At 37.2% G+C, this 130,012-nt stretch overlaps 4 protein-coding genes across 10 annotated transcripts; all 4 read right to left on the reverse strand.

Moving 5' to 3' along the window:
* Positions 1-8,058: 8,058 nt before the first annotated feature.
* Positions 8,059-19,913, reverse strand: SCN2B (sodium voltage-gated channel beta subunit 2). The gene is made up of 4 exons (XM_074302244.1): positions 19,721-19,913; positions 12,625-12,791; positions 12,080-12,290; positions 8,059-11,568 (listed from the first exon to the last, which is right to left on the reverse strand). Exons 1-4 carry the CDS (start codon positions 19,788-19,790, stop codon positions 11,369-11,371), a joined length of 648 nt encoding a protein of 215 aa, XP_074158345.1. The 5' UTR covers positions 19,791-19,913; the 3' UTR covers positions 8,059-11,368.
* Positions 19,914-33,862: 13,949 nt separating this feature from the next.
* JAML (junction adhesion molecule like) lies at positions 33,863-66,159 on the reverse strand. Of its 7 annotated transcripts, none has more exons than XM_074302246.1 (11): positions 66,051-66,157; positions 59,719-59,874; positions 59,032-59,134; positions 58,630-58,722; positions 58,346-58,405; positions 48,954-49,108; positions 46,202-46,427; positions 44,363-44,495; positions 39,371-39,419; positions 37,307-37,390; positions 33,863-35,698 (listed from the first exon to the last, which is right to left on the reverse strand). In XM_074302246.1, exons 5-11 carry the CDS (start codon positions 58,386-58,388, stop codon positions 35,543-35,545), a joined length of 846 nt encoding a protein of 281 aa, XP_074158347.1. In that variant the 5' UTR covers positions 58,389-58,405; positions 58,630-58,722; positions 59,032-59,134; positions 59,719-59,874; positions 66,051-66,157; the 3' UTR covers positions 33,863-35,542. The 7 variants fall into 7 exon arrangements, with proteins under 7 accessions (XP_074158347.1, XP_074158352.1, XP_074158346.1 ...); XM_074302251.1 differs by having other exon boundaries at positions 46,202-46,313; positions 58,626-58,722; XM_074302245.1 differs by having other exon boundaries at positions 58,626-58,722.
* A 2,812-nt stretch (positions 66,160-68,971) lies between these two features.
* Positions 68,972-84,903, reverse strand: MPZL3 (myelin protein zero like 3). Its single transcript, XM_074302256.1, has 6 exons — positions 84,775-84,903; positions 80,017-80,183; positions 76,467-76,677; positions 74,704-74,869; positions 72,359-72,422; positions 68,972-70,133 (listed from the first exon to the last, which is right to left on the reverse strand). Exons 1-6 carry the CDS (start codon positions 84,845-84,847, stop codon positions 70,107-70,109), a joined length of 708 nt encoding a protein of 235 aa, XP_074158357.1. The 5' UTR covers positions 84,848-84,903; the 3' UTR covers positions 68,972-70,106.
* Positions 84,904-86,211: 1,308 nt separating this feature from the next.
* MPZL2 (myelin protein zero like 2) lies at positions 86,212-92,037 on the reverse strand. The gene is made up of 5 exons (XM_074302257.1): positions 91,898-92,037; positions 90,525-90,691; positions 90,023-90,233; positions 88,560-88,707; positions 86,212-88,041 (listed from the first exon to the last, which is right to left on the reverse strand). Exons 1-5 carry the CDS (start codon positions 91,950-91,952, stop codon positions 88,038-88,040), a joined length of 585 nt encoding a protein of 194 aa, XP_074158358.1. The 5' UTR covers positions 91,953-92,037; the 3' UTR covers positions 86,212-88,037.
* Between the last annotated feature and the right edge of the window lie 37,975 nt (positions 92,038-130,012).

The following is a 130,012-nucleotide window of genomic DNA, read 5'->3' on the forward strand; positions in this document are numbered from 1 at the left end:
CAAAAAGAAATGTGACCATTTTTACTATCGCCTGCAGAAAGAATACAAGCTTCAAGTGGGTAGATGTTAAACTGAATTCTCTGGGTCTATGATTCCAAATGAAAGATCTCAGACCTTTACCCAGATCTCCTGACTTCAATATATATTTATACACACAATGACTCCTTACCTTACTGCCAACAGCTCTAGATTCAATTATGTCTCTTCCTTGAGGTCGCTATTCTCTCCTTTCTCCCATCCAGCATTAATTAAGCCTAAAAGTCTTCCTTTCAATTTGCTGACTTGCCCTCTCCCTCATCCCCCCACCTCAAAGTCTGGATTAGAACACTTTTGTTATTTATTGTTCAGTCATGTACCACTCTTCATGATCCTGGGATTTTCTTGGCAAAGATACTGGAGTACTTTCCTATTTCCTTCTTTAGCTCATTTTATAGAAAAGGAAACTGAGGCAAACAGGGTTAATTGATTCACCCAGAGTGGAACAGCTAGTAAGTGTCTGAGGTAAGATTTGAACTTATGAAGATGAGTCTTCTTGTCTCCAGAACCATTGTACCACCTAATTGCCCTGGATTAGAGCACTAAAGTAAGGCATAATAGGAAGCAGTGACTATCCCATCACCACCAACATTCCTCCAGCCCCCACCTCTCCACCCTCATAATACCTCTGAATTCCCTCAACCTTCTCATATTCTCAGGCTGATAAAGGTTAATTTCACCTTACCCCTCACTCCTCTCCCCACATTGTATGAATTCTTAGCTAAAATAGCTAGATGGAGTTCCTGTTGAGGAACTTCTGTGATAGGGAGGAAGTAACTTTGGGTGAAAGAGGAAAAGCCCTACTCATTAAACCCCAAATACCCCAGCTTAGTAAGTACCTTGCGCTGTCTGTTCCCTTCTTCCCCACCATTAGTCCACCTAGCACCTCACAGATTCTCAAGGATAGTGATGACTAGAAGAGGAGAAGGTCCACACATGAACTTGTCCCTTACTGGTCCTCCTCCTTCATGATTCCTACTATTCACCAGTGTCTGGATCCTAAAAACCTATCATACTTTATTGAACCTCTATAGAATTGCCAGGTTTCTCATCTAGCATGCCTCTTCCCAACACACTGAAGTTAGAATTCCAGGAAGTTTCTAAGTGGATTTCCTTCCCTGGGGTCCTTCCAAGTTCCTTCTCACATGCCCCTGGAGAGGCCAAAGCAAGGGCAGAAAAAAAAAAAAAAACAGACAACTGGTGCCCTTGAAATCTCACAGCAGCTGGCAGTCCTGTACTTTTGAAGCCCTGGATGAGATGTAGTTTCAAGGAAAAAGTATTGGGATGGCAGAAGAGGCAACCTGCCAGGCTATGATGACCCTATGGCCATCTGGAGTCTATTACCCTTTCAGTGGTGTATTGCCAGCTGTTAAAGGGCTGGTGAGTTTAAAGAATAAGAAAAGCTAAAAGATAATGTGGGAGGGGATCTTCAATCCTTCCAAAGTGCCTCCAACTATACTATTCTCTATGGCAAAGAAGCATCAGAACATTTTTCTAACCAACCCCACTGCAAAGCCACTTGGTCCCTTCACTTGAAAATTTCAAAGCACTCTTCTCATCAAAGGATGAGATGCTCTCATACCCTTGTCCTCAGCCTTTTACAGGTAGAAAATTTGGGAGGGGGGAGGTACAGGCAGGCTAATGGGAGGGATGGAGGGATCACCTGGGATTAGAAGAGAATGAAATATGCAAATGTCTATATTCATGATATTGGGTCTCTGTAAAAAGGATATGCAAAGAAAACATTTCCTTTCCTCCCCCATTCCCCTTCTCTTCTGGCCCTGTCTTTCTCATAGAGATGTGCCTGAGAACACATATCAGTGTTATCTTTGCTTCTCCTGTGTAACATTTGCCCTATACAAGTAGGAGTAGGAGTAGGTGGTAATATAGAGGAGCAACCCAGAGTAATTTTTGTCAAATTTTCCCTTCATGGCAAGTTCTGGGCATAGGCAACTGGCAACTGAGTTGGCCATCAGAAGTGGGAACAAATCGTCCTCCACAAAATGGGGGCATTTCCCTCACAACTGACAATTCCACAAACTCATTAACAGGGCTTCCCAAGGCAAATGCAACCCCAGCATGAATAAGGGCAGACTTCTTCCCCTAGTGAGGGCTGGTGAGAGAAGCCCTTGAAGAAGCCCCAATTCCCCCTTCCCTCCCTTCCCAGGGTCAGGGAAGGTTCCTAGCTTGGCAGAACACCAGAATATTTTTCTGCATTGCGTTGCTTCCTAACTCTATCCTGGTAGGATTAGCTAAGCAGAATGTGCTAAGGGTCAAGACTCCTGAGTTTTTTCATCTTTGCCTCTAACAAATACCATGACTCAGTTTACCTTGCTGCATAGTGAAAAGTCCACCTTCTAACAGACTTTACCCCATATCCCACACTTTGAAAGTCTCAAAAACATTAGGACCAGAATCCAGAGGCTATGTGTTAGTGGAAAAAATGCTGCAAATGATCTGAAAACCTGAAATGCTATGCAAATAAAAGCCTAGATCTCCATCATCATCTTCTTCCCCTCTCCATTCATATGAACCCCCAAACTTTTAGAAAACAGAAGAGTATATTACAAGAACATGATCAGTTATTCTCCATCATCACTGAATCCACAGCAGCAAGAAAAATGTCTTCTCAGGCACCATTTGGAGACTGAAGCAAGGAAAGAATAAACCCCATCCAGCAGCAGGAAGGAGTAGGGGTGGCAATGTCAGTGTTGGGGCCACCATTTTTCATATGAGGGATAGGTCCAACACTCCAAACACAGGAGCCATTGGATAGGGGTGCAGTCATTCTACATACTGGGTCCCACTCTTGACAGTGAATAAAGCTCGGGGACCAGAATCAGGAACACCCGAGTTTAAATCCAGCCTCAGATCCTTACTACAATCACTTTACCTCTGTCTGTCTCAGTTTCTTCTGCTGTAAAATTAGTCTATTAATAGAATAATTCTCCCAAGGATGTTGTGAGAATCAAGTGAGATAATAGTTGAAAAAGTCTGCTTTTACATTGCCTGCTACATATAGGTGTTAATAAATGCTTGTTTTCCTTCCTTCCAATATAGGTGAATGGTTCAACAGCATCCTAAAAAACATGGTAAGTAGAGGTAGACATAAAGTCATTGGCCCACAGGAGAACTGAGGCAGAGGAATGGGCAGGAAAAGAAAGAAAATAGGGGAAAAGAGCTTCATCTTTAATGACTTTAGGAATGGGAAGGAGAGTGGTAAATGAGAGGAACAGAGACTGTGGAGTCAACAGATCTGATTGCCATTTTCTGTGGATATGATCTTAGGTGAGTAATATCCCTGCTGTGAATTTCAGAGATTCTTTTCAGCTCTAGAATTCCACAATTTTGAGATGCTCAAGTGAAAGGTACCAAGAATATAGGGAAACAAAAAAGTATTCCTGAAATCACATTCAGCCCATGCCCATTCTCTCCCATGTCCCAAAGAAGCACAACCTCAAGTGTTTGGGTGGAGGCAAACTATTTATTATGTCAGACAGATCCAAACAATGACACTCTTTGAGAGAAACATATTCTCCAAATTGCTGCTCCATATAGCGGCAGTGATATAAGACTATTTTCAGTTCTTTTTGCATCCCCTTCATTATATCCTCCCCCCCTCTCCTACTGAATAACATACACACAAATGATTAAGTGCAAATTTTAGTCTTGTGAGATTTTCTTTTCCTCCAAAGGTACAAAAAGCAATATAACATTCCATGATTTGGTCTTGGTGAAATCATCTCCCCCCAAAACAATGAGAAAACAACACCCAAAATACAAGCTTGTGGTAAATGCAGCGAGATGTTTTTATAGCTATAGATAACATGTACATACACATAGAAATATGTGTACATATAGAGCACATGAGCACAGCTATATACAGAGGCATCAACAAGTTGCAATTAAAGGAAGACATCAGCAAGAGATAGGAAATACTTAAGACATGAGTTTTCTATTCTTTAAAACATGGATAGGAAGGAAAAATCTTTTGATTCATTACCTGTTCCAAATAATGCAAGTCATTCTTGTGACCCAGGCTTATCACTCTGGATCTGGCCAGTCTCTTTCATTATCCATTTGATTTACCTATACTTGTAAATAACTACTTGCCCATCCTTCCCTAGATAGCGCATAATATTATCTTCTTTTTTTCTTATTGTTGACGTAAGTAGTCACTCAGGATGAGATGGTGAGGAGTTATTTACAAGACAGGATCCAAGGCAACCCAAGGCATTTCAGTCCTGAAAAATTGTGCTTTTATCATAAACTCTAATTTCCATGGTTGACCAACCCATTTCCTTTCACAGTGACAATATTGGGAAGAGAACTGAGGAGGAAAGAAGAACAGAAAAGAACAGGAATTCCAGTACAATAATTAGGAGAGAGTCAGAGAAAGGGCTGGGTATACCAGGAATTAATTTAATGAAGATGATTGCCTACTCTGAGGGCAAGGAAAAAAATTACTCAGCTGCCCAATGGAGAGTAGCACAGGGAAGGCTAGGTCTCTAGAAGGAGAAGCAGCTTGGGAGGTACAATATACGGAAGAAGAGTCTTAGATTCAGCAGAAGGTTGAATGCATAGAGGAGATGGGTACCCCTGAACACTCTCAATGTCTAATCCTCTTTCTTCTATAGCTAAGGGCATGAGTCCCTAAGCTTTTGCTACAGATTCAAAACTGGGGAAAGGGCCCAGGAATCCTGATTTCTTCTCAGGAGCTCTTGAAATAAACTTAAAGGGTCTGTCAAATAAGTTCCCAAAATGTTATCAGTTTTAGTAACTGCTGGTTCTAGAATCAAGTCATCCTCACCTCCTCTACAATAAAGGGGAATTATTGTGGGACAAACCTAGCAACATCTCTGTTTTAACTGGATGAATACCTCATAAAAATCATCATTGAAGGATGCCAAAATTGAAGGAGATCACAGCTGAACAAGCCTATTTCATGAATATGCCTTATCACTTAGGTTGAAATGACTCTCCAGTATGGGTGAAGGGTAAGAGTTTAGCTCAGCCTTCCAAGAATTTAAGTTTGTTCTCACATTCATCCCAGGCTCCAGCCTTTAGGCACCAAGGACAGATCCTGAGCCTTCGGGCACCAGAAGTAGTTGAGGGGATAGGGCTGCAGCTGCTGTGTGGGAAAGCTTTTTTTTTATTTTTGAGACTTTGAAAACTGAGTACCTGTGTGCCTAACTAGGGTATATATCTCTTGAGTGTGTTTCTGGGTGTCAAGTCAGAGGACTTGGGTTCAAATTTCACACCTAACCCTGCTTGTGTAGCTCTACACAAGACATTTAAACTCCTTAAGACTTCATCTTTGTTGCCTTTAAAATGAGAGGGTGGAACTAAATGGCTTGTGAGGTCTCTTCTTCCAGTCATAGAGCTATGATCCCCATCATCTAAGATGAGGCACAACTTCGGCCTAAATCCCAGAAATCTATTCTTTCTCTATCCTTTTAGTCTGGGCTTCTGGCCATTAGGACCAGTGAGACTCATATTGACTTTGTATTCAGTCATCATACCATCCAAAAGACTCATAATTCCTGTGAACTTGTAACTCCCTATTAAATGGTGAATACAATCTCACTTACTCTCATCCCCAAGATTCAGAGTCAATGACAAATGAAGCAAAAAACTCTTCCTATTTCACTTTGCCCTCTCATCCTTATGCAACTCATTCCTACCCATCTATAGTCTTGTCATTCCTACCCATCATATCTTCTGTTTTGCCCTACCTCCCACTAAATCTTCTGCAACCTCTATTCTATTGTGAACAATCTATTATCTATTCTATAGTTTTTCGCTTCATATTTAGCATCTTCTTGCAATAATTAAAACTTCAGAAAACATACATCTTAAGCAATTCTCCTGAGGACTATATATTCCTTCTCCCTGTTACACACTGGGCCAGAAGAAGTAGACACTATGTTCTTTATGCTTACTTCTAGACTGTACCTTCATCATTACTTAACAACCTAACCTGTTTTGAGCTTCATTCCATCCATTTTTTTATTTTGTTCTAACTCTTGTCAAAATAATCTCCAGGTCTTGAAGTCAATTCTCCCTCTTTTTTCAGAGAGTTCACCATTTTCCCACCCCAAATTGCCATTGTACTTGGGGACTTATATATGTTAATATCCTCTCAAATACCTTGGCCTCTTAGTTTATAAGCCTCCGAAATATTCATGGCTTCCAACGTCATTCTATTTCAAGCATTTCAAGCACAGAGGGATAGATAATTATTCACAATTCTTCTGCCTTCATGAGCCAGAAATCTGAAATGCCACAATCTTCTATCCTTCAACCTCTCCTTCCATCTCATTCCTCCTAAACTTAATCTTCATCCTTATCTCAAGTCCTTCTGTCCTTCCTAGTCCCTTAGCTCATTATCCCTTTTCTAATTCTTCTTCTATCCTTTTAGTCTGGATTCTATGTCAATCAATTCAACTGTATGTTATGAGCTACTCTTAAATCACTTGCTCCCTCATCCTGTCAGCCTTCAAATCTTGACAAACTCCTACACTTAGTTTACTTTGCTTTCTCTGGTTCTACTTTTTGGGTGAATGATCCAGGACAAAATCACACAATCATGTGATCTTGGTTCACTACAATTTTGTTATCTAATGAGCTTCAAGTTAATCCTTTCAGAGTTTTCCAATTGGTTCTCTATTAGATTCTTTACAATGACTATTCTAAACCTCATTTCAAAGCTCTTATATTACCTCTTTGGCCTTTCCTTCAGCAGGGGAATTTGTTTTCTGCTTTAAGTGAGAAAACAGGGAACATCTATTGCAAACTCCCTCTTCTGAAATCATATCTCAAAATTCCTTTTCTTCATCCCTCATTTTCATTTCCTTTTTTCCAGGCTGATGAGGAAATGTTATTTCTCTTTTCCAAAGTCAATCCTTCTATCTGGGCTCTGGTCTATATAAAATTTCCCCTTCAGGAATTTACCACTTCAATATCCTCTTTTATCTCAGATCACATTCTCTACTGGTTTCTACCTCCCACCACCTACAAAAATGCTCTATCTTTAAAAACTTCCACTTGAGCCTGCTCTCCCTCATGCAATTGTCCCATATCTCTTTTCCTTTTCACAGTTAAACTCTCAGAAAGAGTTATCTATACTCAATAAATCCATTTCTTCACCTTTTACTCTCATCTCAACCCCACCATTGGACTACTTTCTCCAAAATTACCAAACTATTCAATCCGTAGTTTTCAGTCTGTTTAACCTCTTTGCCACTTTTGCCACTGCTGATCAACCACCCTTTTCTTGGAAGATCTCTTCCTTTGGCTTCCTTTTGGGTCTCCCCCTAATTCTTTTACCATCTTTTCTCAATCTCATCATCTTGATCATACTCAATAAGTTTGAGCATGGCCCAATACTCAGTTCTAGTTCTTCTGCATAGCTTCCCTTAGTGATACCCAATCCTATTCAATTATCATCATTTTTTTCCCCTGAGGCATTGAGGTTAAGTGACTTGCCCAGGGTCACACAGCTATGAAGTGTTAAGAGTCCAAGTCAATTATCATCTCTATGAAGAAGATTCATCAATCTACATAAAAGAATCCCTTGTCTCTTAAAGTTCCACATCACTAGCTGCCTGAAGGACATCTCCTCTTGGATAGCTCATCTTTTCAGCATCTCAAATTCAACATGTCCAAACTCTTTGTCTTCCCCAAATCCACAACTTCTCCAAATTTCCCATTTTTTCCCTGTGAGAGCATTCCTATCCTATCACTCACACACAGGTCACAACTTTGGAATGATCCTTAACTCTTCCCTCTCTCTCCTCATCTCCATATTCTATTGATCAAGTTTAGTTAATTCTACCTCCATACCTCTTGAAATCATTCCTTTCTCTCCACTCACAAAGTTCCTATTCACCCCAGGTAAGGTTTTCATCTTTCCTCTCCTGGACTATTGCAATAGCTTTCTTATTGGTCTTCCCTTTATTCTCTCCCTCTCTCTAATCCATTCCACACAGAGATGCCAAACCAGGATTCCCAAAGTATAGATTTTTTTTTTAATAGCATGGTATAATGGATAGAGGACTGGTCTCATAGTCAAGAAGACCTGGATTCAAATCTTGCCTCAGAGACATATTGATTACCTGTCACTTAATCTCTCAGTTCAAGTTCTAAGATTAAACTTCAGAGATGTCAATCAGCTTTAACAAAGCAAACTCTCTATATTAATGAAATCACAGGTCTGATTTTTTTAAAGTACACATCTGACCATGTCCTTCTCCTATTAAAATTTTTCCAGTAAATCACTATTGCTTCTGGGATAAAACAGAAATTTGAAGCCCTATACAATATAATTCCAATCATTTGTCCCTTTGCACTTTGTTCCATTAAACTGGCCTATAAACTTGTTCTCTCTATGTAACATTATATCTCCTGCCTCCAAGTATCTGCAAAGTTGATTTCCTCACTCCACTCCACCAATGTCCTCCCTTCTCATCTCCACTTCCTTGAATCCAAATCTTTCTTCCCAAAACACAGCTCTGATATTTCCTTCTACACAAGGCCCTCCAAGAAGAATGTACCTCCCTATAGGACAGGGACTGTTTCATTTTTGTCTATGTAGCCCAAAGATACATGACAGATGCTTAATCAATGCTTATTTGTTTTTGTTTTTTTAATTGAAGTTTCTCTTGAAGAGATCCTCTCTAGTCCTTCGAGAAAAAAATATTTGAAAGGCTGGAAGAAGTGAAAATCAACTTCTTTTTTGAAATCTTAAAAACTGAGGGAGGCATAGGATGTCCAGAATCAAAATGCTGAAAATTTAGATAAGAGGGTAGAGCGAAGTTGTATTCAGAAAAATAAGCAGGAGTGACCCTCCTTAGATATCATTAAAAACAGGAGAGAGTCCCATGTTCTTCCTTCCCTGCTCTGAGACAGCTAATACCAACTCAATGCAGACAACCAGCCTGCTTAATTTCACTCCACCTTGGCCCCATTGGCAGTGTTGATTTGGCAGTTAAGTACTAGATGGGGCCTTGGAGAAACTTGAGACATTTCTCCCTGGCCTAGAGTTCTACCTGCTCCTCTTACCAACCCTGGAGCTCCTCTCCTCTTCCTCAATTCTTTCACCTTCTTTTCCTATTCCATCTCTTCCCAAACTCCAACCCAAAAGTAATGGCTCAGACTTTATCTACAGAGATGGAACTGGATGCACACAAAAATATATTTATTATAATCTTGGTCCCACAGAGTTGAGCTGGTAGTTCACTTTTCTATTATGGCTTCTTGTGCATCCCCAGAGTTTTACAATGTCTTATCCGGTGCTTTTTGAGCCAGAGAAATCTAAGAGGCTAGACAGACGGGGCAGGGAATGTCCTCTCAGAAGATTATCTCAGTCCCTTCCCTTTACCTTTTCTTTTACCTACATATCCTACTGTTGACATTTTGCCCTCTGGAGGTGCAAGGGGCAAGGGGCTAGGCTTGGCTGGAGGTGAATTTAGCCTAGATTGTAGGATAAAGGCATTTCCCAACATCTGCTTCAAATGCATTTTTTTGAGCTAAGCAGGAAGATCCTTTTGTAAAATATCTGGAGAAACTACAGTAAGAAAAGGCAGGGCAATAATCAATTCCCACTTCATGTATAGCCCATGGAGAGCATTCCATACACTCCCAATAACCTAGAGAAAAAAATATTCCTCCACTCAGGAGAACCAGTTATTCTTCTCAACTCTTCCTGGGCACAGATAAACCAGGAAAGAGTGTGGTAGAATCCTCAGAAGATAAAGATCATACTCAGTGTCCTAAGAGTCTCCAGAGTTCATCTTCCTGAAAGAGCTAAGGAAAGTATAAATTGAAGCAACTCTTACATCTCAGATTTGGGGCAGCTGGTAAATTGGCAGTGAAAATTAGGTCTCTGTTAGTCCTTCTGGTTCCCCTCCCCCAGTCGTACCCATCACCCTACGTGGGTAGAATTGAGTTCTATCCCAGTCTACATTATGGAGATTTGGAGTCCCCTCCTAGGCACTTCCTCCTTCATCACCTCAATTCTGGATGAAGATTTAATCTATGGATTTGGACAGCAAATCTTAAACTAGCCAGTGACCTAGTGAGGGCAACTGCAAATGATCTGTCCAAACTGGACTTTGGAAAGAAGCTACCCCCATTCTTCTCTGTCTCACATTCAAACTCCATCTTTTAGCTCACAATGTCTTTCTCTTTCCTTTTACCCTCCTCCTTCCCCCCAAACACACAGGCACACATACACACACACACACACACACACACACACACACACACACACACATGTTCCTAAGGCATAGTTGGGGGGAGGGAGGGATGAGGAGCATCTGATCTGAGAAGGCGATTAGCAGCAACTGCTAGTAAAAGGTGTTTCCCCCACCAACCAGGTTTGCAAATTGGGGGCTTTTGGATTGCTAGGCAACCAGTGTCAAAATAGCCACCCCCGGTCAGCATACCTAGCTAGAACTACATCCTCCATCCCCCCATGCCCAGGCTCAAATGACTCTCATTTCGTCTAGTAAGTTCGCCCTAAAAACCTAAGGGGCTCCCAGGCATAGAATAATAAGATGAAAGAACTCTGCAAATGATCTGTGGAGGACAAAGGGGCAAGACAGAGAATACTGAGACCAAGGCTCCTGCTTCTCATGGGTTTTGTTCTCAGCCTTTGATATCTAGGAAATGTACTTTAGTCCACCAGAGACGTCCAAATTGTGGGACCTCATTCTTACACCCCTCCTAAAAACATGATGAATTTTGGGATGATTCTCTCTTAGAAGAAATCCAAGGAATTCTACAAAAACCACCACAAGGAGTGATCTGCAGCAGTAGTTCAAGCAATACCAAAATGGCCCTTTAAATAGGGTTCTCTCTAAGGCTAATAATGCAGCAGTAGAGACACAAACCTAGTTCTGGACAGGCTGAGAGGACTTCTTTCTTCCTCCACTATCACTCTCTCCCAACACTTCTCTATTTTTAGTATCCTGCCATGAGTTCCCTATTTCTCATGCAGGAATGGCCAGTATAGAGCCCCATTTCATCTTCCTCTTGTGGAAGAAGATGGGCATTTATATGGGCAGTGGTATCTACTAGGCCCCTTCATTTTTCTACACTTGAGTTCCCAGTTGGTTTAATGGTGGGTGTCTCTGATGGAAGAGAGATGAGTCACTCTTGGGGCAAGAGGGTAGGAAGGGCTTCAAGTAGGAGGCACAGAGTTGGGGGCTGGAATCTGGGCTTAAGAGAAGCACGCTGAGAGGGGTAGGCAGGAAATACACTGGAAAGGGGGGATATGAGAGGAGGACAAGTAGGAATGAGAGGAGGAAGGCCAGCTGACCATCCACCCTTATTTGGTACCATCTTCTGGATTGCCTTCCCCATCTGTCTTACATTCCTCTTCCGTCTTCAGGTCATCCACACTCAGTTTCTGCTCCTGTTTCCTCCTCACACATTTGACCACCATCAGTACCAAGATGACAACAGCCAAGAAACCACCCACTGAGGCACCCACGATCACAGCCACTGTTGAATCACGTTCAGGGGGCACTGACAGGAGGAAGGGAGAACAGATGACTCTGGGGTTCAGGACTAGGCAGGGTCACCAACCCCCCTCATCCTTATTCCCTCCTAGAGTTTACAGCTAAGAATGGAATTCACATGTTCTACTTTACAGCCCTATCCATTTCTGTGGGAAACTGTGGGAAAAACTCACCAAGATGCTTTGCCAGCTCAAGAAAGAGATTAAGCAAATAACTGCACCACCTCTTCCCACTCACCTGCCACCAATTACTCCTGATTGGTGAATAGTTCTTCTGAGTGCTGCTTCTCCTCATCTTTGGGAAGGAAGGAAGAAAAGGGGAAAGAAGAGAGAAGAAAAAGCAAAAAGAGAGAGAAAGTGAAAAAAGACAGGAGGAAAGGAAAAGAGAGAGAAAGGGAAAAAAGAGGAAGGGGGGAAAAGAGAGAGGGAGAAGAATGGGAAAGGAGAAGAGGAGAGGATTTCCCTCTAGCTGCCCTGACTCACTTCCCTTCTCCCCTTTCTTCCTAGCCTGAGACTCACCTTGTGTTAGAACCTGTAGGTAGATTTTGCCTAAGCCACGATTGCGGTCAGGTGGGTTCATGACATAGCAGTTGTAGGTGCCCTCATCCTCCAGCTGAACATTATTCAGGGTCACGGACACATCATACTTGCTGGGGTTCCCTGTGAATTCCACCCGATCCCCAAAACGGTTTGGTTTCAGGTTAATGATTTTCATCCGGAATTGGAGAAACTGGTCAAGAGGGGGGAAGAAAGAGAGAACAGAATGGGAAATCTTTAAAGCTATACACTCTTTCACCTCCCTCCCAGGCCCAGACCCTGGTTCCCAAAAGACCCTGCCTTCCCCTCCTTCCCTGCCACCCCAATATCCCAGACAGAACTATGTGGAGGCTATTGTCCTTCCACCATTCAATCCTCTTCCTTGAAGAAGCCTCCTAATTTGGACATAAATTGTAGCCCAGATGGATTTTAGACTCAACAGCAAGTATGTGACCTACGGGGCAGACAGTTTACCCAGTAAGCCCAGCCACTCTGGAGTCCCCATCCCATCTTCCAGCCCGGCTCACCATCTCTTCAGTGCAGTTCCTGCACTCTTGATATGTCCAATTCAGGGAGAACTGTTTATTGTTCACTGTGTAGCAAGAGTTAAAGGTGCAAGCCAGGCGAACGGTGGTGCCATTGAGGACATTGAGGGTCATGGGAACTGTGACCTCCATGCTCGATGCTGATGGCACTGGGGACAAAATCACAAGGCTGTGAGAATCAGAAATTGTGGAATAGGGGTAAAGGGGAGAGCCAGCCTCTCTGTACTTGAGGTACAAAAGATGAAGCAAAGGAAAAGCATGAACAGCTGTCACTTGGGCAGGAGAAGGCAGGTGACTGACTCTGCCACCTACAACTAAAAGATGGGGGAGAGCCACTCATGATGCAAAAAAGGGAAACCTAGAGTGGGTGGTTGTACAGGAATGAAGACAGAATAAGGGGAATAAATCAAGTTAAGGAAGGGGGTGTGCAACAGGGGATGCACCTCTTCTGTACTACTTTCTGGGACTCACTGCTCTCCAGTCCTCTTCAGACACTTGAGTCTCTGCAATGCACTGAGGCACTTACCTGCCTTTAGACTCAGATACTCAGAGCACAAAGACAGGACTGTTATGCAGAGGGCAGGGGACAGGGTAGCCCAAGAAAATTGCCATATTCTTTCTCCTCCTTCTCCCTCAATCTGTAACTTCTTTAAATTACACTCAAACACTACCACCCTAACAATCTCTTTTGAAGGAGGGGGGTTTAGGAACTAGTTCTATATAAGGAGATCCTCTCTAGAACTTTAGTCTAGGGGGAACCAAGCCACTGTACATTTTTTATGTCCTGCCAGCTCTTATGAGTTATCCTGGTGATTTGTAAGACATCCAAGAGATGCAGTTAGCATAAATATGGAAATATATATAGAAGAATTGTACATGTTTAACATATATTGGATTACTTGCTCTCGAGAGGAGGGAGGTGGGGAAAGGGATGGGAGAAAAATTTGGAATACAAGGTTTTGCAAGGTTTATTGAAAAGTATCTTTGCATGATTTTGAAAAATAAAAACTTATTATGTAAGAGAGACAGAGACAGACAGACAGTCAGAGAGAATGGAAAGAAGGGAGGGAGGGAGATGGAGAGGGAGAGGAAGGGGAAGGGAGAGAAGGAAGGGAAGATGGAAGGGGAGAGGGAGAGGAAGGATGAGGGAGGGAGAGGGAAAGGGGGAGAGAGAGATGCAGTTATCGGCTCAATGGATAGAACACCTGCATGGGAGTCCAGGAGGATCTAAATTCAAATTTGGCTCCAAAAAAAGACCTAAAAAAAAATTGCCATCAGAAGATTCTATGATATAAGCTCACTTAAGCTTCCAAGCAGAAGCATATGGTATTAAGTCAGGGAAGCCTGAATTCAAATTCTGCCAGTCATGTCGCCTTGGCTGTTGCTGCTTAGTCATTTCAAGTGAGTCTGAATTTTTGTGAACACAATTGGAGTTTTTATGGCAGATACTAGAGTAATTTGCCATTCCCTTCTCCACCTCATTTTACAGATGAGGAAACTGAGGTAGGCAGGGTTAGGTGACTTGTCAAGGGTCACACAACTAAGTGTCTAAGGCCACATTTGAACTCAGGAAGATGCGTCTCCCTGACTCCGGGTCTGGCACTCTGTGCACTATGGCACCACCTAACTGTAGTGTAGCCACAGGCAAGTCACTTAATCTTAATGAGTCTATTTCCCCATCTATAAAATGGGGATTAAAAAAAAGCCAATTACTTCACATCGTTGTTGCTGGAATGAAATAATGTATGCTTAACAAAGCTTGGGGTCCTTTCATTTCAATCATGTCTGACTCTTCAGGGTGGATTTGGAGTTATCTTGGCAGAGATACTGGAGTGGTTTGTTATTTCCTTTCCCAGTTTATTTTACAGATTAGGAAACTGAGGCAAGCAGAGCTAAGTGACTTGCTCAGAGTCACACAGCTAATTAGAGTCTAAAGCTGGATTTGAACTCAAATATTCTTGATTCCAGGCCTAATGCTCTACCCACTGACATCAGCCCCCTTTTTAGAGGACTATAGAAACATCAGATACTCATTAACTGTGAGACTTTAGACAAGACACTTTCAGTACTTCAATTTTCCCATCTATAAAAGAGGGCTGTTCGTGATCATCTCCAAGACCCCTTCCAACTCTAAGATTAAGAGTCTGTGATTCCCAATCACAAGGAAACCACAGGAGAAAAGGAGCAGATGTGGCAAATGGGGTGAGGGAAAGATGACCCGGGCACTTCTCCCCTTGCTCCTCTTTCCTCCTCCTCATTTTCACTCAATATTCACATCACCTTCCCTTCTTTTACCAAAAAGTCTGGGGGCGAAGGAGAAGCTTCACCACCCCTTTCTCTCTCTTGTTAAAGGCTGCTTCCTTGCCTTCCTCTCTCCAAGTCTCCTACTTTAGTTCCACAATATCCACTACTCTGTAACTCCCCTGGCTTTAGCATTTCTCAGCTTCTGGGTGTTTCCCTTTGAAATACTGTGTATTGAATACTTTTCTACTTCCTAGCAGTTTCAAGGGCAAGGAAGTCAATGGCACCTGTACCTTAAATATCAGACCTGACGAACAGAATGTTCCTAATTAGCCTCAGTTTCTTTCAAGAAGATTGAGCATTTTATTTATATATATAAAATAAGCAACGGAGACAGCGGGATTAACACAGAATTACTCTATTCTCTTTGAATTCTACCTTGAAAACAGGGAGGGAAAGCACAGCATTATTGCAGGGTTTTTCCCTGATAAGCCATAGGGGTCCCTTTCTCTGACCAGAATGGCCTGTTTTCTGATTTTTTTATGCTGAATGCTTTCACCAAAAAAACAGCTGCACTGCAGCATCAAATGACAAGCTTCACTTCCCTCCTGGGACCTCCATCTGCTCAACCCAGCGGACTTCATTAAAAAGGACAACGTACTTCTGAACAACTTAAACCAATAGTGTGCAGGGAAAGCTGTCCAGGTCAGAGTCAGGCTTTTTGTTTGTTTTTCAGAGGTGAAAGGGACCTTCTGGATAAGGGACTTCAAATTTGGGCCAGGGAAGAGAGCAGCTTGTAACCCCCTCAGTCCATCCCTTCCCTCCTTGGCCTCTGTGTTCAGATGAAAGTATAATTAGACTAGCAAATCTTTAAAAAAAAAAAAAAAAAAAAAAAAAACAGACTTAGATTGTTGCAGTACAAGTAAGACTAGTGTTTAATTTTTTTTTTTTTTTTTTTTTTTTTAATAAGCACGTAACGAGTTTAAAACTATGCCTCTAGTCCCAATCTGGAAAAGGAAAGATACTCCAGTATTTTTGCCAAAACAACCTCAAATGGGGTCAGGGAGAATTGGACAGGACTGAAGAAAGTGAACAAGTTCTATCTTCAGTGGCTTTTTTTATAGATGAGAGAGAAAAAAACCAGAGAGCCTTAAAGGTGGGGGACGGCCCTGATCCATCTCAGCAGGTAAGTGGTACCGGGCCCTGCCTCCTAATGCAGGTAGGTGGGTTGGATGACTTTCCCTGCAAAGCCAAAGCATTTCTATTAATATACATTCCACAAAACCCCAGCCTCTTCCCCAGGAGATCTCAAAGCTTCATCCTGCCAAGGGAACAGGCAGAGAAGTACTCAGATCTGGATGAGCTCAGCAAGGAGCGCCCGCAGCCTTTGCTCCCTCCCTTTAGCCAGTCTTTAATTTCCTGAGGGTCATACTTGGGGGGATCCCGACTGACACTGCCTCGTGGGACATGGCTAGGGACTGGTGTTTCCCCTCTGATCCCGCCCTTGTAGGATGTGAAGGCTAGAGGCCGGTCTCGGAAGGTCTCCGAGGACTCAGAATCCCATGAGCTCACGGGGTGAAAGGCGGAGTTAGGTGCATTGCAGGCATTTCTCTTCCAGCGGGGGTGCCTCTGCAGCAGATCCTAAACAGGGTATGTGAGCCCTCTAGAGGAAGGAGAGCTCACTACTTAACCCTACCAGCTCAGAGAGAGAAGCATTTGAAAACTTTAGGAACATGGGATTTAATACGAACATATAGTCTGATGCCTTAATTTTACAGTTGAGGCAGAGAAGGGAAATGCTCAAAGCTATGGGGTAGTGAATGACAGAGGAAAGAGTTAAGTTAAACTTTCATCTGCTGTTCCATCCGTCTCCCCTCCCTCAGATTTCTCAAATCTTTTCTGTTTCTTTTTTTTCTAGGGCTATTCCTTAAGCCCTTGAAATCTTTGGCCAAGGTCACACGCAGAGAGAAAGATTTAGGGGTTAAATGAAAAAAATTCAACTAAAAATTAGTGCTATCCAAAAGTGCAATGGACTTCTTCACGAGGTAAGTAGGTTGGCCCTCTAGGTGATTTTCAGTTGGGCGTCAAATGGCTATTTATTTATGGACATAATCGAGAAGAATCCTGTCCAGCTGTGGGCTTCTTCTTGGGAATCATCTATTTGCCTAGGTTAATATAAGCATTAAGTGGAATAAGGAGAAAAGAGAAGAAATTCAAGGAGCCTCCATTCTCCAGCCCATTAGGATGTCTCAAGCATGGAACTAAGAAACAAGTCACTCTCCATCACTTGCCACGCTTACCCCGAAAACATAACCTCTACCCTTTCAACTTAGGAATACTTAAAAGAAAACTCTGAGACTGGAAAACCCATCACCATTAGGTTTCCTTCCTGGTTTTATTCCAGTGGAACCCCAGAAAAGAAAGCTGTGGTCCAGAAAGGAAGCATCTATTGCTTCACCTGCCATATAATCATTGTGCTGCCCTAATCCACCAACTCCCCTCCTTCTCTCTCCACAGTCTCCCACCTCCATGCAAGCCCTGACTTGCTATTATCTCCTAACGAAGAGCCTTCTCATCCAAGTATTGCTCTATCCTAACAACTCTGCCGTACCAAAACCACCTTCAATTTATCCTCCTTGTTTAGAGACCCAGAAGGGCTTTCTATAATTTGTACCCAGTGTAAAATCCTTCCTCTCTTTGGTCCTCCAGATTGCCTTACCCTCCCAACACAAGCTCCTGCAAAGCCTTTCATCAAGCCCTCCTATGCAGTCTTACTCCCTCATCCTTTCTCCTATACCACAGTTCCCTTTTCTGTAGCAGTGAATTGTACATTGGACTACAGTTAAGAAGCTTTAAGCTTAAATTCAAGCCCCCCCTCAAACAATTACCTACTTGTGACACTGAGCAAATCACTTAACCTTTATCTGCCTCTATTCCCTCATCTGTGAAATGGAGTAAATAATAGCACCTACCTTCCATAGCTGTTTCAAGGATCAAATGAGACAATATTTGTAAAGTGCTTTGCATGCTTTAATGTACTACATAAATGCTAGCTATTGCCTCCTTGATTCCTCCCAAATTTATTTCCATCTATTTAATTCTAATCTCCCAAGTGGCACTTCTTATCCAGAAAGCTTCCTTTCCCTGAGCTAATCCATAATGCATCAAGCTTTCCTTTACTTAACAAGTTACTAAAATCGAGTTTTTTTCCTAATTACAAGTCAGGGGCCCTATTCTCCCAAATCTTTCCCATCTAAACATTTAAATCACCAACTCCCCTTTGCCTGCCTTTTACATGCCCATGATGTTAAATTAACATCAATTTTAAATTATTTGCAGAGTCATGGATTGTTATGGGTTACCATATTTGAGGATCAATAATTTAAAACTAAAAGCAGGGGCAGCTAGGTGGCACAGTGGATAGAGCACCAGCCCTGAAGTCAGGAGGACCTGAGTTCAAATGTGATCTCAAACACTTTACACTGCCTAGCTGTGTGACCCTGGGCAAGTCACTTACCCCCATTTGCCTCAGGGGGTAAAAAAGAAAAACTAAAAGCCACTTTAGAAGTCACCCAATTCAATCCCTCAAGTTACAGATGAGAAAATTGAAGCTTAGACTTGTCCAAGATCACACAAGTAGATTCTAATATTGTTTTCATTAAGTTATACTATAATATTCAATATTTCATTCAATATTCAATAGTTCAGCTGTCGAAATGCCAAATGAGAACATCAATCTTATCAAGTGAGTTCTCAGGAGGCAAGGACTACCTCCCTTTGTCCAATTCATAGTGATTTTTTGATGTTGCAATACTTCCCTCTTCAACTCATGAATGTGACCCCCAAGTCAGTGCATCAGGAGCAATTAAGTTAAGAAAGCAAAGGAGATACAAAGACTACCTTTAAGTTGGATTTGTAAATTAATTTCCTATATCACTTAGCAGGTAGATAGACTGACCTATAGGAAGTCTGCTGGTAATGAGATGCATGGTACAAACATTCTGAACCTCTCACCTGGCATATCTTACCCTGGGTGAGGATAAGGGAGAAGACAGGGGCTGTTTTGTTAAACCTAGACCAGCCATTTCTGAAGTTTAGCCTTTAAAATTCACAAGTCCTCACATCTCATGCAGTTCATTTTTAGATTTTTTTCCCCTAACTCTCCTCAGCCTCCATCTTAAGTTATGTCTTCCCCATTTCCCTCTACCCAAGTGTTTTTACCTGATGCATTTATGTAAAAAACGAAATAAACCTGACACCCCTCTTCCTATCCCCATACACACCTGCAAAAAAAAAATGACCAGTATCGAACTAGGGCATAAAAGCAAGACCCAAGCTACCCCCGCTAGCCTCTGGTACGTTTCCTCTAGGCTCTCCACTCCACCCATGAAGCAAGGACCACAAGTCTAAATAGAAGTCACTGATGGAGATGGAGCCCCCCAGCTAGGGCATCAGATTCAAGACCCCCATCAACTGGGAACAAATCTGAAAATCCCGGAAAGAGAGAATACAGATGCAATCTGAACCCTACCCTGACTCCCCACCCCCATCTAACCCCCATCCTTCTCAGGAAAACTTAAAGGAGGAACACTCTCCTTTGCCATATGTGGCTTACAATTTTCAGAAGAAGGTATCAAAGATCCCACATCTCTCCCCAAATTTCTATGTCAAAAGCAAGTAACAGTATCCTGGTTCAGGAGTAAGGTCTCTCCCTACCCCCACCCCTCAACTAGGACATGAGACTACACTCTAAAAAAGTCCTCCTTTCCACAACCCCTTCTAGCTCATATTGCTGTTTTTTCGCATCAGGAACATGCAAATGGACAGTCTAACTTACCCAGAGAGAAAAACAGACTGAGCCCAGTGAAACAGAAGGATGGGCGAGGTAGCCAGGCGTCTCTGTGCATTTTCAAGGACTGAGATGTAGTTTGGTTAGGGGCTGGGAGGGGGTGATCTGGGGGCTCAGGGCTGGAAGGTGAGCAATGGTTAGATGCTAAAAAAAAAATGCACGGATTTATTTCAAAAACATTTATAATATTGGGGCAGCTTTATTTCCACCTCTATAATATGGCTGGTTAGTCTGTTGCTGCTTATAAAAAAAAAAAATAAAAAAAAAAAAGGAAGAAAAGAGGAGGATAGAAAAAGGGACATGGGAAAATATTTTATGGTTGGTGGATTTTTTTCAAAGCAAGTGGGAGGGCATTAAAAAATGTTCCAAGCAGAAATCCCTTCAATTCAACTGTTTTCCAGCTTCAAGACACTGTACTAGACACAAAAGATACAAAAACTAAAATAACATTATCCCTGTCCTTAAGGAGCTTACATTCTGGTGAGGCTAATAATGGGCATACAAATAATGTAAATACCAACTAATTTCTGGGTATGGGGATAGAGAACTAAAAGCTGGTGATCAGAAGGCCTCTCAAGAGGTAGTACTCAAGCTGATGCCTGAATGGAATTGAAGAGTCCAAAAGTCACAATGAGGAGGGGAAGCATTTCAAGCACAGAGGACAGCTTCTTCAAAGTCTCAGGGGCAAGAGACAAAAAGCTGTGTATTGAGAACAGCCAATAGGCCAGCTTGGCTTCCATGGAGAGGGTATGGAATAGCATTCTCAGCAATTTTTAAAATTAAAGCAGGAACAACTAGGTCGCATAGTGAATCTGGAGTCAGGAGAACCTGTGTTCAAATCCAGTCTCATATACTTACTATCTGTGTGACTCTGGCCAAGTCACTTTACTACAATTGCCTTTTTTTTTTTTTTTTTTTTTTTTTTGCTGAGGCAATTGGGGTTAAGTGACTTGCCCAAGGTCACACTTTAGCAAGGAAGTGTAAGTGTCTGAGACCACATTTGAACTCAGGTCCTCCAGACTTCAGGGTATTCTAACTTCAGGGCTGACTACACCACTTAGTTGCCCCCACCAATTGCCTTTTAAATAAATAAATAAATAAACAAATGAATACATTAAAAAAAAAAAAAGGATAGAAACTGCTTTCTCCCTTCTCAGTAAAAACTGATATTCTCAGAATATCAGTAAAAACTGATATTCATATCTCTATGAATATCATATTCTCTGATATGATCAAATAGTCTCCACCTCCACTGATAAACAGACAAGTTCAAATGGATATAAGTTTTAGCAAGAGGGACTTACTTGGGTTAGAATATAATCAGCCTGATCATAAGGGTCATTAAACAGTGGAAAAAATGATCAATGGAAATTGTTAAACATCCTAATGTGAATATATATAATGTAAGATATCCCCAAATACATATCTGTTAATTGACTTTTCTCTCCTTTTTGATCAGCACTTTCATCAACATAGGAACTCCATGTATGAAAACACCTTTACCGATTCAGACCAATAACAAACTATAACTTACAATCTTAAAGAGCTGCCTATGAGAACTAAGTGACTCTTTCCTCTGGCCACAGATACAAAATAGAAGTTTAAGTCATCGAGTCAGGCAGAAAGCTCCTGATCTCTATCCACTAAGTCTTGCTATCTCTCATCAATCAATAAGAATTTATTCAGATTCTATTATATGTGTTAATAAGATAATAATTTAGGAAACAAGACTAAAATATGAAACAATTAAGAAATAAATTACAATATGTAATGAGGTGCTAAATGGTGTGTTGAAGAGTTAAATGATGTAGAAATTTAGATAATGGAGGGAAGGGTGAGCAATTGGGCAAGCCATACCTGGAGGGAAAGAGGAATCAATCAGAACCTTAAAAATGGGCAGGTTTTAGGCAGGTCAGAAAGAGATGGAAAGGACACTCCAAACTAGAAAAGCTTAGGTATGTGGTGTTACTCTTTAACTTTATTTAAATTTTTTTGACCCCATGTGGAGTTTTCTTGGCAAAAATACTGAAATGATTTGCTGTTTCCTTCTCCAGCTCATTTTACAGATGAGGAAGCTGAGGCAAATAGGGCTGAGTGACTTGCCCAGGGTCACATAGCCAAATAAGTGTGAGTTAAGTTTGAATTCAGGTCTTCTTGACTCCATGCACAGTCTTCTATCCGTTGCACCAACCAGAAACTTAGGTATAGCTGTGGCTAAAAGTAAAGCAATGAACAATATGATTTCTGAAGAATTATTCCAACATAAGAAAAAGGGAATTCACAAATTAATTGTCCCTAGAGTCCTTAACTTTGGCAGGGACCTCTTTTTTTGATTCTTCACTGAACGTAGACTGTGGTCTCAGGGGAGGAAGAAGAGAAAAGAACAGAGAGCATAGAGAGCAGGGGGTACTATCTAAGTAGGATAAATTGTCATCATCTCCTGAGACAACCTAAGGACTCTGAGAATGGACTTTCAAACTTCTGTGCAATAGAAACTGACTCCTTTCAACATAGTCTTGGCTGCTTTCACCCTGAGCTCTCTGTGGGTAACCATCAGCAGTACATCCTGCCAGGTGTGCTGGAATGATGGCATTGGCAGAAGCACAGGGAATGGGGGTAGGGAGTGTTATACTACTCTTATCCCTTTGGCTGCAATATTGCCATTGGGGGGATACCCTAACATACAGTGTGACATAAATCAATGGCACAAGAATTATATACAAATCTTTCCTGGATATTTTGACAGTGACATCCTGACCAATACTGCTGATGATGCAACCTAATTTCAGGAGGAGGGTTAATGCAATGCAATGAGAATTGCATTTGTAGTAAATGGACCTGACTCCTCTACCACTAATTTCCTGTGTAAATTTGGATAAGTCACAATCTCTCTGAGCTGTGGTTTCTTTATCTGTAAAATGGGGCAGCAGTGAGATAGGGGGAGATATATATACATACATTTATATGTGTATATATACACACATATACATATATATACATACATACATTTATATGTGTATATATATATATATATATATATATATATATATATATATATATATATATATAATCTATGATTATATCAGAAATAAAAGGAGTCTTATTTCTAGTTGCTGATTACTTAGGATTTCTAACCCAAGTTAGATTAGGACAAAACTCATTCACAAAATAAGAAGATTTGGTTAGCTGATCTCTGATATCCCTTCTAAGTTTACAGACATAATATGCTAGGGTTATACCCCCTTCCTCGGTTTGGTTTAGGCCCTCATCTTCCTTACTGGCCTTTGGTCCCATCACTCTCTCTTCATCTGCAGCAAGCTCAAAGATGCTGCATCAGGCAGGCACATGTCCTCCTAAGTGCAAGAAATATTCAGTTTGATGTTGCCGGCTTCCTCCTTTTTTCTACTACAAATTGCATGGATTTTAAGCGATAGCTCGGAAACTGTTGTAGCCCATCAAAACTGGGAAGGAATCGGGTTTGAAAATGCTTACAATAAATTTCTTTGATTTTTAAAGTAAACAAACTTTTAAGGCATTGGAGTGGTCCCACTCACCTGTATTATCTCTAGCCCTGAAGTTAAGAGGGCCTAATCAGAGGCACTAACAGAGGGACACAGTAGGGAGAGCTCTCCATATCATTCCCATATGGAACCTGGGATGCGATTATTTCTTCTCAAGGAAGAAACTATCCATAAAAATCAACAAAGACTCTGTGTTATAGTATATAGTATAAAGTAAAAAAATCTATTAGATTCTAGATGGGACAGCTACTCACTAACAATGTGACTTCAAGCAAGCCACTTTATTTCTCTGAGTCTCTTTCCCCATTTGTTAAAATTCAAGAGTCAAAATGATCTCTGAATATTCTTTCAGGTCTATATTTTACAATCCTATGATCTCGAAGGTTTGTTCCAACTCCAAACCCTTGGCTCTTATGATTAAATGCCTTGTAAGATCCTTTCCCACTTTGATATTCTGTAGTTACAAAATGCTAAAGAATAGAAACATATAAAATGGCTTATTTTGAGAACTTAATCCAGTATATGAAAGTTGGACATATGAACTTTCCTACTTCTCATGATGTCATTAGTCCAAAAGATTTTATTAGCCAACTTCAAATTATCAGCTTAATAAACCAAAGTAACAGATAACATCAATGTAATTTCTATTTGCATTTAGAATTTTTTCCTAGTATCAGCAGATTTATCTTTTTTATTATGTTGGCTTACATCAAGTTTTAAATTAATTTACATTCCTTTGTTCCATAGAAACTGACAAGTGAGATGATTCAGAACTTCTTAGTTGATAAAAAGGCAATCAGAGATTAAATTTTTCATAAATAATCTATAAAATGGATTACCTATGTAATCTGTATAAGAGATAGTGTAAAGAGAGCATCATTCATTTATGAAATATAAAATTCTTCACAGTGCTTCAAAAAGGCAAGAATTACCACTTTCTTTTTACAGCTAGGAGAACAGGTAGAAAATCAATACATATAGCTAATGCATGGTTCAACTTGGAAGCTGATCATCTCCCTCAATCCCTGCTAATAAATGGACTCTATTCTGGTCCCTTAAAATACAAAGTAAAAATAAAAATCCTATTTCACAAGTAATTATTAACCATTTATCACATATTCAGTATTGTACCAAATGCTATATGTAGGATTAAAGATAAAATATGTCATATGATTCCTACCTACAAGGTACTTATAATCTATTATAGGCCTATAAGACTTTATTTATATGAGGCAACTAGAACCAACACACATTAGAAAAAGATCAATACCAAGCAGATACTATTATCAAAAATCAGAAAAGAAACATGTTGATGTGGTCAGGAATAGTTGATACTCTAGCAGCTAGTGGCACAATAAATGGAGTACTGGAGCTGGAATCAGGAAGACCTGAGTTCAAATCTGGCCTCAGATACTTATTAGTTGTGTGATGTTGGACCAGTCAATTAATCTATTTAATCTTCCATTTCCTAATCTTTAGAATGGAGAAATTGGGGCAGCTAGTCGAAAAGTGGATAGAGCACCAGCCCTGAAGTCAGGAGGACCTGAATTCAAATCTGGTCTCAGACACTTAACACTTCTTAGCTGTGTGACCCTGGGCAAGTCACTTAACCCCAGTTGTCTCAGCAAAAAATATAAAAAAAAAAAAAGAAAGAAGACCTTAGAATGGAGATAATAATAGTTTATTAAAATATGCACATACATTTGGGTATAGAAATACATTTCACTCAACAGAGAAACAGAAAATTAGGAAGAAAGGTAAAGGAGGAAATTAGAAGGAAGGTAGATTAAGGGAAAGATTAATCCTAAGCAAAATAAAACAACTAAGGATAATATTTGTAGCTTTTTTTGTATTGGCAATGAATTAGAAATTGAAGACGTCTAATAATTAAGAATTGATAATTAATTAATTAAGATGATTAATGACTGAACAAGTTATAGTATATACATGTGATAGGATATTGTTGTATTGTAAAAATGTTGAAGATAGTTTCAGAGAAAATTGAGATTTGTAAGAACTGATGCAGAGTGAGGCAAATAGAATCAAGAGAATAGATTATACAATGACAATAATATAAAGACAAACAATTTTGAAAGTCTTGAGAATTCTGATCAGCATAATGACCAGTTGTAATATTCTCTCTAAAATGTAATGTTCTCTGTTAAGGTTTTTTGGCGTCTGTGGGAGCAGTCTTCTTTTCAGTTCAGTAATCACCACACGAGCAGCCAGGGGTTAAAGTCCAAATCCTTTATTTTCTCTTTCAAAGTCCTATCTTCTTTACTTGGAGCTCATCTAGTTTTCTGGATGGTTCAGTGACCTTGAGCTCCTGCCTCCTTTTCTGCCCTCTGAATCTCTCCTAATCCAAAGGTTTTGGCTTCAGCCTGCAGCCACCACAAATGTGGACAATGGAATCAATCTGTCTCAGCCTCTGAGAGCTTCTAGTGCACTTGTCCTTTCTGGCCTTGAGATCTTCTTGCTTATATGCTGTACACTGAGTATGCACCAATCATTATATCACTAGGAAACCATTATTTGTTGTAGGATTAAGTCAATGCTAAACTAGATTTAACCCATTGTTTCCTCAATTCCACTTAGTACCTTGTTTCAAGTTCTGGCCCATAACATCTCCTTGTAGGATTAAATCAATCATACTGAACCATGCTAAATTAGATAATTATTGTCTTTATCAATTCCACTGACTTAGCACCTTGTTTCAAGTTCAGAATTCTGGCCCATAACAACAAGTTTTGTTGCTTATCCATCTCCTGAGAAGAGATGGACTAAAGAATACAGATTGAATCATGATTGGGCGTGGTAGAATAGAATTAGTTTAGATATGGACAACATGGAAATTTGTTTTGCTTGATTATACAAGAGGAGTAGGAGAAGGGGAAAGAAAAGGCAGAATGGCATTTGAAAAAATTTAATTTAACATTTAAAAACAAATAGTCTAGGACTTCTAGGTCATCTGAGCAACAAGAAGGCAGATTAGACATTTTCTCTGCTCCTCACAATTTTTCAAATCTCTCCAAAACAGAAATTATGTGCCAAAGATAAAGCAACTTCAGCCAATCCCATGGCCTAGGACAAAGATTCTTAAACTGTGGGTTACAGCTCCATATGGGTCACATAACTCAATGTAGGGGTCATGAAATTATGATTTATCATCAGTTGATATTTGGTAGTCACATAAAAATTCTCAGGGAAAAAGGAGTAACAAGTGGACAGTTTAAGAAGCCCTGGCCTTAGATACTCAGAATCCATAGCAAGGTTAAAAAACAAACCCAGGAACTAATACTGAGCTCACTCTGTATTCCTCCTACTTCCCACACATCAGTAGTGGGGTTGCATTAGCAAACCCAATCTCATGGCTCAGCACTGCATAAAAACCCATCCTTATTCTCCAGTCTCCTCATCCTCTTCCAATGCTAAGGAAATCCTGATTCCAGCTGCAAAATTTTGCTTGGGCCTCAAAGCCAGCTTGACCAAAGCCCTTCAGAAGAGAAAGCCTGCCAGGGACTATCACCCAAAAGCATTAATGCTGCAAATCTCTCTGACTTAGTCTGCTGAACTATGAATTTTCTGCCCAGTGTGAGAGGAGACTAAGATGCTTTTGATGGAGAATAGCTTCTAGGGGAAACAGAAGTAGATTCCCTCATACATACATTAGAGTGCTTCTGTTCTAACAATCTGTCAATGATTCTAGTCTTCTGGCTTTAGAATCAATGATCCCAAAGTCCCCCCACACACACCTTGGAGTACTATTGTTCTAACAATCTGTCCATAAGTGATTGTAAAAGTCTTCTGGCCACTAGGAATAAGATAATATTTTTTTCCCTTAAATTGTAGGGAAGATATACTGGAGATCCGGAGTTCCTCTGACCTTAGAATGCAGTTGTTCTGACAATCTGTCAATGATTATAAAGTTTTCTGGCCTTAGAATAGTCCTACAAACATTGTAATGAGATACAATCTGTTGGGCAGTGATAACCAAATTCCTGGGACCACTCCTCAGTTCTACCTCTAGGCCATAAAATTAGCATATCAGTGACAAGAAGAACTGAATAAATTTGTCTCCTTGCTTCTGGTTCTTAGCTAAATTGGTACCTTCTCAACCTCAACACTTTGGGATCCAGCCCCTAAGGAAGCACAATCAGAAGGGAGAGAGTCAGAAAGTGCATGATAAAAAAAAAATAAGGTGGGAGGAAAAGACCAAATATTTCAGTAAGAAAAAAATTCAAAGACTTTGGACATAAATAGAAAGTAAACAGGAAAAAATAGTAACAACAAAAGAAAATATGGCCTCCAGATCTAGCAAACAAATTTAGGTATTTATGAACAAACACTGCAGTACTTAGGAAAGTGATATAACATTTGATAAGAAGAGGATAACCTGTTGTTGTTCCCTACAACTTCCAGTGTAGGGAAGAGGAGAACCAAGGATACAAACTCCTAGATATAAGTACTAAATTTAACAATTTAATTCAGAAACAATAAATTCTACAAGACATCAGAAGAAAGACCTTTAAATACAAAGGAAAGGACATTTGAATAATATAAGACTATTCTGCACTCACTAGAAAAAAATGGAATGTGACTAAAGAATATTAGAGTTCATAAAACATCCCGAAGATCTATCCTGCAAATCTGAGCTTAGCCATACTGGACAAAAGATAGATTTGCAATAATAAAGAAGAGTTTGAAATGTTTTAGGAAAAAACTAGAAGTGAGGAGAGTGTTTGCATCTTGAATATCCCAAATAACATAAATGCAGAAGTGAATGTAACAGACCAGGACAGCAACAAACAAGTGACAATACAAAGCTCAGTAAGAGACAGAAGTGAAGGTGAAAATCTGGTAGATGTGATAGCAAAAAGTAGATGGGGTATTATGGGCTTATGATACCCAGCCTATAGGCAAATGCTTCTTTATTGAGACTACATGGCACATGGAGGGAAAATGGCAAGGAGAAGGTGATAATATGATTTGCCAAGATCAGATCAAAGGCTAGCAATGAGAAGGTGACCTCCATGGTCTCAAAAATAGAAGAATTTATAGGAGATTAAGGAAAACAGACTAAAAACAAGGAAGAAAAGGAGATATTCTACTGATAAAAGGTGAAAAGAAATGATTGATGAAGTGATACAAGGACTTTGGACTAGATGAAAGCCTGAAGTATTTAGTGCTTGAAAAGTCTTCTTGTTCTGGGAAAGGGGCAATTGAAACCCTTTAGAACAACTGGCATGTGGAAGGGTGGGAGAGCGTGGACTTAGGAAATTTCCAAGAAAATATAGGAAAAAGGGCTAATTAGAGAAAATATAGCTCAGGACTAGGGTCCTATCATAGGGTAGTGTCTTTTAAGATAACTTTGATAATCAGTATTATTTTGAAAGTGAGGCACAATAGAAAGAGAAGCCATGGCTATAGCAGAAAGCACTTAATGGGGAGAGCCTAGAATGGATATCTTGGGAGCTTGATGGAATGAAGAATTTAGAGAAAAGGGAGAGATCAGATTATTTTGGGGGATCATGAATCAGAAAATTAGGGTATAATAAATAAATGGAAAGAGAAAATGGATAATAGAGTGAGAGAAATCCTTTTTGCAAAGGAGAACAGAAGAATAAAATGTTTTTAAAAAAACAACTAATGAATATGATTAGCTAGAAGATAGAAGAGAAAGGGGAAATCTACTTGACTAACTGAAAGGAAATAGGAGGAGAGAAATATATGACCACATAAAAGCAAGAGAGTAAAGGGAACAAATAAACAAAACCATAAAGGGAAAGAGGCAACAAATTAGAAGAGGATCAGGGGTGAAGGGAAGAGAATAGGAACAAGATCACCTTTAAAAAGACTAAAGTAACTGGAGGAACATGATATTGTGTATCTAACAGAAAGGGGGGAATCATAACTTGAAAAAATTTGAAAAAACAATAAAGTAAAAATCAAACAAAGGAAAATATAAATCTATTACAACTTTAAATGTGAATGGATAAAACAACTGTAGATAGGCGTTCACAGAAGATAAAGAGGACAATTTTGATTACATTGAATTTTTAAAAGTTTCTGCACAAGCAAATCCAAGACTTCTAAGATTAGAAATAAACAGGTAACTGGGAAAAAAAATTTTGTAGTAATTTTCTCTAGTGAAAGTCTCATTTCCAAAATATATAATGAACTATTTAAACTTGAAAGAATAAATCTCATTCCCCAGTTGATAAATGGTCAAAGGATATGAACAGATAATTATCAAGGGAAGAAACTGTGAAGAATGAAAAGTCTGAGAGACATAATTTCTGAGAATCTAACTCTCATTTCATTAATTATGGCCAAAAAATAATAAAAGTTTAACAGCACTCTCAGAAGCAAAAGATAGAGGTCCCTCAACATTTAAATACCTTTGGAGAATATCTGTATAGGACAAGCAGAAAAAAAAGGACCAAAATGGCATCACTATATTAGAATTAAGTTACAATGTATCTGATTATGGCTGATCAGACCACTATGAGCTCAAAATGCTCTATCACCAGTTGGGCACATGTTTCTTTGGAACTATTTCATTTCTGCTTTGCTCAGAGAGCACAGCACCTTCTCTGATGAGGACCTGCCATACGAGGCAGTCCTGTGCCAGTGTCTCCCATGTCATACACTCAATTCTAAAGTTCTTGAAACCTTGAGAGTGTCCTTGTATCACTTTTTCTGACCATCTTGTGAGCACCTGCCCTGTGTAAGTTCTTCATAAAATAATTTTTTGGCAAGCTTACATTTGGCATTTGAACAATGTGGCTAGCCCAATGGAATCGTGCCCTCTGTAGCAGAGCTGGAATGCTTGACAGTTTAGTTTGAGAAAGGACTTCGGTATCTGGTATTTTATTCTTCCAGATAATCTTCAGAATCTTCCTAAGACAATTCACATGGAAGTGATTCAATTTCCTCCTGGTGCTGATGTATTGTCCAGGTTTCACAGGCATACACAATGAGGTCAGCATAAGGGCTCTGTAGATCTTCAGTTTGGTAATCAGTCTAATACCTCTTTTCTCCAACACTTTCCTTCAGAGTCCCCAAAATACTGAACTAGCTCTGGCAATGAGTATGTCAACCTTATTGTTAATGTGTACATCCTAGAAAGTATACTGCCAAGCTAAATGATCTTATATCCATGGCATCCAAAACTTCTGCATTTGTTATAACTCTGAAGATTAAAGAAAAAGAAAAAGGACACATACAAAAATATTTATAGCAGTTCTTTTTGTAGAACTAAAAACTAAGAGAGCCCATCAACTAGGAATGGCTGAACAAATTATGGTATATCAATATAACAGAATACTATTATGTGAGAAATGACAAGGGGAGTACCAGCTCTGAAGTCAGAAGGACCTGAGTTCAAATCTGGTCTCAGACATTTAAGGCTTCCTAGCACTGTGTGACCTTGGGCAAGTCACTTAACCCCAACTGCCCCAGCCAAAAAAAAAAAAAAAAAAAAGGAAAGAAAGAAATGACAAGGGGATGGTTTCAGAGAAACTTGGGAAGGCTCAAATGAACTGACAATTTATACCATAACAACATTGTAAACATGAATAATTTTGAAAGGCTTAAGAATTCAAATTAATGCAGAGATTCTGATAGGGGTTGAGGTCTCTTTTAAGATTCCTTTCTAATTGCCCAACCCATGGCTGACCTTGATTCACAAATCCTGGTCAAAGGCACCCTTTGAATATCCGGGCCCAGCCCCACTATTAGCTCAGCTTCCCCCAGCCCTCACCTGATCTGAGCTAACTGAAAAGAACTTGAGGGTACCGCCTATCATCTTCTAGGTATAAAAAGGGCCAAGCCAGAGCCCTCTTCACAGGAGCCCTCCCAGCCAACACATGGTATCCTTCCAGCCATGTAAGGGTTCTTGCCCGCCCAGCGGCCACCTCTGGCCCTAGCGTCTAACTGAACTTTACTTCCAATTTCTACAATAAACCTTTTATTATCCATCTAAGTTTTCGGGCCTGTAAATTCATTTTACAGGGGATACTGCACCTCGATTATCTTATTATCTATGCGCCAAGAAATGGGGTTCCCCCTTTCCTTTCCCTCATTAATTCCAGTAATGCAGATAATTCTAGAAGATGAATAATGAGTACTATCTATCTCCTAGTGGATTAAATATGCAGAATGAGACACACATTTTTCAATATGGTCAAAACGGGAATATTATACTTTTATTACAAGGAAGTTTTTTTTTTAATCTTTTTTTTTTAAGTAAAAGAGAAGGCACTAGAAAATAAATGTTTATTAAATGAAAAAATCAAAATTTAATTTAAAAGACACATTCCTTGGATAATATTCTTTCCCTCCCCAAATCCTACATTCTCTCTCTCTCTCTCTCTCTCTCTCTCTCTCTCTCTCTCTCTCTCTCTCTCTCTCTCTCCATGCTTTATACATGAATGTGATGATACTAAAACATCAGGTAATAGGTTTTGAATCACAACACAATGAACCAACTATACATTATTGATTGATCCCACTTATGAACAAAAGTATAAACTGAGCCATCTTTAATTTCTTTTTTTCTTTCTTTCTCTCTTACTCCTCCTTCCCTTCTTCCTTTCCTTTTGTAATGCTGGAGAAACTGAGCAATAAAGAGATTAGAGAATATTTAATAATTTATTTAATGGAGAGATATACTGGGATCAAATGGATCCATGGTTTGGTCCCAGGGCTGAATGACACTATTATCTCCAAGAATCCAGCAAACAATGTGAGTTCTCAAAGACATATATACACGTGGCTCAGACACAAGGGGTAGACTGAGGCAGGGGCAGAGTCAGGGTACTGAGGAAAGGGACTCTGGGGTGAGCTTCCAGAGAGGGGGATGGTATAATCAGAGGGAGGCACCCCGGACATGGGGAGAGACATTTGATAAGATGGTACCTGACATTCCTGTAGGTTGGGATGGGAAGAGGCATTCTGATATTCTAAAACACAAGATCTTTTATCCTTATCAAATATTCTGATAAAGAGGGAGGGGAGGTTTTGCAGGACTGAGCTTTGACTGAAGCTGAGAAACTGAGTCAGGACTTGGTCAGGATAATTAGGGAGACTGAGAACTGTGACATAACACCTTCCCTCCTCACTTGCCCCTAATTCTCAGAACTTTGAACAATTCTCTTTATATTGGAGTAGGAAGTATATGTAGAATGCTATTATCTTGGCTTTCAAGGCTTTCTGTAATCTGGCTCTATCCTACCTAGTCTTATTTGTGTAGATTTGTGAAACCTACAATTGTTTCACATAGTGCATTATTTGCTATAACTTTCACTACTTTTGCTTGATGAAAAATTACCAAATCAGTAGAGAGGTACTCAAATTTATAACTTCTGGCTGTAAGAGAAAAAACCAAATTAGACATTCTCAAGATGATGCTACATACAAGAGAAAGAGAAAGCTCCATAAAAGTTTTATCCAAAACGCTAGAGGCCTTCTACATCTTTTAACATTTTATGAATACAAGCTTCTGTCCCTTTCTCTCACAATATAGTCAGCTTTTTTTAGGTTATTGGGTTGTTCTTGTTTTTTAAGTTGCTGGTGTAGGCACTCGGTCTCTCTTCAAAAAAGCAAAAAACAATAACAAAAAACAGAAGAGCAAGGTACTGATAAGTATCTTTAAAGACACCAACAAGGGCTACAAGAAGGTTCCTGTATTTTTAAAGTAGATATACTAAGAGTCTCAACCTATTCCTGAGTGAAAAAAAAAAAATAATCTCCAAATCTAAGTGTCTACACAATCAATTCCCTCTTGTTCACACTAATGGATAAAAACAGAAACATGGATAAGTCAAGTCTACTTGGCTTTGAAATGAGTTTTTATGGTTACACATAGAGTCAGGTTTCATGAACTGGAAAATCATGCAACCTGTTCCTTCTGTCTCAACTACTTGGAAATGAGCGCTGCCACTTCCATTCTTCCATTTATGCAAATCATTGGAGTTCCCCAGTTCATATTTTACCAGGATTATTGTGTTTTTAAAGACTTCCTGTTGAGATATAGGCTCCCAATAGAAGCAAAAGTAAATAAGAAATAATGAGCTGTATCAGTGTAAGACGATTGTCTACTTTGCTTAATGTTTCTGTTAATCAGACATTATCAAGTGTTGCTCAGGACAGAAAAAAGATATCCATATTTGGTTCATTTATTTTTTAAAAAAGAAAGGGGAGCTAACAATAGACTTAAATATTTTCACATTTCCCCAACTCTTTTAAATTTAAGAAGTAATGATATTTTGGGTAGGAAAATATTAAGGAATGAGCAAATCCATGACTAAGAAAAGTTTTTTTCTCATTATTTCAGACAAGGCTGTAAGGAATCTGTACTGAACATTCCCTGGACTTTCATCCAGCTAAGTAAGCTAAGTAAGAAGCTATTAAAAAGATATTTTATCAACAATCCCCTCTTCCATCCCTGGAATAGAGTATGCCAAAACTAAATTCTGAAGCTAGAGAAGCAAAAGTTATTTCTATGTAAAACATTCTGTCCTGTCCAGTGGCACCTTAGCTCACTCAGCTCTCTTCTGAAGTATTTCCTTAGGTGGACCCCAGGAAAAAAAAATCAATGATTCAATTCAATTTTACAAGCATTTATTAAGTATTTTAATCTTAAAATATAATCAGAGAGATGCTGAGATGCAGTCCCTTTCTCTATAGAACGGTGTGTTAGACACTGGGAAAAATACAAAGTTTAGAGAGAGGTGTTCCTGCCTTTTTCGAGCTTAGCCTAGTAGCAGAACATGACACATACAAAAGTAACTATAATACAGAATATTACATAACAAATACATAAGAGGGATGCAAGTAAAGTAAGATCTAAGTGTGAAATTATATCACTAACTTGTAGTAAATCAGTCAAGACTTCTTAGAGGAAGTCCCATTTAAATTGGGCTTTAAGTAAGATTTCAGAAAGCTATGGAAGGGAGGCATGCATGTTAAAAACAGAACAGAGCTTGAGCAAAGTCAATGAGGCAAGAAAATATAGAAAACATACAGGAGATGAAGATTAATCCAGTGACACAACACAGTACATGAGAAAATACTGGAAAGATAATAAAGGCCTTGAATGACAACATAAGGATCTTATACTTATGTGTATCCATTTGCCCCTATGTCCTTAATGCCATTATTCTTTGAATATGCTATCTTGAGGAAGAGAGACACCCATTAATTCTGGAATGTATTATCCACAAGCCAGAAATAAAACCCATGCTTTCCCACCAGCTAAAGAAAGAAAAAATCAATAGCACCAACAGTATTACAGATTCCTACATGTGCTACTTTTAAAGTGTGATCAGGATATTGTATTCTAAATATCTGTTTTAAAGGATTATTGGTTTGTGCCCTTAATAGCCAAGAGAGTTCAGAGAAAGCTTGATTTGGATGGCAATTAGGATATGAGGTAACAATAATTCTAGAATTTGAAAGATAATATGCATTTACATGTATATTCTGGAAGGCCAGGAGGACCTGGCTTAGGAGTAGGCTCAGTTTTCATAGTTGAAGAGAAATATTCCAAATAAAAGAATTTCTAAGATTTATTAAATCTCTAAGTGGTAGTACTAAAATTTTATCACATTCATGGAGTTCTAAATTTTCATCCTCTATCAAATTCAATATGCTTTACTTTCAGGTTGACAAAAATCATCTTCCCAGTCAGATACCATATCTCAATCCTATGATTTCTCCTGTTGCTGAAGGAATTACCTACTATGACTTTATCACCAGAATCCTTTTCTCCTAACCAAGATTCAAGTTAGTCTTCAGCCAAAAGAAAAAAAGTGAAAGGAAAGAGGTGAAGGGAAAGATGATTTCTCCTGGATACATTTATTTACAGATAATTTTATAGTCATTATAAAACAAAACATTTTGAATTGATTTATGATGTTTTAAAGTTTCTTCACAATAACTCACTCCACAAAAATAATGTCCACTTAATAATTTGATAAACTCATCATCAAAGATTACACCCTTGCTCTGGAGACCTAACATGCAGGCAACTTTGCATGGCAAGGACCATGTCTTAGTTATAGTTTATATCTTCCCCAGAAGATTTTACACTCAGCAGATACTTCAAAATAGACTGTTGAATTGCATTTGTTGTTGAATTAAACCTCTGGCCCACTACTGATCTGAGGACTTTCTCTTCCAAGCATTCCAGTTTCCTTCACAAATCAAGGTCTCTATCTTCAACCCCTGAACTTAATTAGCAAAGAAGACTCCAGGAGAGCTTTAGGACATCAACTGCAGCTGTAATTCAGGAAAAATGAGGTATCAAGGGCTTTTGAGAGCCGTTATCTTCCTTCGTTACGGGTCTTATGACAAACCTTGGTCTTTCAAGAGTTTGTTCTGTTTCTGGCATTCTCTCAGATGATTTATTCTGCTCTGCTCTCCAGGAAGGCCAAACCGGTTGCTATTTGGTAGGAGAAAAATAGACACAAAATATACCTGTCAGAAACACAAAAGATACCTGCAAGGAGTAGAGATGACAGTCATTGATATCAAATTGTTGCTTTTCTGTCCTTTTAAGTTATGTCTAGCTCTTCATCATCACTTTGGGGTTTTCTTGGCAAAAATATCTAAAGTGATGTGCTATTTCTTTCTCCAGCTCATTGTTACAGATGAAGAAACTAAGGAAAGCAGGGTGAAGGGACTTAGCCAGGGTCACACAGCTTGTCAGTACCTGACGCCACATTTTAACTCAGGTATTCCAGGCTCCAGGCCTGGTGCTCTGGGCACTATGATGCCAGCAAGCCAGCAAAGTTAGGCACATGTGAAAGCCACATGGTCAAAGGCAAGTCCATCAATTCAATGGTGAAGCCAGTGAGCTTTTCAACAAGATTCCAAACCAATTCTCCAAGGTTATAAAATCAATTTCCTATGAGACAATGACAGCATTTCCTATCTTTTGTACTTTACAAAGCAATCAACAGGAAATAAGTGGTATCAACTTTAAAGGTAAATCATCATCCACATCAATTACTCATCTCAGACTTCCTGCATGTCACTCAAGCTGGTGGGGTACAGTTATAACCAAAATACAGCTATATTAGTAGGTTTCTTTAGGCTAAGACTTGGTAGCTACTGCACCACCTCATAAAAATGGTAGAAAATAAGAAGTGGGGAAAATACTGGATCCAACTAATATTCCGAGATGGTGCTAACATTACCCTGACTGACATCAGCACTATTCAGGAAGAATCTGTGTCAGCTGAATTCAACCATAAGTCATGTTTCTTATGCAAAAACAAAGCCCCATCATTCTAGGAAACAACAGGCCCTTCCCATACTGGAATAAACACTGCTCCTTACTAGACTTAATTCACTATAATTATTCTACAAATAGCATCTAGTTCACCATCAGCTCCACTCCTCCACTTCCCCGAAATGCCATGTGACTGCTCTAGGTGTGGTGTTCCCCAGAGGAACTAAACAAAAAAATCAGACTCAAACTTCATTCTGATATTCAGGAGTCAGTATACCAGGTCACTTTCTCACATTAAAGCTTGATAACTCTTGTTTATAATTTCATTTTAAAGTAAAATGAGTACTTACAATAAAACACTACTTAAAGGGGTCTCTCACAATATGTCTAGCTGCTAATACAGATACTACAGAAATAGCCCAATAAGTCATTTCTCAAAAAAGTCATCAAACCACCAATCCATCCTCACCCAAGGAAAACGTAGTCATTATAATCAGGTTTTGCCTGCATCACATTCTCAATAGATTCTGTTGACAGATATTACCTAACTTGGATTGACCTAAAGCAGACCTTCAAGCTTATAGCCTTTCACTACTTAAATATGTTTAACAGTTTTCTCCAATCCCTTTATCTCTTTGTAAATTAGAATAATCTGTCCTTTCTATAAACAGATCTTCTAGTCCTTCATCCTCATTCCCATTCCCACCTAAATTCTAGTTTATGTGAACATAAACAAATCTTCAGTCTTCAAATTTCTGGCTCTTCAGAAAACACTTAGCACAAAATTCAGCAATGACCTAGAGCTTACTTTCTTACCATCGTCATGTAAGTGGCTTCAGCTCTGCTTGATTCTTCTTCCTCAGTCACTGACTGTGTTGTTACTATGGAGTAAACATGTGCCTAGAGGGAGAACATTGTAAAATAGTTTTGAAAAAATGAAGTGCATCTCAGAAATCTCTTCTATATCCAAGACATCCCCAATTCCAAGACAACCCTATCAGTCAGCTAGGAAGAGCCAAAGAAATAATGAGATCTGGAGCACATCAATCATTCATGAAGAATGAGAATTAAGTTGTCAGAAAACAATATAATCTCAGGATCTAAACTCATTCTTTCAAAAACCAAACATACTGTTTTGATCCAGGTATTTAGATACCAGCAGGAGACTGACATCTTGTCACCCTGGGTAACCTCTTTTAATTAAAGCCATGGCAGGCTGGCATTAACCAATAAATAATTCCTTCCAGAGAATTGTGTGTGGCAGAATAATTCTTAAATGGCTGTATCTTCCATTAGTGTTATCAGGGGCACTTCATAATCCAAATTATTTTGTGTTAGGCAAAGCAATACCATCAAGTCACAGAATTTCAGGGCTTTGTGAGACCTTATCTAAGGCTATATAAAACAAATAATATAATATGGAGAAAAATGAATACTCAAGAAGAAACTTTTTTCTTAGAATCATCCAGCTATATCCAGCTAGATTTTGTTGTTTAGTTGTTTCAATAATGTCTGACTCTTTGTGATCCCATTTGGGATTTTCTTGGCAAAGATACTGGAGTACAGTATCTCCTTCTCCAACTTATTTTACAAATGAGGGAACAGAAGCAAATAGGGTTAAGTGACCTGCCCAAGATTACTCAGCTAGTTAAGTATCTGAGGCTGGATTTGAACTCAGAAAGATGAAGCTTCCTGACTCCAGGACTGATGCTCTATGCACTAGGGCACCACCTAGCCACCCTACATTTACAGATACAGATAGCTATTCCTTCACATGCATCATACATACAGGGATCTCCCAGGTGAAGAAGCTCCTACCAAAGCAGGTCAGCATCTACTGTATAACATGTAGTTTCTTTAGAGGGTTGCAGAGGCATTATTGAGAGGTTTAATGAGTTGCCCGGGTGGCATCACATGGCCAGTGTGATTAGCTAAGACTCCAGTTCTTTCTGGCTTTGAGATCGATTCACTATCCACTCTTTTCTGCAACATCTCAAACACAGAGGTGGTTATTTTTATCCTTCATATTCGAAGAGGGTCATGACATCAGGGAGGGGATGTCATGACATGTGAAGGGGGTTGTATAAAGTCACCTGCCTCACTTTCCACTCCTGAGTCATTTGGGTCCTGTGGCAAAATATGGATCAAGATAACTGGAGAAGGCCTTGGATACAATGGGAGATCTTGGCCTTTTAAGCTAAGGTCTTCCACAGGTCTCAGATTGACTGAAGCTGCCCCCATTCAGTAATTAAGGCTAGATAGCAGTAGCAATTGAGACAAAGAATTTCTTCTTTCTCTTAGTCTCCACCCCTACCCAGTCCCACCCCCACTTCCACACCCCCAGAAAAAAAAAATCTAAGTAAATAATTTTTTTAAAAAACTGGAAGGGAGGGGCAGCTAAGTGATGCAGTGGGTAGAGCACCAGCCTTGAATTCAGGAGGACCGGAGTTCAAATCTGGTCTCAGACACTTAACACTTCCTAGCTGTGTGACCCTAGGCAAGTCACTTAACCCCAGCCTCAAAAAAAAAAAAAAAAACTGGGAGGGGAAGCCTCTCAGGATTTCAGGCCAAAGTAGAAAAGACTGCTATTTACATTCAATTTGAGTCAATTGGGACCCAAACAATCTCAAATATACAGACACACAATTTTCGTGGAGAAAAGAACATTAGGGAACAGAAGAAATTTTCTATCTATCTATACATACATTCACATTCACACTCCTGTATAAATAAAATCTCAAGTCTTGCTGTCACATCCTGCACTTACCTTCTGCAGCTATGTCAAAAGAGGAACTACCACTACCACAAATTTATAATTGGATTTTTCATCAATGTCATCTCTCACAGTTCATAAGACAAAGCAGCAAGGGGAATGCTTACCTGTACCTCTGGATTAGCTTTACTGGTATTCTCCAGATGGTTTTCTGATCTGCAAAGTAAACAGAACATGGGATTAAAAGTTAAATGTCACCAGGTCACTGTTTCTGTAAGGAACTTTTGTGGAGAAGCAATTCTTAGGGAGCAGGAATGTAAATTCTATTCACTCCCATACATGAGGCTACACACAAATCTTACTCTCCCAACCCAGCTTGGATCAGCTACTAAATGTTTTTAAAGCATCTGTGGAATGCAGGTTCTTTGGTAGAATGAAAGATACCAGTTCTTGGAGGTTTGTTTTCTTTTCTTCCATTTCCTTCATGTTTTTCATCAGCCTTATTTGTTATTAGATCTGCTTCATGACCAATAAGTTAGAAAAAAAGTATGGTAAAAATAGACTAGGAAGGAAGTTGTAGAATCTCCTTGAAGATCTTTAAGAAGTGTTTCCTGCTTGTTTAGGATTTATTTATCAAGCAGAAATATGTATTCAGAGATACCTAAACCTTTCCATAAGCTTATAGCATTCATTCTGGTCCTTAAATATTCTATCAAATTATTTGTTTCATTTGTGTAAGGCTTCTGCAATGAGAAGCCTTTAGGGAAAAGACCATGTCTTAACAGATCTGCCTAAACAGAATTGTGAAGCAAGGAATGTTTTATACTACTACCATATCCCTTCATCCCATTTTGATGGTACTCTTCTTCTCATAGTCTTTCTTCTATCCAGTGATTTCAAATTAACTCTCAGAACAGTATCTGAGAACACTATTCATCAGCAGGAGCTATTTTGATTAATATTTTGGCACTGCCTTGTCAATATTTAGTCAATATTTTGCCTCTCCCAGGGATATATACATTTTAATTTTAAACCTTTTCTCTAATGATGGAGTAAAAGGTTTTATTCTTTTTCTAAGGGCTCAAAAAGAGACAGTATTTAGGTGCTTCTCTGGTCCCTCTAAATCTTACCATATAGGCAAATACCTATTCTGAATAAAAACTTATTAACTTAAAATCACTTTCATCCCTGATCCAGCCCTTAATATTCAAGCCTGTCTCCACAGAAAGGGAAATGGCACACCCCATGTAGTTGAACCACCAGATGGCAGCCAAAGTACAGCAGAGACAATGTCCCTGTCACCGTTCCCATACTGCCAGACAATTGCCAGACTGTTAGCTGGAAGGGGCCCAATAACTCACTGAGTCTAAGACCTTCACTTCCAAGGAAAGATACTGTGGCTCACAGTGGGAAAAGGATTTACCCATTATTACCACATAACCACATATATACCACAAAATCTTTCAGCTTTAAGTCCAGTGTCCTATCCATTTCACCATGCTGCCTCTCAGAATTATTCCACAATTGTTTAGATATCCATACCAAGAAGGATGGCTTATCTGCTGCTCCTAACATCCCCCACACACACACACACACACATACACACAGCTCTGATCATCAGCATCATACCTCCCATTTGCCACTAGAAGTAGTGATAGCCACAAGGGATTTCGAGGATAAATATTTCTTAGCCTACACAAGGGTTATTTTCCAAGCAACAATAATGAGATCAGCTTTTTCTAAGGCAGAGCTTTACAATTTACAAAATACTTTTCTTACAACCACCCTATGAATGTAGTAGTATAAGTACTTTTCTCTTTTATAAAGAATAAAACCTAGATGACAGGGAGTGACTTTCCCTGGATCCCTCAGATAGTCAATATGAGAGCCAGTGATCAAGCCCAGAGTTATGAGACTCCAACCAATGGCCCTTGCACAATACCATGCTGCCTATGAAAACTGCTTCAGCAACGTAGTAACTTGATCTTTAAAAGGGTTAAACAGAGAGATGTAGACCACAAAGGACTGATAAAAGACAAAGGACTGTCCAGTTTAAAAATTATGCTATTTTCAATACGTTGGAATATAGGCATTACATATCCTAATTCAAATAGAAGGTTGGGAAGATTTCAGCAATAATAATAATAATAATTTTGAGTATAAGAAATATTGATGAACAACCATGATAGACAGCCCTTCTGAGCAATACAGTGATCCAAGACAATTCCAATAGACTTAGGATACAAAATGTCATCCGCATCCAGAGAGAGCACTATGGAGATTGAATACCAATCAAAGTATACAATTTTGGCCCTTTTTAAAAGCTTCTTCTCTTTTTCTCCTGGTTTTTCCCTTTTGTTCTGAAGTTTCTTTCATGACATGATTAATATGGAAACATATTTAAAATGATTATACATGTATAACCTATGGCAGATTGCTTACTGTTTGGGGGTGGAAGGAGATAAGGGAGGGAGGGAGAAAAAAAATTGGAATTCAAAATCTTACAAAAATAAATATTGAAAACTATCTTTACATGTAATTGAAAAATAAAATAGGATTGAAATTTTAAAGAATTAACTATAAAAAAAAGAAGTATTGATCAAAATCTGTTCCTTTTACAAATGTAATTCACTGGGTTTAAACAGAACTATTGTCAATTTGACAAACAGCTGCCCCCTATATGCAAAGCTCTGAGTTCACAAAGATGAAAAAAAAAAAAAGAAAAGAAAAAACCCAGTAACTGCCTTTGTGAAATTTATGTGAAAAGTCACTTTCAAAGATCATGCAAAGACTGCAAGCATTTCATTCTCAACTATTTGTGCTTATGAGAAAAGAGTTACAGTACAAATAAACTAAAGATCATTTCTAACTGGCTTCTGGTTATACTCTTATTTTTCTCCCAGAAGTTTTATCTATGCAAGTATGTTTCATTTAGGATAATACTAATATTCAGTCAGTCAAGCACTTATTATCTACTCTGATAGGTACTGAAGAAGATACAAAGTTTATTTAAATACATAATGCCTATCCTCATAGAACATGTAATTCAATAGCAAGAGAAGACACAAATTGAAACATATATTACACAAAATTATATGCTAAGTGTCTTGTAGATTTGCAAAACGAAGTGCTATTTAAGCATAAAAAGATAAGAAAAAACGTTGATATATGAATTGGTATTTTTAAAATGGATAAAATTTTAACAGGCAAAGAAGGAATAAGGAAAATAGTTATAGGGGGACACTGTGAACAAGAACAGGGAATGTTTGTTGGAATTCCAAGAATCTAGTTTTGATGAAACAAATTGTATATGTGTAGAAGGGAGTAATGAGACAAAGTAGGGTAGTCCTAAATGAAGAGTAGGGTCCTAAATACCAAATAAAGATCTGAATTTTACTAGAGATAATAGAAAGCTATTGAATATTTTGGAAGCTAAGAATAACAACCAAATCTATATATAAGGGAGATTAATAGTAACAACAACAACAACTAATCTTTATATAACATATCAAGGTTTGCAAAGGGCTTTATAAATATCTCATTCTATCCTCACAAGAACTTAGAGAAATATATGGTATTAATATATTCATCTTACAAATAAGAAAACTGGGGCAACCACAGCACTTAAGTGCCATGGTCACATTAGCTAACAATTATCTGAGAATTAGAACTCAAGATTAGCCAATTCCAGGCCTAGCATTCTGTTCACAAAACCAACTAACTGCTTCTGAAAGAACTTGATAAAATGATTAGATTTTTAAAAAATAGAATAGAAAAATAACAAAAAAGAAGCCCCAAGACTTCAATCATGGAAAACTGAATAAATAATGGTGCCATGGTCAATATCAAAAAACAAGAAGTTGGTTTATGGGTAAAGATAATGAGTTAATTGAATTTAAAATGGAGGTAGAACACACAAGAGACAACATTAGGTAGTTAGAAAGGCAGATATGAAGTTTAGAAGAGACTTTAGAGGTAGAAATACATAATTACTTCTTGTATACACATCATCAAATTAAGAATGGGGTGCATACATCCTGTAAGTGAAGCAAATAGCAGAACAAAGAAAGACTGGTAGTAATAACTATGATAAATAATTACTTCACTATTCAGTGAATCTGTGATTATAGCTGCATCTCCATCAACAATGATAACATTGATTTACACCTCATCAAGTGTGATTTATCCCTTCCTTACTCCCTTTCTCTCACTACAACAGGCTCACCCTATTTTACAAACATATTTGTCTTAAATGATCATCCTTTATACCTTTTCTTACATATAAATCATACAAGATTACAACCTACTTGTACTCATCACAATCTCATCTCTGCCTTTCAGTTGCCTGCAACTTTGTACTTAGTTGGTCCCGTCTTTGGAAAGTAGGCTCATTTTTCACTGGACCTTTACCTAGATTAAGTCTTTCTTAAGTAGAACCTGCTATATTCAAACTGTTAACTCAGTTGTAAGAACTTCAAATCACCTTTATTCTATGTTAAAGCTTCAGAATAAGATATGGAGGCAATAATAATTAGCAGCCACTTGGTTAGTTGTTATCCTCCATTCTCAAAAAGGACCAAAATGATATTACTATGTTGGAGTCAAAGTACATTGTGTTTGACTGTGACTGATTAGGCCAATATGAGCTTGAAATGCTCTATCACAGTTTGGGCACAAATAGTCCAGATAAACATCTGAGGTGGAGATAGCTCTAAATTTGCACATCTTGTGTTTCTTTTGAGCTACTGAAATTCTCTTCATTCATAAAGCATACTGCCTTCTTTGAGGTACATTTGCCTAAAAGACTATTTTATAGACAACTCATATAAGGAAGGTGTTCATATGGTAGTCATAAGGACACTCAATATTTCTCTGAAGAACTCTAGGAATCAGTTGTATAAGGTGGAAAATGCAAAAGACCACCCAGAATGGGTGCCTGCATCATAGTACTAAACAGATTATTCATATTCCACTAATTAAAATATGGTAAAATTTTAAATGGTCCTTCCAATGGAAGATAATGCTTTTAGGACTTTGTTGCTCTTTCACAGTAGAAACACGAGCTCTTTACCCAAGAAGAGAATAGAAGGAGAGAGAGAAGAGGGAGAAAGGTCCAACACAAAGGCCATTATCAATACTCAATGTGACTGTTCCTATACCTGTGGTGGTGCCGACTCCTCCTCATGGTCACTCCCAGGACAGCAAGCAGAAGGATGGTAAAGCAAACAATCCCTACGATGATCACTTGCTGATAGTTACTCAGCACATCAGTTCTGAATGTTGGCTTCAGTGCTTGAGGACAGACATAAACAGTAAAGAACTGGTATTAATCACTTCTTTTTTGTTTTGTTTTGGGGTTTTTTGCAAGGCAATTGGGATTAAATGACTTGCCTAGGATCACAAAGCTAGTAAGTGTTAAGTTTGAATTTAGGTCCTCCTGACTTCAGGACCACTGCTCTATCTACTGTACCATCTACCTCGACACTTCTTAATATACTCTCCTTCCCAAGAATTATACTCTTTGCTGCTGAGTTTAGTTACTGGTATTTCCAAGGCAATTCAGCAAATATTTAATGAGTAGCTAGGAATGGAGAGATAGGCTGACTTCCACCCCAGATAAGTTATTAGGACAATAGTTCATGACCACTTAGAGACCTAAAGTCTAATCCTACTTACTCCCAAAGTATGGGTTAGAAAAAGAAAGGAAAGGAAGAGTGGGGAGGATTTAATTTTCTCCTAACACAAAAAAAATTTTTTTTTTTTTTTTTACCGGCAACATCAATTTTTTAATGGCTTGTTATACTGCTCAAGCCTTTCCACAAATTTAGAATCTTGTGCTCTCTAGCATTGGCCACTATGCTTCTAATAGATTGTGTCTAAATATTCTTATAACTAAAGCATTAAGATTTAATTTGAAGATTGGGTTTCTTACTATGCCCATACCTTTCCTACTTTCAGTTACAATTTCATATTACTTGGCCTTGTGGGCCTTATTATGGGCAGTGCAACTAACTGGCAAGGAAGAAAGAGCTTGCTGTATTTATAAGTGGTCATTTAGCCTCTGTCTGAAGAACTTTACAGAAAGGAAATCACCATCTCCCAAGGTAACCCATTCTACTTTAATACATAAAGGTTAATACATAAGCCTAAATCTATTCATTTGCAATTTCTACCCATTCATTCCAGCTCTGGCCTACAGGACCATGCACAATGATTCTATAATCTTCCATGTGATTACTCTTTCCAAATTCTTGTAGACAGCAATCAAATCCCTCCTCCCCCATCCCCGCCCCAATCTTCTCCAGGTTAAAATATTCCAATTTCTTTCAACAGATACTCAAATAACATGATTTCAAGTTTTTTCAACATCCTGATTATGCTCCTCTAGGCATTTCACAGCTTATTGGTGTCCTTCCTAAAATATGATACCCAGAATGAAATTTAATATTCCAAATGTGGCCTTATCAGGATGGAGCAAGACTATCATCCCATTCTTCCCCTCATCCCCCTCATCTCACCCCAGCCTAGACACGAGGCTTCTTTCAATGCAACCTGGGATCATATTTGCTTTTTTTTTTTACTGCCATGTCACACTGTTGTTTCATAATGAGTTTGTCGTCTTTTAAAACCTCCAAAACTTCAAACTGCTATCTAGTCATAAGTCTACACTTATACGAATAATATCTGCAGTGACCATCTTATGGGATGACTATAAAGATCAAAAAAGGTTACATATGCAAAATTCTTTGGCAATCTTCAAATGCTACATAAATGCAACCATTATTGTTAATCATAGTAAATACTTTCTAAGAGAGATGTTGCACTCTTTGCCATCTTTTCCTCCACCCATTGGCCCAACTCAATTTTCCCAACATGGGATTTTTTCAATACACAGTAGACATTGCATCAGTGTAGTTGACAAAGCAAATTTTACCCCTTATCCCTCAGGTCTCCTCCCCCTAAAATTAAGCTCTCCCCATGACCAAGCATTCATGTACTTGTGGGCTTAGGTGGGACCACTTTCAGCATGGTTGTCTTCTTGAAAACAAGGCTCTCTTTGTGAACATGAATCTCACAGGTGTAGATTCCTTGGTCAGCCTCTCTCAGGTCCTGCAGCAAAATGGAGCCATCATTGTCTGAGATTTTCCCCACCAACTGCACACGGTCCTTGAAGTTACCCACAGGCACACTGAGGTTGGCATAGTAGTACAGCACAAACTCCTCCTAAGAGTGATGCAGAGTCAGACAAAGTCAAAAGAGGAGTTGTGCCGGGGCTAGGATTTTACAGGCACAGATGCTTGTTACTGTCTGTGGATAACCAATCATGGACATTATCATCAAAAAATCTTTATTATACCCTTTAATGCATGGTCCTGTTCCGAATCTAGCACTGAAATAGACTTCTATCTCTGCCTATCAGCTGGGTACAGTCTAAGACAATGATATCCTTGGATGGAGCAGGTAACCACTGAAATGCTAGTTTCTGCTCTGAAAGTCTAAGATGCAGTTCTCTTTGCTAGAAAGTTTCCCCTAAAATATCTCCACCCAACCTTGTGTCTTGTAATCCTACAGTCCTCTAGCAGTCAAGTCAGATTATTCTTCCTATTGGATGAGAAAAATGAGGCACAAAGAGAATATAAGGAATGGAATTCAAGACCTCCAAGTATGATGGAGCCACCCTAAGCCCTAGTTCCTCCGTACAAAGTAATCATGGTGGTTATGTGAGAAAATGCCTCTGTTATCATTCCAGAGGACTGACTGTGAATAAACATGATTCCCAGCTCTGGATAGAGAGCTGATAGACTAGAGGAGCAAAAGGAGAAATGTATTTTGAGAAAGGGCCAATGTCTTAACTTGTTTTACTTAACTGTGCTTATTTGTATGGAAAAGTTTAAAAACATTTTTGGTTGAGTAATACTGAGGAAAAGTGGTACTAGTAGAGATAGTGATGCAACAAAGAAAAGAGTCTCAATAAAGTATTTTTAAAAATAAGCAGAAGGGAACAGAAAGTAGTTAGAGAAGATACGGACAAACAAAATTGCTTTGAAACTAGTTCATTGAATTCATTGTACACTTAAAAAAAAACCAAGCCATACCTAATAGAAATCAAAGGTTTAATATATATATTTCAAAGTCCAATTCTTCTTGTGTAGCAAAATAACTGTATGGACATGTATACATATATTGTATTTAACATATACTTTAACATATTTAACATGTATTGGTCTACCTGCCATCTGGGGGACAGGAGGGGGGGAAGGAGGGAAAAAGTTGGAACAGAAGGTTTTGCAAGGGTCAATGCTGAAAAATTACTCATGCATATATCTTGTAAATAAAAAGATATAATAATAATTTTTTAAAATAAAATAAATTAATTCCCACATGGTATTTAAAAAGTGATTTAATTTACAAAGAAAAAAAAAAAGGTTTAATATATTATCTTAGAACCTTAGGATCATATAGTTAGACCCAGGAAAATGAATCCAGTGCCTTCATTTTATAAATGAGGAAACTCAGATACAAAAATATTAAAACTTGCCCAGAAAAGAAGTGTCTGTGGCAGGACTGAATCCAAGTCTTCCTGACTCCAAATCCATCATCCTACACATCATGCTGTACAGCCTCAATTCTTTATGCATTTAAACATATATCATTATTAGTGCTTCTCAAGTGAAAAATAACAGAAAAAGAAATGCTTCTAATGAGTCATATGGGAGGGCCCCTACTCCTCCTGACCCAGAAGACAAGTCTTCTCATCAGGAGGGAGGAGGCATACCTAGACTTCCACAAATTCACCTCACATGCCTCTCAACATACTTACACTCACACCCACATTCATATTCTCTCTCTGTTTTTCTCTGTCTCTCTTTTTCTTCTCTTCCTTTCTTCCTCTCTCTCTCTTTTCCTTTTTCCATCCCTCCCCCTCTCTTTTTCCTCCTTTTTTCTCTCTCTCTTCTCTCATCCTTCTCTTTGTCCTTCTCTTTCTTTCCCTCCATCTTTTTCTCTCTCCCTGTCTGTCTCTCCCTCTCTCACATCCTACTTTCAAATGGTCCCACTCTTCTAAAAAGAAAATCCAAGGAAGAAGATGAATGAGACAAGACATCTAGCAATTGTGATTTTTTTTGTGACAACTATGATCTCTACCATTTGGCTTTCTTTCAAAAATACACTTATGTCAAAAGCATTCTGTCTGTGTCAATTTGGGCCCTAATGTAATTGTCCTCAGAGTGGTCATTGACTTAACTAGGAAATTTTGTATTTGAGGGTTCTGTAACCATATTTGAACCCCCAAAGTATCTCATGGGAGAAGGCAAGGGAAAAAAAAGATTTATTAAGCACCTACTATGTGCCAAGCGCTATGCTAAGTGCTTTGAAAACAATATCTCACTTAATCTTCACAACCATCCTGGGAAGTAAGTGTTATTATTGACTTTAGAGATGAGAAAACTGAGGTTAAATGATTTCCCAGGGTCATGCATCTAGTAAGAATCTGAGGCCAAATTTAAACTCAAGACTTTCCTGACTCTAGGCCCAGTATTCTATCCACTGTACCCCCTAGAAAAGCTATTCCATTTGTCACTGTTGTCTGACAACAGTGAACCCATGTGTTGCACTGGTTTTGTTTTTCAGAAAGTTTGGGAGCAACCTTCTTAAGCAATTGAACTCATTGAATCTGTCTTCCTGTGCCCACTGCTCTGTAGCTACCAGCCAGCGAATCTCTATCAGGTATTGCTTCTCCTTTTTCATTACCTCTGCATGCTCCCCTGCTGAGAACATCCAATTCACTTTAGTCACTTGTTTCTTCATAGCGCTCGGTAAAATACAGCCCAGTAAGGCTGAGTCACCCACATGTACCATCTTTTCAGGGGAAGAAACAACCATGTCATCTAGACCCCAGACACAACCTAAAAGATTCAAGGACAGGGAGAAAAAATTTAAATGGATAACTTAATCGGGAGAAATAAGTCTGCCACCAAGTACACTACACCTTCCTCTCAAAAAGAGCTCTCACTCAAAACAAAACTAAAGCCAATAAGATTAAATGAAATACTGTTCTGTCAGTCAGTAAACATTTGTTAAATATCTACTATGTGCCAGATAATATAATGTGCACTGGGGATACAAAGAAAGGTATCCAAAGTGCTGAGCCTGGAGTCAGGAATTCAAATCCAGCCTCAGACATTTACTGGCCATGTAGTTACTTGTCTGTTTCCTCAACAACAAAATAGGAACAGTATTAGCAAAAATGCTACTTTGCAGGGTTGTGTTGCGTATTAAGAGAGGTAATTTTGGCATAACACTTAGCCACAGTGCTTGGCACATAGTAGGTACTACATAAACACTAATTCCCTTCTCTTCCCTCCTGCTCTCAAGGAACTGGTAGTTTAATGGGAGAACAGCAAAACCATCTTTTTGTGGTTAAAGAACAGAGAAATCAATGGGACAGAGTAGGTAAGGGAGATTCTAAAATGATAGAAATCATTAACCCTATATTTGATAGAGATGAAAATATGTTACCTAGGGAAAAAATAAAGCTTCTTATTTGATAATAAATGCTAGGAAAACTGGAAAGGAGGTTAGTAGGAAAAGGGTTTAATTCAACATTTATACCAATACAAGTTAAATGAGTATACAACCTTAATATAAAAATACATAAAAATTAGAAGAGAAACAAATTGTACTCTTCTCACAGCTATGGGAAGAAGATGTATTTTTAATCAAATAATAAGCAATTACAAACAATATAATAAATAACTACTTAAAACTGAAAAGTTTATGCATAGACAACATTAATTTATCTACAATAAGAAGGGAAGTGGTCAATGGGAAAAAAGCTTCATATCAAATTTCTCTGATAAGAGTTTGGTATCTAAGATATAAAAACAATTAATAAACATACGTAAAATTAACAGCCATTCCCTACTAGATAAATGGTCAAAGGATATGCACAAAGAGTTTACAAAAGAAATAAATTATACAACTACATGAAAAAAGTTCCAAATCACTAATAATAAGAAAAATTCAAATGAAAATAATTAAGTTTCACTTCATACCCAACTTATTGACAGAAATCACCAAAAATGGCAAGTCAATGCTGGAAGAATTATAGAAAGAAAGGCACACTAATACATTGTTGATGAACCAATGAGTTTGTGATTATACAAATAAAGTGACCAAAATGTTTATACCTTTTGAACCACAGACTCCATTATTATGATTACACCCCAATAAAACCATCAATCAAGGGGGGAAAAGGTCCCATAAACTCCAAAATATTTATAGTAGCACTTTTTGTGATAGCTAAGAATTGCAAAGTAGATGCCCATCGATTGGGAAACTAGGGAATAATGGCAAACAAATTGTGGTTTATAAATGTAATGGAATATTACTGTGCTGTAAGAAATGATATGTGCAATGAATACAGAGAAGCATAAAAAGATCTATATGAACTAATGCAGGGGAAGGAGGCAGAGCCAAGAAAGCAATGTAGTAACAACAATGTAAAAGCTAACTATATACAGCAATGGATAGAACAAGAACACAACAAAAAATCAAAAGTAAATTTTAAAAGTTATAAAGATCAAATGGGAAACAAATGGAGAGATGTAAGGGCCCTTTAAATGGGCGGCGCCACAGTGCAATGGAGATTGAGTACCCCAGGAAGTATTCTCTGTGGATATTAGGACTGCCCTGTGGGTGGGATCTTTGCCACATTGAGATAGCTTTGTAATGGGTGACTCTCTAGCTGATTGGCTGTGTGTGTGAACTCGCAGGCCCTTTATAAGCCCACTGCAGACAGCAATCACTCTCTTTAACCTGGCTCCCTAGCCTGGGTGGCCAAGCCGAGATGGATAGCCGAAAGAGGTAAGGATTTTGGTAGTGAACACATGGGTCTTCAGACCAGGTGTTCCCTAGGGAATCAACAAGTCAGGGCACCAAGTCAGGGCATTATGTGAGTAGGTGTAATAAAGGCTTTTAAGATTACACGTGTTACATGTGAATTCTACCAAACATTTAAAGAACAACTAACTCCAATGCTATATAAACTATTTGAAAAAATAGGGATTGAAGGAGTCCTACCAAATTCCTTTGATGACACAGACATGGTACTGATACCTAAACCAGGTAGATCGAAAACTGAGAAAGAAAACTATAGACCAATTTCCTTAATGAATATTGATGCTAAAATCTTAAATAAGATATTAGCAAAAAGACTTCAGAAAATCATCCCCAGGATAATGCACTATGATCAAGTAGGATTTACACCAGGAATACAGGGCTGGTTTAATATTAGGAAAACTATTAGTATAATTGACAATATTAATAATCAAATTAATAAAAACCATATGATCATCTCAATAGATACAGAAAAAGCATTTGATAAAATCCAACATCCATTCCTACTAAAAATGCTTGAGAGTATAGGAATAAATGGACTATTCCTTAAAATAATAACGAGCATATATTTAAAATCTTCAGTAAACATCATATGTAATGGCGATAAACTAGAACCTTTCCCTGTAAGATCAGGAGTGAAACAAGGTTGCCCACTATCACCATTACTATTCAATATAGTTCTAGAAACTCTAGCCTCAGCAATAAGAGCCGAGAAAGAGATTTAAGGAATTCGAGTAGGAAATGAGGAAATCAAACTATCACTCTTTGCAGATGACATGATGGTATACTTAGAGAACCCCAAAGACTCTGCTAAAAAGCTATTAGAAATAATTCAGAATTTTAGCAAAGTTGCAGGATACAAAATAAATCCACATAAATGTCAGCATTTTTATACATTACCAACACAATCCAACAGCTAGAGATACAAAGAGAAATTCCATTCAAAATAACGGTCAATAGTATAAAATATTTGGAAATATATCTACCAAAGAAAAGTCAGGAATTATATGAGCAAAACTACAAAACACTTGCCACAAAAATAAAGTCAGATTTAAATAATTGGAAAGACATTCAGTGTTCTTGGATAGGCGGAGTGAATATAATCAAGATGACAATACTCCCTAAACTAATCTATTTATTTAGTGCTATACCAATCAGACTCCCAAGAAACTATTTTAATGACCTAGAAAAAATAACAACAGAATTCATATGGAACAACAAAAGGTCAAGAATTTCAAGGGAAGTAATGAAAAAAAAATTAAATGAAGGTGGTCTAGCTGTACCTGATCTAGAACTGTATTATAAAGCAACAGTCACCAAAACCATTTGGTATTGGCTAAGAAATAGCCTAGTTGATCAGTGGAATAGGTTAGGTTCACAGGGCAAGATAGTGAATAAGAATAGCAATCTAGTGTTTGACAAACCCAAACATCCCAACTTTTGGGATAAGAATTCATTATTTGACAAAAACTGCTGGGAAAACTGGAAATTAGTATGGCAGAAACTAGGCATGGACCCACATTTAACACCACATACTAAGATAAGATCAAAATGGGTCCAAGATTTAGGCATAAAGAACGAAATCATAAATAAATTGGAGGAACATGGGATAGTCTACCTCTCAGACTTGTGGAGGAGGAAGGAGTTTGTATCCAAGGGAGAACTAGAGACCATTATTGATCACAAAATAGAACATTTTGATTACACCAAATTAAAAAGTTTCTGCACAAACAAAACTAATGCAAACAAGATTAGAAGGGAAGTAACAAATTGGGAAAACATTTTTACAGTTAAAAGTTCTGATAAAAGCCTCATCTCCAAAATATACAGAGAACTGACTTTAATTTATAAGAAATCAAGCCATTCTCCAATTGATAAATGGTCAAAGTATATGAACAGACAATTTTCAGATGATGAAATTGAAACTATTTCCACTCATATGAAAAAGTGTTCCAAATCACTATTGATCAGAGAAATGCAAATTAAGACAACTCTGAGATATCATTACACATCTGTCAGATTGGCTAAGATGACAGGAACAAATAATGATGAATGTTGGAGGGGATGTGGGAAAACTGGGACACTAATACATTGTTGGTGGAGTTGTGAAAGAATCCAACCATTCTGGAGAGCAATCTGGAATTATGCCCAAAAAGTTATCAAAATGTGCATACCCTTTGACCCAGCAGTGCTACTCCTGGGCTTATATCCCAAGGAAATAATAAAGAAGGGAAAGAGACCTGTATGTGCCAAAATGTTTGTGGTAGCCCTTTTTGTAGTGGCTAGAAACTGGAAAATGAATGGATGTCCATCAATTGGAGAATGGTTGGGTAAATTATGGAATATGAATTTTATGGAATATTATTGTTCTGTAAGAAATGACCAACTGGAGGAATAAAGAGAGGCTTGGAGAGACTTACATCAACTGATGCTAAGTGAAACGAGAAGAACCAGAAGATCATTATACACTTCAACAATGATACTGTATAAGGATGTATTCTGATGGAAGTGGATATCTTCAACATAGAGAAGAGCTAATCCAATTCCAATTGATCAATGATGGACAGAATCAGCTACATCCAGAAAAGGAACACTGGGAAATGAGTATAAACTGTGAGCACTGTTTTGTTTTGTTTTGTTTTGTTTTTCTTCCCAGATTATTTTTAGCTTCTGAATACAATTCTTCCTTTGCAACAACAACAACAACAAATTCGGTTCTACACATATATATTGTACCTAGGATATACTATAAAATATTTAATATGTATGAGAATGCCTGCCATCTAGGGGAGGGGGTGGAGGGAAGGAGGGGAAAATTTTGAAACAGAAGGGAGTACAACGGATAATGTTGTAAAAAAAAAATTACCTATGAATATGTACTGTCAAAGAAAATGTTATAATTATAAAAATTAATAAAAAAATTAAAAAAAAATATTACACGTGGCTGTTCTTGAGCGTGCTACCGGTTATTAAGCTATAGATTCAAGAGATCGTGGCCAGAGACCTTTGAAGGCCTCAGAGGAGGCAAGCCGGGTAGAGTTGACACTGCAAAGGTCAGTGGTCAAAGGTACTCTGTTGGGCCTAGGACAGACTAGTAATTGTAACTGCCAGGAGGGCATGTTACAGAGAGATATGACAGGATAAACCCAAACTACCTCTTTGTGGAGGGAGGAGTTCTAGACAGGAGTTCTACAAATTGCATATTAAACTTTTTCAGTTTGCTTTTTTTTTTCTTTTTGTTTTTCAGTCAGTTGTACTGAGTATTTTCCCCTCCAAAAAAATGTTATTTGACATACAAGATAACTCTCTGAGAGGGAGAAATGGAGGGATACATTGGATGCTATGGTGATGTCACAGGTAAAAGATATCTATAAAAAAATTTGGGGGGTAAAAAATATGATCAAATATGGAAAAAATATCTAATGTGAGACAAGAAGTAAATAACTATGTACAAATGAACTATATACAGGAGAAATTGAAAATAATTTCTGAAAATAATCAAAGTAACTAGAATTAAGAGGGATTAAAAATTTATTCCTTAGAAGGTAACCATTCAACTTGGATTAAGTGAAAAGAAATGTGCCATACATAATATTCCCTACTTGTGCTTCTCATATGCATTTATGCAATATCTCATATGCATTTAGTTATATGTTATTTATATTCGTTATTCATATTGGTTGTACAATATTATTGCATGGAGTACATTATTGCACATTTGTTATTTAAATGTATATCCTATATACCTAACAAGCTTCATAAAGGCAGGTTACAGCTTCTAGCTAAACACAACATATCCCCAAGTACCTAGCACAATACTCTGCACACAGAAGATATTTAACAGAGGCTTGATGGACTTGAATAAATCATAAAAATGCTGATTGTGGGACTTGCAAAAACACTAGCTGATGCCTTTAAATATTCTGTTCCATCCCTTGTGTGTGGAAAAGAAACAGGGGAAGCCCAACTTTCTGATCACCTACTTGTATAGCCACATCTAATAAACAGGAAGTAGAAAAATCACAATTCTTGCTCTTGGTCAAAAAGGCACTGGTTTCCTAATCTAAAAAGCCAAATCATGGGTTTGTTGAGAGAGAGAGAGAGAAAGAGAGAGAGAGAGAGAGAGAGAGAGAGAGAGAGAGAGAGAGAGAGAGAGAGAGAGAGAGAGTGTGTATGTGTGTGTGTTTAACTCCTAGTATTTTAAAAAAGTATAAGACTTGCTGGCTGATTCTGGCTTCAGGACAGATCACAGGACTCCTTGCTACTTGGCCAAGCATACACCCTCCTCCCTGACTCAGCCTTTTGTTTACCCTCTTTTGCCCATCTTCTTCCCTCTGCCACTGACTTCTCAGCTGGTGGGCCCTTCCAACTGCTGCTATCTTCTCATAAACTCCACAAATCATTTCAAGGTCAATGACAGAAAATATCATTAGATAGAGCAGTATTTCAGATTTCACAGCCCAATATCTCTGCAAATAAATAAAGCCAGGGAAGAAATGCAAGAAAGGGAAAGGGACACAGGCACAAAGATACAAACTAGGTTATAATGAGATAGAGATCCTGCCCAGTTCAGTTAAAAAAAAAAAAAAAAAAAAAAAAAAGCCAAGCAAAGCCACATGAGGATAAACAAAATCAACATGCCAATCTTTTCATCCAAGATCTCTTCCCTGAGAAGAGATATTTAACTTCCTCCCCAGCAGCCAAGATCCCAAAATCTAAACATAACAGAAGGGATTCTTTTGAAAGGAATCAAATATCTCCAAAGAATACCAGCAGGGAAGGCACCTTCCTGTAAACCAGATAGTTGGTTAACATTTGGAATGAGCTTGAGAATAACAAGTACAAGGATAGCTACTTCTAAAGCAAATATCGAAGGAGCTAATTTTAATACTATTTTTAAGGGAATAGTCGATAGTCATAGTGTCAAATTTAAATAGAAATAGAAGCCACTAAATTATATTTAAGGATCCTTGTAGGCTTCATATTGGCTATGTTTTAAAGTAATATTATCTAAGTTTTATTATATTTTAATTTATTTTGCTAATTATTTTTCAATTATATTTTAATCTGGTTCAGTCCAAACATAGGAATGTTTGGGTTACATGTGGCCCATAAACTCTATAACTGACATCTCTGGTAAGTAGCATTTTTCCCCCTAAATTATGCTGTCTGTTCGATAGAGCTCTCATTTTTGTTCCAGTATCATTTTTTAATTCTTTCATTTCTTCTAGGAGCTCCAACATAGCTTATGGCACATCTGAAAATTTCTTTCAGGCTTTACTTATAGATGATGTAGTTATTCTTCCGGGTTTATTTCTTGAGTGTCTCTCTCTCTCAAGCATCTCTTAATTTTCATTTTCTTCTGTTCACTCATTTCTCTAGCCTTACTTCACAAAATAGGACTCTGAGTTGATGTCAGACCCTATGTATCTCAGGATGGGACAGCAAGGACTTCTTTGGTATTTACCTGTACTATCTGGTAAAGGCACTGTGCAAAAGGGCAGTTGATATAGAGTAGTTTGACTCAAAGCATACCCTGAAAGATGCCCTTCCCATCAGAGCCGCAGGCTTGTGAGCCATGATTTGGGGTCAAAGTAACAGAACTACAGGCTCTAGTTTTCTTGGGTTAGACCCTGATCAGGTCCTCCATATAGAATGCATCAGGCTTTAAGTTTTCTGGGCTCATTCCTCATCTGGAAACAGAAAATCATCAGGAGACTTTACTGCTAAGCTGGGCTTTTCTGTCTGGATGACTTCTTTAGATCCCAAAGGTTTTTGCCTACCTCTTTGACTTAGACGGGCAACATGAACTTACTGTAATTCTTACATTTCTAGATCAATTATTTCTGTAAAAGTTGTGAGAAAGCTAGATTTTGCTGCTCCCTTTTTCTTGGCCATCTTAAAGAGTGGCCTGTCTAGAGCATTTAATTGAAGATCTGCCAAAAGAGGTAGGATAAATGCCAGAAACAGAATTTGAGACTGAAGGATGAGCTTTTACAGAAAAATCTTAGTAAGCAACTGCAAAGGAAAGCTACTTCTCACATTTGATGGGGGCAACCTCCTCAAAAGCAAGATAGGCAAAACCAGGACACTAGGCAGAATTTCCTAGATTTAGGCCAGCTTCCATGCCCAGCCAAAATAGTACAAACTTATCACACAGGCCACTGGAAACATGCCCAAATGCCCTCCTACATATGCTTCCCTCACATATACACACATACACACAAACACGTTCTCCAAGGTACAGCCTTTGTTTTTAGATGTGGTTATGCCTCATATCTACTGGTAAAGGTCCCTGCTATGGGCAGCACACTAAGTCAGATAATGGCACAACTTTCACAACTTCAGAGAGCAAAAGGCATTCATATATACATACACATACACACACAAGCACATACATTCAGGACCTAGGCATCAATAGCAAGATATAGAGTAAAAGCATTCTCTCTTCCTGCAAAGCCATGAAGCAAACAGAAAAAAAGGAAGAAAAAATTAAGACTAATGGGACCCAAAGTTCTTCACCCACACCATCTCTAAAACTATTTTTAGAGACCAGATTTAAAAATCTAGACTTAGGTTATTACTTTTTCCATCAACTTCAGTATCCTCTCTGACCTACACTTTAAAAAAAAATCGGACTGCTATGGCTTAAAAATTAGCCCTTTAAAAGATAATAACAATGCTTAAATAAAAATATATGGCTATATAGTATAAGTTTTCAAATCATTTTCTTCCAATAACCCTGAAAAATTAAGAAATTTAAGAATTATTGTTTCCATTTACAGATAAGAAAACTATGGCTCAAAAAGGTTATCTGATTTACCCAATATCATATAAACAGCAAGAATTAGGGCAAGTATTCAAATTTAGGTCTGCTGACACCAACATTAGCATGCTTTTCATTATATATCAGGCTGTCTCTCAGAATACTCTAATGAAATGTCAAATAATGGCACCTCAGAATATCCAAAAAGAAGCAGGATACTACTCTTCATGGAATAGAGAGAAATGCCAGAAACAGAACTGAGACTGAAGGATGAGTTTTTACAGAAAAATCTTTTTCCTAAAAAAAAAAAATTGTCCAATATATTTTAAGATAAATTTTTCAACAGAACTGCAAAGAGCAAAATTATTGCTTCCTTCTCAAAACACAAAGAAAACTGAAAACAAAACTGGCTTAAAAGAAATTGAACAAGGCTCATAAGAAATGAAGTTTCACAGTTATACCCTCTGTCTCTACTTACCCAGCAACATAGATAGCAATTTGAGTTCCAATGGACAAAACATCCTGCTTTTTTTTCAACCTTCAAAATAAGAACAAAGATAGAAAAGTTTTAAGTCAATTTCAAGAGAACACACAGCAATCAATATACACTGACACTGAGGCAACAACCCTAAATGTAATCCAATGCAGCCTAACAATTTCACATTTTAAAACACTGAAAGTTAGCCTTGAAATTCCCATCTGTCTCCTCAAATAAACTGGAAATTGTAAACATCATGAAAAGATGAGTGATAGAGTACCAACTTAAGAGTCAAGAAGACTTGAGTTCAAGTTTCCCCTCAGACACATGGCTGTGAGTCCATGAACAAGTCTTTTGGTCATAGATGAGTTGTCAATCTGTAGGGACAGAAGAGTTGCCATATTTAAAGTTCCCCATATTTATGAAATTCAAATCTAGACCCTCTTCTATTCCTATCCCTCCCTTACCAAAACCAAAGAAGAATGGATAAGGAATTTGAATATAGTAGAAAATGGACATAAAAGGCAAAAAGTCCTAAGTCACTTAACTCCATCCATGTAAGAATGCAGTCACACAAGGTGACTGGAGACTGGAGAGGGAGGAGAGGAAATTAGCCAGAGAAGGGACAGAAGGTAGAGAGAAGTTAGAATGTCCAGATAAGTAATGTTATCCAAACTTCAGCCTACCCGCCAGTTCCTCAGGTCATTAGGGAGATGATTTCAGCTTCACATGAGGCAACTGGTCTGTCAGGTCTACTTTCTGTTTCTTGCAATGGAAGGGGAGGTCATCCTTTGCCAAAAGAAGGAAAACACACCATATTAATAAGCTAAGAGGAAAGGACTCAGGAAAATAGAAAAACTCTTGCTCTGATAAGTATTCTTATAGCATGTCTGGCTTTATTCATAATGCACATCTGAGCAAGAAAAGATCACCTGAAATTCATGTTTCCAGTGCCACTCTCTACTTCTTAACTCTACCACCATCAGAAAAAAAAATTGGCAAACTATACCAGGAAGCTATACTGTTGTGCCACAGTTCCCTTTTATTGTCCTGATTCAGTTTCCCTAATTTTCCTGACCCAGTTTCCCTAAATTGTTCTGCCTCAGTTCCTAATTGTAATGCTCAATCCTGCAACACCACCATTCACTCTTAATCATCAGAATGTTTGATAGAATAAAGATCTTATATCTTAGATGTTACTAGTATATCAAGTGCCTCTCCCTCTCTGGTGCCTCCCCCATTATGTCATCCCCATCCTAGGTGCCTCCACACATTATGTCATTGTTCTTGTTACCCTATAAAAGAATCTTTGTATCTGACATTCATTGCTGGATTCTTGGAGAAGATACTCTCATTCATCCCTAAGACCAAACCTGTAATGTGCTGTTGTCTCCAGAAGCTGCCGATTGCTCTCTGGGAGCTCTCTGCTGTGTCAACTCAAATCTCTCATACAGATTCTTCTTCCTGTAGAGAACCGTTGTCTCCAGATAGTTGCCATTAACTCTGGTCCAGAGAAGTGATTTCCCTCCCTGCAGAGAGCCGCGACAAGTCTGGTCTAGAGCAGAGACTCCCTTTTCCTCCAGAGCTGCCCTCTTTTATCCTCCCAGAGAATGGGCGTGGGATAATGCAAGGGCTTCTGGGAAAAATTACTTCAACCAATGAACTTGCTGCTCCTAAGCATGCAAGTTCTTCCCCAGGAATTCACAAGTAAAAACTCCCAGTAAAGGCCAGAACTAGAGAATTGTCAAGTACCGACTTAGCACCTAGTAAGAACCTAATATCTCATTATCTCATTAGCACTTAGTAAGAACCTAACACAAACCATGGATCCATTTGGTTTCAGTAAATCCCTCCCTTTCAAATAAAATATTAAAACTCTCTAATCTCTATCTTGCCTCAGTTTCTCTGGCATTATAATACAAAAAAGGGAGGCATCACAGATTAATGAAAAGAATTGTGGTTTCAGAGTCAAAAGACTGGCTCTGCTATTTAATCCTTGTGGGACCCTGTCCAAGTAACTTCTTCTCTGACCTTCAGTTTCATGATGTGTAAAATGGGGGAAGAAGAGGAGTGGAGAATAATACTTAGTCTGCCTTTCCCATAGAGTTATTTTACCAGATAAAATAAGTAACAGCATCATTTACTACCACTTTGTAAACTACAACAAAGTATACTAGAAGAGCAAAATAATAACAGCAATATATACAAGAACTGGGGAATGTAAATAAATTGTAGTATAAGGATATAAGGCAACTAGGTAGTACAGTGGATAGAGCACAAGGTGTGGAGTTAGGAAGATCTGAGTTTAAATCTGGCTTCTATGTGACCTTAGGCAAGTCATTTAATCCTGTTTGCCTCAGTTTCCTCATCTTTAAGATGAGCTGCAAAAGGATATGGCAAGCTACTCCAGTATATCTACCAAGAAAACCCCAAAAGGGATCACAAAGAGTTGGACTTGACTGAAACAACAGAACATAAAGATATAATGGAATAGTTTTGTACTTCAGAAAAAGATAAATATAAAGAATTTAAAGAAACTTAAGTCATAAAAAGTAATACAGAATGAAGAAAGCAGAACTGAAAGAGCAATTTATACATAAAATTCTTTTGCTTTTGATCTGAATTTGTGATTTCATCTGTAGGAAATTCCCTATACAGAAATTCCAACATTAATACAGAAGAGCAACTTGTCTGCCACTTTTTATAGTCTTAGAAAATTGTTTGGGGCATTGAGAGATTAAGTGCCTTGCCAACAGTCACAGAGCTAATATGTATCAGAAGCAAGACTTGAATCGAAGGCCAATCTCTCCATCTACTCCACGCAGTGCCTCAAATTGATTACAATTGTAGAAATTAAGGCTTTGCATATCAACAAAATAATTAGACAACCTTGTTAAAGTTTACATAAGCACTTTTGCTTAATAATTAATCAGTAAATAACAGAAGTGTACAGTTATGTGGCATAATCATTTGTATCCCTCTTTTCTGTTTTTTGTAATTGTTTTCCTTTGTTTTGCCTTTTTCTTCTTTTGTTATTGTTCCTGTACTTCAATCATATTGCTCAAGGGAAGTTAAAACAAAACTTAATAAAAATATTTCTAAAACAAGATACAAAGTATTAAAACTAAAATAATAGAAGCTCATTGTCATAACAGCACAGAAGACAAGAAGAAAGTAGTTTATTTGTATGGATTTCTTTAAATCATATAGCCAAACATGAACATACTTATGTATGTTCTATAGACTATAAGCCAAAGTGACCAGGCTTGTGTTTGTAAATTTTAGAAAAGGGGATGGCAGGGGTAAGAAAGTCTGAATTACAATGAATGCGAGAATTGGAAAATGGTTAGTAGAAACCTAAAGATATAACTAGTGATTGCATTGATTTAGATACATTAAGAATCATGTTAAATTCCCCAAAATTCTAAGTACATACAGCAACAACCTGACAAAAGTTGGTCAATAAGATGGATGTCAGTTCAGCATCAACGTTATAAAGAGATACTCTTGTACCCTTCATCGGATATAATCTTAAATTAATATTATGTTTGTAGTACTTGAGCTCATGATGACTTATACATATATTAGACCAAAATTGAAACCATCAATGTGGACACTTCTTACAATTGTAGCACTCTTTAAAAAAAAAAAAAAAAAAAAACAAAACAAGAGATGACTGAATCTATTTGCTAATTCTATGGGTTACTTAGTCACAACTAAATTTAATGAAAAGGGGGATGCAGTCTTTTATCAGAATTTAATACACCTACAATATTTTCAGAAAACTCTGACCTATTTTCTCTAAAGACTATAACATAGAATTGCTGACCTGTATCAATAGAGCAAGTTTTTATACCCAGAGTTCTCTATATAGATAAAATCTGATTTTTTTTTAAAGTGACTTACTTAGAAAAGCAAAAAGAGAGATTCACAGAATTACATTGCTGAAAAGGAGTTTGTGGGCCATCTCATCCAAATCATACCTGAACAAAAGGCCTCCTATAAAATACTCAAACATATGTGAATCTACTGCTTCCCAAAGCAGCTCATTCTACTTTAGCATATCTCCCACTATTATAAAATTTTTTCCTTACATTGACCCTAAATTCTATCCACTGGTTCCAATGCTACTATCTGAGACCACACAGAACAACTCCAATCCATTGCTTTTCCATTTAAAAAGTCCACTTGAAGAGTGCAATCATTTCTCTATTCTGCCCCCTCCCCCACATCCCATCTTTTTTTATCTAAGCTAGAATCTCCAGTTTCTGCAACTATCCTCACATGGCCTACTGTCATCATTCTAATGACTTCCTTCCCTTCTTGACACACTTTAGATCACTTATATATTTCCTAAATTTTCTTGCTTAGAACTGAATAAAATACCCAAGATGTAACCTGACCAGACTAAAGAAAACAGAAGTCATATATCTCATTTAAGATATTTTGGCTCTTTTAAAGAAGCCTAAGACCACCTTGGCTTTCTTAGCTGCTGACTCTTGCTGAGCTTAGGGGGCTTTAAAATCCCACATTTTTTAGATGAATATCCTCTCTATTCATTCTTTCTTCATCATATACCTGTGAGGTTGAATTTTTTTTAACTCCAAAAATAGGTAAATTTCATCTTATTAAAATTTAGTACAATGTGCAAAAACATTTGTGGTAGCCCTTTTTGTAGTAGCAGAAACTAGAAACTGATAGCATTTCTTTTGTTGTTGTTTGCTTGAATTTTATTTTCTTTCTCATTTCTTTTTCCTTTTTGATCTGATTTTTCTTGTGCAGCAAGATAACTATGTATGCCTATAATGGATTTACCTATATTTTTACCATGTTTAACATATATTGGATTACTTACCATCTAGGGGAGAGGATGAGAAGGGGGCAAAATTGGAACACAAGGTTTTGCAAGGGTCAGTGTTGAAAAATTATCCTTGCATATGTATTAAAAATAAAAAGCTTCAATAAAAATTTTTTAAAAGAAATTAAAAAAAAAAGAAACAGGAAACTGAGTGGATGCCCATCAGATGGAGAGTGGCTGAATAAATTATGGTACATGAATGTTATGGAATATTATTGTTCCATAAGAAACAATCAGGAGGATGATTTTAGAAAGGCCTGGAGAGATTTGCATGAACTGATACTAAATGAAATGAGCAGAACCAGGAATCATTGTACATAGCAACAAGAAGATTATACAATGATAAATTCTGATGGACATGGCTTTTTTCAACAATGAGATAATTCAGGCCAGTTCCAATGATCTTGTGATGAAAAGAGCTATCATCTCTAGGAAGAGGGCTGTGGGAACTGAATATGAGTCACAACATAGCATTCTCACTCTTTTTGTTGTTTGCTTGCATTTTATTTTCTTTCTTTCTTTTTCTTTTTGATTTGATTTTTCTTGTGCATAATTGTATAAATATGTATGCATATATTAGATTTGACATATATATTTTACCATGTTTACCATATATTGGATTACTTGCCACCTGGGAAGGGGGTAGGGGGAAAAGAAGGGAAATTTGGAACACAAGATTTCACAAAGATTAATGTTGAAAAATTATCTATGCATATATTTTGAAAATAAAAAGCTTTAATTAAAAAAATATTTAATTCAAAATTATATCTTATCAAGATTTGTTTGATTCTTGGCTTTGTTATCCAACTCTAGCTATCCCTCCAAGATCTGCCATTTACAAATATGAAAAGCACACTATCTGTGCTTTATCCAAGTTGTTGATAAAAATATTATAAACAGCAAAGAATTCTGGTTGGGGCACTCCACTGAAAATTCCCAAGTTGACATCAGGGCATTATTGTGTACTCTTTATGTCTAGCCATTTGGAGAGTTTCACAATGACCCAAATTGTCTGACTCATACTTCTCTATCCCTTCTAAAAGAATATGAGATTTTTCTCAATTGCTTTGCAAGAATCTTGGTAAACTCTATACCATTCCTCTGATTACAATGACCTTAACAATTATTTTTAATTACTGACTCTTTTTATGCTACAAATGTACCCAGATCTCTACCATCCAAAAACCTTCATCTGGCCCTACAGTCCCCTGTATTCATCTTCTATGTCTGTCTTCTCATTTTCACAACCAAACTTCTATAAAGAAGCCATCTACATCAGTGTCATCCATTTTCTTATCCCATTCAGCTCTCAGCATCTTGACATGTCACTTTGGACCCCATTCCTCAATTCAAACTGTTCTCTTCAAAGTCACCTACTATTCAACTGCTAAATCCATAGCCTTTTCTCAGCCCTCTTTCTTTGACTTCTGAGAAACTTCTAATATTTTCAATTAGCTCTTCATCCAGATACTCTCTCTTCCTCTTTGGTTTCCATGACACTGCTCTCTTCAGCACCCCCTTGATTCCCATTTCTACTTATTTTAGTAATCCTTCTCAATCTTTGTGTTCCATGTCCTATGTGTGTGTATTTACCACACTGTCCTGGGAGAGACACTGCCCCTAAGTCCCCTGTCCCCTTAAGTCCTTATCCATGGTTCAGAAAGTTTCAGGGACTCCTTATTAGTTCTAGGAGAAAATATAAATTCCTCCTGTTTAGCACTTAAAGCTATTCCTAACTCATCTGCCTTCTCCTCAGGTGCTCTATATTCCATCTAAACTACCTTTTTTTTTTTTAATTTCTCTTAGACATTAATATAAACTATGAGTCTCTCAGGATTAATTTTCCTCCTAGACCATTTAATAAGTACTCTATAATATTCCTTCCAACCTTAAAGTTCTATATAAAGTTTGTGACTCCATGACAATTTAGAATAGGGTCATGTAACTTCAGACACAGGAGTGCTTTATTAATACAACTTAAACTTCAATGGCTCAGTGGATAGTGGACAGTGCTGGACCTGGAGTGAGGAAGACCTGAGTTCAAATCTATCTTCAGACATTCATTAGTTTGTGTTCCTGAGCAAGTGACTCAACCTGATTTAACCCTATTTGCCTCAGTTTCCTCATCTGTAAAAGGAGCTGGAGAAGAAAATGGCAAAGCATTCCAATATATTAGCCAAGAAAACCTCAAATGGAATCATGAAAAGTTGGACATAACTAAACAAGAAGAAGCTATATCTAGCCCCAAAACTGGAAAGGAATATGAATGGTAATATAATTCTTAAGTTTTCTTCCTAATCTATCCCTCCTCAGTCAAATCATAACTCCTCACTAAGATGACAACTATACAAAGGGTGTGACAAGCAAGTATTCTATCAAACCTCAAGTACCTTAGGAGACAAGATGTTGGAGACTCCTTAGTATAAGGCCCTGGTATCAGGAGCAGTAGCAGTCTTCCCATTGCTTCAAGCATACCTGGGAAACCCCTTCATAAGATAATCGACAGCTTTCATGGATTCATTTTTGGCCTCTTTTAAAAAGTACTCCTTGCTTTTCTTCTGTCACAAAGCAACTTATCCTAAACTCTCTTTCAGATGGGCAAAATGAAACAGAAAATCTAACTAATTTGACCATGACTATCTGGTCTAGTCAGGTCGTAACTAGCTAAAACCCCTTACTCCCAATTCCCCAGCAAAAGCTAACACCATTACATAAATACAGTCATATGACCCAACAACACAGTTTAAAAAAAAAAAAAAATAGAAGAAAACCTTAGAAACTCCTTTTTCTGAACAAAAAAAGGCTCAATTGAAATAACGATTTAGAAAATTAAAGGAAAATGCTTACCAAGGTGATGAGCCATCAAGAGAGACACTACAATTGTAAATCCCTTACTGCACTCCCCCACAGTCTGATTCAAGTGGATCCTAGAGGCATCAGAGCAAACCAGAAGTGTGCCTTTTGAGGTAGCTAAAAAAGGGAACTGCATGTGTTAAGTTCCTGTTTCAGTCTTTGAACCCACAACATGAACCCACTGCTTTTATTTTAAAAAATAAGAGTTAACTTACTGAGGGAGCTATAATCGAATCTTTCTTGTGTTTATGTATATCACCTCCCACACTAGACTGTGAGCTCTTTAAGGGAAGCATTTATCTTAGTGGCTTGTACATCGTAACCACTCAGTAAGTATTTGTTGAATAAATGAAGCATTTCTAAGAATCTTCCAACTTAAGAGGGAAGAAATCATGTGTTCTTTGATTTAAGTTAGAGTGGTCTATTTTCTTAAAATATCATAAATCTGTGAGGCAGTTATTCAGAAGGTATAGCTTCCCCCCTGAGAATGAGGCACCTCCCAGCCCTCTGGCGTACTATCCAGACCTACAGACTTTCACAATCAAGTTTCTATGGCAATGAATTGTCATCATTGTTCACTTAAAGGTTTTCAGTCACGTCCAACTCTTCTTAACCTCATTTGGGGTATTCTTGGCAAATCTACTAGACTGGTTTGACCTTTTCTTCTCCAACTCATAGGACGTCTTTGTCCAGCTATAGGACAAGGAAACTGAGGCAAATAGGATTAAGTAACTTGCCCAGGCAATATAATGTCATCATTTACAGAATGCAGACCCCCAAAGAGCCCCATAATTATATGCCTTGAGTGAACATCCTAGATAAGGAAAAATGAATGCTAGTGAAAAAGTTAGGTACCTAACCTTTTTTTTTTTCCTCAAAGTGATGCATGAGCTCAAAGTAAAAGAGTGTGCTTCATCTACCTCTACCAGTCAAGTTTAAACTGGCCTTTTGCATACCCTCTTGATGTAAGGTATGCAGCAGATGAAACTTTTGCCCTTCTCAAAATCCAGACACTAAGTCCTTACTGGGGTATAATTAACAGAAGACTTTAACTTTGAAAACCATTAGTCCCCAACTCTTTTGTGAATAATTCTGATTCTAAATACTCAAAGAAAACAAAACAGCCTGGAAAGTTGAAAAGAAGTTTATTGACCATATCATCGAAAACTGCAGTGTTTACAGAGGGTCATAAGTGCCATTTCCACATGCAAAACCACAGGGAGACACAATAAGAATGGTCAAGGGCTTTGTGATCGGAACTTCCCCTTTCCAAAGGGGAGACAAATAATGAAATGACTCTTCTCAATGTTGATGTGAAGGGAAAATGTTACTCCAGTTACTCCAAGTACTATACTTGGAGCCAGAAGACTTCAGTTCAAATCCCTCCTCAGACACTTACAAGATGTGTGATCAAGGTAAATTCAGGGTAAATTAACCTCCCTATGAGGTTATATGTACATGAAGAGACTGGATTCCACAGTCTCCAAAGTCCTTTACAGTTCTAAATCTATCTCATAAATATCTTTCTGGTCCTCTTGAAGCTCACTATTTGTAAATGACAAGATAAAGTCTCCAAAGTCCTTTACAGTTCTAAATCTATCTCATAAATATCTTTCTGGTCCTCTTGAAGCTCACTATTTGTAAATGACAAGATAAAGCTTAAAGACATTCAGGACAGTAATTTCTATACTAATATTCAGGTGTTGGCTTTTGTTTTTTTGTTTGTTTGTTTGTTTGTTTGAAAAAACAGAAAACAAAACAAAACACAAGTAACTCACTCTCTCAAAGCCTACAGTGCTGGTAAAGAAAGAGCTATTTCCCAAGTTAGCTGATGCAATCAGATATACAGGAAACCTAAGGCACTTTCCTCTAAAGCACACATTTAGTCACAAACTCAATAACTCTTGGTAACAAAAATTCAGAGAACAAAGATGGTAATATACCATGAAGCAGAGGCTATTTTAGAAAGAAAACCCCTGCATAAAGCTTGCTCAGTAGTAAATTCCCATTTTAGAAAGCATTTCTCTCTGACTAATGATTTGATAGGAATCTATGCAGCAGCATAAAGGAGACTAAAATTAGAACATTAGGAAGTATTAAAAACAGTACAGAATAACTATATCTTTTATCCATCCCTAAAGGAGGCAAGTATATACTTCTCAACAATTCTTAGAAGAGAAAGACTACAGGATAGAACTCACAGTAGTAATAAAGGAAGAAATTGATAGCAGCTTTATACCCAGTGATGTGACCACAACCGTACAGAAAAGCCTCATTTATCAACTTACCCCTTACCATGAAGGACTCTTCTGTTCAGTCATTCTAAAAGGAGGGGCCTAGGTCCAAATCGTGATTAAGATTGTAAAATAATACTATTGAGCATTCACACAGCACTGTTCATCCAAGAATCACAAACATACCTCACTGAATTCATCCTCAAGCCTGCAAGGAAGGTATAAGATGACCCAGTCAAAATGGGCTTTCATTTAAAGGGATATGGCTTTAACTGGGTCATCCTGAAGTATTATTCTCCTTCTCAAGGAGCTGAGAAAATGACTACATTATCGTTTAGGAACACTTAAAAGTTCAACTTATTGCATAAATTATCTTTGTATAGCAGAGCCTTTTAAACTTTTTCCATTCATGACCTCTTTTCACCAGAGAACAGTAAATTTTAATGTCACATATTCTGTGAAGAGCTTAGAACTTGAAAAACATCAGAAGCACCAAATCAGTTATCCCAGAAAAGGCAAAAATAGAAAGAGCATTTTTGAATACAAAAAGTTAAGAAAATAACCTCTAAATTGTTGAAATATATTATCAACTTCTCTTCATATGGCACACATATTTCTTAAAAGTTTTATGACAGATCTAAAATGTGATTTTCTATATATGGAAAAAATGTTAAAATTTCAGCATATAAAATATGTGCATTTTATTTGGCTTAATTGTCATGCACTAGAGAATTAAGATGGAGTACATAGAGCACACAGAAGGCAGAAGATAGAATGGAAATTATGGATCTGTACAGCACTTGTCTGTGCTTCTAACTCTTAATTCACATCTGAAACGATTAATGGTGTGCATACTTTGTGCATTTGGAAAATCGTCAACTCTGAGAAATTATTAGAAAACACTGCTATTTAAAATAGAAGCTATAATAGCCTATAATTTCATATTGGAAAATGTCCAAAGAATTTTTTCAGCCTCTGGCCTAAAAACCAAGGAGCAAAACAGAGAGGAGCTGAGTGTGCAAGGAAGTGTGACAATAAGATATTACTCATTACAATCCCAGCCCAATGATGGTCTAGCAAGCCAGAAGAAATGAATTCCACTGACCCACCACTCCTTTCCTTACATATAAATTGATACATTTAACATGAATAAATATAGTACTGAAACAAAGCAGAATTTGCCTAACCTTGCATGATTACAATTTATACAATCCAAATGATTTTGAGATTATAATACACAATGACATTTTACAGCTTCAGTAAATGAGAAATAAGCAGTTGATTACTGTTCAATTAGTAGCTCCAAGCTAAAAACTGGCCAAGTAAAACACTATCACAAATATTTTCCCTTGATAGTTAAGAACAAAAGGATGCTACAGATGACATTCCTTTGAAAGAAAAGATCATCTGCAATCAGTAAATAACAAATATTTATGATTCTCCCTCAAAGAAGTGGAAGAAAACATACAATACATAGAATACAACACAAATAATATGTATCTTCCTAGTCAGGAAAATAATTGTTCAGTACAACCAGAATATAACTTAGTAAACTATTATAACTAGGAGCTCTACTTTTTATACATCTCTTCTATTTAAACATTTTATAAATATAAAAAAAATTTTTTTCTTCAATAAATAAAGTTACTGGACAGTCTTGACTACTGAACTCAGGATCCTCCAACATGGCTTTTCAACATGGTAGTCCAAGCCAACTGCAATCACACACAAAACTTCAACAAATAAAGGAACGGATTTTTAAGCAGATCAACAGATGATTCTTAAGTTCTGAAGCCAGGCAATCTTTACCCTGTCATCAATATGCTTCTTCAAAGTCCGAATCCTAAATAGAGAAGAACCATGAATATGTTATGTACTGAGATCCAACATAGTGACCAAAATCCATGCAGCAAAGATAGCACTTCAGTAAATTAAGTCAAAAACTCAAAAGTTTTTCCCAAATGTGGCTTAGTCAATACCCTGTACAACTTGCATGTATGGAAATTACCACTGGGCAAATGAAAGCCAGATCTCTTAGCAACAGATACATGCCATCTCCATTTCTATCTCAAAGGCCTCCTCCCCTCTTCTAGGTGCTTTCTGTCAGAGCAGATTCTGTTTTCCACAAGCTCTATGAACTATGAAAGGGCTCTCGTTATTGAATGATTTTATACACATGCTTCATAGGAGCAGAGTTTTGAACTAAAAGCAACCTTAAATCATCTAATCCTACCATTTATTTTATGTGAAAGAAAACCAAGCCTCTGAGAATGTAGGACTTGTCCAAAATGGCTCAAGAGGCAGAATTCAAAGAGGCAGATCAAATCATCTATTCCAAATGCAATGGCTTTTCAAGCCTAAGATGATAACTTTACATTTACAAAAGTTTTCCCAAAAAGTTTTAGTGAAATTTTACATTTTAATACCATAAAAAATTCTGTCAGAAGAAGAAAACAGTGGATTTTAATGTCACATATCTTGGGGAATGCCAGGATATGTTGTAAAACCTCAGAGGCATCAAATCAGTAATAGAAGAAGGGAAAAAAAGGAAAGTTTTTTGAATATCAAAAGTAAGCTACAGAGAACTACCGAAATATACTGAAAACCTTTCTTCATATGGCATACATATTTCTTAATGTCTTTGGCAGCTCTAAAATATATTTTTAAGCCTTAAAAGCTTAAAACTTCAAAGACTTTTGGGACATCCTATATATTTAAAATCAAATTTATATTGTACAAAATCAAGACATGTATTCATTTTATATTGTCAAAATATTTTGTTCAAATGTGTCACTATCATATCCCTTTAATATCTTTGACTTTCATTTTACATATTCTAATTTAAGAAGGCAAAGGAAGGCGAGTCAGCTGAGAATTTTAAAACATAGAGCACTATGATGGTATAGAGATGGTTATAAATTTGAGAAGAAAAAACTTCACACCCTACACTAATAGGTGCATACTATACTTAAGAGCATAAATTTTAATCTCTTAACATCTCCATATCAGAGAGACAGCTATAGCTGTATAAAAAATACTGGAACAATCAAGTAAACCCATAATGGGTCACAAATACTAGAATGACAGGACAGCAGTCTTTCTGTTCTGTATTAAAAAACAAAGCAGTAGCTTTCCAATTCCTTATGGGGAGTCCATGTGGTAAAAGTCTATTCATGCTATACAAGGTACAGAGATATATCTTTCTGAACAGAAATCCTGTGGATTTGTTCACTTTGCTTGATTATGTTTTGTTTTTTTTTTTCTTTTTCTTGGTTAGTTGGAAATTGATGTAGCAATAGTCATGCAATTTTTAAAAGAACCATTGAAACATTTTTAAAACTCTATTCAAGCCACCTAAATGGCCACAAGATATCAACTAAGTAGAAAGAATAGAGAATCAGCACCAAAACCAATAGAAAACCACACATCCTCCCCCAAAATCCACCACCCTCAATATGGCAAGTTTAAGGGACTAAGAAGCTGCAGAGAATGGCTTTAAACAAAAGTGTGTATCACAACACAACAGAGAGTGACCATTAGAAAGGAGAAATAATTTCTTCTCCACATTTCTGGCTAGTAAGGTATAAGAGAGAAAAAGCATGGCGATGTAGACAGAACATCTCATTTGGAGTCAGACTATTAGGATTCAAGGGCCTAAACCATCTATATAATTAGCTTTTTGATCCAGAACAAATCACTTAATCTTAAGGAGAAAAACCTCATCTATGAAATGGGAATACTGCTTGGACCATCCACTTCATCTGACTATCTTGAGAAACATATAAAATGCTATATGTAAGGCCATTGCAAGAGTAAAAAGAATAAAGAATAAAAATCACAGAGAATGCTCCCTAGAAGCACAAGGGACATTTTATGTCCACAGAACAGGGGTAGAAGCTGAGGTGGTTAGAGTTGATATGGACTTCCTGTGTCTATAATTTTTTCAAAGACCTAGTTCATGGTCCCCTCTGGTCCCACTAGCATTATCTCATCTAATACCACAGCACAATATGTTTCCTCAAAGTACTGAAAAGTTAAACAGACAGTTAAATGGAATAAATGGCTTACCAGACATTCAGCACAACGGGTACAAAGTCTTCTCATGCAGTCTTCATCTTCTCCCTGGTCAGTGCTGTTTAAAAAAAAAAAAAAAAAAAAGTAGGCAGAATTGCTAACCATTATTAACCTTTGTAAACTCCATGAAATAATAACAATATCTGCTGTTGTTGCTGTTGAGTTGTGTCCAATTTTTTGTGACAGTTAACAGTGTTAGCAGAGAGAAGAAGACAGATAGGAGGTGAGGAAGTGAACTGACAAGAACTTGCAGCTTAAGAGGGGGGGTGGGAGAGGGGTTCTCAAAGGAAGTAAATGGAAGAAAAATGGAGCTATTGAAAAAAAAATTGAAAAGTTTTCTCTTCTCACTCTTTCTGTAACTATGTGTCAAATATATCAAGAGTTCCAAAAGGAAAAAAATTAAACCAGGTGATTTTCCTGTTATTAAATTAATAATTATATTGTTTTTCAAATAGTTCAGGCCTTCTAATTTAGATTTTATACTCAATAGCTTGTCTTTTATAAAATTTGGTTACCAAAACAATGGGCTAGGGAAAAACTATTTCTATTCAGACTTTGTAAAAAGTTATAAAACTTTGTAAAATTCTAATCAATTTATTAAGTACCTGCTGTATGCCAAATTCTGGGAAAAGACAGTGCCTACCCTCAAGGAGCTTACAATCAAGTGAGATAAAGAGCATGCAAATAAACATATACAAAGCAGGCTATATACAGGATAAATAGGAAATAATTAACAAAAAGTAGGTACCACAATTAAGAGGAATTGGTACACTACACACATCTTAGATTGGCTAAGATGACAGGAAAAGAAAGTGACAAATGTTGGAGGGGATATGGGAAAACTAGGACACTAATACATTGTTGGTGAAGTTATAAACTAATCCAATCATTCTGGAAAGCAATTTGGAACCAGACCCAAAGGACTATCACACTGTGCATACCATTTGATCCAGCTGTGTTTCTATTGAGCTTATATCCCAGAGAGATCATAATGAAGGGAAAGGGACCCATATGTGCAAAAATATGGCAGCCCTTTTTTGTAGTGGCAAGAAAACTGGATACTGAGTGGATGCCCATCAGTTAGAGAATGACTGAATAAGTTATGGTATATGAATGCTATGGAATATTATTGTTCTGTAAGAAACAATCAGCAGGATGCTTTCAGAGAGGCCTGAAGAGACTTACATGAACTGATGCTGAGTAAAGTGAGTACCCAGCAACAAGATTACATAATGATCAATTCTGATGGTTGTGGCTCTTTTCAACAATGAGATGATTCAGGCCAGTTCCAATGATCTTGTGATGAAGAGAGCCATCTACACCCATAGAGAGGACTGTGGGAATGGAGTGTGAACCACAACATAGTATTTTCATGCTTGCATTTTATTTTCTTTCTCATTTTTTCCCTCTTTCATTTTTCTTGTGCAGCAAGATAATTGTATAAATATGTATGCATATATTAGATTTACCATATATTTTTGCCATGTTTAATATATTGAATTACTGGCCACCTAGGGGAGAGGGTAGGGAAAGGGGGGGGGGGATTGGAATACAAGTTTTAGCAAGGGTTAATTTTGAAAAATTATCTATGCATATTTTGAAAATAAAAATCTTAAAAAAAAAAAAAAAAGCAAAAAGATAATTATGAGTTATTGGATATGGTAAGCACCAAGTGACATTATAAAATTATGCCAATTTAAAAAAAAGGAATTGGTAAGAGTTCCTATAAAAGATATGATTTTAATTGACTTAAAGAAAGTTAGCAGGAAAGTCAGTTAGCAAAGTGGAAGAGGAAGAGAATTCCCAGCAAGAGGGACAGTCAGAGAGAACACCCAGAACCAAGAGATGGAATGTCTTGTTTGTGAAATAATAAGATGGTCAGTGTCAGTGGATTAAAGAGTATGTTTTGGGGAGTAACATGTAAGAAACCTGGAAAACTAGGAAGGAGCAAGGTTATGAAGGGCTGTGAGTGCCAAACTGGGCATTTCATATTTCAATCTGGAGGTAATAGGAAGACACTGAAGTTTAATGTACAGAGAAGAGAGGGCATTATGGTCAGACTGTCACTTGAGAAAACACTCTAATCATCCCAAATTGTTTTCTAAAAAACAAAATCAAACGAGGATATATAAATTTCATTTTTAACCATACCTATGAAAGGCCTTTTCACAACTGTCCTCAGCAGCAGAATAAAAGGAAACTTTAAAAATGAAGCTTTATTAGCATAAGTGAACCAGGTCTGGGAGAAAAAAGACACTTTAAGAGGTTTGTGTCACTGCATGTTTCCCACCAAGCAAGACTAATAAATGGAAATGAGTCGAAATTCTAATCAAACTTACTCATCTGAAACTTCAATAGATGACTTTTTGTAGCCAGACTTGCTCTTCTTCTTTAGCCCAGCAGATTTCCTCCCCATTCTCACCAAGAGCAGAGTGACCACCACAGCTGAAGGAATGAAGACCAGAATGGAGAGCAGTGCAGCAGAGGAGAGTTGGATGGCAAAACCTGGGCAAAAGGGAAGGAGAACAAAGTAAAAGGACCACCAGTGATTGAGACTTTTTTTTTTTTGGGGGGGGGGGAAGGCTATTGGGGTTAGGTGACTTGCTCAAGGTCACACAGCTAGTGAGTGTTAAGTATCTAAGACTGGATTTGAAATCATGGCCTCCTAACCCCAGGGCTAGTGTTTTATGCACTGAACTATCTAGCTGCCCTTGATTGAGTCTTTAAGAAAAAGTCTGAATGTTATTCCCATTGGCTTGACCTATTTAGGAAGATAATGAAAAATGCTTTTAAAGGGGGGAAAATCCTTACCCATGTGCCTTTATGTATCTCTTAATAAAATAAGCATACTAAAATAAGGTAAATTTTGGTTAATTAACTCTTTCTGGACCTCTATAAAATATCAATGTTCTTTACACCTATTGTCAAGTGCTGCTGTAAGATGCAAATGAGATAATGTATGCAAAAGGAAATTATACATTTTAAAATAAGGGTCAGTTATTAATATTAACTTGTTTGTCCTCAGTTTCCACATTTGTAAAATAAAACAGTTAAATTAAATGATTCAACTCCAAGTTTTCTCGACCTTTAAAAATGGGAGATTCACGAGGGGATGGATTATGTCTTTTGTATTTATATTCCCCAGCACCTAGCAAAATGTCCAGTACATGGCAAGCACTATTAAATGTGGTTTATTCACTCAAAGAATGTTCTTTAAGCTCCTTTCCTTTAAGGGGACACATACTGAAATCCTGTACCTGGTTCAAATTCACTCTAGCACTAGAGAAATCAACAACAATCTTCATTTATGATATGACATGAAAACAAGTTGGAAGGAAAGTGGTGAAGCTGGCTTTATCACCAACAGTAAGCCAGTATTTTCCTAAAGACTTAGGTTCATTTTAATGTAAAAAGAGGGCAAGGTAAGAGAGCAGAGTGGATAGAATTGGCCTAGATGTCAGGAGGATTTGAATTCCAATACCGACTATACAGGAGAGAAATCATTTAACCTCTAGAAAGAGCCCTAGATCAGTCTCGAAGACTAAAACTTGCATAGTAGGTGTAGATCTGCAATAATAGGAGTTACTCCAGAGAGCTTCCACACAGATGAAATAATTTTATTCTTGTTGTTCAAGCATTTTTTTAGTTGTGTCTGACTCTTCATGACCCCATTTGGGCTTTTCTTGTCATAGATACTGGAATGGTTTGGCATTTCCTTCTCCACCTCATTTTATAGAAGAGGAAATTGAGGCAAATAGAATTAAGTGATTTGCTCAGGGTCACACAACTAGGAAGTGTGTGAGGCCTGACTTGAAGTCAAGAATCTGGCACTCTAGATCTGACACTCTTATCTTAGTTTCCCAATGAAATCATAATTCCAGTCAAACAAATAAAGTTGTTAAAAGAATTGAAAAGATGATTCTGCTTATAAATTAAAAATGCAAAATTCATTCCAGCAAATTGATCTAAAATTAGATCCAAAATTACCCAATCACTTGATGGACTTACAAGATAGGCTACCTACCTTGTAACTACCTTGATCTAGAAAAGCAAGTATCACTTCAGTGGAAGTGGGAATGGAAGTTATTTGCAACTCTCTTACCCCTTTCAGTGACTATCAGCTCTGTCATAGGAATATTGTGGTGAACATCTGGAGGATTCTTCACAGTACAGCTGAATGTTCCATTGTCTCTCATGGTTGGGTTGCTTATGCTAATAGATGCATCGCCTCGGTAAACATCTCCAACCCAAGAAATTCGATCACGGAACGTGCCAGCTGTGGTTGGGTACTGGAAAGATTGATAATGAAAAATCTAAGAAAGAAAAAAAGATGAAGAAAAAAGTCAATTTAGAAAGTGCTAAGTGAATTAAAATTTTAAAAATACTACATAGTTGCAGGTTTTCCCCCACCTTCATATGAGGATTTCTAAATGCTCTAAATGTAAACATTATCTTATTATAGATGAGGAAAAAGAACCAAGAAAAGTGACCACACCAAGTCAAAAAAAAGAATCAGGAAAAGCATTTAAGAATTCTAAATCATTCTTCCTCAACAAACTTCCCTGAAAGTTTTTTAAAATCTTCACTTCTCTCCCATCAGAATTAATTAAATTAGTTAGTAGTATAATATGTAATTTCCTAGTTTTCTGACTTGAATATTAATGTAAATGCCCAATCAAATGAAATGCTTGCTTAACCAAACTTTTATTGTTTCTCAAGTAGCAAATGGGAAGATCACCCTAGTGCACCTCCTTATGTTGGATTGGGCAACTATTTATTATTCATGCAATAACTGCTCTCTTGTATAAGGTGCACATTTATTTTTCATTTATTTATCTAACAGCAATTTGCCTTCCCACTCAAAAATCACAATTACTAAGAAGAAAGCAACTTCCTAGATAACAATGCTTATATACATGGAAACCAGAGGTTCTTGTTGTAACGAACCTCTAGAAGATTTTCAGCATAGCCTACTCTTACGTTTCACCCAGTACACTGAGACCTCGAAGTTTATATAACCTCTGAATGAGATAACAGACAGAACTCCATAATTTGCTCAATAATCAGTCTGACTTAATCCTGACTAACAAAACATTACTGCTTCAGTCTCACTCATCTGATGTAGCTACCTCCTCTTTTTCAAATTATAAAAGCCCATTAATTCCAACTTTAACAAACTCTCTTTGAAAAATAGCACTACATGAGATTTGCTATTTTTGTTTAAGGTTTAAGAATTTATGATCAAACAAGAGAGAAAGAGCATTACAGGATATAAAATGGACGATTTTGATCATATCAAATTAAAAGGTTTTTCACAAACAAAACCAATGCAGACAAGATTAGGAAAAAAACAAAAAAGTAGGAAATTCAGGGGGTGAGGGTAAAATTTATAGCAAAATATTCTGAACCTTTCTCAAATATATAGAGAACTGCATCAAATTTATAAGAATATAACCCATTTCACAATTGATACATGGTCAAAAGAAACAAAATTTGTAGAAGAAAAAAAATTAAAACCACTTGTAGTCATGAAAAAAACATTACTGATTAGGAAAGTACAAATTAAAACAACTCTGAGGTACTACCTTATGCCTATCAGAATGGCTGAAATAACAGAAAAGGAAAATGGGGGAAAAATTGGAACACAAAAGGACTTTTCCTAGAGCTGTGAACTGATCCAACCATTCTGAAAACAATTTGGAACTATGCACAAAGAGCTATAAAACTATGCATACCCTTTGATCCACCAATACTACTAGATTTCTTCCCCAAGAGCTCAAAGAGGAAGGATAAAGACCTATATGTACAAAAAACATTTATAGCAGCTCTTTTAGTAGTAGCAAAGAACTGGAAATTGAGGGCATTCCCATCAATTGGGAAATAGTTGAATAAAACTATGGTATGTAATTATGATGGAATACTATTATGCTATAAGAAATGACAAGCAGGGAGCAGCTAGGTGGCGCAGTGGATAGAGCACCAACCCTGAATTCAGGAGGACCCTCTAGTCTCAGACACTTAACACTTCCTAGCTGTGTGATCCTGGGCAAGTCACTTAACCCCAGCCTCAGGAAAAAAAAAAAAAAAAAGAAAAGAAATGACAAGCAGGACCTGGAAATGGCAGCTACAAGTGACAGTAGATAGAGAATCAGCCCTGAAGTCAGGAGATCTGAGTTCAAATTCAGACACTTAACACTTACTAGCTATGTGATCATAGGCAAAACCCCAATTACCTCACCAAAGAAAAACCTGAAAACTTCCAGACTTACAGAAATTGATGCAAAGCGAAGTAAGCAGAAGCAGGAGAATATTTTACATAGTAACTACAATATTTTTGTATGATGATAAATTGTAAATGAGTTAGCTATTCTCAGCAATACAATATCTAAAACAATTCCAAAGGGACTTATGATGAAAAATGCTATCTATTCTGAATTATTGAAGTTTGAAGAAAAAAAGAGACCACAAATGTTACCTAATGATGAAAAATGCTATCTATTCTGAATTATTTGAAGTTTGAAGAAAAAAAGAGACCACAAATGTTACCTAACTTCTTCAATGCAACCATATTTTCCTCCTCACTTGTACCCCATGTGGCAGGCAGGCATGAGTCCTAGAGTAACTCTTTAAAAAATTTTTTTTTTTAATTAAAGCTTTTTATTTTTCAAAACATATGCACAGACAACTCTTCAACATTAACCCTTGCAAAATCTTGTATTCCAATTTTCCCTCTTTCCCCCACATCCTCCCCTAAATGGCAAGTAGTCCAATATATGTTAAACATGGCCTAGAGTAACTCTTAGAGCTTATTGTTTTAAATAAAGTAAGAGTAAAAGCCCTGACAGTAAAAAAAAAAAAAAAAAAAAAAAAAAAAGAGGATAAGCAAATCTGGGACTTTGTTTAAAGAACTATTTTACATACAACTGCAAATTTAATATTCTTGCCTGTCATAGGCCAAGGGTATCAATAAAAGCACAAAGTCTTATGACATTACTATCTTCAATTGGACACTTACAATGGGATTCAAACATATGTAAATCACATACATAAGATTAGAGTTCATTAAACAATCCAAATTACAAGACCATCTGCCACAGACAGCACCTACCAAACTGAACTATACATATGCTGCTATCATTTTCTTCAAAGGAAGATGTGTAAATCAGTGTGGATGCTGTATACACTGTGAGAAAGTGACAAGATCAGCCCACAGGGCAAGGAGCAGAGAGCATACTTAATGGAGTTATACAAATAGATCTGCCCACAAGAGCTAACTAAAGGTAACAGAAAGGAGATAGCTTTCACAGACAGAGTAAATATCATTAGTTGGAGCTACAGAATGATTTCTCTAAAAATTAGTTAATGTTTATATCCAACAGCCCTGAGAATGTAAGTCTATTAAATCAGAAAGTGAAGTTATGAACTCATGAAATAAAAACAAGAAAAGGGAAACACATTTCCTATGACTCTCTAATAACTTATTACAAGATTCTTAAAGTTCAAAATGGAAAATAAGGCAAATGGCATAACAAAAGGTATCTTATCCTCTGAAATAAATTAGCTGGCTATATTCTTACTGATAAGCTCATTCCAAAAGGAGAAAGTTTGCAGTCTGTCTGTCCCGTTTGTTGGAAGGTCCCAAAACAACTTACTGTCTCTGTGCGACTGCTGGTAGGAGGTCGATAAGTCCAATCTATTGTGAGCTTGTCAGAGACAGGAGAAGAAGACCTGAAGGTACATTTCAGCTTGATACTTTCTCCAATATAACCTCGAACATGGGCATCTGCTTTAATCTCCAATGAAAGGACTGTGTAAACACCTAAAAGAAGCCAAAATATTTATAAATGTATTATTTATTTGGGAAGAGAAGACAGATGTAAGCAAAAGTTCCTATTATGAATCCAGTAAGGAGAAAAAATGTAACCTTATTCTGCTTATGATCTTGTAACCCTGCGCCAATTACTTGACCTGTCTGTGCCTCAGTCTCCTTATCTGTAAAATAAAAGGGTTTGACTAGAAGAGCTCCCCAGCCTGTTCAAAATCTACAATATGACTATTAAAGCTCTCGACTGGGATTAACAGATTTGCCTTGTCATGGAATGGGAGGTGCTACTGTAACCAATAGGTATACTTTATCACCACTACAAGTTTAAACAACGAAAATTGGTAAATGGTAAATTAAAAATATAAAACCTGGCTACTGACTAGAACATAAGATTTGTGGCCAAATTGAACAGAGACAAACAGTTTCACAGTCCTGACTCAAAAGAGAATGTAGAGCATGTCAGCTTTTACTGAAGAAAGGATTTTCATTCAAATTCAAATAAATTACATTTTCTTATGAAAACTCCAGCTAGCACCATTGCCACCACTGCCTTAAGAACTTATAGGGGCAGCTAGGTGACACAGTGGATAGAGCACCAGCCCTGAAGTTAGGGGGACGTGAGTTCAAATCTGCTCTCAGACACTTAACACTTCCTAGCTGTGTGAACTTGGGCAAGAAGAAAGAAAGAAAAGAAAGGAAAGAATGGAGGGAGGGAGGGAAGGAGGAAGAAAAAGGGGGAGGGAAGAAAGGAGGGAGGGACAACCTGTGAACAGAAGTCTTTTCAAAATCTCACACACAATTTATTCTGGATGCTCTTTATAGGATAGCTAATAAGTCACAGTCAAACAGTAACTGAAAAACTATAATTCTGAATGGAATCTCAAAATGAAATAGACGCTTTATATCTTTTTAAACCATCTACAGGCTCACTTCTTCCAAGCTCACCTAATATTAAAATATTTTACTGCTCTCTCTCTGAAAAAAATTGGCACCATCTTCTGATCTCTTACTTCAGAAGCAGCTAGTAAAGATTCTCTTCCACTAGATAGCCATCTATTTATAAAAGCATATAAACTGCTCTTTATTCTCCCTGATTCTCGTGGCCTGCCCTGAGCTATTCTCCATCTCTGTTTCCTTATGTTTTTTCTTCCTATTCCTTTCTCCTCTCCCCCTCTTAACTCTTCATGTCCTGCTGTGAACTCAGGAGTAAATTACACAAACCTAACTCTTTTTATTTAAATTTCACTAAATACCAATTTAACATTTATATGTTTTTCTCTAGACAACCCCATTTGTCCTTTTTAAAGAAAGGTGACAAGTCTAGACTCTCAACTAATAAAAAACTGACCAATGCCAGGTGTAACACTGTTGCATTTATAGCATCACCCCATTTTATATGGTACCATGAAGAGGAGAAAAAAAGCAAATAATAGGCACATAAATCTCCAATTCACCCTGCAGAATAATACTAGTTTAATCTTCCTATAATAAACAAGCATTTATTAAATACTATGTGCCAGTCAGCATGCTAACCACAAGGAATATAAAGAAAGGCAAAAACAGATCCTGGCCTAAACATGAAAGTGTGTGTGTGCATATGTTGGTGTATGTGGTATGTTTATAACCCTTAGCAGGAACAACACCAGAAGCTGATGTAGTCAAGAAAAACTTCATAAAGAAAATGGCACTTGAGTTGAATCTTAGAGGAAGCCAGGGATTAGAAGCAGCAAAAACATGGAGGACAAACATTCCAGGGAAAGCCAGTGTATAAGCACAGAAATGGGAGATAGAATATCTTGGGAGATAGAAGAACAATGTATAGGATAAATTGGAAATAATCAACAAAGGAAAGGTCCTAGATTGATTGAGAATTGGGAAAGGCTTCTAGTTGAAAGTGGAATTTTAGTCGTGACTTGAAGAAAGCTAGGAAAGTTACAAGAAAGTATCGATGTGAAGAGGACGGTATAAAATGTTGCAGAAAAATGAAAAGAAAAAAAAAAAAAGATGAGGACTGAAAAAAGGCTATTGGATTTGACAAGTAAGAGCTCACTGGAAATGTTGAGGAGAGAATTTTCCATGGAATAATGACATCAGAAGCCAGACTGCAAAGGATTACAAAGAAAGCAAGAGGAAATTAAGTAGAACTATCTGTTAGGAAGAGCCTCTTCAAGTTTAGCAAAGAGAGGAAAGCCAGGGAATGATAATAGAATGGAAGGATCAAATGAAGATCTTCAAAAACTGGGGGAGTCATAGGCATGTTTATAGGCAGCAGAGAAACAGCAATAGAAAGGGACAGATTGTCAGTCAATCAATAAACATTTATTAAATCCCCTGTTAGCACTCATTGTGCTAAGTGATAGGGAAGAAATATGGGAAAGAAAAAAAAAAACCCTGTCCTTCAAAGAGCTTACAATCTAAAAGGGGAAGATAATAAAAGTCAGAAAAATCCCATAGTAGAGCCAGGTGAGAATTAAGACCATTTGACCTGGGCTCCCTACTTAAATGGAGATTTGAGCAGTTCATGGTTCTACTCTTCAGAGACAGAGAGCGGCAAGGAGGTGTAGTACCAGAGCTGATGTAATCTTGCAGAATGATATGGTTTTCCCAGTGAGATTCTAGGGCATGATGGAAAATAAAGAGAAGATTCAAATTAAATAATAGTATAAGGATGATTGACAGGAAGATTGGAAGGAAAGGAATCACTCCTGCATGCAGTGGTTTGCCTTAGTAAGAAGGGTCACCTCCTCAGGTGAAACAATGGTGTAGAATATAGAGAAAGGAGGCTACTACATTCTGGGAAATATGAAAAGAGTAGGAAGGGTGAAGATGCTTTCAATGAATGATCTCAATTTTTTTCAGTAAAATATGACCCAAGAAGATAGGAAATGAGGGAATGGGGGAAGTCCTAATGAAGCATGCAAGTTGTCTATTAGTCACTAATTCTGATATTACTATGCTTCTTTTAAAGCAGAACTAGCCTACTTAAACCCACTGGTGATCTATAATTCAGCATATAATTTTCAAATTTGAATATATCAGTTGAAGTTAAAGAAATTCTGGAAGCAGCTAGATGGCCCAGTGGATAGAGCACCAGCCTTGAATTCAGAAGGACCAGAGTTCAAATCTGACCTCAGACACTTAACACTTCCTAGCTGTGTGACCCTGGGCAAGTCACTTAACCCCAGCCTCAGGAAAAAAACAAAAAAAAAACAAAAAAAAAACATTCGTTTGAAATTTCGATTTATTTGATAAGCTTCATTCCCTTTCTTTATATTCACATGTGAACATAACTGAACACTGACAAACCTATACATATTATACAACTAGTGAACACTTGCTAAATTTAAATCTGAACATTTTATGCATGGAAGTGGGGACAGTATTTCCTTGGAGATTTAGAATTAAATACAGTATTGCAAAAGAGCTGAGTTGAAAAACTGGTCACCCGTGATGACACAGCCACCCACCTGGGAGGGGTCAGGGAGTATATGGGAAGCATGGGTGTTAGTCACCACATTTAAAACTCCTCCACCTTAAACTTCTGAGACCCAAGAAATCAGGGTTTGGGCTTTAAGGGCTCCCTTTCAGAAGTTTCCTTGACGAGAAAAAATGTCCTTCTATTTAGCTTACAAGAGAGTAATTCTGATTATTATCAGAACAAAAAAGTGTTACTGCGATTTGGATAGTCAGAGAGTAGCAAACTATCCTTCCAGGAATTAAATACAACAGAAGTGGGGGGTTGGGGGGGGAGAAGAGAGAGACATACACACAGAGACAGAGACAGAGATAGACAGAGAGATACAGAGAGAGAGAGAGACAGAGAGATAGGAGAGGGGTGAAGAGAAGAATAACAGTTGGGGATTTCATTTATTCCTGGGGTTAAAACAAAATTTACATACTTTTTAACTTAATTTAAACTGCTCTAAATTTAAGAATTTAGGGCAGACAACAGCATATTCTCTTTACTCAAAAGCATATTCCATATTAACTTTCTTCAACAAATAAAAACTAAAGTCAGGTGATTTTTAGAATAGTGTCACCGCCGTTTCCTTTTAGGAGGGAAAAGGAAGAAAGGAAGGGGGGGAAGGAGGAAAGGAATTTGGAATACAGACGCGCATTTTCAGTCATTTAAATACGTGCCACAAAACGTTTGAAGAGGCGTCTATTTCTAAGCAATGTACCCAGTATATTAAAGTTCTATGTGGATGTATCTCTGCCCTGTTTCAAAGCTGAGCTCCGTGACATTTGTTACAGACTTCTTCATTAGGACGTGTCCTAGTCTCGTACAGACTCGAGAAAAACAGCTAAGGATCTTTTTTTCACATTCCTGGGGCTCTGAAGAAAAGCGCTCCTGGATTCGAATCCTGTTTCTTTTCTTTCACTCTGTGTGAGACCTGATTCCCAGCCCCGAACAGGGCTCAAGCGAAGAGCTCACCTCCAAGCTTCCCCGACAACCAGAGCCGAAAGCGGACCTCCCTCCTCTGGGGACCCCCCACCCGGAAGCGGAAGAGCGACCATCTTCCTCCCCCCACTTTAAAAAAAAAAACACACCCGGAAGTAGGGTGCAAGCAGTTAGCGCACTCACCCTGAAAGAATAGAATAATCAGCCCCCGGGAGACAGCGCAGCAGCGGCCCCCAGCCGAGTCGCTCAGCCGCATCCCGGCACCACAGCCTATCCCAGGGAAAGCTTTGTTTTCAGCTCTCTCGACCCACACAGGTGATACCGGAAATTACGAATAGGAAGGGCGGGCGCCAACGGGGACCAAAATGGCCGCCAGCGGTTGTCATAGGAACGCGTTGTGGTTCGATTCCCCTGCTAACCTGTCTATTCTCAGCCAAGAATGAGAAAGGTCTTTGCTTATCTACCTGAGAATGAAGCAGCCTACATTGCTTGCCTGTGAAAAGCGAGTTCCGCGGCCCTGGGTTATAACCTGATATGGAAAGATATTGATCCGCAGGATAGCCGCAGGTAGATGTTGGGGAGTCCGTTACCTGCTGGGTGGGCCCCCTCCCCTCTCCCGCGTGTCTATCGGAGTTGGGAGGGACCCCCTGGTCCACAGGAGCGCGTCTGTGTCTGGGGATGTCAGTGCCTACCTAAGCTGGGATGCAAGAAAAGTTCACGTTACCAGAGCAATGGCATCCTAACCAGTTAAGGGGATTTACCGTCCCCCTGCAGCAACAGGGCAGCGGTGCAGCTTATCGCTGGGCTTGAAGTAGTTAAAAGGAGATGGTTTTTATTGATTCCAGATCTTTTGATAATACTAGATCATAAGGATATTTGATGAAAATAAGATGAAACCAAAAATATGTTTTAGCATCTAGCCCAGTGGTCCTCACACTTTTTAAGTAGGGGGCCAGTTCACTGTCCCTCAGACGGTGGGAGGACCACACTCTAGTAAAAACAAAACCTCACACTCTGTCTCCGCCCCTCAGACTATTTTCCATAACCCGGCGGCTGCGTAAACGTCCTCAGCCCGCCACAGGCCATAGTTTGAGAACCCTTGGTTTAGAGAATGATAGAATGTTATATTTGGGGCCAATTCCCACATTTTACCTCTGAAGAAACACAGCATCAGAGAATTGACTTCCCAGTCCCATGGCTAGTAAGAGGCAGACCAGTACTAAAAGAAAGGCCTGTTAGCCCAGTGCTCTTTCCAGTACATCACTTACGGTTTAAGAAGTTTCCTATTGTCTTACTCCTTCATTACAGGCCTAGGAACTAATAATCGTGCCTATGCTTTTAGGTTAATTTAAAAGCATTGATAACAAGATGTTACTTAACTCCTAAACTGTCAAAAAGAAGTAAATGTCACCGGTCCTTATAGAGAACAGAGATCAAAGGTGGAAATCAAGTCTACTTTATTCACCCCTTAATATCTATCTCCAATGAATGATTTATCCCAAGACAATTTTTACTTTTTCACTTATCTAAAAGCTTCATTTTCTCCCAACCCCCATCTGATTTCTGACTTAAATACTTTTTAAATTTTTATTTTTTTGTATGAAAATAATGAAAAAAAGCTTTATTACTAAAGATAGTATTTATTCACATGAGTTTTCATAGCTTAATAAAAAATAAATTACAATACAAAAGGGTCCCTTAGAATGAATATCCAAGTAGTAAATAAAATTTTCTCCTTGTACATTTCAGCCAATATACAAGCAAGCTATAATTATTGCTGGAATCAGGACTAAATTTTCAAAATTTAACTTCATTTATAAAACACTATACAGATCATCTATCTGAAGAAAATTATCTAACAATAGTGTTTTCAGATATTTACTTTTAAAAATGAAATGTGGTCTAAAAGTAGTAGAAATCTAAAACCACCATAAAAGGGAACTAAACTTCACTCATGGAGAATTCTACTGTGAAGAAGACAAATTGTTGATTAAGTGTCAAAATCAACTGTCTTCAAGAATAGTTTTAAGTAGCACTTTTGGAAGTCCTGGACCAATGTCATTTGTTAAAATATATTTAACCTAAAAAAAAAAAAAAAAAAGACATGCCAACATTTAAACTATATAGTCCATCCTTGTGCTTATGCTTCCATGTGATGTCAATACCTTAAATATTGTCAACTTGTAGTTGAGAGAAAACAGAAAATCGAACACTTTTAAAATATACCTTTCTTTCTTCCTGAAGTGAACTTACACAATTTGTTTTAAACCAGTGATGTATTAGTTCATAAAAGAAATGTCTTGGGGCAGTTAGGTGGAGTAGTGGATAGAGCACCAGCCCAGAAGTCAGAAGGACTTGAATTCAAATCTGGTCTCAGATACTTAAGACTTCCTACCTGTATGACTCTGAGCAAGTCACTTAACCCCAATTGCCTCAGCCAAAAAAAAAAAAAAAGAAAAAAAAAAAAGAAAGGAAAAAAATGTCTTTCATCATCATTCTGGGTCAACCATAATAAATCTATATTTAGAATTCCCTTTTACCCCACCCTCAAAAAAAAAAAAAAAAAAAAAAAGATGAAAACAATTTTTCACTCCAATAATGTTCTTACTTTTTCTGAGCTGAATACAATACAATATAAAACTTTCCATCACCACTTTGGGGTTCTTTTTATAATCTTTTTTCCTTAAACTCTCAGAGTTGTAATGATCATCTTCTGAATCCCAATGGTAATTTACTTAATGATTATAGCTTCAGGATGAGCCTTTGTTCCGATTATATATTAGAATTGCACAATCACATTAAAGTGAGCAAGTCAGCAATTGCTCAGCAAGTGATTATTCTCTTCAAACCAACAATTTAAAATTTAAAATTACTTCTGGCAAAACATTGAAACAACTGTGAGACATCTCACCTTTTGATTAAGGACATCAGAAGGCAAAGAACCTACATATCAGATTTAATATCAAGAATTGCTTCTCCTGGGGCAGCTAGGTGGTACAGTGGTTAGAGCACCAGCCCTAAAGTCAGGAGGCTCTGAGTCCAAATCTGGTCTCAGACACTTAACACTTCCTGGCTGTGTGAACCTGGGCAAGTCACTTAACCTCAATCACCTCAGCAAAAAAAAAAAAAAAAAAAAAAAAAAAATTGCTTTTCATCATCTTCAGGCGAAAATGTTATGGTGTTTGGAAAGACAAATTCATTTTCATTTTGCGATGTGACACTGAATTTTGAATTTGAATAAAACCTTAATAAAGGGAAGATAAGAACCTTCAGGCAATATTTGCACAAAAGGGGCCCTACAATAGTTCATAAGGAACTGTTCCAGCATGTCAGGATAGATGTGAATTAGCAGAATTGGTTCGAGTAGGTCAGTACTGGAATAGTCCAAGGAAATTTTCCATTAATCCCAGCATATCTTAGAGCTTCTTTTTCTTGGGAACTCTCAATCACCTGAGAAACAAAGCAGAAACTAAAATGAAAAATATATTTGTTTCTTCCTACTAACATAAATCAAAAGCATATAAATATCATACAGTGAATAATGACACAATACAACACAGTGCAATGGGAGATAATTTTCATTTCATTCATGCTCTCATTCTCATATGTATTCCCTATTCTTGAGAGAAGGAAAATATTACAAAACTACTATTTTTTTGGTCAGCTTTAGAAACATGCCTATATTGGGTCAAAACTCTAATAAACTATATTTTATTTTCCAGTTAAACTAAACAGTCATTTAATTTCTACTTTATGAACATTTTTAATTTGAGAAACACCCCCAGTTCTGGCCATTTGAGCTTTCAAATTAAGCAAAAATTTTGTTCTGTTTAAACATAAGTTGTTTTTTAATGAAATTTCAGTTAGTTTACTCGACTAAAGTAAGGTACACCTTTATGTACAAACAATACTATGACAGTCACCATGAGAGGGTATTAGAAGTTTTCCCACAAATACCCAGGTCTTACGATTCTGTTTCCACTGCCACATGGCCTCTATTGGCCCACTGTCTTTTCCGGGAGTGCTGGAAGAGGACCACCACAATTACTATTATGACCATAAGTGCACAGGCAGAGCCAATGGCCAGAGCCAGGAAATAGATCTCTGAGAAACGTACTGCATAAAGGAAAAAAAGGACACAGTAAGACTATAGGCCATAAAACCTCCCTAAAATATGGAGGGCTATATTTTCAACATAATAAATTTCCCCCATTTTACATGCAAAATATTGTTATTCCCTTGAGTTACGTTTTCAAGAATAACAGAAAAGAAGCACTGGTTAGATTACCTTCTCACATCTTACCTAGGTTTCTTATCATCTGATTGCTTTTAGAGGAGACAATTTTAAATAATTTAAGAGAAGAAATAGCACCTCTTCATAGACCTCATTGCTCTTTAGTCATTTTTGTTATTCATGTCAATCTTCTGGTCTGTTTCCCTCCCACCCACCACCACCCCCTTGAAAAGGGAAATGCTTCCCAGGATTTTTATAGCAATTTCCCTAAATCCCTTTGCCTTATCAATTTTTTTTAAATTTCTTTTCAAATCTGAGCTAAAGTATTTATGTTTGCCTAAGGATTCTTCATTCTGCCTCTATCACTCATTCTATAGAATAAGTTTAACTCCCAATCTTTCATAGAAGATGGATCCTCTCCTTTCCAAAAGCTTTCCATTCCCTCAATACACTTTCCTCTTAAGGGACGTGTATGTGTCAAAATGTTTGTGGAAGCCCTTTTTGTAGTGGCTAGAAAATGAATGGATGTCTATCAATTGGAGAATGGTTGGATAAATTATGGTATATGAATTTAATGGAATATTATTGTTCTGTAAGAAATGACTAACAGGAGGAATACAGAGAGGCTTGGAGAGACATCAACTGATGCTGAGTGAAATGAGCAGAACTAGAAGATCATTATACACTTCAACAATCATACTATATGAGAATGTATTCTGATGGAAATGGATATCTTCAACATAGAGAAGAGCTAATCCAATTCCAATTGATCAATGATGGACAGAATGAACTACACCCAGAAAAGGAACACTGGGAAATGAATATAAACTGTGAGCATTTTTTTTTTGTTTTTCTTCCCAGATTATTTTTACCTTCCGAATACAATTCTTCCTTTGCAACAACAACAACAAAATTCGGTTCTGCACATACATATTGTACCTAGGATATACTATAAGATATTTAATATGTATGGGAATGTCTGCCATCTAGAGGAGGGGATGGAGGGAAGAAGGGGAAAAACTCGGAACAGAAGGGAGTATAAGGGATAATGTTGTTTAAAAAAAAAAAATTACCTATGCATCTCTACTGTCAAAAAAAAAAGTTATAATTATAAAATTAATGAAAAATAAAATAAAAAATAAAAAAACAAAAACAAAGAAACAAACAAAAAATACAGTTTCCTCTTGGGTGACCTACCTGTCTGTACAACACTGAGTCGAATCTCCCCTATCACCCCATCAACATCTGGTGGATTCTTCACCTGGCAGGTGAACGTCCCATTATCATTAAACTGTAGTTTCCAGATGATAATGGAGACATCATTCCGGTTTACATTTCCATCCCAGACCACCCGATTCTTAAAACGTCCAGCACTAGGTGGATAGGGCTGCTCATGGAAATAAAAGACCTAGTGGGAGTGAATAGTAGAAGAGTATTTTCATTTTATACTTACTTGGCTGAATGGTAAGAGTTAAAAGAGAATGCCACTGAGCCTAATACTTCATTTTTTCTTCCAATGAACTGTTCTGTAAGAAGCCATTAAATTCTAATTTACCTGTCATCTATTCTGCTCAGTCTGTCGTCCTGGGAATTTTCACTCTCTCTTCTTGTCTCCAAGAATTTCAGAAAAAACAAGAGGAACTTTCCATAAATTATCCCACCCAGAACTCCCTGAAAAATCATTATAAAATCTACTTACAAACTCCTCTGACCCCCCATCTCGAGGACGGAAGTTCCAGGTTACTGTTAGAGCATTACCCACAGGGGAGAAACTGGAGAAAGTGCATTTTAGCCGAACATCTGTCCCATTAACAGCCTCTACTACTCGGGAAGTATAAACTTCGACAGCTGCTATGTGCCAAACAACTACAAAGATAAGGAAAAAGAAAAATCAAGGAAGAGAGGCATTTGGAAAAAAACTACCCAACCATGTTAAGACCATAATATTTTGCTAACAATAATAGTTTACATTGCTATAGTGCTCTACAAACTGCTTTCCTTCTATTCCTGTAGGTGGATGCTCCCAAAGTAGCAGCCCAGATAGACCAAACAACCAAATTGAAATGTCCCATTGCCCAAACTTGCAACTAGTCACATTCCCAGAATTCAGAACACTTCTATATAATAAGCTTACTGGAGTTTCAAAATAAAAAAGCTGAGGTTATATTGTTATGAAGAAGCCTGGCATGTTACATATTCACTTCCCATGTAGCAAAAATTTATCAAATTAGAAATATTGAATAACAAAAAATAGAGACAAATAACTATAAGAAGGCATAAGTTTTGTAGTATTTAGTTAAAGATATCACATTTGTTTTACAGCTCATTGAAATTGCCTTCACAAGAGAGGAACTTTTTTCATATATTGGATATTGCAGGAATTCATTAAATATTAAAATATCCTAAAATATATTTGCTCAGAGCTGTTAAACCACTAATTCAAGTTACCTAGAATAAGGCTTAGATATCATCTAATCTACTGCCCTCATTTTTTAGATAGGAAATTGAAGCCAGAAAGTTAAAAGAATTTGCCCAAAATCACTTAGGAAGCAGAGTGAAAATGGAATTCAAATCCATTTCCTCGGTCTTCAAATCCACTTCCTTTCTCCCATACCCTCCAGTCTCTTATGTGTCTCCCAAGATTGTGTATACCAGAATGCCCATGTGGGTGTTCAAAATAAGGTACTTTCAAAACCACAGTGCTTCATAGGTCTGTAACTTTTCTAGTTTACAGACAAAACTAGGGACATATTTACTTGCAAAACACTGAGCCAAATCCTGCCTGGAGCTGCAGCCTGATAGTAGTCAAGAAGAAAATAATGAGTAACTTGAGATCAGAAAGCACTCAGTGTATCTGAATCACTGGCAGCCTGAACACACCTAAACCTGTTTGTCCAAAAGTAGTTCCCAAAAAACAACCCACTAATTTGGGTTTCGATGGAGTCAAACCAAAGAAAACTGTAGTTCAGCCTCATTAACATAAATTCCTAAGACTTCTTAAACTCACCAGCTAACTTCAGCTGGAAGAAGGCAATAGGAGGAAGACAGAATAAAAGCCCGCATGTTCCTTACCTGTGAATTGTATGCAAAAGAGAAGTGCAGTACATGTCGGGCTCTTGCCATACATCAGGGAAATCCAGCCCTCACCCCGATACTAAAAAGGGCAGACTGAGGAAGTCCAGACCCTTCAGAGGTTGCGCCAAGAATAAGAGATGAGCAATGGGTCCAAAAGAGTGGATTCTGACTGCAGAGAAAAATTCTTTAATATCCTCTTCACTTCAGGGAATCTAAACTTTGGAGCTTCTGACTCATTCTAGATCTGGCGGTCCACTCTGCAGGAATGAAAGGTGGAGCCTCCCAAATACTTCCCTCCTTTCTTCCCTCCCTCTTTCCCTCCCTCTCTAAAACTGCAGCCTACTTAAAGGACCCAAGCTTTGCTAATCCTCTCAGTTTTTTCGCCTAATCTGGCCCCAGGGTAGCCTCTGAAATAGAGGTGGAGTCAAGTAAAGGGAAATATGTCCCAGCCTTTTTTGTCTTTAACCCACATCACATTATCCAAAACAGGTTTTAGGTGTGTCTGGGTAGCAAATGTTGAAATAATTTCTGAAAACTATCTTGCAGTTATTCTATTTCCCAAAGCATAGACACAATATAGTGCCCAGGGCTAAATACAGATTGGGAACTGATTCAAACCTCACACATACACCTATTATCTGAGCTAGGTTGGGAGTTCCTCAGACCCAAAATGTTTACTGCTTGGACATGAGTTCCAATCCAAATATTAAAATGAGATGTGGCTTTATTTGCTACCTAAACTCACCTAATGCTAAACATATCCTTGGTTCCTCTCATTCCCAACTTTTCCATCAGATTGCCTCAACTATCATCCTTACTCTCAAATTTTCATATTCTCCGTACTACCTCCTTTTGTGCTACCTACAGACTGTTTCCCTCATCAACATGTGATCCAAACATCACTGCTAGCTGTCATGTTATTTGTCTCCGTTCTCAGTTAAACTTCTTAAGAAATCTGTCAATTCTCAGTGCTTCACTTCTATCTTCTAAACACTGTGAATCTGGCTACCTGTTGTGATTCTTACAAGATCTTAAGTCAGTAGAATTGATAGAATAGTTGTTTAGCAGAGTGCTTAACAGTTCTCTAGATATACTTAGTACTTATTAGAGTGCCACAAGATTCACACTTTTAAGAGAGCATATTTAAGGAGGAGCCCACTAAAGCACAAGCCCATTCTTGGAGGTGTAGTAAGATTAATTCCAACTTCCACCTTTGTGCTGGCTGGAGACTTTTGGAGGAAGAGAGGCTGAAGCTGGCAGAGGCAAAGGACCAGGCAGCAAGAGCTCTTGGAACCAAGGAGAGAGATGGGTCTCTAAGAAAGCTAATCGGGCTATTTTGAAGGAGACAATAAAGGATCTGGACTTTAACTCCTGGCTGCATTTGATGTGATTATTTCACTGAACTGAAAGGAAGGCTGCCTCCAGAAGCCCCCCCAAGAAACCTGCGCCCAGAAAACATTACAATTTAGAGAAGAACATTGCAGCTACCAGCTTCACTTTTCAACTGGAACTACTTACTCCAAGATTACTGTTGATCTCTTAATTGCCAGATCTAATGATCTTAGTTTCCACTGTCCTTAACATTTCAGTCTTTCATACTGCCAGTCATTCTCTCCTCTTGACTTTTAGATTTTCATAACATTGCTTTCTTCTAATTGACCTATCTGACTACTTCACAGTTTCCTTTGCTACACTTCAAGTGACACCCACTAACTATATTTGTCCCTAAGACTTAGTCCTAAGCCCTCTTCTATTTTCTAACTGTAGCACCTCATTTGGTACTATTCTTCATCTCTCAAGGTCTCAAATTAGCATTTCTAGATGATTTCTAGAGCTATATCTCCAGACAATCTCTTTCCTGATCTGCAGTCCCCTTTCACCAACTACCTCTTAGACAAGTTAGAGTCACCAAAATAAATAAATCTCAGTTTTCAATGGCTGTAAAATCACCAACAAAATCACCACTCAAAAGTATATCTGCTAAATTCCCAACAAGTGACTATATCCTCCTGATCCCAAGGAAATCCATTCCATTCTTGACCAACTCTTAAATAGGAAGATAGGAAGTCCTTAATAATTAGTCTTATACCAACTCTGAGATACCACTACACACCTGTCAGATTGGCTAAGATGACAGGAACAAATAATGATGAATGTTGGAGGGGATGTGGGAAAACTGGGACACTGATACATTGTTGGTGGAGTTGTGAAAGAATCCAGCCATTCTGGAGAGCAATTTGGAACTATGCCCAAAAAGTTATCAAACTGTGCATACCCTTTGACCCAACATTGCTGTTATTGGGATTATATCCCAAAGAAATACTAAAGAGTGGAAAGGGACCTGTAATGTGCCAAAATGTTTGTGGCAGCTCTTTTTGTTGTAGCTAGAAACTGGAAGTTGAATGGCTGTCCATCAATTGGAGAATGGTTGGGTAAATTGTGGTATATGAAGGTTATGGAATATTATTGCTCTGTAAGAAATGACCAGCAGGAGGAATACAGAGAGGCTTGGAGAGACTTACATCAACTGTTGCTGAGTGAAATGAGCAGAACCAGAAGATCACTATACACTTCAACAACAATACTGTATGAGGATGTATTCTGATGGAAGTGGAAATCCTCAACATAAAGAAGATCCAACTCACTTCCAGTTGATCAATGATGGACAGAAATAACTACACCCAGAGAAGGAACACTGGTAAGTGAATGTAAATTGTTAGCACTACTGTCTATCTACCCAGGTTACTTATACCTTCGGAAGCTAATAATTAATGAGCAACAAGAAAATGGTATTTACACACATATATTGTATCTAGGTTATATTGTAACACATGTAAAATGTATGGGATTACCTGTCATCGGGGGGAGGGAGTGGAGGGAGGGAGGGGATAATTTGGAAAAATGAATTAAAAATAAATAAATAAATGTAATATTACAATTGTAAAAAAAAATAATAATAATAATTAGTCTTATACTTTGATTCTTAAAATATTTAACAATATGTCAAGTATTTGGAGACAAATGTCATGTACCCCCTAAGTCTTCTTTTCTCCAGACTTAACATCCCAATTTCTTTCCATGACCTTCCCTACATATGATTGCTAGTTCTTTTTAAAAGGTCATAAGATGTAATGAACCAATAAACAAGAATTTATTAAATAGCAAGTATTTGGTATACAAAAATAAAAGTGAAACACTGCCTGCTCTGAGGGAACCTACATCCTTATAAGGGATACAACATATATCTATATAAATATGTACAAAATGAATGCAACATAGCAATGGGAGGGAAGGGGCACTTGCAGCTAGTGGAGATCCAAAAGAGTTCACATGGAAAGCTGCTTGAGCTGAGTTAGAAGGGATACCGGAAGTCCCCTAGTCCAATCCATTCATTTTTCTCATCTGTACAATGCCAGAAAGGGCAAGTGATTTGTCTAATGTCATATAGTAAATGCCAAACCCAAATCTCCTGCTTCCAGATGTGGCATTTTTTCCCATCATACAGCCTAAAGCCACATTAGCTTTAACTGCTTTGTTTTGAATTTATAGTCCACTAAAAGCCCTAATTCTTTATTTTTTAATCAAGTCTTCCTCACCTCTATATGAAATATAAAATTAGAAATTTTCCTGTTTTAATTTTACAGTCTCAAATATCTCATTTGAGACCACAATCTTAAGGAAAAGGTTAATAACATTTTAGCCACCTAGATATCATCTATCCTCTTCTTGGATTTTCAGATTGTAACAGATGTAAATGGGATTCTAACTAGGAATACTGGCATTTGGGGGAATTCAAGTGGGATTGGGAATGGGGATCAAGGTAGGAAAAAAGGATAGTATAATACAACCAGGAGTATAATTGCACTATAAAAAAAGGTGATCTGAACCACAGATTATAAACAATATCCCCTTGGGAGTCGGGAAAGTGGACCTGGGTGTGGGGCACAAGTAAGCAGTTGTGTAATATGATGTAAATGAATAGAGAGCTTTAAAGTAAAGTTCCAGTATCATTATGGGGAATCCTTTTACCCTGCATCCATATTGGCCCTTGATACACTCCTTATATAAGGGGCTTCTGTGCTAGTTACAACTGTAGATGAAACAGCTTTACAAGAAGAGTTTTGAGGGAGAATGGGAATAAAAGGTACATATGTGTTTAGAAGTAAAAGAATCAACATCCAGGTCACTAGAATAACAAGATGCAACTAGACATTTTCTTCAGTTCCCATTCTCCAACCTCTTTAAAACCATGAAGTTGTTTCCGTGGTTTAGAACACCAAGAATTCAAAAGAAGATTAAAAAGAAAACCCAGAAACAGATACATGCTGATCATGAATTCACTCTCCTCAGACTCTTATGCTACCATTAATGAACATTGGCTCAAAAATTTTAAACAAAATCCTATCATTAAAGATATTATAGCAATTGGTCAGGTGGAGTCTATATCAGGGATGCAAGGATAGTTCAACATTAGGAATACAATCAATATAATTATATTAAAAATCAAAACATCCCAAATCACATGATCGTCTCAATAGATGCAGAAAAAGCTTTTGACAGTCCTATACTCTTTTATGCTAAAAATCCTCCAAAAGTATAAGCAAATAGAAATCTTTTTTAACATCATAAAAAACAACTAAGACTCCAAACAAGTGCCATATGCAATGGGAATACACTAGAACCTTTTCCAGTAAAAACAGGAATAAAACAAGGATACCCATTTTCCCCAAAATTTGATATAAGAAATGTTAGAAATAGCAATAAGACAAGAGAAAGAAATTAAAGGAATAGATGTGGGGGAAATAAAATTATCCTCTGTTTGCTGATATGATAGTTTATTTCCCTAGGAAATAAGTAAGGTTGCTAATTGAGACAATAGCTTTAGCAATATTTTAGGCTAAAAAATCCTCAAAAATCAATGTAATTTATGTTTATGTAATGTTCTAGGTAAAAACAAATCCTAAGAAGCATTAATAAAAAAAGAAAATCCAAATAATTACAAAATACATATAAAAAACACTCCTTATAAAGTAACCTAAATAGCTTGCCTATGATGAGACCATACCAATATAACAAAAATCACAATATTGTCAAAATTAATTTACATTGTTAATGCTGTTTCAATCAAGTTACCAAAAGAATACCACAGAATTTGATTAAAATAAGAAAATTCATTTGGAAAAACAAAAAATTTAGAATATCAAGGGAAATTATCCAAAAAAAGCAAGCACTTCCAGACCCCAAACTATATTATAAAAGAGTCATCAAAACCATGTAGTATTGGTTAAAAAATAGATTAATGAAATAGCAAGAGAGATTCACAAACAGAACTCAATAACCTAGGTGTTTGAAAAATGGAAAAAATTGGGAAAGCAGTCAGATAGTTCACATAAGTGGAAAGACACCAAAAAATTAAAAGTAAATGTAACAAAATTACAAATATTAGAGGACACTTAAATGAAAAAATGTGGGAAGACGCATACCTCCCAATCCCATCTTTTGGTGGAATTAGAAAGTCCAGAAGTGTTATACATTACAAATGTTTTTGAACTTTCTCAACATAGCAATATTATGTTGATATTTTTTCCCTCTCTAAAACCCCCCACTATTTGTGATTTGAGATGACCTTTAGGAGAAAGAGAGAAAATACTTGCAATTCTGTGATGATGTAAGAAACAAACAAAAAAATCAATAAACGTTTTTTTTTTAAGAAAGAAATTAGTTTGTATCATTGTAATAAGTAAATAAACTAGCATAATAAAGCCAATAATGGGAGGGAGACCAAATCGATCACTGGGCTACTAAGAGGGGAATTTAGAGGGCTATCTCTTATCAAAAACACAGTCTCCAAATCCTGGATTGGATTTTAACTCTCCTGATGACTAATAAACTAGAAAATCTGTAGTGATTCACAATGTCTCCTTCCTGAACAGTGAAAAAAACAATTATTCCAGGGGAATGAGGAAGAAACAAGTCAAGAATTTGAAACAGATGAAAGAGGGGGAAAAAAAATGAGAAGTGATTCAAGAAGAGACAAAGAGAAACTATAGGAAAGAAGGAAAGAAAGAAAAAAAAAAGAAGAGGAACTAAAGAAGGAAAGGTGAAGAAAGGAGAAAAGAAAATTTAAAACACATTGAAAAAAAGAAACACTTTTTTTTTTTTTTTTTTTTTTTTTAAGCTTCTGGAGAACTATTAGGATTGGGGGGCAAATAGAAGAGTAATTCACATGAAAATCCTTGCCTTCCGAAGTATAACTTTTTTTTGTTTGTTTGCTTGTTTTTTTGTCCTGAGTGTATTTCTGAAGATCACTTTCCAAATCCTTCAACAAAAATTGTTTTTAGAGTGTAGGTCAAAAACCATCTTTTGAAGATTTGGGGGATGGATGACTTGATAAAGGTAACTTGAAAATAAGTATGTAGGAGAATTCAGAAGAATTTAGGAGAATTTAGTCCCAGAAAGTAAGAGAAGAGCTTAGGAAATTGTATTTTCTTGGCCTTCTAAACCTCAATACAATGTAATTTTAGAGAAAGGAGTGATACATCCAGGAATTTTGATTTCTGTTGAGTTGAAAAATTTGATGAAAAAGGTAGAATGATCAAAGAACACAGAGAAGTTGAAATGAAAAGCAGTGGGGAGGTGGGAGGCGGAAAAAACAAGCAGAAAAAGAGAACAAACTGCCTGTTGTCAGAAAACTGAGTCCAGAATCCTCTCCCCAGGTAGCCTGATGTCCTATGGGCCTCCTGCCAGCTCTTTTCCATTCCTCAGCAGAGTTCATGCTCCTAGAACCACACCCAACAAAACACAGTTCTTCCCAATTCACAAGAATGGCCCTGACTGAATCCCAGATCTCTTGGAGGTCTGGCAGGAAGCTGCCAACCTGCAGTGCTTAGTGAAAGAAATGAAATTTGAAGTACTGTGGCACAATAGGGATCCAAAGGTTATATTGACAATGACTCAATTCAATTTATTAAGAATCTGCTTTGTGTAAAAGACTATGCAAAGACTGGGAATGCAGGAATAAATGTGTCACAAATTCTGCTGCAAAGGAATTTATTATCTAAAGCTGGAACAACATATATAGATATCTATGATTCAAAGTAGAAAATAAGTATAAATGAAAGATCAAAGCAATGTGTTATGAGGCATTTGAGAAGATATATTCAGTTTTAACAGCATTTATTAAGCACTTACTATATCCCAGGTGCTGAGCCAAGCACCAAGAATACAAAGAAAAGGGGAAAAAAAATGTTCTCAAGGTCACAGTCTACTAGGGGAGATAGAATGCAAAAAAAAAAAAAAAAAATTATATACAAGACTTAGAACTACGTAAAAATAAAATATATACAGAATATAATGGAGATAATCAAAAGAAGAAAAGTACAAGTTTTAAGGGGGATCTGGAAAAACTTAATGAGAAGGTGTCTTTAATTGAGACTTGTAAGAAGCCAGCAAGTATAAGAGACAGAGGTGAGGAGGGAAAGAATTCTAGGCATGAATAAAAACTTCCAATGAAAATACCCAAAATAGGAAGATAAAGTTTCTTATTTGAGGAATAGCAAGAAGACCAATGGCATTGGATTGAAAAGTGGAAGAGAAAATAAGGTATAAGAAGAATGTCTGGGTGTAATATGATAACTTATATCAGGGTACTAGAACTATCAGAGGAAAGAAGGGGCTGTAAAAAAATGTTATGAAAGTAAAATCAACAGAAATTGACAATTGAGAGAAAGTGAAAGTTAAGGATGACACTTAGATGGTGAGCCTGGGATATTGGAGAAGATGGTGCTACCCTCAACAGCCATAGGAACATTAGAAAGAGGAGAAAGTTTAAGGGGAAAGATAATGAATTTAGTTTTGGACATGCTGAGTTAAAGATGTCTATGAGATCTAGGCAATTGGAGATGGGAAGCTGGAGGTTAGGAGATTTGATAAACCAGAATAATATTTGAGAATCACCAACATAAAATTGATAACTGTAGAGCAGCTAGGTGGCGCAGTGGATAGAGCACCAGCCCTGAATTCAGGAGGATCCGAGTTCAAGTCTGATCTCACACACTTAACACTTCCTAGCTGTGTGACCCTAAGCAAATCAATTAACCCTAGCCTCAGGGAAAAAAAAAAAAAAAAAAGTTTGAAAACTGAACCTGATGAAATCACCAAGATCTATAAAAAATGAGAAGAAATCCCAAAACAGAGCTCTGGAGGACATCCATTGTTAATGAGGATGACCTAAATGAAGATCCAGCAAGGGAGATGGGAGTAGAAAAGAGGTAGGAAGAAAACCAGTGTAAAGTACTGTTCAAAAAATAACCTAGAGACAAGAAATTATCAAAAAGAAGAGGGTGATCAGCAGTGTCAAAGCTTATAGAAAGAGGGGCAGCTAGTTGGTGGATAGAGCACCAGCCCTGAATTCAGGAGGACCTGAGTTCAAATGTGACCTCAGACACTTACCACTTCCTAGCTGTGAGACCCTGGGCAAGTCACTTAACCCCAATTGCCCCAGCCCCCCAAAAAAAAAATTATAGAAAAGTCAAAAAGAATTAGGAGCAAGACAAAGACCATTAGATTTGACAATTAAGACATCATTAATAATTTTAAATTGGAAAGAGCAGTTACATTTGAATGGTGAGTTTGGGAGTCGGTATAATCAGAGATCAGAATAGAGTGAGAAGAAAGAAAGTGGAGGAATTAATTATAAATTCAGCCTTCTCATGGAGTTTAGCCATGAAAGGAAGGAGAGATATGGAAATAATAACTAAACGGGATGGGGAGAGATAAGGGCAACTTTGTAGGCAACAGGAAAGCAGCCAGTAAACAGCAAGTAAATAAAGATCAGGAAGAGAATTGGATAATAGAAAAATATGCCCGAATGGCATCGCTTGTATATGTAAAGATATTTTCGTTGGCAAAGACAAGGATCACCTCTCTATATGAGACAGGAAAGAACCATAGTTATAGAAGGCATCTGAGTGATGTGAGATGAGGAGGAGGGGAGAAGAAGGAGCTCTCAGAAAATGGTTACAATCAGATATGAGGCAAGGTTCCCAGCTGAGAAGGGAAGGGAAGCTGCAAAAATTTGAAGAGAGATAAAAAAGTTTGGAACAGTCACTGTTGTGCGTAGAATAGCAAAATAAGCAAGGAGATTTAAAAATATGGCCTTTACATAAGGAGGACCTAATCTGGCTTATATAACAAAAATTTGTATGGACCTACTTAGCATAGTTTCATGATTTTCTTTAGTTTCATTCAATAGTATATAAATAAGAATGAAGGTGTTAGTGGAAATAATCCAATGCTGAGGTTCAGCAGAGCAAGATCAGTGATCAGGTCAAATCTACCCTCAGACACTTATTAGCTGTTTAACCCTGGGCAAGTCACTGCTTCAGTTCCTTATCTATTAAATGAGCTAGAGAAGGAAATGGCAAATCACTGCATTATCCTTTCCAAGAAAACCCCAAATGGGGGTCACAAAAGTCACACAATTTCAAAATGATTAAACAGCAATAACTTATAAAGTAATGCTGTTCCCCTACTCAGAAACCTTCAGTGGCTACTTTTTGCTTACCAAGTAAAGTTTAGTTGTTAGCCTGGCATTCAAGACCATCCACAATCTGGCACTTCCTTAACTTTCCAACCTTATATTGTTTCTTTTTTCATTTCATTCTGCATTCAACCATTTGCCACTCTTTTTTCTCTTCCCAAATTAATTCTGTCTCCCCACAAAAATATTTCCAAACTCTTTTCTCCTCAAACCTACCACACCTTCTCTGCTCTCCTTTCAGCTGAGGATTCCTTTTCTTTACTGAGAAAATTGAGATCATTTGACATGACTTGCTTCTTCTCACCTTCTCTTCATCTCACTTAACATCATCCCCAATTATTCTCTTTTTGCCAAGGGCAACCTCACTACATGTGTACTTGATCTAATCTACCTTTTTCTCCTGCAGATGGCAATTTTATTAATTCCATCTCTTGAATCTTTGATCTCTCCCTATCTATTGGTTGCTTCCTTCTGCCTTCAAAAACATTTTATAATTTTGTCACTCATAAAACAGCTAGAGGATTACATATGAAAACATGAATCTCTATTGAATGTTACATGCTTTCTTTTTTTAAAAGTGTATAATAAACTCCACATTTCTCTCAACACTATCCTACTTAATCTTCTGAACTGCCTGCTCTTCTTTTTTGTATATTCTTAAAGATGTTTCAATTGCCCTCTTTTTAAATATTACTTTTGCTGACAATTCACCTTATACAAACTCCATCAAAAGCTGATAGAAAGAGGGAAGCTGACTCATGAGAGGCAGTTATTGAATTTTCAGTGTCAGCATTTACTCCTTGAAAATCAGCAAATGCAAGAAATTGAGGCTTGATTTATTGTTTTGTGATTGTCTAGATTTGAGAAAAAGACTAAGAAAATGTTAATAATGCAGATTAAACTTTAAAAGTATATCCTGTACATTACCCCCCTACTTTTTTTTTAAAGATTTTACCCAGCTCTGATCTTTTCATCCCAAATACCTGAAAATCCTCTGTTCCACTAAAAAATCTACTTTTTTTTTCAAGCTCAGCTTTTGTAGAGGAAGTTATTCTTGATTGCAAATCTATCTTACAAATGTATTATAAATTAGCATATCTTGCAATTTGATCTTAAATGTAAAATCTTCTGGCATTCAAAACCCTTCATTGTTAGGTTCTTACTAAGTGCTAATGAGATAATGAGATATTAGGTTTTTACCAAGTGCTAAGTCAGTACTTAACAATTCTCTACTTCTGGTCTTTACTAGGAGTTCAACCCCTTTGAATTCCTGGGGAAGAGCTTGCTTAGGAGGAGCAAGTTCATTGGTTGAAGTAATTTTTCCCAGAAGCCCTTGCATTATCCCACACCCATTCTCTGGGAGGATAAAAGAGGGCAGCTCCGGAGGAAAGAGAGAGTTTTGTCTAGGCGAGACTTGAGGCTGCTCTCTGCAGGAAGGGAAGTCGGCTCTCTACAGGAAGAAGAATCCGTCTGAGAGATTTGAGTTGACACAGCAGATCTCCTCCCAGAGAGCAATAGGCAGCTTCTGGAGACAACAGCATGTTACACTTCATCTTAACCTTACCGCTTTCCTTTCTAATCTTCTCATGCCTCACACTCCATACTCCAATCCAGTGACATTGACCTCATGCTTATTCCTCTAATAAGACATTCCATCTCTCAGTTCTAGCATTTCCACTGGTTGTTCCCCATTTCTGGAATGTTCTCCCTCATCATTTCTGCCTTCTGGATTATTTTAGGTCCCACATAAAGTCTGTTCTTCAACAAAAAGCCTTTTCTCTGCTTCTTAAGTCTAGTGCTTCTAGAGTTGATTATTTTTTATTTATTCTGTATGCATGTGTGTCTGCACATATATATGTATATGTGCTACCATGTTGATTCCTCCTAATTATCAGCTCCTTGAGAGCAGAATTTGTCTTTTGCCTCTTTTTGTATTATCTGCAATTATCCTGGTACATAGTAGGTTCTTAATAATTGTTTCTTGATTGATTGATTATTTCTTGAAATATGATGTCTAGTTTAAAAAAAATATTGGTTTTGGTTTTCATAAAGTCTAATTGTTTTTTAATTAGTATTAATTTTTTTTCCTTTGTAGATGTGATAGTTATTTTCTCCTTCCTTGAGGGAATTCTAGATAATTATTTTATACTGATGATTATCTTCTTTGGCTTTCTCATTTTCAACTTTAGTTCTTAAACTAAGCCTTTGTACTGGGACTATGTTCTTCTGACTCTTGTTCATTTTAGTGGGTTGGTCAGCCCTCCTCAGTCTTATGCTAAGTCATCTCAAAACAATGTTTTAAGACAATACATATGGCGACCACTTCTCTCCAGGGCTTTCGAGATCCTTATTTTAGGCCTTTTTTTTTTTTACTGTCTAGGAGCTTTTTGGAGGGAACCCTCCATCTTGCTGTCTCCAAACATGGAGCAACCTGTATTTCTGGCCTATTTCTTGTAATGCTGGTAAGCTACTATCTTGTTTCCCTGAACTATTTTCACTTTTTAAAAAATCAAGGTCAATACAATACACTGCATTTAGGCACCAGCCAAAACAGTTTTATTTAATATAACATGAATTTAAGTCCAAGCCATTTCTACCTTGGAGGAAAAGATGTCCAAACTGACATGCCTTCCATAATAATTCTAACCCAAGAAGATTTCAGGTAATATTTATGGGAATTTTAAAACAAGGAGAAGGTATTTTTAAGTACCATCACAGAATTGATAGATCATATCTCCATCTTCTTCCTAGACTACTCTTCTCAAAAAAATAAATGGGATTTCTCCCATAGGTTTAGATATAGAATCTAAATCGATTAGGAGGCAGTTGACTATCTTCCATTGAAAGAAAGAGGATACATCTGATGAGATTGGCCTGGTCTAATTTCTTCAGTGGGCAGCTTGGTGACTCCGTGGATAGAGTGCAGAGTCTAGAGTGAAATATTCCTCTTTCTGAATTCAAATCTGGCTTCTGATACTTCCTAGCTGTGTGGTCCTAGGCAACTCTCTTAACCCTATTTACCTGAGTTCTTCATTTATAAAATGATTTGGAGAAAGAAATGGCAAATCACTCTTGTAGATTTGCCCAGAAAACCTCAAATAGGGTCATGAATAGTTACTGTATGTTACTGAAACAATTAAACAACAATTCCTTCAGCAGGTTGTTGTTTGTCCTTCATTCAAGAAGAGGACCATGACCCTGACATCAGGGAGATGATGCCATGGCATATAAGTGAATTGGATTTAAGGGAGGGAGAGCCTGTGCAAGGTCACCTGTCTTACTTTCCCCTCCAGAGCCATCTGGGTCCAGTGGCCAGATATAAATCAAGATGACTGGAGATGACCTTGGAATCAGTAAGAGACCTGGGCCATATTAAACTAAGGTCTTCAAGTCTCGGTTTGACTCATCTCAGTAATGAAAGCTAGATTGCGACCAAGGCAAATTATCTCTTCTTTCACCTAAATTTAAAAAAACAAAAAACAAAAAACAAAAACATCTTTATGTAAATAAATAAATCTGGGAGGGGAAGACCCTCAGGATTTCTGGTCAAAACAGAAAAGATTTCTATTTATATTCAATCTGAGTCAATCAGGACTCAAACAATGACCAAATAGAGCTTGACCTGGGACTTATTGATGACTAATCAATGAGAATCAGAATAACTTTGTTTTAAGTCATGGTCCCTAAAAATGAAACCTAACCAGTAAAAGAAAGGAAGGAAGGAAGGAAGGAAGGAAGGAAGGAAGGAAGGAAGGAAGGAAGGAAGGAAGGAAGGAAGGAAGGAAGGAAGGAAGGAAGGAAGGAAGGAAGGAAGGAAGGAAGGAAGGAAGGAAGGAAGGAAGGAAGGGAGAGGAAGGGAGAGAGGGAGGGAAGAAGGGAGGGAAGAAGGGAGGAAGGGAGGGAAGAAAGGAAGAAGGGAAGGAGGGAGGGAAGAAAAGAAAAGAGTTCCTTATATGAGTCACTATTTTGGTCACTTATTAGGTGGCATGCTCACCCCTTATCTAGACAAGTAGCACTCTGTTAAATTTCTGTTTATCAGTCTTAATCCAGTCACCTTTAATGAAAGGCCCTTGTTCTTTTTATCCTGACTTATCCTACCCACCTTTGCCAAGAAGTTTTCCCAAGAGTCTAGAAAGAGACTTGAAGAAAAATATTATTTCTTAATATTTCTAGCGAAACTAAAGAATAGATCTTTATTATGCTTCCTCAACTAGTACTGGCTTTGTCAGTGGTCCCTTTCCCATTGTCCATCAGCTTCTGGCAGGCTTTTTGTACAATTATCAGTTGAAGTCATTTATGATAGTTTCTCATTGTATTTTCTGATCTCTTAGATTGCTTGTGTTTGCTCTCTCAAGCTACTTTGTGATTCTTTGTACTTATTCCATATATATATTCTATTTGTATTTATATGTGTCCTAATTGTCTCCTCTGTTAGAATATAAAGCCCTTGTGAATAGGGATTGATTCTTTTATCACACTGGTATTCTTATTTTCTAGCCTAGTACTTTGCACATGAGAGGCACTTGTTGACAAGATCAATGTTTTTTGAATGATTTCACATAGACATTCCCACTTTCCAGTGTTTTCGATGTTTGTTTTGTGTGCTTAAGATGCGTTCAGCAGTCCCTAGACAACTTGAGTTTCTTCTCATCCAAATGTTTGGAGGCATCAATCTGTGGTGGAAGGCACTGGATTTGGAATCATTGCTATTATCTTGTCCAAGTCATTTCTCTTGGCTTCAGATTTCTCAGATGTAAAAGAAAAGTTTGGAAGAGATAGCTTCTAAGGTTCCTTCTAGCTCTAAACTTAGTATCTTATGATCCCCTAGTTGACAACTAACTTTCTCTTCTTGGACCTGATAGCACTTTCCTTACATTTAATACATTTATCATGTATTATTTTATATTATAGTTAACTGTTTTCTGTCATCTCCTTTTACTGAACCATAAGTATCTATGTATGAATATTTATTGTATCTTCCCCTATTACTAGAATATGGACTATAGATAGTTCTCACTTTATGAAAATGGACCATTCTGCAGATCTCTATGTAAAGCAATTTTTAAATGATGTGAATTTACTTTCTCCTATGAAGAAGGAAGGGAGGGAGGCAGACTGTTAATTGTCAGTTTCTTTGATAGGGGGATGGGAAGCCATAGAATTTTGAGCAGAAAAAGAGAGCACAGTACTATGCAGTAACGTTAACACATGTGAAACTCCTACTCTTTATAAGGCCCCTTGTTAAATGCTTCAAATGACACAAATATAACAAAGTTTTGGGCTCTTTCTTCCAGAGCAAGGTTGGCTGTATTTCTCCCTCAGGATTCTACTGCTATTAGCTTTCATCCTCATTCTGTGCTGTTTTCCTGGCATCCCCTCCCTATTACCTGCCAATGATTAGGGGCCCAATTCCATTTAGCTAGTTAATATCAATTTTATTTTATTTTTTAAGTTATATATGTACATTCATTTTTTTACATATTTCCACACAAGCCATATTGGAAGATAAAAATCAGAACATAAGGGGAAAAAACATTAAAAAGAAAAAAAGGGGGCGGAAGGGAAAAAAGTATGTTTTGATCTGCATAGTTCTTTTTCTGGATGCAAATGGCATTTTCCATCCAAAGTTTATTGGTGGTGTTTTAGATCACTGAATTGCTGAGAAGAGCCAAGTCTATCACAATTGATCATCATACAATCTTGCTGTTGCTTACAATGTTTTTCATTTCATTCAGCTCAGTTAACATAAATCTTTCCAAGCTTTTCTGAAATCAGCCTGTTCATCATTTCTTACAGAACAATAATATTTCATTACTTTCATAAACCCTGAATTATTCAGCCATTCCCCAAATGATGAGCATTTATCATTTTCTAATTCTTTGCTACCACAAAAAGAATTGCTACAAACATTTTTTCATATGTGAGTCCTTATCCCTCTTTTATTATTTCTTTGTGATACAGACCCAGAGTAGCACTGTTGGATCAAAGGGTATGTACAGTTTGATAGTCCTTTGGGCATAGTTCCAAAATTGCTCTCCAGAATAGTTGGATCAGTTCACAACTCCACCAACAATGTATCAGTGTCCCAGCTTTCCCATATTCCCTCCAATATTTATCATTATTTTTTTCTGTCAGCGTAGCCAAGCTGACAGGTGTGAGGTAGTTACCTCAGAGTTTTTAATTTGTTTTTCTCTAATCAATAGTGATAATATCAATTTTTTACAAAGGTATATTTACTACAAAAATATAGCTGAAACAAAAATACAAACATTTCCCTTATCCTCCCTTAATTCCTGGGAACACACTCTCTTCTATCCCAACTCACTTTCTAGGAAGAAAAGGCTTAGCCATAATGCCATTTCTACATAGTATTTGTCTCACCAAATACACTTCCAAAAGTGCTGTGGCTAATAGTTGGAAGAGTCTGTATCTCTATTATCACTGGACAGGGCCAGGAAGATTACTCAGGACTTTACTTCTCCCTATCTGGCTTCTGGAAAATCTAAACATGCACTCCAGCTCACAACCTTTTAATGCTGTACTCTCATGACCTTTGGATGCTCACAAATCTCTCTTAAGCTAAATACAGGAGAAAAAAATACATGCCAGAAGCAGAAGCAATAAAAGAGCCAAGAGCCCTTAACTTCATCCAAGTGAGAGAGAGGGTTCATCCAAATGAAAGAGGGCCATGCCTTATACCCAGACGATCACAATAGCTCATTCTCCTTTTCCAGTACAGCTAAGCCAGAAAAACTAAGCCAGAGCCAAAAGACTAACTATAACTAACTGATACTTTTTGAATACACCTCAATTTTAGCTACACAGCCAATCATTAGTCTATCTTCTTATCATATGATTAGCAAACCAAAAGCATCTATAAAACATTAGTATATGCTTCAAGATGCTTCCAGCCTCACCCTCATAACTATCATCTGGGGGAGGGGGAGGCAGCCATCCCAACTGCTTCATATAGGATAGGCACGTCAGCAGAGCAAAAACAGAAAAGCATCCTAAAGGAAAGACAGGAAATAGCATATTCCAAGGACCCTAACCCAGCCCCACCATCTTGACCATCATCTCCCTTCATACCCTAATGGACGGCCCAGGACCCTGAGTCTAAAAAGCCTTGTTCAAGCAATCCCATTCCATCCTATTTTATTCCACAAATTGCACTCTCTGTAATCTGCACTCACTTATTTTCAATATATCTCTCTTTGTTGGCTCATTTCCTTCTACATATATAAACATACCCATGTCTCCCCTGTTCTAAAAAACTCTCACTTGATCCTTCCGTTCCTGCTACCTATCTTCCTTATACTTCTGTCCTTTGTAGCTAGACTACTGGAAAAAGCCAATTGCAATAAATGTGTACACTTCTTTACCCCTTACAATCTGGCTTTCAACTTTATCATTTCACCCAAAATCTTTCTTTAAAGTGATCTAACTTTACATGTATAATCTGTATCAAATTACTTGCTCTCTTCAATTACTTGAGAGGGAAAGAAAAAAAGGGAGAGAACTGGGGACTCAAAAATTTTAAAAACAAATGTTAAAAGTTGTTTTTATGTGTAATTTATGTGTAAAACATTAAATCAATATTTTAAAAAATAAAGTTATTAATGATTTTAGTCCCAAATTCAGTGACCATTTCTCAATGTTCATTTTCCTTGAACTTTTTGCAGACTTTCAAATGTTTTATTGATCACTCTTTCTTCATTGATATTCTCTTCTCTCTCAGTTTTCAGGACACTCTTCTCTCTTAGTTTTCTTCCTTCCCATGTGACTATTCCTTTTCAGTCTACTTTGTTGTATCCTCTTCCATATCATATCCTTTAACTATAAATGTCCCTCAAGTTCTGGTCTGGATCTTTTTCTCTTCTCCCTCTATACTACTTCACTTGGTGATCTCATCATCTCCCACAGATTTAATTGCCATCACTATGCTGATGATTCTCAAATCTACTTTTCTTTCCCTCTGCTGACCTCCAGTCCCACATTGCTAACTACCTTTTAGATATTTTGAACTGGAAGTACACTAGACAATTTTTAAACATGTAATGTTCTTCTCTAAAGTGTAAAGTTCTCTGGGAGCATGCTTCTTGGGGAGCTTTTGGAAGCAGCCTTAGTTTCAGTTCAGTGTAATAATCACCTCAAATGCAGCCAGGAGTTTAAGTCCAAATCCTTTATTTTCTCCTTCATAAGTCTTGAATCTTTTCCTGGGGCCCAGTTAGCCTTAATAGAGGCCTATCTCTCTCCGAGAGCTCTTTGGTACTAGTCTTTTGTCTCTGCCAGCTTCAGCCTCCTGTCCTCCCAAAGTCTCCATCCAGCACAAATGTGGAAGTTGGAATGATTCTGACTCTTCTTCCAAGAGTGAGCTTGTGGGCTTCTGTGGGCTTGTGGGAGCTCCTCCTTATATATGTTTTCTGAAAAGTGTGAATCTTGTGGAATTCTAGTAAGTACATTACTGAACTAGAGAACTGTTAAGTACTATACTAAATTAGACAATTATTGTCTCTATCAATTCCACCATCATAGTACCTTGTAAGAATCATAACATAAACATCCAAAACAGAACTCATCATCTTTCCACCTAAACCTTTCCCTCCACAACCTTCTACCTTCCCCTGTATTGTAAAAGGCAATACCATTCTTCCAGGCCTCGCATCTAGGAGTCATCCTAGATTCCCTACTATCTCTCACCTCTCATCCCTCAAATTCAATGTTGCCAAGGCCTGTTGATTTCACTTTTGCAACATTTCTCAACATGTCCCATTTTCTCTTCTGACATTGCCCCCCTCTCTGGGGCAATCACCTCATCCCTAGACTTATGCAGTAGCCTGCTGGTGGGTCTGATGTTTCAATTCTTGTCCCACTCCAATTCATTCTCCATTTAGCCTCTAAAGTGATTTTTCTCAAGCACAGGTCCAATTATGTCACCCCCTACTCAGTAAATTCCAATGGCTTCTTTTTGCCTTCAGGAGTAAACACAAGGTGAACCTTAATGGATTGTGATCAAGCAGAAGATTTGTAATTGTCCCCATTTGATACTATAGATTGTAATGCAACAGACCCTCCATCAGGTCTTCCTAAGACCTAATAATGCCTTAAAGGGTACCATATTTTGTTTGCACATCCTAGGACCACTATGAAGAGTTTATTTTTTTAAAGCACCATAGCTTGAGCAATATCCTTTCCTTACGTCTCAGTCTCTAGATAATCCATCTCTTTCAGATTTTCTAAATCATTTTAGTGTTTCATCAATTACCAGTCTTCCAAAAGTCCCAAGGAACATTCTTGTGATTATAGACATGTCAAAAGGATAGACATTAAATATAATAGTTAGATAATTTATACTCTTGAGATCCAAGATTACATATAGAGACAATAGGATAGATCATTTCCACTTCCAAGCTCCACAATTTCATTAATGTTTGGGTACACCCTCCATTGATGCAGATCACAATCCCCTCGATACTTAATAAATGGTTTCATTAGTTTCTGTCTTTTCCTCCCTTCCCATCAAAAAAAGTTAATGTTTCATAGAGTGACTAAATTTCTGGTAGTGAGCCTCTGAATTGTGCTAGTCCTTGGGTGATTGACATAGTTGGTCCTATTTATACTTTCCAGTCTGAGTGGAATGTTTGAGTTTGAGTTTCATTACTATAGTTTAGGAGATAACTTGATAACTTAATGGAAGGATAAATTTATACTACATAATTATTAACCCAGGGATGAAGAGCTGGAGAAGATCTTAGAGCCATCTTGTCCAACATTATACAGATAGTAAATTACTCATTTTCAAGAGATATATGTATATGTATGTATGCACACACACATACACACATATATTTCTCTCCTCAGGCAGCTACTTATGCTTTTTTTTTTTTTTTTTTTAGGCCAGCAAGGATTTCAGCATGTCTACCAAAAAAGATACCTCCAATGGAATTCCTCTGACTGAACACATACTTCTTAAGGGCTGTATTCCTGGTATATTTGTAATGTTGGCTCTTTTGTATGTATTTGAATCAAAGATACTGGACTCCATGATTTTCCACTGTTAAAACAAAAAAGATGGATGAGAAGGAAAAAAAAAAAAGGAGTAAATACAAAAACACTCTGTTGGCACTCAAAACCTTCATATCTTTGCTCCCTCCTACCTTTCCAGGCTTCTTACACCTTATTCCCCAATACATACTCTTCAACCCAGTGACATTGACCATTTGTTCCACAAATAAAAAATTTTTTCTCAAATCCGAGCATTTTCTCTGGCTATCTCCCATGCCTGGAATGCTCTCTCTCCTCTGCTCTAACTATTGACCTCCTTAGCTTTCTTTAAGTCCCAACTAAAATCCCATCTTAAAGGAAGCCTTCCCCAGCTTCTCTTCATTCCAGGGCCTTATCTCTTGTAATTATTTCCCACTTATAGTTTTCTTTGTATATATTTGTTTACATATTGTCTCCCCCATTACATTGACAGATCCTTGAGGCTATATATTGTCTTTTGTCTCTTTTTATATTTATTTTATATTTGTTATTACTGCATTTAGCACAGTATGTGGTGCACAATAGGGACTTAATAAATATTTATTGATTAGCTGATTGATTGCATTATCTGTCAAACTACCAATGCTGTTTCAAGTCTATTCTCTACAGTTACTATAAAGGAAGTAATCACTGTTCAGAGGGGACCCACTTCTTCATTACACTAGAAACAACTGCTGCCTGACTGCTAACCACAGGCAGATGGGCAAAGGAGCCCTGTGAGCTCCCATATCCCCAGTTTTGCTTCACAACTCTCCTTCTAGAAACCAATTCTGAGTAGGGAGGCTAGCCTAGCTAAGGCAGCCTACTCCAGGCAAGTCAAATCACCATCACTTTCCTGACCACCATCTTTCCTTAGACCTGATGGAGACAATCCAGGACCCCAAATTCAAGAAGGAGGGGAACATTGCTTCTCATTCACTGCCTTCAGCCATCATCCTAGGAAAAAACCCTTGTGGGGTTACCTGGGAACTGCTTCCAAACCACAGCTACTGAAAACCCAAAAAAGAAACTTCTTGCCACTACAGGTCTTAGCATTGTCAAGTGGATCAACATTAGAAAATGACATAATTTTTATCAGTGAAAATAATTTTAAGAAGACATATGCTTTGTTGCTATACCCTAAGAACAATGCTGTGACCTATTCAGTCGGCTGTAGCCAAATTTTTCTATACAAACTGTCTCCTCCATTAGAATTCCATTAGTTCTTGAGAGTAGGGATGGTTTTATTTTTCTATTTCTAGAACTTAACACAGTTCTTTACACAGTAATTGACTGATAAATGCTTCATCCATTCATTCATACAAATCAAGCCACGTCATTGTGTTTTTCCAGACTTCTCAAGCTCACCAATCCCTTCTGAGGCAAAGATCTCATCAGTCCTCCTCCTTGGTAGCCTCCATTTCACAATGATGAATAAAGCAACTGTAACAGAATAAAACAAATACTTGACTGATTATTTCTCCAGGGAGACTATAGTAAGTAGTTTAAGATGATGTAACTGTGATGTAAGTGATGTAACTGATTGGACAATCAGGGGATATTTCATTTTATTTCATAAAAAAGTGGCATTGAAATTGGGCCTTTAAGGAATAATAGAATTTTGACAGGTAGCATGGGGGAAGAGTGTCCTTTATCCATGGAATGGCAGTAACAAAGGTGCGAATGAGGGAAAGTAGAGGAAACATTCAAGGAAAAGTGAATACTGTAGTCCAATTTGGCTAATAATAACTCTGCCTTTAAGGAATAACTTGCTCTGTATATATTTGTTTGCATGGTGTCTCCTTCTTCTGTAAGATTAGGAGCTTACAGTTTAAAAGAGGAGACAAGATGCACACAAATATATACAAAGTAAATTATATTCAGGAAAAATAGGAAATAATAACGGAGACACTGCAATTAAGAGATCATACAGTTTAGCTCCTTGATAGACAGGAATATCCAGGTCTGGTTAAGATTTGATTTAAATCTAATGAGTTGATAAGCACTGAGGGAGGGAATTTCTCTCATTTATGCCTCACCTAAACATCTACATCTTTCCAGTAAAGCCCCAGGCTTCTTTCTTAATTATAAATCAACTTCATCTTGCCCTAATTAACTAGCCTAGCAAAAAAAAAAAGACTTGCAGTTTAACCCTTCCTTCTGTTACTCCCAGAAGAAGTTATCATTACAGGATCAGCTGGAGTAATACTTAGAAGTCAGTAAAGTCTTTTTTATGGTTGAGAAGAGTCCATAGTAGGATAAATTTCTCTTTGAGAGACTATTTTTGTCCATTTTTCAGCTAACTATATATACTAAATCTAAATAATCCTAGATAAATGAACTAAAATCTCAGAGGAGAAAGCAGTTTTCCTGGCAACCTTGGTAAACACTCTTCCCTGACAAAAAGTTCTATAGTTTTAACTTCAGTTTCTCCTACAATAAAATTTAATTGTATTTAATTTAATTGTATTTAACAATTTAATAATACAATTTAAACATTTTATTATCATAGAGTATTATATCTATCTTTTCTTGTTGGTATTAGAAAATGAGAATAGCTACTCATCATCCTCTCATTAATAAAGATTTGAAAATAATTTCATGATGTCCAAAAATCCAGGTGAAGCTTAAGCCAATTATCATCCCTACTTTTCTTATTGCAGATCTGTGGAGTGCCAGCAGATGTGTAGGGAGTGTAGAGGTTAGCTGCTAAGTCCTTGCAAGGGAACAAGCAGGTTCAACTTGTTACCTCTGAAGTATTTCTGGGTGGAGAAGAGAGTGGTGTGTCCAGTCTAACAGGATGTGATTTGCTCTGCAGAGTTGTTTGATGAAAAGTAAAAGTGATTACTCAACTTTCAGTGGAAGGATTCAACCCACAGGAAGGAGAGACTTGGAGAGAAGGAATCTCAGTAATTTGAATTTCTTTTGTATTCAATTTATCCTAATGAACCTCCCTCTGAGTGTCCAGTGGTTAGTAAGTAACAGAAAGTATGACTACTAAGAAGTATGATTGAATTTAGCTTTTTGTTGTTTTTTTTTTAAACTAACATACTAGAACTTATACCAAAGAATCATAGGATTTCAGAGCTTAATCATCCACAACTATTCTGAAGGATTTAGGATGAAAAATTCTATCCATATCCAGAGAAGTAACTGATTGGATCTGAATACAGCCAAACATTCTCTATTTCTCTCTCTCTCTCTCTCTCTCTCTCTCTCTCTCTCTCTCTCTCTCTCTCTCTCTCTCTCTCTCTCTCTCTCTCTCTCTCTCTCTTTCTTTTTAACTTAATTTTTCTTGGCAATTCTTATTTTCATTAAGGTGGAAGATCTGTGTTTTCTTTCACAACTTGATTTTTATGAAAATATTTTGCATAACTTCACTTTTGGTTTCTTAAGTGTGAGTGGGGATAAGGGAGACAACCTAAAAATCAAAAATATTTAAAACAAATGTAAAAAAAATTTTGAATGTAACTGGGGGAAAATACTAAATAAGTAAATAAAATTAAAGGGAAAAAATGATTTAAGATTTAAGATTGACATTGTACACATCAACAACAAGATTATACAATGATCAATTCTGATGGATGTGGCTCTTTTCAACAATGAGATGATTCCGTTCAGTTCTATTGATCTTGTGATCATTGATGATAAAGATATTATGCCATAGTTTCCTTTAATTGTTCTGCCTCAGTTTCCCTGAATTGTTCTGCCTCAGTTCCTTGAACTGTTCTGCCTCAGTCCCCCTGATTTCAACCCCTCTTCCTGACCATTACAACTGATATAAATTAAGCATGGGAACCCTAACCATTAGCATTCCATAGAGTCATAAATTGCAGATGACTTATCTCAGATACCTAGATGGGTTCTTCTGAACCAGACATCCTGGGTCCTAACCTTCCAACTTAACAGGATTTATGATCCTTCCTTACCCCCAAACTGTCAGAACCAAATTATGGTCTGTTCCTGGAAGTTCCCACTCACCAGAGCTCTAATCCCACCTTGCTTTATTCCCCTGATCACTGGAACCCTATAAAAATCCCTGGAGTCCATCACTAGCTATTGGATGCTTTGAGATATGAGTCCAATCCAGTCCTGGGGCCAATATAGATTCTATTTTACTCCCAACACAATCTCTCCCTCTCAAATAAAATATTTAAAACTCTCTAATCTCTATCTTGCTTCAGTTTCTCCAGCATTATAAAGAGAGCCACCTATAAACATTTTATTATCATAGAGTATTATATCTATCTTTTCTTGTTGGTATTAGAAAATGAGAATAGGACTGTGGGAACTGAGTGTAGATCCCAATATAGCATTTTCACTCTTTTTATTGTTGTTTGCTTGCATTTTATTTTCTTTTTCTTTTTTTCTTTTTGATTTGATTTTTCTTGTGCAGCAAGGTAAATTGTATAAATATTTATGCATATGTTGGATTTAACATATAATTTTACCATGTTTAAAATATATTGGATTACTTGCCATCTAGAGGAGAGAATGGAAGTAAGGGGGGAGGGAATTTGAATACAAGGTTTTGCAAGGGTTAATGTTGAAAAATTATCCATGAATATGTTTTGAAAATAAAAAGCTTTAGTAAAAAATTTTATTTAAAAAAAAAAGATTTAAGATTGAATTCACCCTCTCCTCTACCTCCCTTCTCAATTATATAAACAAGGAAAATGAAGTCTAGACATCTGCTTTTCAAAGTAATAACCTTGAAAGGATCTAGAGTCAGCATAGCACTGGAAAAAGATCACTTGCCTTGAATTCATAAAATATGAGTGCCTACCCCACTCTCACTGGCTGTGTTAATTTGAACAAATCACTTAACTTCTTAGCCTCAATCTATTTATCAGTTAGTTAGATAGTGCTTTCATTGGCTATTTCCTAGAATGTTTGTCAGGAAAGTACTTTATAAACCTTAAAGTTGCATGAACTGATAGCTAATGAAGTGAGTAGAAGAAAGATAGCATTGTACATAGCAACAACAAAATTATGTGATGATCAACTGTGATGAACTTGGCTCTTTTCTTTCTTTTTTGGGGGGGCAAAGGGGGAAATCCTCTAAAGAAGATTTATTGAAGGTAATAGAAAATAAGGAGCAGGTCCTATGTGAAAGAATTCACAAATCAGAAATCTGTGTGGCAAAAGCTGAGAAGCCACCTTGCTAAGAAGACAAACTTTTTAGTGGGCAAAAAGGTCCTGTTACAGAGAAGACAATATCTTCACCAGTGGGCAAAAAGTCCTGGCAGGACAGCTTGCTAAGAAGACAGCTTCCTTGGTAAGCATAATCCTGTTTAGAACTTCTGTGAAGATTTGGGGTTTAGAGTTGTTTTTTATTAGCCATCTGGGGCTTCAATTAAATTCCAAATTGAATGTGATTACTTAACTGGGAGTTTGAGTTAATGTTGACAATGAGGGCCTAGCTCTCCAATTGAAAAGAGATTACTTATCTTGCCAGTTTGAGCTACTGGGAGTGGTTCCAGACTAATCTTCAACTCAATAGAGAGGTTCAATCACAATGAATGAGACCACTTAACTGCCCTGAAAAGTAGGCCTCTTTCAGAGGAGAGTTTGAGACTCAGGAACTTCCCCCAAAAAGGGGGATAAATTCTCAGGGCCCCACAAAAGTCAAAAAGGACACAATTTACATCAGCATGAGTTGAATATAACAGAATAACATCTTAAAATAAAATTAGAGTGAGAAAGAGGATTACACTGGGAGAAGGGGAAATTATACTCATATAAAAGAGATGTGAAAGAGCTTTTAAAGTGGAAGGGAAGATGGACAGATAGCAGGGAGCTCTTGAATCTTACTCTCATTGGAACTGACTAAAAGAGAAGAATAACATCTATATTATATTCACTTGGGTATAGAAATCTATATTACCCAACAGGAAAGTAGGGGAAGGAGATAAGAAAAGGAGGGGAGTGCTGATAAAAGGGATAACACATTGGGGGAAGCAGTAGTCAAACACAAAATACTTTTGAGGACAAACAGGATAAAAGAAGAAATAAAGTAGGATAGGAGGAATAGTAATCACAATTTAAAATTTATAGCAAATTTATCTAATAAAGGCCTCATTTCTCAAACATATATATAGAGAATTGAATCAAACTTATAAAAGTAAAAGCCATTACCCAATTAATAAATGGTCAAAGGATATGGACAAGCAATTTTCAGACAAAATAATCAAAGCTATCTTAAGTCATAAAAAAAAAAAAAAAAGCTCCAAATCCTTATTGATTGGAGAAATGCAAATTAAAACAACTCTGAACTACCACCCTATGATACACTAGTATAAAAGAAAAGGAAAATGACAGATGTTGGAAATTTGAGACACTAATGCATTATCAATGGATTTATGAATACATTAGCCATTCTGGAGAGCCCTAAAAGACTATAAAACTATCCATATCTTTTCACCCAGCAATACCACTACTAGGTCTATATTACAAAGAGATCAAAGAAAAGGGGAAAGGACCTATTTCTAAATTTTATTTTATTTTTTCCTGAGGCTGGGGTTCAGTGACTTGCCCAGGGTCACACAGTTAGGAAGAGTTAAGTGTCTGAGACCAGATTTGAACTGGGGTCCTCCTGAATTCAAGGTTGGTGTTCTATCCACGCGCCACCTAGCTGCCCTGGAAAGGACCTATTTCTACAAAAATATTTATAGTAGTTTTTTTAAGTGGTGGCAAAGAATTTGAAAATTGAGGGTATACTTATAAATTGGAAAATGACTGAACAAGTTATGGTGTATGACCATGACAGAATTCTATTGTGCTATAAAAAATGGTGAGCAAAATGCTATCAGAAAAATCTGAAAAGTCTTACATGAATTGATGCAATGTGAAAGAAACAGAACCAAAAGAAATTTGTATTCAGTGAGAACAATATTGTACAATCATCAACTGTGAATGACTTAGCTATTCCCAGAAATAATGTTCCAAAATAATTCCAAAGGACTTATGATGAAAAAGGCTCACAACAGATGTTTAATGCCACAAGTCTCCTTGAACTGCCCTACCTCAGTCATTCTGCCCCAAACCTATCATACCACTCTTCCCTCTTAATCATCAGAATAATTGATAAAGATAAAAGATCTCATATTTTAGAATATTAGGTGCTGCTCCCCATCCCAATCTATTAGAATATCAGATATCTTTCCCCATCAGAATATCAGATAACCTTCCCATTTCCAGTGCCTCCCCATTATGTCATCCCCATCCACTCCCCATTATGCCATTGTTTCTGTTTCCCTATAAATAATTTCTATACCACACATTCAGGACTGGATACTTGGAGATGAGAGTTTTATCCAGTCAATTGATTTACTCTCCAATAAATTAAATGATTATAACTCTCTAACTTCTCTCACCTCAGTTTCTCTAGCATTACAGATAAGGATGGAATATTGAAACAACTATATCATTATGCCCTTGACTATAAAGTGTGAGTATTCTACCTCTCAGAAGCCATGTGCATGATAATGGCACCATCCTTAAATAAGAATGACTCTGTGCAGTTTCTTGGATCTGGCCTTTAAGAAATCTTAACTTACAAGACAATTTATTTAATACATATTCCTGTGAACCCTATCTTCACTTCATCCTTTCTGCAGGGTTACCTGGGACCTTAAAGTCCTTGGTCCTATAAAAGGTTTCATATACCCTGAAGAAATAGCTCTAGTCTCCCTAAATTGGTAGAATTCCTTTCCAGAGATAGTTTGGAAAGCTCTTTCCTAAGAATGACTTGGAAAGGAACTAAGGATGGAATTCTCTTACAACACACAACTATAATTATTTAAGAATGTGAATTTATTTAGAAGAAAAGAGATTCTTTAGCCAACTTGGGGCAATCTTGACTCTGGATGAATAATGAGAGTTCTCAGTCCCCACAGGAAAAGAGAATATCTTTCATTAGGGGGCAAAGATTTGGCCCACATTTTGCATGAAATCTTTGCTGAATCCTGTAGGGGTTGTTGCCAACACTCCCTAATTATCCTCTGTTTATTTATTCTCTTTATATTTATTCCTATGATTTCAACTATCATCTTTAAGCAGATCCCCTTTTTCAGGTTTAATCTATTCCCCAGTCTCCCATCTCAAATCGGCCTATTAGACATCTAACCACAGAAATCCTAATCTCATTTTGGTTCCCTAAATCTAGACCTTATCATTTGGTGCCCTATGCAGAGGTTCTCAAACTACTGGCCGTAGGCCAGATGCGACTACCCAGGATGTTTATGTGGCCTGTCGGCTTTTGGCTAGTGGGCTGAGGGGCGGAGACAGAGTGTGAGCTTTTGTTTTTACTATAGTCGGGCCTTCCAACAGTCTGAGGGACAGTGAACTGGCCCTTTATTTAAAAAAATTTTAGGACCACTGTAAGGGTACCCCAAAACCTAAATCTCATCATATTTTTGGTTCCCATACCAGGAGCCCCCAAAACTAGACGACCTCATCAGCATTGCTGGGCCAAATGGTTTATATAGTTTGAAAGCTCTTTAGGTAGAGTTCCAAACTGTTCTTCAGTATAGTTGGACTCATTCACAATTCCATCAACAATGCATTAGTGTCCCAGTTTTTCCCTTACATGTCTGAGAAATGCTGCCTTCATCAGAGAAATTTGCCGTAAATTTCTCCTAGTTTTCTATTTTTCTTTTAATTTTGGATGCATTTAGCAGAACTAAGATGGTGGAATAAAGGCACGAGCTCTCCCTCAAACCACTCAAATTGCTTTAAATAATGACTCTAATCAAATTTTAGAGCATCAGAATACCCCAAAATGAGGGGCAGAACATCTTCAAGCTGAAGACAATGTACAAGGTCAGCAGAAAAGTTCTGAGGCATCTGGGTGGGCAGGCAGGGCCTGTGCATTCACACCCTGGCCCCACCCCTGGCCTCAGGCCAGCAAAGCAGGAACTGGCAGAGGGACCTCTGAATCAGCTGCAGTCCTGGTGGTTTCCACACCACTCAGCCCAGAGACACAAACATAACTTGGAAGTCCGTAGAAAAGGTTCCTCAGCAAGGTGTGAGAAACCAGCAAACCAGGAGTGGGCGTGGGCAGTGGGGTCGGGGCAGTTTCCAGACCTCAACTCACAGGAGCTCTCTACCAGCACTGAGCAAGGACTCTTGCTTTAGCACACTAGAGCTTACAGTTACAGTAGGACAGAGATATTCCTAGCAATTCCAGGGCAGAAAAGAGTGCTTGTGATTAGGTTCCTGGAAGGAGCTCTGAGTACAGCTGCACAAAACTTTTTTTCCCCTGAGGCAACTGGGGGACACACAGCTAGGAAGTATTAGGTGTCTGAGGCTGGATTTGAACTCAGGTCTTGTGCTCTGTCCACTATGCCCTCTTCCCCTTGCACAAAATTCTTGAAGCTTAAAATAGTGCACCCTCTACCCTAGAAACAGAACCCTAATAAAGATTTAAAAGCCAAGGAATAGGCTAGGAAAATGAGCAGAAAAAAAAAGTTTCTAACCATAGAAAGTTACTAGGTTGACAAGTGATGTCAAAACAACACTCAGAAGAAGGTAACAAAGTCAAAGTTCCTATATCCAAAACCTCCCAGAAAAATAAGAATTGGTCTTAGACATGGAAGAGCTCAAAAGAGATTCTGAAAATCAAATAAGAGAGATAAAGTAAAAATTAAGAAGAGAATTGAGAGTGGTGCAAAAGGAAATACAAAAAGCTAATGAGAAGAATAGCTTAATAAGTGAAATTGGCCAAATGGGAAAAGAGGTACAAAAGCTCACTGAGGAAAATAATTCCTTAAAAATTAGAATTGAGCAAATGGAAGTTTATGCCTTTACAAGAAATTAAGATACAATTCCACCAATATCCATTAAGGAAATGGCTCAATAGTTGGTTTGGTAACGAAAAAAAAATTGTGTCATAAAAGGAATTTGATAGGCTTCCTTCTTTACTTTCTTTAAAAAAGTAGTTTATATAGTATTGGAACTAACTTTCTTTATTGTTTGGTAGAATTCACTTAGAAATAGATCTGTTACTGGGTGAGGGGGGGGGTGTTCATAGGGAGCCAATTGATGGCTTGTTTGATTTCTTTTCTTAAGAAATATTCTACTTCCTCTTCTGTTAAAATTGGGCCATTTAGAATAAGACCAGGAGATTGTTGTATACTTTAACAACAATACTACGTGATGATCAATTCTGATGGATATGGCCATTTTCAACAATGAAATGAATCAAATCAGTTCCAATAGAGCAGTAATGAACTGAACCAGCTCATTAGGTTCAGGAGATGATTATGAACCACTATATAGAATTCCCAATCCCTCTATTTTTGTACGCCTGCATTTTTGATTTCCTTCACAGGCTAATTGTACACTATTTCAAAGCCTGCTTCTTTTTGTACAGCAAAACAACTATTTGGACATGTATACATATATTGTATTTAATTTATACTTTAACATATTTAACATGTATTGGTCAACCTGCCATCTTGGAGGAAAGGGGAAGGAGGGGGAAAATTAGAACAAAAAGTTTGGCAATTGTAAATGTTGTAAAATTACCCATGCATATATCTGGTAAATAAAAACTATTAAAATATATATTTAAAAAAAACTGGGCCATTTATATTTTTGTAGATATTCATCCATTTCACTTAGATTATTGGTTTTACTAGTATACAACTGGGCAAAATAACTTCTAATTACTGTTTTAATTTAATCTTTATTGGTAGTGATATGAGTTGTGGTCCCTTTAAGAAACTAATCCTTTCAGATGGATTTATTCCTTTCTGATTCCCAGCCTCTCCTAACTGATGCATTAACAATTCAAGAAGCTAGGACCTTTGATTCACAAATCCTGGTCAAAAGCACCCCTTTGAATTACAATAGAAGATCCCAGCTCTCCCAGCCCCCATGGGATCTGAGCCAACTTGGAACTCCACCCAAAGGCCCCTTTAGCTAAATCTCTCATTATAAAAGAGCCAAGCTGGAGCCCTCTTTTTGCAGAGGTCTCAAACATGGCAGCCTTACTCCTGGTATGCCAAGGATCCCTGCCCACTAGAACACTGTTTCCAGTGCCTTCATATTTTACTAACTAGACTTTAACCTTGCTTTCAAATCCCATAATAAACCCCTTTTATCAATCTAAGTTTTCGAGTTTGTAAATTTCATTTCAGAGAATCTCCGAGCTGCCAGAAGGGGGTTCCCAAAAACTCCCTACCCTTATGTCAAATCCCAAGGAGGTATAGTGGAGTCAATCCTCTCCATTTGGTTCCCTGAACCCCAAACTTGCCACTAAACCTTAGCATTTGATTCCTTCCAAAAGGAAACCCCAAAACCTAAGCCTCATCATATTTTTGTTTCCCTGACTGGGAACCCTAAAAAACTAGACTTCACCTCATCACATTCACTTTTTTCATATATAATTTGGTGTTTTCTTTTTAAACATCAAATTAATCAATGCTTTATTTACTTTATTTTTTAAACCAGCATCTAATTTTATTTATTAGTTCAAAGGTTTTTTGAACTTTCAGTTTTATTAATCTCTCCTTTGATTTTCCACATTTCCATTTTGGTACTTAATTGTAGTTTTTAAGTTATTCTTTTTCTATATCTTTAGCTGCATTTCCAATTCATTTTTCAGATCTTCTATCTTACTGATGTGCAAATTTAGAGATATAAATTTTCCTCTAAGAACTTTGCCTGTATCCCACAGATTTTGGAACATTGTCTTGTCTGTCATTCTCTTTAATATTGATGGTTTTTATGATTTATTTTTTTGCCCATTCATTCTTTTTGGGTTTTGGAGGCAAACAAGATTAAGTGACTTTCTTAGGGTCATATTGCTAGTAAATGTCTGAGGCCAGCTTTTGGAACATTGTCTTGTCTGTCATTCTCTTTAATATTGATGGTTTTTATGATTTATTTTTTTGCCCATTCATTCTTTTTGGGTTTTGGAGGCAAACAAGATTAAGTGACTTTCTTAGGGTCATATTGCTAGTAAATGTCTGAGGCCAGCTTTGAACTCTGGTCTTCCTGATTGTAGGGCTAGTACTCTATTCATTGTATCACCTAGTTGCCCCTGACCCACTCATTTTTTAGAATTAGATTATTTAGTTTCCAATTAATTTTTAATCTATGCTTCCATGGCCCTTTGCTAAATATAATTTTATTGCATTATGGTCTGAGTAGGGTTTATTAAATATCTCTAAATTTTAAATATTAATGTTTAAGTGACATGTCCAGGATCACAAAGCTAGGAAGTGTTAAGTGTCTGAGGCCAGATTTGAACTCAGGTCCTCCTAACTTCTGGACTGGTGCTCTATCCACTGCACCACCTAGCTGCCCCCTCTAATACTAATTTCAAAGGAATTATTTTCTTCAGTGACCTTTTGCACTTCTTTTCCCATCTGTCCAATTCTGTTTTTCAAAGAGGTTTTTTCTTCTGGTTTTTGTTTGTGTGTGTGTGTGTGTGTGTGTATGTGCCTTTTTAAAAAAAATAAGTTATTAATTCTATTCCTTTGCTTTAATTTTTTTCATCTAATATTTCTTCTACCACTCTTGTTTGATTTTGACAATGATTTTTTAGCTCTCAGGAATTTTTTTTTTGGGTCATGTCCAATTCAAATTTTTCTTTGAGTCTTTGTTAATCACTGTTTTAATTTCATTGTCTTATCTTTTAAGTTTGTTTCTTGTTCTTCCCTATCATTATGATAACTTTTTATGGTCATTTTCTTTTTTTGATGCTGGTAATTTGGTTTTGTTCTTTCCTTTTTCTAATCAAATTATCCAAAGATTTATCTATTTTTTTGTTTTTTTCATAAAAACCAACTCTTAGTTTTATTTATTACATAGTTTTCTTAGTTTCTTTTTTATTAATCTTTCCTTTTAGTCTCAGAATTTTTAATTTATTTATTTAATTGGGGGTTTTTAATTTGTTCTTTTTCTAACTTTTTAAATTACATGCCCAATTCATTAATATCATCCTTCTCTATTTTATTTATGTAAATATTTAGAGATACAAAATTTTTCCTAAGAACTGCTTTGGCTGTATCCCATAGGTTTTGATATGTTGTCTCATTATTGTCATTATCTTGGATGAAATTCCATATCATTCTTTGAGATTTCTTCTGTGAACATTTTGTTCTCATCTGAGTTGGCATTTTGGTCTTCCCTGTCACCATAATAGTTTTTCTATGGTTAAGGTTTTTATTTCTTGCTCATTTTCTTTCCTTTCCTTTTTGTATTTCCTGGTTTTTTTTGTGGGTTTTTTTTGTTTGTTTGTTTGTTTTGTTTTGTTTTTTAAACTCTGCTCTTGGGATAAAGGGGGCACTATTCCAAACTTCCTGTACAGCTCTGAGTCTTGGCTTTGAGCACAGGGACTCCTTGTGTTTGCAGGGGGTTGCTTTGCCTGCTCTTTCCAGAAAACATCATGGTTTCTAAGAATTTGCCTTCTGAGCTGATACTGTAGGTTGCCTCCCTGATCTGCTATGAAATGGCTATGGATCCCTTAGGATTGCAATCAGTACTGCTCCTCAGAGCCCCTCCTCCCTTGAGACCAGAAACCCTGCAGTTCCTACCTCAGATTCTCTAATCCTTTGGGATCAAAAATAATACTGTCCCTCAGGGAATCCACTCCCTCTTGACCAAAACTGCTTCTCTCTGCCCTTGAACTATGACCCAGAAAATGAATATAGGCCATGGAGCTCTCAAACAGCATCTGCTACTTCATCTAGTGCTAGCCTAGGGGTCATCTTACTATCTGACTCCTAAAACCATTGCTCTCCCACTTAGTCCCACCACTGGCGTTTCAGTCCAGACCAGCCTCCACCCTTATATCTCTTTTCAACCCCCTATGTTGTCTTGAACTGGAAGAATGTCTCAGACTGACTTTTTGTAGGTTCTTCCACTCCAGGATTTGATTTAAGGTATTATTTTTACATTGTTTTGAGAGCACAGCTGAGTACTTTTTCTACTCTGCTTCTTAGTCCCACTCCCAGAAGTCTTCATGTAGATCTCTTAAACATATTCAAAAACTGAACACACACACACACACACACACACACACACAGAGCAATAAAAAACTACCCTTCTTCCAAATTTACTCATTTATATCAGGAAATCCTTTCAGCCATCAGATTTACAATATTACAGTAATTTATCCCTGTAAGAGGGAACTTACTTCTCTCTTCTTGATGGTGGTGGTCTGGTCCCCTCCAAAACATACCCACATCTTCCTTCCCAGTCAGGGCATGGCTACTCTTACCCATTAGAGAAACAAAATTACCTACTTTAATCCTTTTCATAAACTGAAGACCCCTAACTCTTCTCTGCCCTGCTACTATAACCTCCTAAATCCAGCATTGCAATCTATTCTTCCAGCATACTTAAGCAAATTGCTTTCAGAATAAGAAATGCAAACTTTTAAAACCTTGTGAAAAAAAAAAGCCTCAAAGCAAATTAAAACAATTCTGGAAGTTCTCACAGTCAAGAAACTGGTAAAAATGGTAGACAAATATTCAGCATTGGAGGGAGGGGCTCTTGGGATATGGGCTCACTAGTGCAAAGTTGGAGTTGTGAATTTGTCCAAGTAACACTGAAAGCAATTTGGATATTACAATTGGATATTAGAAAAGAACCATTCATCCTCTATAGTAAGTTGAATAGGGACTGGGGCGTTCCATAACCAATTTGAGGAACTTACACAAGATGGGCCTTTGTGTTGAGTGAAATATGTCTATCACTGGCTAAAGCTAAAGACTTCTGATAAAGTCTCAGTGACTGGCACTGCCTCCATAATGAGTTGGTTGATTTAGAGTAGCCACCTTAAAACATGCTGTAGAATGGATTTCATTCTGCTCCCAAGATGAATTATTTGATCCAATTTCTTAGAAAGAAAATTTCTTTTGAGAAGAGCCACCCCTCTTTTCTGACCTTTTCAAATGAACAAACAGCTCCTTTTTTTCTTTTAATCTTTTTCCCTTTTTTTCTTTCTTCCAGAAAAATATGTACCAAAATATTCATAGTATGTGTGGTAGCAAAATGCCATCTGTATTCCTTCTTCTCCCACCAGAACTTGAACTTTACTCCAAGAACTCTAGGCTATCTGTTAAATGAGCTTTCTTTGTAATGGCCATAGAACTGACTTTTCCAAAGATGATTCCTGCATTGTATCCATTCTACTGATTCCCCCTCTCATAAGAGTTGGGATTCTGATCCTGAGGTCCAGGGCTCAGAGAAGTGAATTCTTGCCTAGTTTTATCTGGAAACAAGTCACCCTGCCATTCGCCAGCCATTTCCAAACCCCTGTTACTACATAGTACTCTCTACCCTTTAGTTCTTCCCTCATTAGATTATTAACACTCTGACAATAGGGACTGACTTTCATGTATTTATAGCCTCAGCACTTAACAGAATATCTTTAACGTAAAAAGTGTTTCATAAATTCTTTTTCATTCATTCATAAATGTAATGGGATAGAGCCACAAGAAAAGACTATGAAGAGAGGGAATGTGATGTCATAATAAAACAAATATTTATATAGTACTTTAAGATTTGCAAATAATTTAATATGTGTGTTATCTGGTTTGATCCTCAGATTCACACTGTGAGGTAGGTGTCAATATTATATTTGTTTTACAAATGAGCAAACTGAGGGGGAAAGTTAAGTGTCTTGCCCAGGGTATTAAAAAGGAAAGAAAAAAGTAAATTTCTTGTAACAAATGCACAGTCAGAATTTGAACTGAGATTTCTAGCTGCTTCCTACAGGGAAAGAGTTGGGCTTGAAGTCAGGGACCTGGGTTCAATTCTGTCTCTAATACATACTAGCTGTGGAACAAATCAATGAACCTCCAAGTGCCCAGACAAACTTCTAAAACTTCAATTTATTAACAAGTATACAAAGTACATTAATGGAGGGAGTTTCCTATTTGGTCCCCTCACAGAAATGAAATTACAAATCTGGAACATTAAAAAAAAAAAAAAAAAGAAAGAAAAAAAAAAGAAAGAAAAAATATAAGGAATTCTGAGTAACACTCCTATGAACCAATATAGAACCATAAATAAATATAAGCAACAATTACAATAATGTAAATGAAGGTGACAACAAAAAAGCATCTGAAGTCAAATAAAATTCAAAAGTTTTCATTCCAGAGGAATGATGAAATACTTTTCTTCTCTCAAAGATAGGGAAAACTACAAATGTAAAATATTGCATAGATTGTCTCTTTTGGCTGGTTCTGCTTAACTTTTTGTTACAAAAGATGGGTTTTTTTAGGGAGGGCAGTTTAATAGGAAATTACTCATATAAAAAATTAAAATATCTCAAAAAAAATAAGATGAATAATCAAATTGAGTAATAACATTTTAATTTAAATAACAGCAAGTAAAAACAACTACAGCTAAAAAATAGTTAAGGTCTGAAGAAAGAATTGTGTAACTACTTTTACTGTCAACTTTGTTAAACTTACTGTATGTATGATGACTAGTTAGGAGGTAGTATTTATATACATAATTTCTGATGCGTTTTAAAAAGCCCTACTGCAATACTTCATCTTGTGTATGCAAGTCTGGGTTCTGGAAGACTTTGCCCGCCAAGCCCAAATTCTGGCAAGTTCTAACAAGCTGAAAAAGCTTCAAATAGTAATATAGTTGTGGTTGACAGACTTTATATACTACCCTTTTCCCTCCTCACAAAAAAAAAATGCTACTTACACAAGTAATTTTATACTTTTATTGTTATATACATATACTTGTTATATGATGTATTCTCATATATCATATAACAAATAATAAACAATAAAAGTGTTAAAAAATCTTTGCACTGACTCCTTATCATAGGCTGACAGATTTAGAGTTGGCAGGAGCTTTAAAGGTCATCTAGACCAGCTGCTTCATTTTACAGTTGAGGAAACTGAGATCTAAAGATATAAAGATCACATGATTAAGAATTGGCAGAACTGGGATTTGAACCCCTGTCCCTTATTTCCAAGTTCTATACTACTTTGTTTGTTTGTTTGTTTGTTTAACATAGCATACATTTTTTTCACATTCAGTATCCTTAATTCTTTTTCTGGATGCAGATGGCATTTTCTTTCTTTCATTTTTTTTTCAAAACATATGAATGGATAATCTTTCAACAATGATCTTTGCAAAACCTTGTGTTCCAAATTTTCTCCCCTTTCCTCCACCCCCTTCCCTACATGGCAAGTAATCCAATATATGTTAAACACGTTAAAATATGTGTTAAATCCAATATATGCATACATATTTATACAATTATGTTGCTGCACAAGAAAAACCAGAACAAAAAGGAAAAAAAATGAGAAAGAAAACAAAATGCAAGCAAACAACAAAGAGTGAAAGTATTATGTTGTGATCCACACTTAGTTCTCACAGTCCTTTCTCTGGGTGTAAATGGCTCTCTTCATCACAAGATCATTGAAACTAGTTTCAGTCCTCTCATTGATGAGCATCTACTCGTTTTCCAATTTTTTGTTACCACAAAAAGAACTGCTACAAACATTTTTGCACATATGGGTCTTTTCCTTCCTTTATGATTTCTTTGGGATACATACAGACCCAAGAGGGTATGCAATTTTACAATTCTTTGGCATAGTTTCAGATTGCTCTCTAGATTGGTTGGATCCATTCACTATTCCACCAACAATGTATCAGTGTCCCTGTTTTCCCACATCCCCTCCAACATTTATCATTATCTTTTCCTGTCATCTTAGCCAATCTGAGTGTGAAGTGGTATCTCTGAGTTGTTTTAATTTGCATTTCTCTAATCAATAGTGATTTAGAGCATTTTTTCATATGACTATAGATGGCTTTAATTTCATCATCTGAAAATTGTTTCTTTATATCCTTTGACCATTTATCAATTGGGGAATGACTTGTATTCTTATTAATTTGACACAGTTCTTAATATGTATTAGAAATGAGACCTTTATCAGAAATACTGGCTGCAAAGATTTTTTTCCCCCAGCTTTGTACTTCCCTTTTAATCTTGTTTCTGTTGGTTTTGTTTGTGAAAAAACTTTTTAGTTCAATGTAATCAAAGTTGTCCATTTTACCTTCCATAATGTTCTCTAGCTCTTCTTTGGTCACAAATTCCTCTCTTCTCCAAAGATCTGATAGGTAAATTATCTCTTGTTCTCCTAATTTATTTAAGATATCATCCTTTATGCCCAGATTATATATCCATTTTAACCTTATTTTGGTATGGGGTATGAGATATAGGTTTATGCTGGGTTTCTGACATATTATTTTCCAGTTTCCCCAGCAATTTTCGTCAAATACTGAGTTCTTATTCTAGAAGATGGAGTTTGGGGATTTATCAAATACTGGATTGCTATAGGCCTTGGTTATTATGCTGTGTATCTAATCTATTCCATGACTCTAATTCTTAGTATCAAATGTGACTGCTGCTTTATAATATAGTTTTAAGTTTGGTACTGCTAAGCCACTATCTTTTCTCTGTACTACTTTCTATGGCACTAAGCTGCATACTAGAGTCAAGAGAACTCTATAGGATCATAGAGTTATGGCAGGAAGAGATCTTAAAGATAAGTATCTAA

Source organism: Sminthopsis crassicaudata, chromosome 3, assembly GCF_048593235.1.
Source record: "Sminthopsis crassicaudata isolate SCR6 chromosome 3, ASM4859323v1, whole genome shotgun sequence".
NCBI classification, from domain to species: domain Eukaryota; kingdom Metazoa; phylum Chordata; class Mammalia; order Dasyuromorphia; family Dasyuridae; genus Sminthopsis; species Sminthopsis crassicaudata.

Excerpts from the sequence above, each read along its gene's own strand:
- SCN2B (XM_074302244.1), bottom strand. The coding sequence starts at position 19,790 with ATGCACAGAGACGCCTGGCTACCTCGCCCATCCTTCTGTTTCACTGGG. Across the intron at positions 12,291-12,624 it reads GGAACTGCACTGAAGAGATG|TTTCTCCAATTCCGGATGAA; the intron begins GTGAGCCGGGCT and ends CCTCTTGACCAG. Across the intron at positions 11,569-12,079 it reads CCTACAGGTTCTAACACAAG|TGCCCCCTGAACGTGATTCA; the intron begins GTGAGTCTCAGG and ends TCCTCCTGTCAG.
- JAML (XM_074302249.1), bottom strand. The coding sequence starts at position 58,388 with ATGTTTTGTCCATTGGAACTCAAATTGCTATCTATGTTGCTGG. Across the intron at positions 46,428-48,953 it reads CAGCAGGGGAGCATGCAGAG|GAGGAGTTTGTGCTGTACTA; the intron begins GTAATGAAAAAG and ends CATCACTCTTAG. Across the intron at positions 39,420-44,362 it reads AGGAGTCGGCACCACCACAG|ATCAGAAAACCATCTGGAGA; the intron begins GTATAGGAACAG and ends TTTACTTTGCAG.
- MPZL3 (XM_074302256.1), bottom strand. The coding sequence starts at position 84,847 with ATGCGGCTGAGCGACTCGGCTGGGGGCCGCTGCTGCGCTGTCTCCCGG. Across the intron at positions 76,678-80,016 it reads CCAGCAGTCGCACAGAGACA|ATTTTTCATTATCAATCTTT; the intron begins GTAAGTTGTTTT and ends TTTCTTTCTTAG. Across the intron at positions 72,423-74,703 it reads TCTATTGAAGTTTCAGATGA|CACTGACCAGGGAGAAGATG; the intron begins GTAAGTTTGATT and ends TTTTTTAAACAG.
- MPZL2 (XM_074302257.1), bottom strand. The coding sequence starts at position 91,952 with ATGTATGGCAAGAGCCCGACATGTACTGCACTTCTCTTTTGCATACAA. Across the intron at positions 90,692-91,897 it reads CTTTTGCATACAATTCACAG|TTGTTTGGCACATAGCAGCT; the intron begins GTAAGGAACATG and ends TTATCTTTGTAG. Across the intron at positions 90,234-90,524 it reads ATGGGGGGTCAGAGGAGTTT|GTCTTTTATTTCCATGAGCA; the intron begins GTAAGTAGATTT and ends CACTCCCACTAG.